General features: G+C 39.4%; 7 protein-coding genes and 2 non-coding genes across 20 annotated transcripts; all 9 read left to right on the forward strand.

The window, feature by feature from the left end:
• The first annotated feature begins 2413 nt into the window (after window positions 1-2413).
• On the forward strand, window positions 2414-25050 carry LOC136679206 (5'-3' exoribonuclease 1-like). 4 transcript variants are annotated; one of them, XM_066657601.1, is made up of 41 exons: window positions 2414-2604; window positions 3653-3885; window positions 4482-4579; window positions 4847-4956; window positions 5048-5158; window positions 5296-5381; window positions 5502-5589; window positions 5764-5932; window positions 6458-6525; window positions 6789-6923; window positions 7086-7155; window positions 7522-7627; window positions 8016-8105; window positions 8673-8829; window positions 9166-9285; window positions 9795-9964; window positions 10286-10403; window positions 10496-10591; window positions 10796-10899; window positions 11008-11139; window positions 11829-11991; window positions 12172-12285; window positions 12647-12745; window positions 12957-13072; window positions 13341-13577; window positions 14329-14464; window positions 14934-14990; window positions 15241-15373; window positions 15597-15666; window positions 15782-15968; window positions 16931-17026; window positions 17127-17219; window positions 17902-17955; window positions 18470-18544; window positions 18920-19036; window positions 19310-19460; window positions 19680-19813; window positions 19960-20073; window positions 20240-20339; window positions 22580-22746; window positions 23325-25050. In XM_066657601.1, exons 1-41 carry the CDS (start codon window positions 2530-2532, stop codon window positions 23592-23594), a joined length of 5019 nt encoding a protein of 1672 aa, XP_066513698.1. In that variant the 5' UTR covers window positions 2414-2529; the 3' UTR covers window positions 23595-25050. The 4 variants fall into 4 exon arrangements, with proteins under 4 accessions (XP_066513698.1, XP_066513699.1, XP_066513701.1 ...); XM_066657602.1 differs by having other exon boundaries at window positions 17905-17955; XM_066657604.1 differs by having other exon boundaries at window positions 16934-17026.
• A 2251-nt stretch (window positions 25051-27301) lies between these two features.
• LOC136679659 (putative glycerol kinase 5) lies at window positions 27302-41492 on the forward strand. Of its 2 annotated transcripts, none has more exons than XR_010796565.1 (16): window positions 27302-27588; window positions 29160-29253; window positions 29575-29650; window positions 30249-30342; window positions 31600-31731; window positions 31964-32039; window positions 32125-32186; window positions 32282-32355; window positions 32494-32554; window positions 32840-32966; window positions 33462-33566; window positions 34617-34711; window positions 35179-35282; window positions 35440-35499; window positions 35754-35882; window positions 36709-36848. XR_010796565.1 is itself a non-coding variant. In XM_066658306.1 (16 exons), the coding sequence occupies exons 1-16, from the start codon at window positions 27460-27462 to the stop codon at window positions 36873-36875; spliced, it is 1590 nt and encodes a 529-aa protein (XP_066514403.1). In that variant the 5' UTR covers window positions 27302-27459; the 3' UTR covers window positions 36876-41492. The 2 variants fall into 2 exon arrangements, 1 of the variants encoding a protein (XP_066514403.1); XM_066658306.1 differs by having other exon boundaries at window positions 35749-35882; window positions 36709-41492.
• An 8853-nt stretch (window positions 41493-50345) lies between these two features.
• On the forward strand, window positions 50346-58551 carry LOC136679738 (protein phosphatase 1 regulatory subunit 7). The gene is made up of 10 exons (XM_066658406.1): window positions 50346-50481; window positions 51691-51789; window positions 52899-52954; window positions 53154-53219; window positions 53743-53873; window positions 54566-54728; window positions 54885-55001; window positions 55102-55206; window positions 55794-55880; window positions 56270-58551. The coding sequence occupies exons 1-10, from the start codon at window positions 50442-50444 to the stop codon at window positions 56444-56446; spliced, it is 1041 nt and encodes a 346-aa protein (XP_066514503.1). The 5' UTR covers window positions 50346-50441; the 3' UTR covers window positions 56447-58551.
• Window positions 58552-59047: 496 nt separating this feature from the next.
• LOC136679020 (UBX domain-containing protein 7-like) lies at window positions 59048-79090 on the forward strand. Of its 4 annotated transcripts, none has more exons than XM_066657273.1 (12): window positions 59048-59179; window positions 60922-61078; window positions 61807-61874; window positions 62480-62545; window positions 62762-62886; window positions 63208-63354; window positions 67019-67109; window positions 67778-67905; window positions 70654-71083; window positions 71832-71911; window positions 72548-73709; window positions 78957-79090. In XM_066657273.1, the coding sequence occupies exons 1-11, from the start codon at window positions 59110-59112 to the stop codon at window positions 72707-72709; spliced, it is 1524 nt and encodes a 507-aa protein (XP_066513370.1). In that variant the 5' UTR covers window positions 59048-59109; the 3' UTR covers window positions 72710-73709; window positions 78957-79090. The 4 variants fall into 4 exon arrangements, with proteins under 4 accessions (XP_066513370.1, XP_066513371.1, XP_066513373.1 ...); XM_066657274.1 differs by having other exon boundaries at window positions 62774-62886; XM_066657276.1 differs by having other exon boundaries at window positions 59178-59299.
• Window positions 79010-90241, forward strand: LOC136679019 (serotransferrin-1-like). Its single transcript, XM_066657272.1, has 16 exons — window positions 79010-79164; window positions 79602-79747; window positions 80345-80447; window positions 80721-80915; window positions 82606-82735; window positions 82822-82874; window positions 83114-83434; window positions 84165-84331; window positions 85161-85257; window positions 85358-85378; window positions 85866-86027; window positions 86734-86887; window positions 87232-87299; window positions 87781-87965; window positions 88727-88913; window positions 90018-90241. The coding sequence occupies exons 1-16, from the start codon at window positions 79125-79127 to the stop codon at window positions 90062-90064; spliced, it is 2076 nt and encodes a 691-aa protein (XP_066513369.1). The 5' UTR covers window positions 79010-79124; the 3' UTR covers window positions 90065-90241.
• Window positions 90242-95880: 5639 nt separating this feature from the next.
• Window positions 95881-129959, forward strand: LOC136678056 (eukaryotic translation initiation factor 4 gamma 1-like). 4 transcript variants are annotated; one of them, XM_066655850.1, is made up of 35 exons: window positions 95881-96313; window positions 100868-100946; window positions 101360-101478; window positions 102124-102207; window positions 102420-102452; window positions 103277-103297; window positions 106011-106190; window positions 107819-107918; window positions 109070-109177; window positions 112233-112369; window positions 113806-113898; window positions 114014-114095; window positions 114928-115478; window positions 115573-115813; window positions 116410-116495; window positions 116634-116814; window positions 117255-117388; window positions 117644-117760; window positions 117906-118274; window positions 118428-118574; window positions 120148-120384; window positions 120572-120676; window positions 120888-121166; window positions 121580-121694; window positions 121857-121971; window positions 123141-123403; window positions 123668-123789; window positions 123909-124081; window positions 124702-124827; window positions 125283-125364; window positions 125441-125539; window positions 125910-126044; window positions 127296-127374; window positions 128129-128269; window positions 128434-129959. In XM_066655850.1, the coding sequence occupies exons 3-35, from the start codon at window positions 101404-101406 to the stop codon at window positions 128616-128618; spliced, it is 4995 nt and encodes a 1664-aa protein (XP_066511947.1). In that variant the 5' UTR covers window positions 95881-96313; window positions 100868-100946; window positions 101360-101403; the 3' UTR covers window positions 128619-129959. The 4 variants fall into 4 exon arrangements, with proteins under 4 accessions (XP_066511947.1, XP_066511948.1, XP_066511951.1 ...); XM_066655851.1 differs by having other exon boundaries at window positions 120151-120384; XM_066655854.1 differs by lacking the exon at window positions 109070-109177.
• Window positions 122006-122081, forward strand: LOC136679851 (small nucleolar RNA SNORD66). The gene has a single exon (XR_010796628.1). It is a non-coding gene; the product is annotated as a small nucleolar RNA SNORD66 (small nucleolar RNA).
• Window positions 124232-124307, forward strand: LOC136679850 (small nucleolar RNA SNORD66). The gene has a single exon (XR_010796627.1). It is a non-coding gene; the product is annotated as a small nucleolar RNA SNORD66 (small nucleolar RNA).
• Window positions 129960-134989: 5030 nt separating the features above from the next.
• Window positions 134990-141846, forward strand: LOC136679719 (protein FAM131A-like). 2 transcript variants are annotated; one of them, XM_066658386.1, is made up of 5 exons: window positions 134990-135695; window positions 138638-138744; window positions 138844-139029; window positions 139496-139636; window positions 140497-141846. In XM_066658386.1, the coding sequence occupies exons 2-5, from the start codon at window positions 138642-138644 to the stop codon at window positions 140913-140915; spliced, it is 849 nt and encodes a 282-aa protein (XP_066514483.1). In that variant the 5' UTR covers window positions 134990-135695; window positions 138638-138641; the 3' UTR covers window positions 140916-141846. The 2 variants fall into 2 exon arrangements, with proteins under 2 accessions (XP_066514483.1, XP_066514482.1); XM_066658385.1 differs by having other exon boundaries at window positions 138638-138725.
• The last annotated feature ends 353 nt before the right edge of the window (window positions 141847-142199 follow it).

Genomic DNA, 142199 nt, shown 5'->3' on the forward strand with positions numbered 1-142199 from the left:
TTGTTCCCAACGGCTCTCTTCTCCCTACGTAGTGCACCTCATAGGCTATGGCTTCTGTAACTGAACAGCACTTTAACTGTAACTAGACGTGTTTGCTCTATATTAAATGTATGCTGCAGTATTTTAAATAGTACAGAGTAAACTAGTACTAGTACCATACTATTACTATTATTAAACTTTCATCCATTCACTCACACACACACCTGTGGGCAATGTTACTCACACACCCAGTTATTCACAAACACACCTGTTGACAGTTTCACACAGTCACTCCATCTACCAACATGCGTGTTTGGACTAGTGTTCCCATAAAATACGGAATTGTCCCGTATTTGGACACTAAAATAAGAGTTTTGAACCGTAACGGGACGCGTTTTGCACCTGTCAATCATTTTCCTCTGCAGCCACTCGTCTTAACAGATCTTTCAAAAATATTGAGGTGCTATTGGTAAAAAGTCGCGCGATTGAAACTACAAAAGAAAGCCGAATATGTAACAGGTATTTTACTGTATTATTTTAATTGTTTGAATCATGTTAATGATGCCTTTTATTGCACAATTTTAATTGATTTAAATGACTTTGCTTTTTAAATATTTGCTCTTAATTTAACTGTTTTTTACTGTTTCTTTTCACTCTGTAAAGCACTTTGAATTGCCCTTGTGTGTAAAAGTTTATCTATAAATGAATTTGCCTTGCCTTTATGTTAATTAGCCAACTTGATTATAAGTAAAGTATCTTATCAGCATAAGATACTCTAAGTGTCATAAAGTAAAACGTTTATTTGTAGCCTACACCAATTTTCCAACTATCAGTGCAAATAATTTTAGGTTCTGGTAGCCAAATAAAATCAAACTATACAGCCCATTAACATTTTTCAGTTTTCAGATGTCAAGAAACCTACTTTTGGTTTCTTCTTCCAATGGAAAAATCTAACCACTGCCAAATGTTTATTCTTACCATTGTCTTCGTATATCATGTATCTTTATTTCCTTTGCATGACATTTAACATAAAATAATTAACTAATCTTACTATCAATGTTTTGTTTTGTTTTACTGTTAAGCTATTTGTTGTATACAGAACAATTATCTTTTTTAGGACTCCCACATTTGTCTTGTACCCTTAGGATACTTTGTATCAGTGTTATATGGAATTATCTAATGTGATTATTCATTTATATTTACTTATACATAATCAAATACTCACTTTAACCTTATTTTACCGAAGTCAGTGGGGAAGTTTGGTGCTGTAGTTATTTTGGTTCTTCATGATGAACGTAATCCCTCTCTCTCTCTCTCTCTCTCTCTCTCACACACACACACACACACACACACACACACACACACACTATTTAAAAAACAAAAAAAACATACATAGTGTTTCTCCACAGAAGTCAGTTATTATGGTAAAAAAAATGTCAGTTTCAGAATTCAGAAACAGGATTTTCTGTAATGCAGACTTCATATTGAGTGATATATGAAAAAAATCTTTCAAGCTCTTACTCTTGAAGCAAAACTATATAGCTGTGTATTCTTCTTTCAATGTAAACTTTGTAAAATTACTTAGGTAATAACAAATTTATTACCCTGTAAAATAGTTCAGTCCGTCCAGTGAAATAAAATAAATGCAATTTAACTACTTTGAAATCAACCAGTGTTTACAGTATTTAGTCAGGAAAGACTGGTTTAGTATTACCATTCCTATGCTGGTCCTCTGACAACATTTTCTTCACCTCTGACAAGGCAAGAGTAATGGACTATCACACGGAAAGAAGATACATATCATGAGAAACACATACATGTTGACTTATAAGAAATGGTGAACACTATAAATGATTCTAAGCTAACCTCGCTACGTATTTACAGTGGTTCTGACTCAACACTTGATAAATATAAGTTATTGTTCTAAAAGATTATCTCTCTAAACAATCTGTTAAATAAGGTTTAATTTATAGCTAAATATCATAATGTAATGAGGACGATACTTTCACTTCAGGTCTTAGTGTGTTTAATAAATATCATTTTTACAATTATATATAATTATATATAATTTTTATTGTCATGTGATAAGAAAAAGACATATAAGTAATGTGTGTCTGTCAAATACTTTTGGTTAAAATGTTTAGTTTATGTTACACATGTGCATGTGGAATAATATTGTTAAAACTCTTAAAAACACGCCCCAAATTTATTTTATTCTTCATTATATTTAAATTAGATATTTTATTCTTTTAGGTGTGTAGTTGCATGTCAATGTCATTCACATATTTTTAAAAGAACAAGCTAATCTTTAACTTCCACTTTGCCTACCTGGTTCACAAACTAGTGCCCTACAGAGGGAGCAAGGAGCGAGGATTTTAGACGCGCCCCTCGCCCGGACATTTCCGCTGCACACTCATATCTACGGTGTCCCCCACTGTTATAGCAATAGCAAATTCGGCAAAGTTTTTGCTGGTTTTCTCCTACCTCTGGACACTTTCTTGAGATTTATTCTTCTGTTTTAGGACGCGCTAGACCCTCGTTTCGGACAGAATGGGGGTTCCTAAATTTTATCGCTGGATTTCTGAGAGATATCCCTGTTTGAGTGAAGTGGTGAAGGAACAGAAGGTCAGAATCTCTCGGTTTGAGACAATAATACAGTTTATAAAATAGATGAAAGCTATTGGCCTGCTCATTTAAAAGACAAACATGTCTTAACATGTCTTTAGAATTGGATTTTCTTTCGGTTTGGATCCAGGAACAGCCCCAAACCAGCCCCACGTTAGCGTATTTGCTGTGTGTTTGTTTTTGGAGCTGCTGTTTGCTGAGGGTTTAAATATAGACTTCAGGGGGACTTTTATACATTCTCCCCTCTGCCTGGTGTTTAAGGGTGTAGTTCTTTCTCTGTAATTCTATAATTCTACTTTCTTCAGCTTTTTACACCGCACGTACACTTTTTTTTTTAATTAATCTATGGAATTTTCATTATGATTCTGGCCTGCTAACACTGACACAATGCAATAAAGCCTCCCACAAAGGCTGGGAAATTTTCTGACGTGGTATACTTTATGTTCTTCCAACGTAATTATTTAGGCAAAGTTCATGCCATTATCACAGTCTCGAATTATATATTTGCTAAAGCTATAAACACCCTGATTTGTTTGTTTTGGTATGGTCTGAAATGCTCTGTTTCAGAGAAACATAATTTAAGTCTCAGGACAGGGGAAAGTGGTGGAACCAGACCGACTCTTTTAAAATTTACTCACATAAAATTATTATGGGACATGGCACTGAACATGCTTCCAGATTATGGACTAAAATTTATATTTCTAAAATCTTTATTTAGTTCAGGCATATGTCTCAAACTGAAATATTCAGTAATGTGCCTGTTGGGTTTAATTCTTAACCAGCCTGATAATAGTGACATTTTAAAGGCTTCCTAAATTACAACAAAATATGCTGAACATTTTGAGGAATCTGCTCAACAGATTTGTATAAAAAAAAAAACATTTGTATATAACTCTTAAAAACCCAAATATGTGGTTACCTCATTAGTTGTTAAAATTATTGAACAATTATGTTAACTCAGAATTGTATTCATACCAGTTTAAATAAAAGGAGGATTATAATTAATTGAAACATTTATTTTTTTAACACATGTTGTCATTTGTCCCAGATCCCAGAGTTTGATAATCTCTACCTGGACATGAATGGGATCATCCACCAGTGCTCGCACCCGAACGATGAGGATGTGCACTTCCGCATTACGGAGGAGAAGATCTTTGCCGATATCTTCCACTATCTAGAGGTGCTCTTCCGCATCATCAAGCCCCGGAAAGTCTTCTTCATGGCAGTGGATGGTGTTGCTCCTCGAGCAAAAATGAACCAACAGCGGGGACGAAGATTCAGGTATGAGTTTAGCTCAGAAATCTGATAAAACCAAAGGAGTTTTAATGTTTTCCTGATGGATACTTACTGATCAGTATTTTTTCTTTTGTAATATGTATCACAGTTTTATTCAAATATTACACATCATTTTAAAAGATGTTTACTTGAGTTTTCTCACAAGTTATGTGTTATCACCTATTCCACACCATTAGCTGGGATTCAGTCATGCAGTGTCACTAGACTTGGAGGGGGAATCTGAGCATGCAATTCCTCTGCCACTAATTCAACCTCACTGGACAGCTCAACATGCTTGCAGGAGGAAGCCTGTGCTCATTAGCACAATGCACGTTGTGATGAAGTGAAATGGATGGCCTTCCTACCACCTACAGTGTATGAGGACGTTTGTGCTCTCTTGGACTCTTGGCCTTAGATGCCGAGGCATCACCAGGAGTCAAACTGGAAATCTCCTGGTGACAGGGTTAATGTTTAGAAAACTGCACCAAAGGAGAGATCCCCAATAATGTTCTTCTGACTGTTGAGACTAAATCTGAGACGACTAAAACTCCACTCTTCTTCTGCTTTCTCAATACAAAATATTCTGCTCTGTTTGTGTTTAGATCTGCTAAAGAAGCGGAGGATAAAATAAAGAAGGCTCTGGAAAAAGGCGAGGTTTTACCCACAGAGGCAAGATTTGACTCCAACTGCATCACACCAGGTTTGTAAACAATTATCAGGAGTTACTGAATCCAGAGTAAAAATCGCTGCACTGGGGTTGGGGCTTTTCAGGTGCCTAACAAAAAACCCAAAAGTAATCTTTTTTAGGGTTGATGTTATGAAAGCACCAAATTAATTAATTTGGCACTGCTCCGTGTAGTGTAGGAAGCAAATGTGAAGGTGGTTCTCATGTGCTAGAGGTTTGTGAAAGCTGAGGTGATGAAGGAATGAGCTCTGGTTTATTCACCCTGTGTCTGTGTCTGTGTAGGGACGGAGTTCATGGCCCGGCTTCAGGAGCAGCTCAATTACTTTGTTCACAATAAACTCTCCACAGACAGAATGTGGCAGGGGGTCAGAGTGTATTTATCAGGTCATGAGGTGGGGATAATTAAAGTGGACCCTTATATTTTTATTAATTGATTGATTGTGTGTGGGAGCGATCATCACTAATCTTGTCTTTATCTTGTAGACCCCCGGAGAAGGTGAGCACAAGATAATGGAGTTTATTCGCTCCGAAATAGCTAAACCTGGCCATGACCCGAACACACGACACTGCCTCTATGGCCTGGACGCTGACCTGGTATGTGGGTGTGTTTTTATATATATTTATAAACCTGTGTGTGTATATGAAAACTGCTTGAATCTCTCTCTCTCTCTCTCTCTCTCTCTCTCTCTCTCTCTCTCTCTCTCTCTCTCTCTCTCTCTCTCTCTCTGTAGATTATGCTTGGTCTCACCAGCCATGAGCCTCACTTCTCTCTCCTCAGAGAGGAGGTACGCTTTGGGGGGAAAAAGTCTCAGAAGAGGTTTGTTTTTGTCACAGGGAAGTGTATATGCGTGCATATGAAGCTATATCTGTGTTTATGAGTAGACATTGCTGATAAATTTCAGTATTTTAAGCATAGTTTATTCTTTTCCTTTCTCAGAATAACAGCTCCAGAGGAGACCACCTTCCACCTGCTCCATCTTTCACTCATGAGGGAGTACATCGACTATGAGTTCTCCTCTCTGAGGGTCAGGAGCCTTTTTCATAAAAAAAAACAAAAAACAAAACTAAAGATATGTAAAAGAGGCTGTTTTTCTGTAGGAATATGCCTTGTTAGTTTTGTTAGGTAATAATCAGTTGCATAACCAGATCGGAACTACCCTGACTGATCAAGGCCCCTCTCTCTCTGCTTTGCATCTTAGGATCAGATCTCATTTGAATACGATCTGGAACGAATCATTGATGACTGGGTTCTGATGGGCTTTTTGGTTGGAAACGACTTCATCCCTCACCTCCCTCACCTTCACATCAACCATGATGCCCTGCCCCTTCTGTACCGCACCTACATCAGCGTCCTGCCCACTCTGGGGGGTGAGACATTCCCTGTGTTCACTCTACCCAAAAGTATTCAGACACTCTGTGTAATTCGTGAACTATTGAACTCAGCTACTAATGGTGCCCATAGAAGAGCATTAACCAATGTATTAACATACATTGGACCAGCTTCAAAGGCTTAAAGTCACAACTCTCGGCGCCAAGTGTCTACCAGAGGGGTGTAAAGCCCCCAAAACTGGGATGTGTAGCAGTGAAACTTTTCAGGAGAGATGGTGCTCCATCCAAAACCTTTGGGATGGGTTGGAGTTGTTTGTGATCCAGAACTGGTGGAATCATCCACCAACTCACTCATGTTTTAATGGGTACCATCAAATACTCACAACAATGATATCATGTATAGTGTAAAGACTTCCCTGAAAATTAGAGGCTGTTATTGTTGTAAAGACACACTCCAGGTTAATTTCCTTTAGGAGAAAAAGTTGACTGTGTGAGCATGTATGTGTGGGTGGGTTTTTGGTTGGTAATGTGTTAACCTCCCTCTGTCTGTTTGCCCCTCTGTAGGATACCTCAATGAAAATGGAAATCTAAATCTAGTGCACTTTGAGAAGTATCTAGAGAAACTGTCTGAGGTGAGATTTCAGTGCTTTCTGATTAATGATTTATGACACCTGATGATAATTCTGACACATCTAGGCCACTAGATGTCAGTATAACAGCTGTTTTACAATGTCAAAGATTTAGAAATAAATTGTACATTAGTTATTGTTTCAGAGCTTTTAGTTTGAAACCTTAACGTTGTCTTATTCTCGTCTTCACTATTCAAATTTGTAATATACATTTTCTGCAGTTACAGGGATGTTAAATCTGTACTCTGTTTTGATGTGTCCTCCAGTTTGACCGGGAGCATTTCAGCGAGGTGTTTGTGGATCTGAAGTGGTTTGAAAGCAAAGTAGGAAATAAATATCTGAATGAAGCGGCCGGTCAGGCAGCAGAGGAGGAGTTGAGTATAAAGGGCAAGAAGAGCAAGGTGGGCAACAAAAAACACAAACATGCAAGCTGCTGCCTGTACAATAAGAAAAGAGCTGAAGGTTCCGTTTTTAATTGGACTTTGTTTATCTGGCTAACTGAGAAATCCTGACATGTGGAACAGCTCCTGGTGTTAGCTATAATTGTTCTGTTTTCCTTTCAGTCCTTTGAAAACTCTCTTTGTCTTGCTGCTTTGGATGGAGGCAAAGACTCACGCAGTGCTTCAGGCAGAGGTACACAAACACACACACACACACACACACCTATTAACCTTCATAAAATTTACTTTGGCTTTGCATTAATCAATATGATGTCCTTGAATGTTTAAAAATAGCAAATAATATATTCCCAAAAAACACTTTTATATGCGAACATTATACGTTCCCATATTGAGGAACTCTTATCAGATGTTATATAGTTCTTTAATATGGGAACGTAGGATGTTACAAAGAGTTGAGAGAGGCTGCATAGATGGTAAAATTGTCTTGTTAATCCATGAGGCTTTAGTTAAAGTGATGCTGATTCAGTCTGAATTTTTCCCCTTAATCCCCTTTTCCCCATCCCTTATTTATTTATTTATTTATTTATTGATGCATCAGAAGGCACTGAGGAGGATGGTGAAGATGAGGATATGTTTGAGGCAGAGTTCCGGCAGTATAAGAGAACTTACTACATGACCAAGATGGGAGTTGAAGTCGTTTCTGAGTGAGTCCCTGAATTTTTTGAACCAGGTCCATTTGGCTTCATGGTTTTGAAGCTAGGATGGATTAGGATGAGTCCAAATTTGTATTTCAGCTAAAGGAAATCAAAACAAGTGTTAAGATATATGTATATGAATGCAAATTAAATATAAATATAAAACCTGAGGAAATGAGCACTATAAAAGTAAATTTTACAGTATAGAACTAGCGGATGCAGGGGCTTCATTCGCTACTGGCCATGCACCATGTCCCCAGCGAGGCAGTGAGCCAAGGGAGAAGCCAGGAAAAGCTTGGAGCAAAGCCCCAAGCTGTATAGACTGAGGCTGTACGCTCTGCGTGATTATAGATAATGTAATTTCTATTCTCTCTCTGTCTCCATCTGTTTTTTTCAGTGAGTTTTTGGCCAATCAGGCCTGCTGCTATGTGGAAGGAATTCAGTGGATTCTTCATTATTATTACCACGGAGTACAGTCTTGGAGCTGGTAAGAAAACAGTGGAAACAAATGTGTTAAAGTTTGGGTGCCCAGGTCAAATCATGTCCCTACACTCTTATTTAGTCAGGACAGCTTTGTTATCATCTTAAGCCAGGAACAAAATACACAGATATGTTTTAAAACCTGTGACCACTCATTGACCACTCTATTAGACACACGTAAATTGTTGTTCATCCTTGTAGATGTAAAGTCAGAAATGGTAGCTTATCTGTATTTACACAGTTTTATTGCTACTCCTGATCTGTGTGGGTCCTATGCGGGTCTTGACCATTGAAGAACAGTAGAAAAGTGTCTAACAATGTATGCAGAGCAGTTTGTGGAGAACTAGAGAGAGACCAATATGGTCAGTGGAGCTCAGAGAATAGTAAATGAGTTTAGAATTACAGAGGCTGGTTTTATGGAAATTAAATGTAACTCCCTTGTAGTTTTAGAAGAGCAGTAAATTAATTTTATGACTAAAAAGCAGCAGAAACGACTGGGACAGTCAGTGTAATGGGTTTCATAGTTTGAAGAAGAATGCTTGGAGGAGGTTACAGATTTGCTTGTGCTTTATAGGTATTACCCTTACCACTATGCCCCTTTCCTGTCTGATGTGAGAAACATTGCTGGCCTAAAATTGACCTTTGATCTGGGGAAGCCCTTTATGCCGTTTGAGCAGCTCCTCGCCGTCCTGCCTGCAGCCAGCAAAGACCTGCTGCCCTCAGGTTACCAGGTAATACACACACCCCTTAGAATGTATCTGACACAGAAAATCTCCAGCTGTACTCCACATGTTGAAAGGCCCACTCCGGAAAATTTGCGGACCTGGAGTTCATATGAGAAAAAAGGCTAAATGTGCAAATTTAAACATGCCTACACAGAGGAGCTGGAGGATTTTAACTTGGTTTATTGCAGTTACCCTCTCTTATGCTTAACCTCTTTAGCACTAGGGATTAAATAACCTGGTTCCCTGTTGGTATAGGCTCTGGAGTCTGGTTTGCTTTGTCTCTGAATTTACCCTGGAATCTAAAGACAGTTCACATTGTTTACAGTGTTATTTCTATTGTAGCCCCTGATGACATCCCAGAGTTCCCCCATCATCGAGTATTATCCCCTGGACTTTAAAACTGACCTGAATGGGAAGCAGCAGGAGTGGGAAGCAGTGGTGCTCATCCCCTTCATTGATGAGGTGAATAAATAACACAGACTCAGTTGGTTGTGTTGGTTAAATATTATTATTAAGTCTCCAAATCATTTAAACATTCTCATGCTCTTTTGTCTTTTTAGGTAACAGTATTGAGTACAAGTATTAATTTTAAAATGACAATTTTTATTTTATTAAAAAATATTCTCTACATTCACTCACTAACATCGGAATTTCCATCTTTAAATTTTCTAAACCAAAACTTATTTTTCTGGATGCAATATTATTCCCAAGAACAAATCCATCACATGCATTTGCAGCACTTTTTCCTGATGGAGCTCATAACAAATTCAGGCCATTTTCAAATTACTTCAATTTTATGTTATTTTTGATTAATAAAATGACAATTTTCATTTATGCAGCTGTTACTATAAAATAAATGGATAATATTTGAATTTTGAAATACCACTGTGCTACACACAAATGCTTTAAAATATATTTGTTGCTTTTTGTGTATTTTAATTTCTCTCTCTGTTTGTGTGTGTGTTCTTCAGAAACGGCTGCTGGCAGCCATGGAGCCATGCACTCCTCACCTGACTCAATCAGAGAAGAAAAGGAACAGGCACTCAGAGTGTTGTCTGTATTTTTATGATAAACAGCTGGATTTTCCTTTCGCTTCTCCACTGCCAGACATCTTCCCCAGCATCTCTCACTGCCACACCAGGTACCACAACATTGCTATGAGGATTTGATGGTATTCAGACATTAATAAGGTCAGTTTACTAAGCTTGATAATGTTGATTAAGTCTGGATTGCAAACAGCACTCCAACTCGTTATAAAGGTATTGGATGGCGCTTCTTCACTACAGAGAACACAGTTCCACTGTTCCACAGCCTAGTGCTGGGGGGTTAATATTTGAAATTGGACGTGGGGATTTTAGGCCCATGTTTAGCTGATCCAGAGCCTATGTTTCATTTTATGCTTCTCTATAAAGTTTATACAAACTGTCTATAGTGTTTTGTGTGCCTGTGTTTGTGTTTTTAGGGTGACCCCGGTGCCTATGGGTGCATGGCGAGTCTCTCTGGATTACGTGAACCGCAAAATCGACCGTAGCACTCTGTACTTCTGCGGCTTCCCCACGCTTCAACACATCCGCCACAAAGTAAACCTCATCCACATCAGATTAACTCAGATTATCACCAGATTAGACCAGATTATGATAAGATTAACTCTGATATTCTGGTTCTCTCTCAGTTTTATAAGAAGAAAATCGGAGTGATGGTGTTCCAGCAGAGCAGCAGAGGAGAGAACATGATGTTGGAAATTTTACCCTGCCAGCAGGGGGTGCCGGTGAGCTGCATTGTGTCACTGTATCGCAACAACTGTTAATGGGCCCATGCCATGGATTTAATCAGAATTATTATATTTTAAATTAATATTGTTTATTAATATTGCATTTAAGTATTACATTTTAAATACAGAACAGTCAGTACTGAGCTTGCTGTAAGTTTGAACACCCCTCATCAAGTGACACATTCCCTTGTTTGTGTACAGATTGTGGAGGATGTAGCAGCACTAGTTTTGGGGAAATCTGTGTTTGTAAACTGGCCTCATTTAGAGGAGGCAAGGGTGGTGGCTGTTTCTGATGGAGAGACAAAGTGAGTTATTTGTGAATAATTAATATATAAATTATATTTCCACATAAATGTAACCTACTGACCCCTGACATTACTGCAGCCTAATTGTAATCTCTCTCTCTTTCACAGGTTTTTCCTGGAGGAACCCCCTGGTGTACAGAAGCTGTATATGAGCAGTTCTCCTCCTCCGGTTAAAGTGCTGTATCTCAGTGACAAGGAGCAGAAGGACTGGGTCAAGGATGTCCAGGGCCTTACAGAATAGTAAGGTTTACTTTACAAATCAAAACCAGTGGCCTTTCAGCAACACCTCATACATTTTGAATAGACTGGTTTAACTCCTTCTGGATCTCCAACATCGATGGCTTTAAAATCTGGTTTGATCCACCTTTTTGTGTGCAGACTCAGTAAATCAGTAGCCAAAGCTGTTCAGCTTTCTTTGGCTCTTGCTTTTCTTGCTCCATGGGTTTCCACTGTGTTTTGTTGCTGTGCCCCAAAAAGCAAATGATGTCACATCAAGCGACTTCAACCAAAGGCTCAGCTCAGATCTCTAGTAAAGATTACTGCGAGAGGAGACATCTCTCACATCCACAATGATGCGAGTAATCAAAAGAACACAAAATCAAACTCCAGATCCTAATGGAAATTTCACTTCTCTTACTCTTTTATCAACACTATTTAATCACAGACTCTTCTGTTATAAATATTACACCATATGACCACCATGTTAGCAACCTGGCTAACTCTCCCACCAAACAGCAAAAGCACAAAAATGAGAGTCAGAATCCCTGTGTCACACTAACACAGGAAATTCTACCTGTAGAGTGACACATCTAACTGTACAACACTGAACACACAGGACACGTACGCAGGGGATTCACAATATTCATGAAGAATTAATAGCACATTACCCTCTCTGTGTATCATATAGCCTCTCATATGTTTATTTACAGCCACAACAAACGTAAAGGGATCGTGATTCACGAGACAGACATCCTACTGTACACTCAGCTGCTGACCGGCAGGAAATACATCGTCACTCAGAATGGCAGCGTCCATCTGGAGAAACAGTGGGGAAAACAGATCCTGCCTTTCCCTTTTCAAACAATTGTCAAGGTAATTCCAGCTTAAACCACCTTACATATTTAATTAAATAAAAAAATTGAATTAAACTGGAGTGTATTTATTTAGCCCAGGACTTGTTACACTTCTGTTATTACTGTAAAAGGGGCACAATGTATATTGCGCATATACCATAAAACACATTTTCATTTTGATGTTGTGTGTGTTCTTTAGGACATCAAGGCCTTTGACTCGTCTTTGTCTCGATTTAAAACTCTGGAGGAGTTGTTTCCTTTGGGAACCAGCGTGTTTATGGTTGGGAACCCATATTACGGAGCCCTTGGAGAGGTGAGGGCTGCTGAAATGGCTGTCCATAACTTTATCTAAGTGACTGTGTGTGGTTTGATGTGAATCTGATTAATATCTTTTATTTAGGAATCTGTTTATGCTGTAGCACATCTTGTTGTACCTCCTCAAAATGATGCAGAAGGCAATATATTCATAACTATTTATTTTTAGAAACATTTTATTTTTACAATGTCTGGTTCCATTCTCTACAACTTTGTGAAATTCTTGATTTATTTTTGTAGCATTTCAGACCAAACCCACTCGCTTTGTTTATAATTCAATAATTTTTTTATACAGATTTTTTTTAAACGGTGGTGATTTGTTGATTTGTAAATGTACGGTGTATTTTCCCTCGTCTTAGGTGCAAGATTCCAGTGATGTCATCAGCGAGGGCCGTGTCCGGGTGGTCTTCACCATGCCATGTGAACCTCAACTCGATGCCTTAATTCAGAACCAGCATGTGAGCCCACCTGTTTATATGAATGCATTTTTAAATATTATTTGCTTATTTAATTGTTGTCATTCAGGGCAGTGGTTTTGTTCAAGTCATAAATTAAGATGATGATATACAACAAACAGTTTAACAGTCTGTTCACCTGTTCTGGTAGGAAACAGAGAGGACTGAAATAAACTGCTATTAGCAAAGACTGACAGATATATTGCTGTTTCAGAAATACTCAGTGAAGTACAGTCCTGGATACGTCCTCGCCTCTCGTCTAGGGATTACCAGCTACCTGGTCTCCAGGTTTTCCGGAAGCATCTTCATCGGAAGAGGATCCAAGAAAAAGTCAGTAAAGTTATTGTCTTTATTAGAATACGCTACTAATCACCTCCATCTGCTTAATTGATGCACACAAAAAGAGCATTCTGATTTTTAGCATCCTTCTTCTACTGGAGTCTCTTTAAACTGTAACATATTAGCAGAATAATTTCAGAGGAAATGCAGAGCTTATAAAATATGTGGAGGATGATTTGTTGTTGCTGCTAATGTCATATATTTTAGGCTTAGATTATATTTTGAGTTGTTAAGATGTTGTCAATCTTTTCCTCCGCAGTCCTCATGGAGAGCAGAGGGCTAATGTGGGTCTGAATCTCAAATTCAATAAGAAGAATGAGGAGGTTCCAGGTTACACTAAGCGAACAGAGAAGGAGTGGCTATACTCAGCTGGTGTGGAGGAGCTGCTAGCCGAGTATTTGGAGAGATTTGCAGAGGTGTTTGACTTTGTGGCCCGGAACAGCCACGATGACGTCTTCTACGAAGATGATATCTGGCCTGGAGATGATGAGAATGGGTACAGCACATGGCTTTTGTGTTTGTTTTGCACAGTTCCCCTTCACACTTATCCTGAACTTAGTCTCTCTTTCGAGATATGTTTGCTAGTAGAAGTTACTATAGGCTATAATACAAGAATATATTTCACTATTTACCATTTGAATTGTTTTATACCTTTGCGTGTAGAGGAAATGCCTCCTAATCTAACGTTTGACTGATGACAGATGTAGTTAACTAGAGTCTAGATTAGGGCTGGACATTATGGGCAAAATTAATATCACAACATATTTCTTAATTTTGGTTGATATGATATAATTCTGTATAAACAGTATAAAATCCACTGAAAGACTTCCAAGAACCAACAAGCCACATGACATCACCGTCAAACATAAACCAGTTAGCTTTGTAAATATTGATATTTTAAAGCTAAATTTTAAATTGATTGTGCTGAATTGACAACATAGATATATAACGAACGTCAGTCAGTGACAGATGTTGCAAATAATGTATGTTGAAATATTGAAAATGTGTCAAAAAATCATATTTTTATTGAAACATTTTATATTGCAATTATATATTGATATTGAAATATTGTCTAGAAGCAAGCAGTTTTCAGTATTCAGAGGTCAATAAGCATCAACCATACAAGGATTTCTCACTTAGAGATGTCTGAACATGGGCATACAGTTTCAAATTATAGTAAAATAAAGACAAATATATTTGTCAGTTCTAATCTTGTTAATGGATATAATGGTGTTTTTGTTTCTCAGAGCGGAGAAGGTTCAGGAGATTCAGGCGTGGTTAAAAACTCACCCTGTTAGCTCCTCCTCCAGAGCGTCATGTGACCTGCAGATTCTGGATGCAGGAATCGTGGAGAAGATTGAGGAAGAGCTAGAGAAGACCAAGGTGAAGTTTTTATCATAAGCACACACACACACTTCCACAAGCAACCTCATGTAGCATCTGTGTGGGGTTGAACCTAGCGCCTAACATTCTGTAAACCTGTGCACATGAAGGAGACATGGTACTACGAGATTTGACCATAGTTTGCCCCTCCACCAGACAAGCCCATATTTGTCTTGGGTACAGACCCAACTATGCGGGGCCATGTTAAAAAGCACTGTTTTAAACCATATCAATCAATCTGTAACAGCAATTTATTCACATTCACTTGACTTAATAGGATATATTTGTGGTTTTCATAATCACTTGCTAACAGCATCAGACATTAATCGTTCAAGGGTCTTTCAGTAAATAATGTTACTCCAATTTCACTTTTATACCAGCTTTAAAGATGGAGGCAATGGAAAACAATTTTTTTAAATGTTTGTATGCAGTCATTTCAATAATCATATTTCCCTGCTCTGATTAACAGACAAAGAAGGGCAGCAAGAAGGTGCGAGTTACTGTGAAACCTCATCTGCTTTTTAGGGTAAGTTCTCTTCTCTGAAATACCTCCTTGCCATAAATATATGTGTATATAAGTAAACCTGTTTAAAAATAAAGTCATAACTAATGTTTTTCAGTATAAAGAATATACACAGTTAAAGCCTGGTATATCAGTAACGGTGGTGTTGCAAAACAGTGAAACAGAATTCAGTAGCAATGTACTTGTATATATTTATATATTCCTGAATGATAACCCGTGTGTATCTGTGGTTTGTGTGTGTATATGTGTGTAGCCATTAGAGCAGCAGCACGGTGTTGTTCCTGACCCGGATGCTGAGTACCACCTATTCGATCGAGTTGTTAACGTCAGAGAGAGTTTCTCTGTTCCGCTGGGACTCAGAGGGACTATAATCGGCATTAAAGGAGGTACACACACACAAACCCTTCATCATGAACCTTGAGTAGCTTGTGATTCCAAAATTTGTTTTATTTTTTATGTTTATATGCTTTATATATTTAAAGTGTGTGTATCTCTAGATCTTGAGCTTGTCTTAACATGTGTCTGACAGAAATATTCGTATAAACACCTACCTCCAATATTATTATTTCAGAATTGGGCCTTAATAAAGTTTGATGTTTGTGTTTTTAGCGGAGCGAGATGCAGAAGTGATGTATGAAGTTCTGTTTGATGAGGAGTTTGCTGGAGGACTCACTATCAGGTGTGGCACTCGGTACATTTAAGAAATAGTTTTTTTGCAGATTATTGGACATAAATTATTTTCCTCTGTGTCTGACTGTAAATGTGTCTCTCTCTATACATGTGTGTTTTTAAAGGTGCTCTCCAGGGCGGGGCTACAGGCTGCCGCCGTGTGCCTTAATAAACCTCAGCCACGGGAGTCGTCAGGAGCAGAGCTCCCACAAACTCACTGCCATCGTCAAACCGCAACCCACCCAACGCTCCACCAAGAACCAGCTGGAGGCTCTCAACCACTCGCCACGGTCTCCTTTTGTACCTGCACAGGTAAAACTAGGTTTACACAGCACCCCAAAGTTCTGAAACAGAGACCGTCATCCAAACGATGTGATTCTGCTATGACATTCAAAGTAAACACTGCTAAACAAGAACAATAGAACAGTGTGTGCACATTATATATAGTTTAGAAACTTAGAAACTTTCAAACATAGTTTTAATCAGAAATATATATACACCAGTATAAGTCATTTAAAGTCTCCATGTGTTAATTGTCAGAGCTTGTCAGTGAATATGATAATGTTTAACCCTTGATATTGCTGATGCTGTTTCAAATTATTTAACCCACTTTTAATTAGTATAATACTGTTTTAGAGTGACCAGAATTCACTCTAAAATCCCTGTTCTGAACTGAGGGGGCAGGGCACATCACAGTAGAGGAGTGATGGTGCTAGCAAGAACCTCTGGACTACCTAAGCTAGACTGGGTTTGGATGCCCCAAGAGCTGAGATGCGGCCAGTGATGTAAATGTAGTATGTGAACTGTAGAACACACACATTTTGTGTGTCTCTTGCGCACACACATTTTTGTGCCTTCGTTAAAATGTACTGAAGATCCATGTTTTACAGTGCCTCTGAGTAAAACGCTAGAATGAATGAAAGAGTGAAATATCAGCAGTGGGCCGACATTGAAGGTGGGCTTGAATGCTGGTTATTGTTTGGAGGGCACAAACGTATGTGTAATCTGATTGGTTCTGTGGCAGACCAGATATCGTCTGAGCAAGATTTAGGCCTGACCACTAAAATCTAACCAAAGAAAACTAGAGAGATTATAAACAGAGATTAAAAAATCTCTCAAAAGAGAACAATGCGAGTTTTTATTTGTTTGCCAATTCAGAGCTCATTCAGTACCCTCCAACGTTCTCTCTCACTCACTCACTCACTCACACACACAGAACTGTCAGAACACTGACTATAATGTAATTTGTATTTTGTTTTGTTCTTTTTAAACAGCAGAACGGCAGGCAGAGTTTGGCTCTCAGGGCGAACGACACTCAGGGCAACAGAAACTCTCCCCACAAAACCATCAACCAGAAACACACACACAAGGTAAAAAGACACAGCCAGGAGGGAGCGGGCTTATATGTCAAAAAAGGCTGTGTGTATTCATATAATGATATTGTGTGTGTGTTTTCGTGTTTGTTCTCAGGGCTCTGGTAAGAAGGAGGACTTCAGTAATGTTTGGCAGTCTCTCCAGAGTTCTGGACCTCCTCAGAAACCACCAGCTCACTGGCAAAACCATGTAAGCTATGTGCGATTTGATTGGCTGAATTCTTTGAGATACTCTCTGTAATTTCTACATTCCCGCAGATGGGATACTGGACGATTGTCACTGTGGAAAGGCCTAGCAGCTGCATATAGCTATCAAAGTAGTTCATATGGTAATCCAGGTGTTTTTAGGATGTTTCTGTTTGTTATGTAGATTGACCAGAGGAGGATGGGTCACCCCTTGTGAGCCTTGGTTCCTCCCAAGGTTTCTTCCTCAGCTGGGGGAGTTTTTCCTTGCCACTGTCGCCCCTGGCTTGCTCACTTGAGGGTTTTACGTTTTGTTTTTACATTTCATGTCAAACCTTGTCTTACTGGAATTCTGTGAAGCCGATTTGTGACAACATCAGTTGTGAAAAGCGCTATATAAATACATTTGATTTGATTTAGATGTAAAGAAGGATCAAGCTCAATAAGGCTGATACAGATCAGTAAAATAATGCTGTGATTGGCCCCGATACCGATCTTTGAGATCGGATCAGGACATCCCTAAATATAAATTATTGTGTGCTGTGTTCTTGCTTTGTTACTAAATTTTGATCAGTGTTGAATGCCTATTGCATTTGCAAATAAAAAATAAGCAAGGGATTAGTTTGTTGTGGGGTATTTAATGTTTATCTTGTGTGTGTTTCTCTGTGATGATTGTGTTTTGTGGACAGCAGAAGCAGAATGAAGGTCAGCAGCAGCAGAGCCAGTATGCTGACAGTAAACCTGTACGTCACACACGCACAAATACACAACCTAGTGCTTTATTAAAGGGTGTATATCGTTTCCTACTTTACAGTTCCCTCAGGCATTTTTAACACAACATGAATGCACCGTGTTTCCTAGCACTGTGTAAATGATGCAGGGCATCCTTTGTTGTTGGATGCACTGGAATTTTCTAGTTTCAATAAAGTCTAAGGATTTAACACAAATAGATAAATGACATTTTTGACCCCTGTGTGGATAAACCACTGACCTAGTACAAAATAATATCAAATAAGCACATAATTACGCGCACTATACATGCTCGCAGAGGTTAAAGACATCTGGGCAAATACATGACAAAGTCATTACAGAGAGTGTAATGAATAATAAACATGTGGATCATCTGGGATCTGCAACATTGTTAGTTTACAAACCCTTGCTTCAAACCTGAGCATCACATCACAACTTTTCCTTTTACTTCACTATGCATTGATTTGAGATTCATTGTTTCTACGACATTTTTTTGTGTTCTTACAGGGTCAAGGAGGAAGTATTAGACTGCTGAAGAGAAATGAAGATCTCGCCCTTTTGCCACAAAAGCCTTCAAACAAGGTATTATACATTATATATAAATGTATTTTTTGCAATCCATGACAAAAAGTCTGGATTAATATTATACCTAGCTGCAAATATGTATGTATTTTGTTGTATTTATCTGTATTATTTATAGTAAGTATTTTGGAATATACACATCACATAACTGTACCGTGACAGTAAATGATTCTGGAACAGATATCATTGTTGCTGTGTTCCTGAGCTTTGTGTTCTCATGTTTCACAGATTAAAGTTTTCTCTCTGACTCTCAAAATCCTTTTTAGATGGAAAGCCCCTCACTCACTCAAATTCACTCATACCCACTCATGTTTAGGAACTGCTCCACAAGGAAGTGTTATTCCGTGCATTTAAAGGAGTTGTGTCTTGTTTCAGGCAAATGCAGAGTTTGAGGAGCTTATTGCAAGCCTGAAAATCTCTAAAGACCCAGAAGCAGTCCAGAATGAACCCATAGAGCAGACAGAACCGCTCTCTCCACAGTCCTTTGCTCAGGTCTCTACATCTCTCTCTGTGTGTGTGTGTGTATGTATGTGTGTGTGTATATATAACACAGCTACACACAGTTCTTTGTAAAGTATGGAATTTTTTCATTTTCATCATCATCATCATTTTCTTCTCCGCTTCTCCATTTCAGGGTCGCGGTAATTTTTTCATTTTAAGTTTTGAAAACGTTTGAAATTCCAATGGGTTTTTATTTATTTATTTTTAATATATTAATATATATAATTTAAAAAACTGTTTGTGTGTGTGTGTTGCCATGAGTAGCGAGGAACCTTGATGCTGAAGGAGATGCTGAAGATTGACAGCTCAGGATCAGCTGGCCCTGCCCCTGACTCCGCCCCCTTCAGCACATCCCATAATGACAGCAACCCAGGAATCCAGCAGCAGGGCAGGAGACGTTCCTCTAAAAAACTGGGTACGGAAAACACACATCACTGAAACTTACTTCAGAATCAGCAGGCCTTTTAAACTCCTCTGAAAACAGGATTTTAAATATAAACCTGTACATAAACATAACAGTGGCTCAGCACTGGGCTTCATATAGAGTGTGGGCTTTCTATTGACTATTCGGCCTGCTGATATTTATTTGCCATTTTATAATTCTGTTTTAAAACATTTGTGTTGTTTGTACCAGCTGCTAGGATAAACCCCACCCAGGCAGATGCCTCCCAGCCCCCATTGCTTATCAGCATGGCGTCTGAGCTCAGCCGAGTGTGTGTGGGTATGAACATGAGTCCCCCTGAGTTCACTTTTCTACGAAATAGACAGGTACACACACACACACATACATACATACATACATACATACATACATATTCTTACCTTCCCCTGCTGACACCCTGCCCACACTTTCCACACACACACTTTAATGTGGTTTAGGGCACAGAGTGACTCCCTGTTTCCTTTGTGTACAGGGTCTGATGGTATGTCAGGTCAAACTGTCCAACGGACTTTTGGTTCATGGTCCTCAGTGTCCCTCTGAAAGTGAGGCCAAAGAGAAAGCAGCACTGTTCGCCCTTCAGCGCCTGGTAATCAGTCTCTTTCTCTCTCGCTCTTGTGCTTCTGTCTCTCTCTCTCTCTCGTGCTTTGTGGGGTTTTTTTTGTTTTGTTTTTTTAATAAAACTTTCATTTATTTAGTATAGTAATGCATTATATAATAATTATTTTTCTCTCTCTCTCTCTGGGCTGTGTTAGACGGCAGTGGGCTCTTTTCCACTTCCTCCCGCTCTCTTTTCTGGGATTCAGCCCATGAGGCCGATGGCGCCTCATCCCTCCATCTTTGGACAGCCCCCAGGTCAGGGTTAATGCCATTAATTATTCTGTGTTACCTGTGTCTTGCATGTACCTGAGTTTTCAGACAGTGCTTTTGATGTAAAATGCTGTAAAATGATGGTAGCATTTATAGAAAGATGTTTTGCTACATTTCAGCTGGACATCAGAAAATATCCATCTTACACTGCAGCCAATTATATCCCTACGCCCCCCAGAAGGCCCCCCTACACTAGCAATAAAGACAGCTGCTTTTAGGTCTTTTGCAAATTAGATATATGATCAGATCCATGTGTTTACACACCTATTATTCCTTGGTTTAATGGACTATTTACAAGATTACCCGTTCATTAATTTGTGTAGAAGCTCTTTTCCCAGTGGCCTCAATTGTAGTTGCTGTTAGGACAGAGGTGAAAACACAGATATAATCAAATCAAACTTATTGGTTCAGCGCTTTTTTTCAATGGATGTTGTCACAAAGAAGCTTCACAGAATTCCAGTAAAGACAATGTTTTGACATGAAATATAAAGAATGTAAAAATCCCCAGTTGAGCAAGCCAGGGGTGACAGTGGCAAGGAAAAACTCCCTCAGAGCTGAAGAAGAAACCTTGGGAGGAACCAAGGCTCACAAGGAGGGACCTATCCTCCTCTGGTCAATCTGCTGGTAGTAATAGTTAGGAGTCCATGAAAACTTCAATGTAGGGTCGGTCCAAAGCAAGTGGTGATGGCTGGAGCATTGGCAGCTGGTCTGAAGCATGGAGCAGGAGTCATCCATCAGTCAGTTACTCGGAAAAGGGTAATTAGTGGAATGGAAATAGTTTTGATTTATTTGGGTGTATGTAAAGCAGAGAATGTGAACATTTCTAGAGTGTGGCGTCAGTTCTGACTATAACTCTGTCTGAATCCCGAACATTTTCTGGAAGATCATTCCAGAGTTGGGGTCTTTATAAAAAAAATAAATAAAAAAAAAAAGCTCTTCCCCCAACTGAGGCCTTCTGAATTCTGGGAACAATTAAAAAGCCAGTACTCTGCAATCTGAGTAATCGTGAAGGCTCATAATAAGAAATAATGTCTTGAAGGTATTAAGGAGCAAGGCCCTGTAGGTCTTTATATTTCAATAACAGAATTTTGTAATCAATACAGAATTTAATAGGCAGCCAGTGACGTGATGATAGAACCGGGTTGATATATTCAGCCAGAGGACCCTGGCTGCAGCATTTTGAACTAGTTAAAGTCAAGCCTTGAAGTAATGAAGTCATGTACTAATGTTTCTGTGTCCTGCAGGATAAAGCATTTCTTTTCTTGGTGATGTTGTGAAGATGTAAAAAAGCTGTCCTAGTGATACTGCCTATGTGTTAATCGAGTGATAAATTCGGGTCAACTATATCTGGAAATTCAGCCAGATTTAAATTTAAATCTGCCGCTTTTAGACCTAGAAGCAGGACCTCTGTTTTGTTACTGTTTAGAAGGAGAAAGTTATGCATCATTCAGCCTTTTACGTCTTTTACACTTTCCTCTATTTAATTTAATCTGTGTTTGTCATCGGCCTTGTCTAATATGTACAATTGAGTGTCGTCTGCGTAACAGTGGAAGTTAATGTCATGGTTTCTTATAACTAGAGCCTTGTGGAATTCCAAATCTTACTTTAGAATAATTGGAACCTAAATCATTTATATCTATGAACTGACAACACTCCATTAAGTAAGATTTGAACCATGATGTGGCTGTCCATGTGATTCCAACAACAATATTTCTAGGAGAATTATCAATATTTCATATTGAAAGCTGTGCTGAGGTCAAGTAGCACCAACAGGGATAGAGAGGCAAGATGATGATCATTTGTCTTGACTAGAGCTGTCTCAGTGGCCTAAATCCAGATTGGAATATTTCATATATATGATTTTTGTGTAGATGTGAACTAAGTTGTTGGTAACAGCTTTTTCTAAGATCTTAGATATAAATGGTAGATGGTGCTTCATGTATAATCAGAGAGGATTAATTTAGGGTGAGACTCATTCCACGTTAAATAGACAAGCGGGCCCTGAGTGCCATTCACAGTGAGAACACAGTAATCCATGATGTGACAAGTCTGGACTTTCTTTACCCACTGCTGCTGTTATTGTGGGAGATGGGCGGTGCCATGTGGATAACACAGGCTCAACACACACATGCAGACATAACTATCAATTTTCACCCCTCTGATTTGAACAGGTCAAATACCCTTATGTACAATGGTTGCTGTAATTAATCCACATTTTTGTGCAGGTGGCCTTCTGATCCCCCCCCAGGGCTTTGGTCCTGTCCCTTGGGGGATGCAAGGAGTGCTCCCTCCCCAGGTGCCGCAGCCTTTTTACGGAGGAACTTTCCCCCGACCCCCTCCACCGTCCTCTTCCTCCTCCATCGGCTCACATAACCAGTTCATCCCCCTGCAGGCAAGGCGTCTCACATTACCCAGAAAAACACACACACACACACACACACACACACGACATGTTTTGTAAACACACCCACTACACTCTTTAATTAAACACAGTCATATCAGAATGTTATGACCACCTCTTTGTTTCAACACTTACTGTTCCCTCTCTCGGCTCCACTGTCCACTCTGTATTTCTACACTTACGAACAGTAGACCATATGTTGCTCTGCATACTTTTGTAGCCCCCTGTTTTTAAAAGCTCAGAATGCCCACAGAGCAGTTATGAACTGAGTGCTGGAACTCTATTAGAGTGGGCAGTGAGTGGACACAGGGTTAAAAGCTCCAGCAGCACTGCTGTGTCTGATCCACTAACTAACTCCTGTTACTCACGTTACTCCAACACAGGAGTACTCCTGTGGTGTCAGTGGAGTTTAAAGAATGGAGATTGTGTGTAGAAACAAGTGTGTGGTTTTAATATTTTTAAACTTATAGAGATATTAATACAGAAAATGTGTTGTAACTTTTTAATGATTTAAATTTCTTAATTATTGTTATTTATTTGTTTATTTTTTTAATTTTTGTTTTTAACAGGTGACTAAGAAGCGAATTTCAGGACGGAAGAGTCAGGAGATAACAAATGTCTCTAATTCCCAAAGCCTATCTCATCCATCACCAGCAGCCCCTCCGACTGTCTCCAAAAGCCCCCCACCTTCCAGAGCCATGGACCCTGAGGACAAACCAACTCCTACCACCCCTAAAACACCTCTGCAGAATCCCGCCCCCCACACACCAGGCTCCGCCTCCAAACGCAGACAAAGAAAACTGGCCGTCAACTTCGAGTCAGCAAAAGTGACGGACTGAGGTCATACACTCCCCCTCTGTCTGTTTCTATTCAGATCTGCTATTTTATTATCGATTAGTCTGTTTTTTTTATTTTTAGATATGGGCAGAATTCCTTTTTGGGAGAAACAGATTTAAAAAAGGACATTTTCTTTGATTTCATCATGTATAAGAACAGATTTTTATTTGGCTTACATTTAAAGGCCTTTTTTGTAATTTTCATCTCAGCTGAACACCAGCACAGAAGTAGTTTGGTTTTATTTCGTTTACATGTCAGCCCCAAAAATAATCATATCCTTTGATCACAGGGTTTTTCTTTAGTTTCAGGTTTGTTTAATTAAATCCAGTGCCACATCAAGCTTTTATTGAAATTAGTGCTTGGGTTTCAGAGCTGGCTTTTTAAATAATTCAGCTTTAATTGTTATTTTTTTCTGTTTTCACATTTAGAAATTACAGGACACAAAAATGTGGATATGCAGATTTATTTTAATCCTTAATAGAGCACAAATACGTGTTATGATGTGGTGCAGGAATAAGAAATATTACCTTACATTACTGAAGCCCTATTGATAGATTGAAGGATTTCTATTCCTATTGACTTTAAATTTTAAAAACTCTGGGTTTAATGGAATATTCTAATGTTTTTCAGCCAGATGTCTGTCTTAAATTTATAACCGATTATCTCACATTTATTTCACTGTATTTAGAAACAAGCAAGCTAAAAAATCTTTTTAAAAAAATAAATCATTGTGCAAAAATGATTCACCTGTCAGTTTTCAGAATATTTCTGAACACAGGGAAAGCAATCAGGGATCATATTTGTGGTAATAAACATTACACTACAGATGTAGTAATGGAGATTGTTGGAAAACACTGAAGTGCTCCTTTAACCCAGATATTTAATCCACCTCTGCTTGAGAAAAAAAAAGTTCAGTAGGTTGTTTGTTTTAGTTCAGTTTCACTACGCTGCAAAACAGCATCTTCAAAAACTTCACTCCATTGCTTTAGTTCATTTTAACACTTTAAAGCTTTTAAGGTTCATTCCTGCAGCTGTGTCTCTGCCTGAGTTCATCTCCAGGGTTTAAATCAGTTTGTTTTCTCTCTCTCTCTCTTACAGAGAAGAGGATAAAATCTCACGTTTATTTTTATTATTATTTTTTTAACTAATTATTTGTGTTTAAATTCGTGAATTTTATGTAAGCCATTTTAAAATGGGTTTATTCCAGATTTATAGACCATTCTTCTCAGCCCCTCCTCTGGTGTAAAATGAGCTCATGTCCCCACTGTGGATTTGTTTTGTGCTACATTTTCTGGACGAGGTTTTTCCCCCTCCTCCTCTCCCTCTGTGTTCATTTTAATGTTGGAAAGTCCAATTGTATGCAGTGTTATTCTGAAATGAACTCAGTAGCTAATTTAAAGATGTAAGAACCAAAATTCAAAAATGAAACTGCACTCCTGACTGGGGATGTGCTGTAAATAGACATTTAATAAAACATTTATTGTATTTTATGTGTCTCGTGTTTATTACAGTGTTTTTTGTTTCCTTTTTAACTGTTTATTTGCTGTGCAAACATTACCAGAATTGTTTTTTAAATCCTTACAATCTACAGGTAGGAAGAATCATGTAAAGGTAGGGAGTGCGTTGTGCTTTACTGGGCATGTTATCAATAACTCTTCAGTTAAAGCCTGATAAGAAACTGCTGTGTCCTTTCTAACACACTTTGACCAGCCCCTCACACACAGATGAACTTGGATCTCCAACTGGGCACTAATAAAAACATCAAAGCCACCTCTGCATTTCTACACTCACTGTCCAGTCTCAGCTCCGCTGTCCACATAGGTGAGGTTTGTAGTTTTACAATTAACCTGTAGCCTAGCTGTAGCTCTGAATACTTTTTAGCCCCCTTTCATCTAATTATTCAATGGCCCAGACCCCCACAGAGCGAGAACAAGTGAATCAGACAAAGCAGCTTTTTTTAAAAAAAAAAAAAAAAACCCTCAGTGTCTCTGCTGAATTAAGAACTAGTTCACCAACTAAAAACACCCAGCCCACAGCATCCTGTGTCCACTGATGGACTAGAGGGCAATCAACACAAACCATGTAGCAACAGATGAGCTATTCTCTTTGACTTTACATTTTTACAACATGGACCAACAAGGTAGGAGTGTCTAACAAAGTGGACAGTGAATGGACACAGGGTTCAAGAACTCCAGCCGCACTGCTGTGTCTGATCCAATCGTACCAGCACAACGTCAGTGTCACTGCATTGCTGAGAATGATTTGCCACCCAAATCATACCAGCTGTTTGGGGTTTCTGCCCATTGAAGAACAGGATGAAAGGGGGTTAAAGCACGCAGAACAACAGCTGGACTACACTGTTTAACTGAAGATATACAAATGTATGTTTAACCAGTGGAGCTAAGCCAAATGACAGGGAATGTAGAGTATAGAAAATGATCAGGTACAGTTTAAATGCAATTAAAATAAATTAACACTCGTACTAACTTATAATTTCTTGAACGGTTCATCATGAACTCTAGACTCAGCAGTAGCAGACACTGGTATATAGCAATATAACATTTTACTGTAATAGCATGTTAATAGCTCCATCATAAATCATTGCATCACTGAACTGTACACTACATGCACTAAGGGCCCATATTGAAAACCATTGATATTATTCTATGCCAGTGAATGAACATTAACTTATAAACCTCTATACAGTGCTTTGCGATTTTATTAGGTTTATAAACGTTTTGGGTTTCGTGTAACATATAATTGTAATTCAAAATTCAAACATTGTCCTGCTCTTGTGGTGTTTTTATGGTCATTGGTGTGTAGTATTAAAATTATAATTGTCCTGTTATTAAACAAAATAAAGCTAAAAGTTAATATTAATACATACTTTTGGATACAGTATTATCCCCAAGAACAGAACAATTTATCACATGCTTTTACAGAGCTTTTTCCAATGCAGTGACCAATATTGCAAAGTATTACTAAAGTTAGTAGTATTACTAAGATAAGAGTCATCCTTATTTGCCACCAAAAATGACAAACGTCATTCAGTACAGACAAATCCAGGACAGTAGGTGTGAGTATAGTGTTTTATTCATAACTTTTACTGATTTTGAATCTGAAAAGCTACACAATTTGTTTTATCACTTCGCCCCTCACTGCACGTGTACAGCAGCGCAGTGTACCTTTAAGTCGAGAACACGCCCATCTATCGACTGATGTGTGACGTAACGTGAACCAGTAGCCGATTCACACCCCTCAATGGAGTTGCGCATTTTTTAGCATTGTAGGGGTGCGCCCTTAACCGTCAGAGAACGCTTGTCTTTAGTTTTTAGTTATAAAAAGTTATTTTTCATTTGCCCATAATTCTCTGAGAGAAATAACACTGTTCATTGATTATGCTGAAGTAAAACGTTTAACCTAGTAGGGCTTGGGCTCGCGTAAATGCTTGAGTGATAGTGATAAGTGTCTGTTAGTTTATGTGTAATATACAGTTATCCGGATGGTTATTTGTGACACAAAAAGCAGTTAAAAACGTCCAGTTTCGGTTTGAAGGACTGGGCGCGTTGTTCCCCATTTGTACAGAAAATGGACTCGTCCGCGGCGCTCGGAACCAATTAGCGCTCGCCACTGTGTCCCGCGTGCCACATATCTTAAAGAAACAGGCTCCAGTAGTTGTATCTCTGAGCTCTGCCACTAAGCGGACCAGAGATCATACAAGTTGAGTCTGTTTGTATTGAGCAAAATCGGTAAACAGGGCTTATCAGAGCTGGTTTATTTAGTCGGAAAATCTTTATGAGGGTCTCCCGCGCGGTCATGAGTCCACATCTGTGGAGGTTCGCGTGATTTGAAGCCCTTTTGTCCGCTATGGGGACGCAGAGAAACGGCTTCAGTAAGAGAGAGAGCTGCGTGCTGTCAGTGGATGTGGGCACCACCTCCATCAGGTGTCATGTTTATGACAAAAAAGCCAATATCAGAGGATCCTGCTCAACTAAGGTAACTTTATACCATCATTACAAACATGTTCGAGCGGACAGAGTGGGGCTGAAATGCTTTGCTCATCCCCCTAAGGGTGTAATCCATGTGACAGGACCCAAACTTGTGCACTCAAATTTCCCCCCAAGCAAAACAGCCTATAGATCACAACACTTAAAGGACAAGTCCACATATGTTTCATGCAGAGTGGTTTTAAAAGTCCGGTTTTAATTTGAAGGAGATTGTGGAGATATTAAAAACTTCTAAATTCTTTTCAATGGTGGTGATAGTAACCAGATGTCTACAAATATATGTTTTTAATTACAGTGCACTGTTCTTCAACGTGTTTCCTCTGAGCTTGGGTTTATAATGTTGTTTAAAGTAAAAAAGTGGTAAAAATTAGATTGACTTAAAGGTGCATTATTTCACCAGAGCGACTGTTTGTGTTAGTTATTCATTTATTGTCTGTAACCGCTTATCAAGTTCGGGGCTGCGGTGGGTCAGGAACCTACCTGGAATCACTGGCCGCAAGGTATGAACACACCCTGGAGGGGGTACCGGTCCTTAGCAGGGTGGCTCATACTCACACATTCACTCACACCTATGGACAAGCTTGAGTAGCCAATGTACCTACCAACGTGTGTTTTTGGACTGTGGGAGGAAACCAGAGCACCCGGAGGACCCTGGAGCTGTGTGAAAGCGACACTACCTGTTCCGCCACCATGCTGTCCTTTTTGTATTGTTGTACTTCACAATTATATCTTGTTATTGTACTGCAAGTGATTAATAGCTTGGTAATACACGCTCAATGTACATTGTCTCAGCTCCACTGACCAGACTGTTCACTTTATAGTTCTACAATTACAGGCTGTAGTCCATACATTGCTCTGCATACGTTGTTAAACCAGTTTTGCCCTCTTGTTCAATGGTCAGGACACCCATAGAGGTATGATTTGGATGGTGGATTATTCTCAGCGCTGCAGTGACACAGATGTGTTAGTGTGTTGTGTTGGCACAAGTGGATCAGTCACAACTGTGCTGCTGGAGTTTGTAAACCCCTAAGTGTCACTGCTGTTCTGAGAATAATCCACTAACTAAAAACATCCAGCCAACAGTATCCTGTGGGCGGCACCCTGTGTCCACTGATGTGTCCACTCACTTTCCACTCTGTCAGACACACATGTTAGGTTCATTGGATACTGCACAGTTTGTGTTGATCGCCCTTTAGTCTCAGTCACAGACACTCCGCCAAAAAGTTGCCTGAGAGTCTGATAATTTTAGCGTGTTTAATTGGTCTCACTGTTAAGATTCTCTCAGCTGCATTCTGATTGGCTCTCTGCCTCCTTCTACACGTCATGCCAAAATTGCAGACTTGTGATTGGTTCTTTTGTCTGATTTTTTTCCAGCAGTATTAGGTGGTTCTTGGCCATGTTAAGGGTGAAAGGCACCAGACTCTCCCTAGAAACTTAAGGCAATGCAAGTGATTCTCTAGTCATTCATCAGTAGACATAGGACGCTGTTTCCTGCATAGCTTTGTTTGGTGGACTATGTCATTTTGATTAAGTGTGTGTGTGTGATTTTTTCCATGTCAGGTCTCCCTGCAGTACCCTGAGCCGGGTCGAGTGGAGATGGACCCTGAGGAGCTGTGGCAGGGGTTTGTTTCAGTGGTGAAAGGAGCTGTACAAGGTTAGAAATCTGAAATATAATCACTCTGCTTTACCAGCACCACAGTTACATAACATATGGACATCAGATGTCACTGCAACATGAGAAAGTACATGGATCTGTGAGGCTAAAGATGAACTGTGTAAACTGTATATATATATATATAACTTTCGAATGTATTATATATTTTATTTTATTTGTAATAGCAATAATAATAATAACGTTTTCATTACTGATTTTAACTATTACTTTGTTTAGAAGTGAGTCGTTTTCTGATTTATCAGATTTTGTCTTCTTTTAATGTGCTGACAGTCCAGGTCCTCTGTTCTCTTCATATTTTAGACTCAGGTTTACAGATGTGTCAGATTGAAGCTCTGGGCATTTCCACGCAGAGAGCCACTTTCACTACCTGGGACAGGTGAGAACATCTTAATCCTTTAATGACAGGAAACCGATCTTTTAAATAATGTCAGTGGCTTGGCACAGAGCTGTGCCAAGGCCCCAGGGCCCAAGTGCCAGCCTCATCCCTGGCTTGTCGGCTCACTGCAGGCCTATTCTGCATTATAACACAGAGATACTATGTGCATTCATTTTTATAAATACAACTCTGAGCATATGAAAACAATTTATATACAGATATCTGTTTTATTAATGCATAAACAAAATAAATTTAGAACCAAATCCCTTTGTGTTATTAATGTATAAACAGTATGATTTTGGAACCAAATCTCTGTGTTATTAATGTATGAACAATATGAACTCAGATCCAGAGTTTTGTGTTATTAATGTATAAAAAGTATGGGGTTATTTCCCAAACAGGGCTTAAGCCTAGTCCTGGAATACACAGCATTCTGTGTAATTCATTGTGATTTTCTATTATAAAGAGTATATAGTCCAGGACTTGGCTTGATCCCGTTGTGGGAAACCTACCCTATGAGTTTAGATCCAGATCTCTGTGTTATTAATGTAAAAACTGTGTGTGCGAGTTTTGGTTGTGTTCTGTGTTGTGTTTTCAGATACACTGGAAAAACGTTCCATAACTTCATCAGCTGGCAGGACCTGAGGGCAGCAGAGATGGTCAGATCCTGGAACAATTCCTGCACCATGAAGGTCAGCACACGAGGTTTATGACCAAATATTAGTTATAGGGACATTCACAGGAATGTGTTCACACTTTTAAAATAATTGATATTAGATATTGAATAATTTGTAGATACTGATTAATACGTTTTAGATACAGAGTAATTCATAATAAATACTGAATAATTCATAGCAGATTCTGAATACATTATCAATACAGAATAATTAATAACGGGATACTAACATATTAATGTTAGGTGTTGTATAATGTTTATTAGTTACTGAATAATCTAAAATATACACAGAATATTTCACAGTTATTAATACATTTCCTGTCAATTAATAATTGATAATAAATACAGAAAATTCATAGTTAATGAATAAGTATTTGTAGAATAAGGTGTAGTTAATTTTATAATTCCTCTGAATTAATAAGTAATGAATCGCTGTTAGCTGTTAATAAAATATTTCCTCAGGTTTTTAAAGATTGTTTTGCAGAGTTAATTCTAGGTTGAATTTCTGAATGAGAAGCTGTCGCAATTTCGTTTTTACAGCAGTGCGTGATGTCAGTCATGTTCTCAAGGGCAGTTTTTGTCAGAAGGAAATGACACACTTTTGTTGAAACAGTGACTTCCCCTTAAAGAGAAACAGCAGCTCTCACTCAACTGAAATGATTTCAGTCCAGATCTCCAGCTGATAAAGAGCTGCAGTGGGAGAACCACTCTCAGCACAAACGCAGCCTGCTCTAGTTTCTGCTCTCACTGTTCATTTCACCAGCTTCACTGACCTTTCTGGAACATTGTGTAATTCTACAATCACAGGCTGTAGTCTCTCTCTTGCCCTGCATAATTTGTCAGCTCCCTTTCATCATGGAGGATCATTCTCATCAGTGTCACTGCAGCACTGAGAATGATCCACTATCCAAATCAGACCTGCTCTGTGGGGTCCTGACCATTTAAGAACAAGGGGAAAGGAGGGTAACAATGTATGGAGAGCAAGAAACTGCCTTTGTAGAAATACAAAGAGCAGAAACCATGAGGTGGCATTAAAAGGAACGTCTACGATTATGGGGAAATGCAGTTCTAAGCACCACATTTTTTAAGGTGGAATGGTATGTTTGATGGAATGTAATGACTGTTTGTACTCGGCTGAAATGTAACTTGTCTGTAACTTTTTATTCACTGTTTGAATTACCACAGAAACCTCAGAGAGACAGAGAGAGAGATGTTTTAATAAGTAAAGTGTGTGTGTGTGTGTGTGTGTGTGTGTGTGTGTCTCATGTATCAGACTGTTCATGGAGTGATGAAGATGCTGCACTTCCTCACTCGTCAGAAGCGTTTTTTAGCAGCGAGTTTAGTAGTGTTTACTCCTCAACACGTCTCTCTACGACTCGCCTGGATGTTACTCAACAATCCTCAAGTACTGCACCTTTACTCAGTATCCCTCAGGTTCTGCACCTTTACTCAACATCCCTCAAGTACCACACATTAAATTAGCAACCCTTAGGTACCACACATTTACTCAGCATCCCTTCGAACACTGCACCTTTACTCAGAATCCCATATTGTACCACACCTTATATAACTTTACTCAACAATGATAATCCTGTGAGTTAATCTCTCTCTCTCTCTTTGTCTCTCTCTCTCTCTAGTTAAAGCAGGCAGTTGATGAAGGGCGGTGTCTCTTTGGGACCATTGACACTTGGCTGCTTTATAAACTCACTAAAGGTAAACTTAACTTTATCCTTTCAAATTTTTGTGAAATTTTTACATTGTATACAACAGTTATTGATGTTTGTGTGTATCTCTTCAGGTTTGGTCCACGCCACAGATTATTCCAATGCCAGCTCCACTGCAATATTCGATTCATATCAGGTTTAACAGAGTTCATTTTCCTCAAATTCCTAAGATTTATTGGTGGTTATCACAGTGTAACCATGTTAGCATCAACCCATGTTTGTCTATTTCAGATGTGCTGGAGTGTGTTTCTGTGTTCTCTCCTCTCTCTACCTCTCTCCATCCTCCCCAGAGTCTACAACACCTGGTAAAATATCACTCACCCATTCATTCATTATATAGTTATAAACAAAACATTATTAATATCTCTTTCTCTCTCTCTCTCTCTCTCTCTCTCTCTCTCTCTCTCTCTCTCTCTCTCTCTCTCTCTCTCTCTCTCTCTCAGCCACAATTTTGGCTCATCTGATCCCACCATCTTTGGGGTTCCTATTCCAATCATGTCGGTTGTGAGTATTAGTTGTTCATTTATATGAAAAAAAAAAAAAAGTAACATATTGTAGTGTTAATATTTAGAGGGAGCAGCCAAAAAAGACATTGTTAATATTTACTTTGTTGTGATCCTTTAGATGTGATTGTGTAAATATATAACCACCAGGTTATGATTATTGTTGTTATAGAATGATGTAATTTTGTATAATCTGCTGATTGTTGTTAAAGAGATTGTGTAGATGTTTTTGTTATTGTTGTATAATATTAAGGCACTGTTATGAGTTGATTTTGATTGTTTATAGATGGCTGACCAGCAGGCGGCAATGTTTGGCGAGTGCTGCTTTGATATAGGAGATGTTAAGATCACCATGGGAACCGGCACCTTCATGGACATCAACACAGGGAACAAACCACACACCTCAGTGGCAGGTACACACACACACACACACACATACACAACACTCTCACTTCATCAATACACTCAGACCCAGGGTAAACAATGCAGATACATAATAGTAATAGCGCATGTCTACCGTTACCCTGATTTCTTTAGATATTCTACATCTGCACGTGTGCAGAAACAGCTGGATAAAGACCAGTTTCCCTGGAAATGTATTTATTTATACCCTATATATTTCTAAATTCTAAAATATGCCTAAATTCTAAAGTAATCCTAAATAAACATCTACTATATTTAAATAAGGACCTATTTTCACAAGTTGTGATAACTGGTGAGTTGGTACTGTATTGGTGATAACTGGGTGACTCATGTAGATTTCACAAGTGAGTGATAACTGGTAAGTTTATTGTTGATAACTGGGTGATTCATGTGGACTCTCATTTTTGTTTTCTCATTCTCAGACTAATCCAGTCCTCTTCTTCTTTCTTCCATCTCTCTTATTTTATTACAACCCCCCGCCCCAGGTTTATATCCTCTGGTGGGGTGGAAGATTGGTTCCGAGGTGGTTTATCTCGCTGAGGGCAACGCTGCTGGAACAGGAACCGCTATTAAATGGGCTCAGGAGATTGGTCAGTTATATTCATATTTAACTTTCTCTAGAACACACAACTGTCTCACGGCTGCGGTATTAAAGGGATTGTTTAGTACATAATTAAATGTGCAATTTCCATCTTCTACATTTTGGTTTCTGAACAGGTTTGTAACCAAATTTTATTGAACATTATTGTGCAACTCCCTCCAAGAAATATAATTTTCAATAACACTGGAGTTGTGTCACTCTGTAATAATAAAATAAAACACATGGGGATCTGCCCGAATCTGTCACTTCAGCTGACAATTGCCAGGCTTGCTAGCACCTTTATAGTAATGCCAGTTATGGCACTTTTCCACTGCATGGTTGGAATATACTAGACTCTACTCTCTGATCTGAATTCAACAGCTCCCCCGAAATCTCAAAACCCCTGTCATCTCTTAACGGGAACAGCGGGCTTTGGAAACCACAGAAAACAGCAGCGCCAGTAATGATACACGTTGTTTATTCATCATCATCGTCAACAGTTCAAATTTGTGTCCTTCCTTGTTGCAGCATCCAGATCTTACTGGATTATTTTGTCGGCCATCAATCCAAGGAGCTTTTGAACCTCTTCAAAAGACCACGTGTAGTTTCCCGTGCTGTCGTTGTGAGTCAGATAAAAACAAATGTGATCTCTGCTGTAGCTGGAGATTTTATACATGGCAAGTTTGTGCTGGACGCCTGCATTACGTGGCATAGAGTGATGACGCTCTGTGGACAATCAGCGCTCTGCAATGTTTTGTCCTTACTCAGCTTGGTTGGAACCAGGAGAGAGCAGGGTCTAAAAAAGAACCCAGTTCCAGAACCAGAACCAAATTTACCTGATGGAAAAGCAGAAAAGCTAAGTAGAGTCGTGTATGGACAATGCAGTGGAAAAGCAGCCTTAGTGAGCCAGTGTTTCTGGCCCCTGATGATGCCCTGCTCGTGCTGTGCTTGTCCTGGAGGATGGAGTCCTGTAGCTGTTTTTGCTTTGCATTAGTCTGCTGCTCCTGTGTTAAACGCAAGATGGTCAGTGATGTATTTTTCTTGCTATCTTCTTCTTCAGAACTGTTCTCTGATGTGAAGGAGACAGTGTCCATGGCCAACAGTGTGAAGGATTCAGACGGAGTGTGTTTCGTTCCCTCCTTCAGTGGTTTACAGGTTGGCTTTACACTTGAATGTGTTTATAACAGACACAGAAATTACGTACCGGAGCAATGAGTAAGAAAGAGAGTTAAGGCAGTTTTGTAATTCAGAACTCTCCTGCAGTGTTAATCACATGGGGCCCTCACATGTGAGGCATCTGGGAACTTTCACAATGTATCATAAATTCACACAGTCCTTGCATCAGGGGGTCATCAGCACTGTGCACAGAACACAATCACAGTTGAGCTAAAGCTTCAAGACATTGACTCTGTAATCGCTCTGGTGTGTTTGTTTTGGTTTTAATGTCTCTTTTGTTGTTTTTCTTTCCTGCGTTCACTTGAGTGCAGGCAGTTTTTAGTAAGTCACTTTTAGTTTAGTTACTCACAGATATATTCACACTCAGTTTATCTGCTTTTCTTTGTAAACTGTGTGTGTATTAAAACATTTGTGTGTGTGTGTGTGTGTGTATGTGTGTGTTTCAGGCTCCTTTAAATGACCCAAAAGCATGTGCTGCGTTTATGGGCCTAAAACCGTCCACCACCAAGAGCCACCTTGTCCGAGCCATTTTGGAGTCCATTGCCTTCAGGTGGGCTCCTTTTTCAACCTCTATGTGCGGGACCTGGTCTACGGAACATAAACTGATTCATTCATGAAGACAGAGCAGTTTGTGTATGGAATGGTACCTGCACTGCTCCGTGTACCAGTTGAACCCAATGTTTAACTGTATTAATGTTATGTTTCAGGAACAAGCAGCTGTTTGATGTTATGCTTCGAGAAACACGAATTCCCATCACTAGAATAAGGTCTGTCCGTTTCCTTGTCATCTTACATCTAACTGACAAAACAGTGGGAAAATTTTTAAAATTTGAATTACAAATATATGTTACACAAAATGTGTTTTAAAAAGTATTTTTACACTATATAACTAGTTGTAATGTATTTCATGTCTTGTATAGTTATCTACAGAAGTGTAGAATTGCAGTGTTTACCGGCTGAGAGGTGAAAAAAAGAGTTAATCCCCTGTGTATGTTTGTGTATGTTTGCGTTTAAAGGGCAGATGGTGGCGTTTGTGTTAATGACTTTGTCATGCAGCTGACCACGGATCTTTTGGGGCGTAAGATCTTGCGCTCCTCTCATTTTGACATGTCCTGCCTGGGAGCGGCCTTCGTGGCGGGGCTCGGAGTAGGTAAGAGTAAACACTAATGTAGATCTAGTTGCTGGTTTATTTGTCGGTTCTTTGAGACCCTCAGTGTTGAGCTGATCTTCTCACTGTAGAAGGATGGACACAGACAGCTGTGTATATTTTCAGATCTGAAGTCTTTTTTTAAAATATAATTTATTTAAAATAATGAAACGTCTGTGACGTTCTTTGGTCAAAACCCTACAAGTACCACAGCAGCATTCTTCCCGTATAAGCCCGTTTTCAGTGACTGTTCCTTTAAATGATAATGAGCCGCTCGCTGTTCACCCCAACCCAAGGGCAGAGCGGTGAGGAGTGATGAGTAGGAGCTCTGAATTTTTGCCTTTTTTGCTTGGTTCTCTTTCCTCTCTTTTCGCATTTTCTCAGTTTTTACTCAGTAATCTTATTTCTCTGTGCTCCTTGTGTCTGTTTTGCTGCATTTGAACCTTGTCTTTACGCTCTCACATGTATATGGGTCTAGCGCTTTGATTGGACTCAGACAAGGTTGTGGGGCAATTCTAAAATCTCTGCACTTGACATCAGAAACGGAGCAGAATCATAATGGCTCATTTTATCCCATGTTTTCTGACTTAGGCAGCACACAGAAAACTGACTGAGTGGTCTTGTTTCACAGTGTGTGGGTTGGTGGACTCCAGTTCCACACAATAATGTTAATATGCACAGAACATGAGAATTCTTCCTGTGTCCCTGTGTTTAACTGCTGTTGATCTGATGAAGATGGTTTTGTGAGGGATGTGTTATGGGTCCCAATTTTTCATGTAGTTCTTGATTCATTTTGTGACATCTTTCTCTCTCTCTCTCTCTCTCTCAGGTTACTGGAAGAATAAAGAGGAGCTGAAGAAGCTGCAGATGACTGACCATCTGTTTCTTCCTCTGAGTGGTAAAGGGGATTTGTGTAAAAATGGAGTTTATAAACCTGTCCTTCAGAGCTGGGAGGAGGCTCTTCAGAGGTCAATGCACTGGTACAGTCAGTCTTAATGGAGCCGGACACTGAGCATCCACTGTGTTTAGTTCTGTATAACTTTACTTGCTGACCATTTTTTAAGATAAACCTACCATCTGGAGTATTTTTTAGGTGCAGGGGGCTCAGACAGTAACACATCACACACGTCACACTCACATTAGTGGCCAATTTCACAATTTCAAGTCACAAATGAATTAATTACATAAACATAACAGTTTATTTTTCTATTATATTTATTATGCCAAAAATGATCAATTCAGCAGATGAATTGAGATTGTGAAAATGTTTTAACGAGGCAAAATTCTGATTATACTTAAGTGTTTGTTTCTCTGAAGTTGTGAAGTTGCATACAACTGGACATGGATGGTGTTTCCAATAAAATGGCCAATAAGATTAAATAGTAAATCGATGGAGCTGATGAGAGGAACCTCAGTGTTGGGACACAACAGGGGACGGATTTATCTGTAGGAATCAGTCAGTCTAGAGAGGATGAGAACAGACACAAATCACAAAGTGGAAGTGATGGAGCTGAGTCTGACATGAGTTAGAGTGGTGTTTGTGATCCTGAACTAATCATCAGCACCAGAGACTGACCTCACTGATGCCCCTGGGGTGGAATGCCATCACATCCCCTGACAGCAATGTACTGATATCTAATGTACAACCTTCTCAGAAGAGCGGCAAAGAGGAGTACACTCCTGATGGATGCCATTCATTTCATAAGAAATTTTAGTTGAGCATGTGTCCACAAACTTTTGGCCATTTAGTGTATGTCTGAAATATATTGGCCGTAGTAACTCTGATCTGATCTGAGCTCAGTAAATGCTGCTTATTTCTCCTCAGTAGACTGTATTGACTAGTGAAACATGGATTGTGAGACCAGCGCTCTTTACACTTCTCTCTCATTTAAGTAGAGTTTGCAAGTGTTTTATTTTCCTGTTTTGTCTGAGACACACACACACATACTCAGTTTAAAGGCATAAAAGTAAATTTATCTTTGCAAAAATGAGTTTAAAATTAATCATATTAAATTAAAAAACAAATAAATATGCACCTACTTTCACTTTTATTTCTTTAGTTAAGGTTTAAATCCTTGGGACATAAGTCCAGAAAATTCTTGCTGATTTCCTCATCAGTGAGTCATCCCCTCCGATTGTGCACACACATGTCCCCTAGCCTCTGAGACTTGTAAAACAAACCCACTGCTTCTTTACGAAGTGATGCTCACGCAATGCCATTGACCGCCTTACTACACTGGAGAACACACACTGCCCAGATCTGTCACATCAACCCAAGGACACTAGTGCCATGAGCAGAGATATTGAGGATAGGGAGGGCCATCCTACCCACCCAGAGAGTAAGGATATCTGTGCTCTCTATGACCCCCAGGCTCAGACAACTGAGGCAAAGGGGATAAGACCAGTGATCTCCTAAACATATGCCCAATGCCTTGACCACTGAATGACTCTAACCCTCTTTTTAATTGTTATTTCCAGCGTGTGCAGGACTTTACTCTGTGCTCCATTCTGATAAAACACCCGTCTTATGTTTATGAGGTCACACCCAGGGCAATAGCATTTATCTAGAGCTTTCTTTTCACCACAGACACAGCTCTGTTAGGATAGTGATCTGGTGAATCACACTAGGCTGTGAGACTGTTCTGTATTACACTGATATTCTGATATTCTTTATCCTCTTCTTCGCTGAGTTTAGAACTTGATAATAGGATTTTTAAAAAGTTTTACAAACAACTGCTTTATTACAAACTAATGCTCAAATACACACTAGACATTAAATAATCCAAATGGATTAGTTTCTGAGTAAAGATGAAGATAAATAAGAGTCTTCCTTTGAACAATGGTTTATACTAAAATCAGTCCTGGGCAAACTTTCAAACACAACAAATATGTTTGGCCTTAAATACAAACAGAGAGCTACTGAGTTCTGGATCTGGACAAAACTGTGACTTTTATCTTTAAATTTTACATCACATTATTAAGGAGGGTAATAGAATTACGCTATAACATGTGATTTGTTATTGTGATCAGTGTTGTTTATGTTGTGGAGGGCTGCTGTCCTCCAAATATTTTCTATTTTGTGTTGTTTTTATTTGTTTTATGGCTAAAGATCTTAAAACCAAGTGATGCAGATAACGTTTACTCTAATGAATAATCGTTTTATTGCTGAATTATATCTTATGTTGATGCTCAAATTCCAGCATAGTTCTAGTTCACTCACTTGGAGTTAGATATAAAAGTAATATTCCAGTTTGTGTGGATGATATTTATAGGATTTCGGTCAGTTTTGTGTACACAAAGTGTAATCTAAGACTAAATACCGGGTCAAATTTTTGTTTATTCAGAATATAGACTTAATCCGTGGACCTAATATAATAATTAGACATTTATTTGTAATGTTTTACCACAGACTGCCATTTTTGCTTCAAATATTCCAAATGTATTTTTCCATATATACAGTCTAGGTTACCTTTTACACTCAGTTATGAAGACTGTAAAGACTGTGAGCCTGTAAAAGTAAATACTAATTATAAAAAAAAAAAGAGCAACCTAACAGAGCATTGTCACTGCAGAGAAAACCATGTATCTCCAGAACACACTGAGCTCAGGGGTGGGAAAGCCATTCAGTTTTATTTTTATATGGTTTAGTCTATATTTTCTGCATTTACTTGTACATTCTCATACAAACATAAACAACAGTGTTCAACAGATTATTGTTAGTGGCAATGTTTTTCATTTACACAAAAGACAGCTTTATAATATAAAATAAATATTAAAAAAAGTTTAAAACCCATATTTGAGGTACATGGTACTTTTGCATAATGATGCTGTCAAACTTTAATGATTTACCTGAAAAGCATTGCTGTGTGTTTAATATAATTTAATATGGACTGTGTCATAGGAAGTGCCTTTCAGAGAATTCAGATTGTTGAAATTATACTGAAGACAGGGCTGTAATATAAATGTGCACAAAAAATGGTTTGTTTTAGTTTACTCAGTTTTGTTGCAGAAAGTGACAGGTTGTGTGTCATATATATATATATATATAATTTTTTTTTCTTTTTACAGTGGTGCCGAAAACACTGCACACAAATTTTAAAGTTTAAAATGTTACACCAAAATTGTATTCTTTAAAGAGCAATTCCATGCCTAATTTTCATATTTTTCTATAGCTCTGTGGTTAGGATGTAAACACAAGGAAGGAGAGAGTTGTGGTTGTAAAGAGCACATTGTACAGTGGAGGTGCATGGAACCAGACGTCTTGCACTAAAAGACACATGGCTGATGTCTGACTGAATATGGTGATTTTTAAACTCATTCAGGACACTGTAATGTAGAGAATAATTTCTTAAGATGTCCGCTCATCATCACTCCATATAGAGCTCTTTCGAGGGGTGGTTGTGAAGAGTTAAAATGCTGGGTGTGTATTAGAGATGAGATGAATGGTTCCATTCACCACCACTAAAAGGAAGTCTGAATCTCTACAATCAGCCACGGCAGAGCAGATCCCTCTACATTACTGTGGTTTCACCTCAAACAGAGGACAATGTAAGAATTTTGAAAAATAGGTGGAATTCTGATTTTTCTAAAGCAAATCCTGAAGGATTAGAGTGGTCTCAATCAAAGCCTCAAATAATGTTGATACTGCAATGAAAGCCTGAAAGTCCATTTTCTCCTCCTTGTACCTTTGTATCCTTTGCATAACCAGAGTGACCATTGCCCCCTGTTTGTTTATTGTTTTCCTGTTTTATTTTAAATCAGTGTCATCAATATTTGTGCCAAGTGTGAGTTTAGGAAGTAACCTTAAATGTTTTAAAATTAAAATCTAATAATCATAGTGGTTACAGACTGAAACTCTTTAAAGCAGTGTGCCTTTAATAATATTTTAGAAACTGTGTTTCAAACAATTCACCTTGCTAAAGTTTAAAGAAGCACTTCAGAGTTTTCAGCCTAATCTATATCTACTTTGTGTTCTGTATCAGTCAACACATTAAAATCATTGTCTATTTTATCAGCTCTACTGACCCTACATACAGGTGCACTATGTAGTTCTACAATTACAGACTGTAGTACAGCTATTGCTCTGTATACTTGGTTAGCCGCATGACTAACAATGTATGCAGAGTAACAGATAGGCTAGTCTGTAATTATAGAACCACAAAGGGCACCATTAGGGTCAGTGACGTGGATAAAAAGGACAACAAGTGTAGAAAGAATAAGGCTATTTTAACGTTATGGCTGTTTTGTGTATGGTTGAATACCACTGAAAATTATTTCAAAACAATTCCTTAAACAGTAAAGTTGTTGAATCAGCCCATAGACTTCCAATATAACCAGACAATGAGCTGATGTATGTTCTTATATTTTCTGTGTTTTTGAGAGCATGCGGAATTGAATTTCTGTGGTAACTGACTCTGCATTACTGATGGGATAGAGACTATGCTGAAAACTGATGAGATACTTCTTTATCGGTTTTTTGTATGTTTACTGATGGAGGCCTGACCAAGTCTAACTACACTCTCCGACTGTGAACACTAAGCGGAGTGTATGGCAGTAACCCAGTGTGATTTTAGACAGAAATACTGATATTATTTCACAGCAAAGCAACAGAATTGTCCAAGTTTGTCCTTCTAGGTGTTATTTCTAAATAAAATCAGTAATATATTACTTTGTATGTGTGTCTTTTATGAATCTAAAGCATGATGTGATCCTACAAATAAACAACATTTATATTTATATAAGCAATTATACACGAGATTCCTCCGGGTCCTCCGGTTTCCTCACACAGTCCAAAAACACATGTTGCAGGTGGATTGGCGACTCGAAAGTGTCCGTAGGTCTGAGTGTGTGAGTGAATGTGTGAGTGTCTGTGTTGCCCTGTGAAGGACTGGCGCCTCCACCAGGGTGTATTCCCGCCTTGCGCCCAATGATTCCAGGTAGGCTCTGGACCCACCGCGACCCTAAATTGGATAAGCGGTTACAGATAATGAATGGATTATACACGAGAGGGAGAGCTGTAACGCAAGATATGGGCACGGGCATGCGCCGAGTGCCGAAGATTAGTGCATAAGTGCCAATATCTCACGTTATAGCAAGGACCTCGAGTCATTAAAATGTCACGGTTTAACCATTTTTTTACAGCGAATTCGGATCGTCTTGATTTTATATCATACACTAAACGATGCCAAGTTCTCTCTGTTTAAGTTAAAAGTGAGTGGTTTGTAGTATCGCTCCCAGAGCCGTGCTGAGCTGGTGAACAAGAGCAGCGGAGAAAAAAGACGCGCCTCGACTCGAGTTAAATACAATCACAGAACCACACAGACGTAGCCAATTACTTTTTTATTTATTTCCGACGTTCTTTTATTTACAAATCCGAAAGCAGATAAAAGTCCACTGCGCCATAACCCTTTACTCTGTTCAATATAATGTGCGCGAAAGGAAAATAAACCGGATCGCCGCTGGGTGAAAAAGTCCAGGCACAAATGGCACTGGAGTCAAGCTATCCGCACTTTGGAAACTGACGGTCAAGCCATCCGCGCTTCAAATCCGAATGCACGTATAGGCGCGTCATTACGGTTTTTCATTGCGGAGAACACCACATCCGCTTTGGGACAGATAGAGAGTCTGAAACCCGCGTTTGAGCAGCGATGTCTCTGTTACTAAATAAATGCACGCAATGCTAAAATGGACTAAATGGGCTAAAATTAACAAGCCATTAGGAATATATTTCGTTTTAAATCTCTTTAAAGAGGCAAAACACGCTTTGATTATTTCATACATTTACGTATTTTTTTTTACTTTTCTATAAACACTTAACTGGCTTTGAATAGTAATCCTGGTGGACATGTAGAAATACAGATTACATTTTACTGTCATTAAACAGAGGGAGCTCACTGTATAATATTCTCATGGATTTATACTGAATACCTACCAATATGGATTTCTCAAAAATTACCCATAATGCCTAAACCATTCCACTGTCATTAAACAGAGGGACCTCGAGGCTATTACCTTTATGATTTTGGTAGAATTTCACTGTGTACTTTTCTCATAAACTCATACTGAATATTACCAATATGGATTTCTCAAAGATTACCCATAATGCCTAAACCATTCCACTGCCATTAAACAGAGGGGCCTCTTGGCTATCAGCTGTATGATTTTGGCAAAATTTCACTGTATACTTTTCTCATAAACACATATTACATACGTACTGATATGGATTTCTCCAAATTTACCCATAATGCCTAAACCATTCCACTGCCATTAAACAGAGGGGCCTCCTGGCTATCGGCTGTATGATTTTGGTGTAATTTCACTGTGTACTTTTCTCATAAACTCATACTGAACATTTACCAATATGGATTTCTGAAAAATTACCCATAATGCCTAAACCATTCCACTGTCATTAAACAGAGGGGCCTCTTGACTATTAACTGTATGATTTTGGTAGAATTTCACTGTGTACTTTTCTCATAAACACATACTGAATATTACCAATGTGGATTTCTCAAAAATTACCCATAATGCCTAAACCATTCCACTGTCATTAAACAGAGGGGCCCCTTGGCTATCAGCTGTATGATTTTGGTAAAATTTCACTGTATACTTTTCTCATAAACTCATACTGAATACATTCCAATATGGATTTCTCAAAAATTACCCATAATGCCTAAACCATTGTACTGTCATTAAACAGAGGGACCTCTTGGCTATCAGCTGTATGATTTTGGTAGAATTTCACTGTGTACTTTTCTCATAAACACATACTGAATATTACCAATATGGATTTCTCAAAAATTACCCATAATGCCTAAACCATTGTACTGTCATTAAACAGAGGGGCCTCTTGGCTATCAGCTGTATGATTTTGGTAGAATTTCACTGTGTACTTTTCTCATAAACACATATTACATACGTACTGATATGTATTTCTCAAAGATTACCCATAATGCCTAAACCATTGTACTGTCATTAAAAAGAGGGACCTCTTGGCTATTACCTGTATGATTTTGGTAGAATTTCACTGTGTACTTTTCTCATAAACACATACTGAATATTACCAATATGGATTTCTCAAAAATTACCCATAATGCCTAAACCATTCCACTGTCATTAAACAGAGGGGCCTCTTGGCTATCAGCTGTATGATTTTGGTAGAATTTCACTGTGTACTTTTCTCATAAACACATACTGAATATTACCAACATGGATTTCTCAAAAATTACCCATAATGCCTAAACCATTCCACTGTCATTAAACAGAGGGGCCTCTTGGCTATCAGCTGCATGATTTTGGTAGAATTTCACTGTGTACTTTTCTCATAAACACATACTGAATATTACCAATATGGATTTCTCAAAAATTACCCATAATGCCTAAACCATTCCACTGTCATTAAACAGAGGGGCCTCTTGGCTATCAGCTGTATGATTTTGGTAGAATTTCACTGTGTACTTTTCTCATAAACACATACTGAATATTACCAACATGGATTTCTCAAAAATTACCCATAATGCCTAAACCATTCCACTGTCATTAACTAGAGGGGCCTCTTGGCTATCAGCTGTATGATTTTGGCAAAATTTCACTGTATACTTTTCTCATAAACTCATACTGAATAAATTCCAATATGGATTTCTCAAAAATTACCCATAATGCCTAAACCATTCCACTGTCATTAAACAGAGGGGCCCCTTGGCTATCAGCTGTATGATTTTGGTAGAATTTCACTGTGTACTTTTCTCATAAACTCATACTGAATATTACTAACATGGATTTCTCAAAAATTACCCATAATGCCTAAACCATTGTACTGTCATTAAAAAGAGGGACCTCTTGTCTACCAACTGTATGATTTTGTTAAGATTTCACTGTATACTTTTCTCATAAAGTCATACTCAATATATACCGATATGGATTTCTCAAGAATTACCCATAATGCCTAAACCATTCTACTCTTATTAAACAGAGGGACCTCTTGGCTATCAGCTGTATGATTTTGGCAAAATTTCACTGTATACTTTTCTCATAAACTCATACTGAATACATTCCTATATGGATTTCTCAAAAATTACCCATAATGCCTAAACCATTCCACTGTCATTAAACAGAGGGGCCCCTTGGCTATCAGCTGTATGATTTTGGTAGAATTTCACTGTGTGCTTTTTTCATAAACACATACTGAATATTACCAATATGGATTTCTCAAAAATTACCCATAATGCCTAAACCATTCTACTCTTATTAAACAGAGGGACCTCTTGGCTATCAGCTGTATGATTTTTACAGAATTTCACTGTATATGCTTCGCATAGATAAGAAAGATATTTTCTGAAGCCCATGGGAAAGGACCTTGTGCATTTTCATATCATATGGCAAAAGCATTTGAGTTACAGTTGTTTTTCTGTGATGCTTGGAAGGCAGACTGCACAGCTGTTTTTAAACAGAATCTGGAAATACACAGTAATTCAAGTTCTTCATAATTTTGATAATTATTAACGTTCAAGTTGTTAGGATGTTGGAGTTGGGGGCGTTAGAGGTGGTTTGGTATTGGTTGGAAACTAACCCTAGCTGTCTATGTTTTTGAACATAACCTACATGACAACCAATCAAATGAGAGCATCCATCCGCTACAGAGCAACCCAGAGTACAGCATGCCATACTTATGTAACTGTAGGGAAGAGACCACTGATGCAACAGCAGAATATATAGTGCCTTGCGAAAGTATTTGGCCCCCTTGAACTTTTCAAACTTTTGCCACATTTCAGGATTCAAACATAAATATATGAAATTTTAATTTTTCTGTGAAGAATCAACAACAAGTGGGACACAATCGTGAATAAAATAAAATATCAAATAAAAAACTGAAAAGTGGGGCATGCAATATTATTCGGCCCTCTTAATAATATTGCATATTTTATTTTATTCACGATTGTGTCCCACTTGTTGTTGATTCTTCACAGAAAAATTAAAATTTCATATATTTATGTTTGAATCCTGAAATGTGGCAAAAGTTTGAAAAGTTCAAGGGGGCCAAATACTTTCGCAAGGCACTATATATTCTGCTGTTGCATCAGTGGTCTCTTCCCTACAGTTACATAAGTATGGCATGCTGTACTCTGGGTTGCTCTGTAGCGGATGGATGCTCTCATTTGATTGGTTGTCATGTAGGTTATGTTCAAAAACATAGACAGCTAGGGTTAGTTTCCAACCAATACCAAACCACCTCTAACGCCCCCAACTCCAACATCCTAACAACTTGAACGTTAATAATTATCAAAATTATGAAGAACTTGAATTACTGTGTATTTCCAGATTCTGTTTAAAAACAGCTGTGCAGTCTGCCTTCCAAGCATCACAGAAAAACAACTGTAACTCAAATGCTTTTGCCATATGATATGAAAATGCACAAGGTCCTTTCCCATGGGCTTCAGAAAATATCTTTCTTATCTATGCGAAGCATATACAGTGAAATTCTGTAAAAATCATACAGCTGATAGCCAAGAGGTCCCTCTGTTTAATAAGAGTAGAATGGTTTAGGCATTATGGGTAATTTTTGAGAAATCCATATTGGTAATATTCAGTATGTGTTTATGAAAAAAGCACACAGTGAAATTCTACCAAAATCATACAGCTGATAGCCAAGGGGCCCCTCTGTTTAATGACAGTGGAATGGTTTAGGCATTATGGGTAATTTTTGAGAAATCCATATAGGAATGTATTCAGTATGAGTTTATGAGAAAAGTATACAGTGAAATTTTGCCAAAATCATACAGCTGATAGCCAAGAGGCCCCTCTAGTTAATGACAGTGGAATGGTTTAGGCATTATGGGTAATTTTTGAGAAATCCATGTTGGTAATATTCAGTATGTGTTTATGAGAAAAGTACACAGTGAAATTCTACCAAAATCATACAGCTGATAGCCAAGAGGCCCCTCTGTTTAATGACAGTGGAATGGTTTAGGCATTATGGGTAATTTTTGAGAAATCCATATTGGTAATATTCAGTATGTGTTTATGAGAAAAGTACACAGTGAAATTCTACCAAAATCATACAGCTGATAGCCAAGAGGCCCCTCTGTTTAATGACAGTGGAATGGTTTAGGCATTATGGGTAATTTTTGAGAAATCCATATTGGTAATATTCAGTATGTGTTTATGAGAAAAGTACACAGTGAAATTCTACCAAAATCATGCAGCTGATAGCCAAGAGGCCCCTCTGTTTAATGACAGTGGAATGGTTTAGGCATTATGGGTAATTTTTGAGAAATCCATGTTGGTAATATTCAGTATGTGTTTATGAGAAAAGTACACAGTGAAATTCTACCAAAATCATACAGCTGATAGCCAAGAGGCCCCTCTGTTTAATGACAGTGGAATGGTTTAGGCATTATGGGTAATTTTTGAGAAATCCATATTGGTAAAATTCAGTATGTGTTTATGAGAAAAGTACACAGTGAAATTCTACCAAAATCATACAGGTAATAGCCAAGAGGTCCCTCTTTTTAATGACAGTACAATGGTTTAGGCATTATGGGTAATCTTTGAGAAATACATATCAGTACGTATGTAATATGTGTTTATGAGAAAAGTACACAGTGAAATTCTACCAAAATCATACAGCTGATAGCCAAGAGGCCCCTCTGTTTAATGACAGTACAATGGTTTAGGCATTATGGGTAATTTTTGAGAAATCCATATTGGTAATATTCAGTATGTGTTTATGAGAAAAGTACACAGTGAAATTCTACCAAAATCATACAGCTGATAGCCAAGGGGCCCCTCTGTTTAATGACAGTGGAATGGTTTAGGCATTATGGGTAATTTTTGAGAAATCCATATTGGTAATATTCAGTATGTGTTTATGAGAAAAGTACACAGTGAAATTCTACCAAAATCATGCAGCTGATAGCCAAGAGGCCCCTCTGTTTAATGACAGTGGAATGGTTTAGGCATTATGGGTAATTTTTGAGAAATCCATGTTGGTAATATTCAGTATGTGTTTATGAGAAAAGTACACAGTGAAATTCTACCAAAATCATACAGCTGATAGCCAAGAGGCCCCTCTGTTTAATGACAGTGGAATGGTTTAGGCATTATGGGTAATTTTTGAGAAATCCATATTGGTAATATTCAGTATGTGTTTATGAGAAAAGTACACAGTGAAATTCTACCAAAATCATACAGGTAATAGCCAAGAGGTCCCTCTTTTTAATGACAGTACAATGGTTTAGGCATTATGGGTAATCTTTGAGAAATACATATCAGTACGTATGTAATATGTGTTTATGAGAAAAGTACACAGTGAAATTCTACCAAAATCATACAGCTGATAGCCAAGAGGTCCCTCTGTTTAATGACAGTACAATGGTTTAGGCATTATGGGTAATTTTTGAGAAATCCACATTGGTAATATTCAGTATGTGTTTATGAGAAACGTACACAGTGAAATTCTACCAAAATAATACAGCTGATAGCCAAGAGGTCCCTCTGTTTAATGACAGTGGAATGGTTTAGGCATTATGGGTAATTTTTGAGAAATCCATATTGGAATTTATTCAGTATGAGTTTATGAGAAAAGTACACAGTGAAATTCTACCAAAATCATACAGCTGATAGCCAAGAGGTCCCTCTGTTTAATGACAGTGGAATGGTTTAGGCATTATGGGTAAATTTTGAGAAATCCATGTTAGTAATATTCCGTATGAGTTTATGAGAAAAGTACACAGTGAAATTCTACCAAAATCATACAGGTAATAGCCAAGAGGTCCCTCTGTTTAATGACAGTGGAATGGTTTAGGCATTATGGGTAATTTTTGAGAAATCCATATCAGTACGTATGTAATATGTGTTTATGAGAAAAGTACACAGTGAAATTCTACCAAAATCATACAGCTGATAGCCAAGAGGCCCCTCTGTTTAATGACAGTACAATGGTTTAGGCATTATGGGTAATTTTTGAGAAATCCACATTGGTAATATTCAGTATGTGTTTATGAGAAAAGTACACAGTGAAATTCTACCAAAATCATACAGCTGATAGCCAAGAGGTCCCTCTGTTTAATGGCAGTGGAATGGTTTAGGCATTATGGGTAATTTTTGAGAAATCCACATTGGTAATATTCAGTATGTGTTTATGAGAAAAGTACACAGTGAAATTCTACCAAAATCATACAGTTAATAGCCAAGAGGCCCCTCTGTTTAATGACAGTGGAATGGTTTAGGCATTATGGGTAATTTTTCAGAAATCCATATTGGTAAATGTTCAGTATGAGTTTATGAGAAAAGTACACAGTGAAATTCTACCAAAATCATACAGGTAATAACCAAGAGGTCCCTCTGTTTAATGACAGTGGAATGGTTTAGGCATTATGGGTAAATTTTGAGAAATCCATGTTAGTAATATTCAGTATGAGTTTATGAGAAAAGTACACAGTGAAATTCTACCAAAATCATACAGGTAATAACCAAGAGGTCCCTCTTTTTAATGACAGTGGAATGGTTTAGGCATTATGGGCAGTTTTTGAGAAATCCATATTGCTAAGTATTCAGTATAAATCCATGAGAATATTATAGTGAGCTCCCTCTGTTTAATGACAGTAAAATGTAATCTGTATTTCTACATGTCCACCAGGATTACTATTCAAAGCCAGTTAAGTGTTTATAGAAAAGTAAAAAATACGTAAATATATGAAATAATCAAAGCATGTTTTGCCTTTTTAAAGTGATTTAAAACGAAATATATTCCTAATGGCTTGTTAATTTTAGTCCATTTTAGCATTGCGTGCATTTATTTATTAACAGAGACATCGCTACTCAAACGCGGGTTTCAGACTCTCTATCTGTCCCAAAGCGGACGTGGTGTTCTCCGCAATGAAAAACCGTAATGACGCGCCTATACGTGCATTCGGATTTGAAGTGCGGATGGCTTGACCGTCAGTTTCCAAAGTGCGGATAGCTTGACTCCAGTCAAATGGCATCGTTGCTAAGTTACGTGTATTTTGCGGAGTGATACCTGAAGAGCTTCGGTTAGAGTGCAATTATCGTGTAATATTGGCACTCCTGGAACGTCTCTCGGCCAATCACATTGCAGGGTCGGAACTAACTGGTACAATCAAACAGTACGACCATCACAATGTGGCTCTCAGATCCGTAAACTGACCATTTCGCCTTATGCAAAATCTACTCCAAACGCGCGCGCGGACACATACACACCTCTGCAGGGCCCCCCTGTAACTAGATCTTCAGTATTATTCAAACCTGGCATTGGTTTTAACATTGTGGCTGGTTGATTTAAACTTAACTTGTAATTCGGGCTATCACTCTCTCTCTCTCTCTCTCTCTCTCTCTCTCTATATATATATATATATATATATATATATATATATACTTGTTAAAATACTAAATGATATAAATACTATTATTAATATTAATACTACTATTAATATTGATTACCGTATTGATCCAGCACAACGGAGTTATTTATGCAGGGATTCTGCGGCCTGATTGGGCGCGAGAGCTGCCAATCAACATCGAGTGGGTGTGTGTGGAGGGAGTGAAATGGCGACCCTTTCTAGTAGCGAGCCGCAGGAGATGGAAGGTGAAATGAATCTTCATTTTTACTGTGGTGTTTTATCTGACTGTAGCGGGCAGAGGGTTGTGTTTAGTTGGTGTGGGTGTTGTGTTTAAGTTTTGGTGGATTTTGGTTTTAGAGCTTGCTGGGTTTCTTTAATTTATCTCCATTCATTCAGTGTTTACGTCCACGGGGCCGGTTAGCTTTAGCCGCCAGCTGCTCTGATCTTACCCTCTAATTTAATTTCATTTATATTTTTAAAACGGCTGCTTTTGACGTTAATATTTTAGTTTAAGCGGTTTAAATCTCTACTCAGCTGGTAAATGTGATCAAATTGATCACCTATATTACTTGGTATTACTTGTGAAAATGCTTGATCTTAAAATAAATCAATAGAATTATAGAATTGTTTATGCATGTATTACAGTACTACATTTATTGATGGCGATCTGTCGCCACGCCATATGGCACAAAGATTTTTAACAATTCCATTCACTAATATACATAGATCAGCCAAAACATTAAAGCCACCTCTTTGTTTCTACACCCATTCTCCATTTTATTAGGTGCACTGACCATACATGAGCACTTTGAGGCTGAACAATAACAGACTGTCGTCCAGCAGATGTACTATGTAGTTTGTTAGACATGTTCACCTGGTTTTAAAGTGCCCAGGACCCCCACAGAACAGGTATGATTTGGGTGGGGAATCATTCTCTGCACTGCAGTGACACTGACCTGGTGGTGGTGTGTTGTGCTGGTACGAGTAGATTAGACATCAGTGCAACTGGAGTTTTCAAACCCTGTGTACACTCACTCTCCATTCTGACACTCCTACCCCATTGAGACAGTAGCTCATCAGCTCAACCATCTCGTACCTGCTTAACACACAATCACCTTCCACACCCATGTCATACCTGCTCTATGGGGGTCTGAATCTTACCAGTCTTTAAGTACAATTATTGGTTTGTTTGTGAACTGGCAGTGTGTCATAGTGTGTGGATGGGTGTATTGCAAAGCATTAAAAATGAATTCCTGTCATGTGTTCATGGACTGAATCTTGAATATCCTGAATTATATAAAAACTCTACTGCGTTAAACAAAAACTGCACTGATAGCAAGGCCAATTAATTTTGCGTCTGCAAATCAAAAATGGTTCTTTCAGGCTTCTTTGTTTTTTTTTTAAATGTGTGATCTAAATTGTTAATCCGTATTGTGGTGATGTTTTCTATGAAGTTGACAGGAGGGGTGAGTCTGAGGAGTCCGGTGATGATGAGACTAAGAGGAAGAGTCTGAATGGAGAAGTTGAGCTTGATGCCCAGCGGGCCTCCACAGGTGTGTGATATTCACTTTATTACACAGTGATTAGAAATAAAATTTCTGTCTGTTTTCCCACCCAGTAGAAAGATATGCCCCGATCTTTTAGCTGAGACAGTAAAAAAGCAAGAATGAAGCTTTAGGGCCCAGTCTGGGGTTGCGTAACACAGTTAGGCAAAGATGGATTGAGGTGAATTTGAACGGTTTCAAATAATGCAGTTTAAGTGAGAAAAACCAAAACCACTGTAACAACTGGGACACACACACAAAACCCATGGAATACAGAACAGGGCATGGAATAAACTGAACAGTGGAGGTGCAAAACATGGACTGGAGTGGGCGGCAGAGCCTGGGCATAAAAATACACACATACATGTAAAACCACCACAGGACATAGAGACTTTTGGTTCATGCTGTTTGACGCAGTTGTCCCTCTGATTTCATTTATGACCCGATCTAGAGTCAGGTCACAACAGAAAAAGGATATGTCAAATAGTGTGAACAAAAAGTCCAAAACAACAAACAAAACTAATAACAAAATTCCTTCCCTAACTCCCTATCTAGGTATAAACAGGAGAAAAGTGCTAGTAAGACCTGTCGACCCCTCCTTTTCAGCCATGGTTTACTCAACATCTTTTTCTTGGCTTTTTTTCTGAGATGAAAGCACTCATCCCTAGTGTGGCAGTGGTGTCACTGTCATCCATTGTATTAGTTTGCATATAGTGTGTGAGAATCTCCTGCCTGCTCTCATGCTGTAGCCGTTAATGAGCGAGTCAACCAGAGTTTTCAGTTGGGTGTGTGTAATCTGAAAGTGGTGTTTCATTCAGGGTGGATTGCGTCTTGTGGGAACTAACAACGATCAAGCTCAAAATCATCTGTGAAAAATGTCACTATGTGTGGGTTGTCTCGTGTGGATTATTAAAATATGTAGTGTGGGCCAAGCATTAAGTGTTTGTATCTGAAGATGGTGGGAAACTTTGAGGAGAACATTGTCTGCTCAGTTCTGTTACATATTGAATGTTGGCATCGACCAAAAACATTCTACCAGGGGTCTGTCTATAAATCACCCACTGTCATTTAACCCTCATCCCTTTCTCCTGCTGGTTTTTTTTTATTCTGTTAAACAGGTCCGGAGGAGTCTCCAGTTGATATGGACACCATAACCCTGGACCCTAATGAAGAGGTGAGTGCAGGGATGGTTTTGCATCATTTTATACTTCTGTAGTACAGCAGATGTAGGAATCTGTACGTAGCCACAGATTTGCTTTTAAAGAGCAACACCAGCATACTTTCAGCCTGTCTTCACCAAAATGACAATAATAATAGATATTGAGCAAATACTAAATAGTTACAGTACAATAAATAATGTGTCCATTTGTCAGGACGTGGATCTTGTCCACTGTAGGATCGGCAAGATCGAGGGTCTGGAGGTTTTGCAAAAGGCTAAGGTGAGTCTTGTTGTTGTTCTACATCAGCATATAATAATCTAATTTATTTGTAATCATTTTCACAATGAATGGTTCTCCTGTCGAGCAGTGATGTTCCTTAACTGTTTGATTGCTGTGCAACAGAACAGTCAAAGATGGAAATCTTGGTGGAGTATTAATATAGAACTAAACTCATCTGTGGTTTTTGCAGTTGCAGGGAAAGTCTGAGCACTCCTGGTCCTTACAGTTGATTTTGTTACTGGAAATAAATGAGCATATTTTCTACAGGGTGCAAATTGAACTACAGCATTTCTGTAAAGTTTAGTGCACACTTGTTTATGGAGAAATATAAAAAATTTATAAATAAATCTGATTTAAGGACCGGACTTTTATTTTAATATATTGTAATTATTTAATATATTCTTATTTTTATTCTTTATTTATGTTCTGTTCTATTATTTGTAACACAGCAGGAGTGTCATAAACAGTTTTCTTGTAAAGACACATAAGAAAATCCTTGAAACTGAAACTTTTCTCTTGTCAGACTCTTTCCCTCAGACAAAACCTGATCAAAAAGATTGAGAACCTGGAGAGCCTGAGTTCTCTAAGGGAACTGGACCTTTATGACAACCAGATCCGCAAACTGGAGAACCTGCAGGCCCTCGTAGAGCTAGAGTGAGTTGCAACTGTTTGTGTATACTTTATTTCTCAGTCTACGGGAATCATATTGCTCTAAGTGTGAACAAAGTTCTGTGCATCCCTGGTTGAAAGTGTGTAAATGCTTTTGTTGATTTTTACATGTTGGAGTAATTAATTAATAAAATGTTGGGTGTGCAAAAATTATGGTGCCTTTTTCTATATTTTTCTTTTTAATTTTATTTGAAATGTTTAAAGTCAATTTTACCTTGAAATATGGGAAACAGTGTCATGCTTAAGTGCATTCTTCGTGTTTGTAGTGTGTTCACTTGTTTTCCACATTGCACAACTCTTAAAATGTAAAACACTCATGGAATGTGGTCAGGGACGTCCAGGCGTTTGCTTTTGTGACTGTGAAAGAGGAACAGATTAAAGCAACACTAGGTAAGATTTGGTATTTTAGCTCCTGGGCTCCCCCTACAGTAGAGTGTAATTCCCTTTACATCACTGGAATCAAGGTGGGGGTGTGGTTTCCTACCCTCCTGCAAAAGTTTCATAGTGCTGTTTCTGCAGTGCTGAGCCTGGAGTGGCAACAACAGAGGCTCTCTTCTTCCTATTAAATCTCAGTGGAGCATCACAATAATTTGAAGCTGTAATTTTATGGCTATTGTTTCTTTAAAGTGCTGGAAGTATGTGGTGTTAATATGCTGGTGTATGTCTGACTCTGGCAGGCAGCTTGACGTATCATTCAATCTCCTGAGGAAGATCGAAGGCCTGGAGAGACTAACGAAGCTCAAGAAGCTCTTTCTGCTCCACAACAAGATCTCTGGCATTGCGAACCTTGAAAACCTCACTGGCCTTCAAATGCTGGAGCTGGGGTCCAATCGTATCAGGGTCAGTAATAAAGTAAAACTTGTATCACCTGTAGTCTGTGAAATGACGAGTTAATGCTCCATAGAGTGTGTCCCGCACATGGGAAAGGCCACGTTTACAGCGGGTTTAGTACAAAATCTTTTAATAGTCTTTTTTTTTTTTTTTTTTTTTTTTTAGATCATCGAGAACCTAGACACTCTTTCTTCACTGGATAGTTTGTTTCTCGGCACAAATAAGATCACCCAGCTCCAGAATCTTGACAGCCTGCATAACCTGACTGTCCTCAGTATTCAGGTATGCTACATTAATTTTTGTAAACATTACTATGTGTAATTCCACACTGTCTCTGTTTTTTCTTCTCCCTCTTCCTATGATGTCTCCATCTGTTCCGCAGAGCAACCGTATCACCAAGTTAGAAGGTCTTCAGAACATGGTGAACCTGCGGGAGCTTTACCTGAGTCACAACGGCATCGAGGTCATAGAGGGTCTGGAAAACAATGTAAGTCCAAAGATAAGCCTTCATGGTTAAACCACAACAGTTGCTTCGATGGAATGGTTCCTTCTTTAGTATCAGATTCTGAGTAATAAATTACATCCATCAAGCTTTGCTGTGTCTGATCCACTCATACAAGCACAACACACACTAATGCTACCACCACGTCATTGTCACTGCAGCACTGTGAATGATACACCACCCAAATCTTACCTGCTTTGTGGAGGTCTTGAGGATTGAAGAACAGGGGGGAAAGTGGGCTAACAAAGCAACTACGATCTGTTTTGGTCAGTGGAGGTGTGAAAATGCACAGTGAGTGTAGAAACAAGAAGGTAGCTGGAACCTTATGGCTGATACTTTCAGAAAGGTCTCTAATAGTTTTAAAATCATTGTTTAATCCAGAGATCACATTAGAAATCCTTTGCGGCTAGTTGATTCCCCGAGGGAATTCACATCACTATAGATGTGTGTTCATGCCCAGCTTAGTGCTTTTATTCTCCTCCTGTGTCCCAGAATATCTACAGAGTGATTCTCTCCTTGTCATCTGCCTCTGGCTCAGTTTCTCTGCTTTTGTTATTTTATTATTTTTATAGAAAAAACTGACAACTCTGGACATTGCAGCCAACAGAATAAAGAGAATTGAAAACATAAGTCACCTAACAGAGCTGCAGGAATTCTGGGTAAGTGTCACTAGTCTAAGAGAAACAAATCTTCCACCACCAACAGAATTGTTCACAATATTGCACTTATATTCTCTCTCTCTCCCCACACCTTTCCCTCTCCATCCTCTGTTATCTCACACCTCTCTCACCTATTTCTATTTTATCTTTCTCTCCATCCCCCTTTCTCTCTCCTCTCTCTTTCTTACCTCTGCCCTATTTCTGTCCCCTCTTTCTCTCATCTTCATTTCTCTATTCTCTTTCTCTCTCCTCTCCCTCTCTCCACTGTCTCTTCACTGTCAATCTCTCTCTCTCTCTCTCTCTCTCTCTCTCTCTCTCTCTCTCTCTCTCTCTCTCTCTCTCTCTCTCTCTCTCACACTAACTAACTAACTATCTCTATCTCCTCTCAGATGAATGACAACCAGATAGAGAACTGGAGCGATCTGGATGAGTTGAAAAATGCCAAACGTTTAGAGACGGTGTATTTGGAGCGGAACCCTCTTCAGAAGGACCCTCAGTACAGGCGCAAGATCATGCTGGCCTTGCCCAGCGTCCGGCAGATTGACGCGACATTCATCCGCTTCTGACCTCCCGAGCATGGACCCCTCACCCTGATACCTGGCCATGCCCCCTGCTTCAGCCCCACCTCTTAATCCTCTAGTCAGATCTCTGAGCACACATCATTTTGTAGCTTATGGGTAGTGTCCGGAGGAGTCTAAGCTGTATAGTAATTTTAATCCAAACTTAGGCTAGAGAGGTGTAAAGACCCCCAGCTTTGAGATGTGGAAATGTATTCTGTGGAGTGATGGAGATCCATCCAGTACTTTTGGGGATGAGTTGGGCCCAGTTTGTGATCCATATAGTGGCTGAAAACAATAAAATCCACACATAATGCTCCAAAATGTAATATCTAATATTTTTGTGAAATTTAAGATGGTCCTATAGATTTTCCCATGAACAGCATAGACCGGGATCTCCTTTTGTGGGCACAACTTTGAGAACAAAATGATGCACTACCTCAGGCATCTGCAGAGCTTAATTTTAAAATTTGCCTCGTGTTCCTCACACACTCCAGCTGCTCTTCCACACGAAAAAACCTGCTGTTCCTCACTTAGATGAGTAAAATCACACGACGCGCTCATAATGCTCATGCGCAGCTGCCTTTTACTTTCACACTCACTTCCCTTCTACTGAATGAAGCTGAGGCATGGCTTCTTGTTAGCCAGGTTCTTATGTGAGTTTTCTTTTCCACCTTAAATTGTACAGCAATTTCATTACATCAAGGATACAAAGTGTCATTAAATTCTTTACAATCATTGGGTATACAGAGCATATACTAGTAAATACAAAATTTTTCTAGGACCCACCTCTTAAAATTCGAAGAGGACCACTTAAGGTGGAACCTAAAATTCAAATAAGAAGTGTGTGAAGAATAAGCCAGCCTTTGTGTGACCTATGCTATTATGTGAAAGTCTTGATCATTTTTCTTTTTTGGGGCCCTGACCATGACGAGTGTGATGTGACTGGTGACTGCAGTAGGAAAAGAAAACGGAATCCACTCGCACGTATACACACACCTTTGTGTTACACTTCAAGGTTTCTGTTCAATATCCTATCAAAAAGGTGTGTCTTTTATTTATTGATATTTTTTTGCAGCAGGCTGTGTGTGCAATTTGAACAGGAAAAATCTGATTTTGAAGTTTTCCAGAGTTGCGTTCACTTTGCATGTAGATATGTTTAGTTAAGTTTTTTTTTTTTTTTTTAATCCATAAGATCTTGTGTTGAACACTGTTTTGGCAAGATGAATAGCTTAAAGATAAGGAAACATTCTCACAGTGTATTCGACCACATTTAACTTTCTTCTGTATTTCAGCTGTGGAGTCTTACTTGAGGTTTGAAATTCTTACTATCCTGGACCTTCACATATATAAATAAAACATTTTTTTTATATGGAGTGTAACTTAGCCACCTGTATGTGAGGCTTCAAATCTGCAATCAATCATTTTAAAGATAATTTAATCAGTTTAAAGTGGTTTAAACAGCTGATTTTTATCATTTTTAAATAAGCCAACATTGTTTAGTTTGAGGGTGATGTTGAAAAGAATTACAAACTGAAGCTTTAAAATAGTTAAAACTGTAAGACAGGTGTGTGGGTTTTAATTAACAAAACATGGGGCAGAAAAAACACGTAACATACCAAGCAGAGATATTTGATTTGCTGATTGAAGTAAATGGGGCAAGTCTTAATTCACAAGCTTCTCATTTTAGGCACATGAGCGAAAAAAAAAGGGAAGAGTTGGGAGTTTTATGTGGTTAAAAAAACGCATATTAAAAGATTAAGAACATGTTTGATTTAAGAGTTTAAGCAGATTCATGAATCTTTAAGAAATTGTGAAGTCTAGAATGCTAATGTTGCTAAAAATGAATGGAACTATATAAAAACTAAATTAGCATCATCCCAGTACCATCAGGGTATTGGTGGTTATGAACTTCCATTCATAATAAGCTACATTAACATACTAGATTGAACTAGCCATGCAGAATTGTTACATCAAATCATTGTATTCAGGATTTGTTTAATTTAGAGGATTTTTTTCTTATGTATATTATTTTATTTTTATTTTATTATTTGATTGTTTTACAAGTGCTTGGTCAACCGTTTTGAACTGAATGTACTATAAACAAAATAAAAAAAACCCTAATTTGAAAAGTTTTTGAGTTTGTGGACATGGTTCCTGTAGGAAATGAGAGAAATATTTAAATATTTTATATATTTAATTATAACCAACAGTTGCTAATTAGATTGAAAAAATTCAGAGACTTTTTTCTGTATAGATGAGTTTTATTTTGTAAATCCAAGAGAAAGAAAAAAATAATACTGGGTGAATTGTCCACAGGTGAGTGACTAGGTGTGTGAAACTGTCCTCAAGTGTGCGTGTTTTGGGCCCCTGTGAAGGACTGGCAGCCTGTCCTGAGTGTGTTCCTGCTGTGGCCCAGTCACCCTCTGCAACCCTTGCAACCCTTTATTAAACCTAATATTAAGCATTTTCACAAGACGAAAGAATGAATAGATAACTAAAATACATTTCTGCATGCAACTACACCTTTAAATGTGTAGTTTTTACTCATTCCCAGTCGGATTACACTACCCATAACCCCCTGCTGAGTGACGCAGCGCCTACGTCATGTGAGAGCGCGCTTGTGATTGGTTGGCTTTGCGCAAGCGCGTGTTTGTGTTGTTGACAGAGAGATGGAGGCGCTCGGAGACGCAGCAGCGCCGGGGCTGAAGGGGTTAATACAGCAATTCACTGCAATAACGGGTAAATATGGGCTTTTACACCAGGACTAGCGCTGCAGGACGGCTTCGGGGGGTTGAAAGAGCTGTTCAGGGGCAGAGTGAGAGGCTGGGTGTGCTTTATGCCCCTGCTGCCTCTACTGGGGTAAATTCCAGGCTAAAGCTAAGCTGCTAACACATACACACACAAGTTTGTTTTCATGCAGTGTGGGGCCTTTACATAGACTTCCATTCATTTTGTGGAGGCCTATTCTAACCTTAAACATGACTGTCCCCACAGTGTATGTGTAAGGAGGTTTTGGTACTCACAATGTGATTATATACCTGGTTCTGGTTCACACACACATAATCATACACACACATAATCATACACTCAGTATGAACAAGTGCATGTAAAATAGGCAGTAAAGGACAAAGTGAAATATAAAGGCTTAACTGTTTCTGATGTAGAGAGAAACACGTGCCTTGACTTAAACCTGAAGTTGTTTTTGTGTTGTGCCTGAACCCTTGAAACATGAGGAAAAATGTATAGATTTTTTTTTTATTAAATTGGACGAAAATCATCTTCCACACAGTAGCTTTCTGGCCCAGTGCAAATTTAAGCAAACACATTGATAAAAAGTGTTGCTTTTGCAAGAGTTATGGATTAATCCTATGTCTCTAGGAACTTAAAGCCCGAGTGTAAATTAAAAGAGTGAGACTGCGAGCCCAGCAACAACATGGCGGGTTTGTAAAATCTGATATTATTAACTTTATACGAGGCTTCTTATTAATTCTAAACTCTCCACCTTAAATTCTGTACACTGCTTACAACGTCTTATTTTGGCACATGTCCCTGCTCTGTTAGCCCTTAAACAGCATGGTTTTACACTAGTACAGATGTGTGGTGTGAAACACCACAGAGCCAGGGTTACAAACGACAAGAATGGGACTGCTGCACTATTTAAGGTGGAGCGGAAATATTTCAACAGTTTTCAGCCCCAATTCTTGCTCAAACTGTGATTTTGTTTGCTCCGAGAACAGTTAAAGTCTTAATTCTCCGAATACGAACGATTTTAACAACATCGGGCAGAAAATAACTCGAACGTAGTGCTTAAACTTTCACTTTTGTTGCTGTAAGATGAAACTGATGAGAATGGAAGCGAGAGGAAACGGCAGAGTGGGCGGGGTTACATGCTAATAAGCGCCGTGATGTAATTGGCTCTCTTTGCACTGGGGCGCGTCGAAGGTGTGTAGTATTTAGACTGGAAGTTTTAATATTTTTTATGGTAAATACGTAGTTTTCTTGGCTTTTAAAATTACATTTAGATGTCTATAAAAGAAAAACAAATTTTAATAATTTCCAATGTTTTTTTGTTATTTATTTAATCATTCCTTATTAAATTAATTAATAAGAATGTATTATTTCAATAATTACAATGATATAATTTCTTAGTTATTTGGTGTGGTGTGAGGTGCTGTGTTCCAAATACAGTCTCAGAAATATCCAAAAATAAAGAGCCAATCCTGTCAGTCTGTGGATAAGATTAAAGGGAGGACTTGAGTTGATGAGTGTAATGAGACTTTATACAGTATGTTTTGTATGAAATGCACATTAAGCACTCTAACTAAACACACAACTCTGTCTAAACACTAAGCACTTTTGTGATTCGCTCTGAATAAGAGCATCTGCTAAATGCTGTAAATGTAAATGCACTTTTTTCATGTTCTACACTTAACAGTAAGCTAGTTTGTGTTTGTTCTCTCTATAATTATGTGTTTTTTCAGGAGCGACAGAGAGTGTAGGGAGACACATGTTGGAGGCATGTAACAACAACCTGGAGATGGCGGTCACAATGTTTTTGGATGGAGGTGCAATCACAGAGGAACCAAGCACAAGTTCCAGTTCAGCTGGAGCGTCAGGCAGCAGACTTCCACACACAGAGTGAGTACATCATTTACACTCAGCACTTGTATACAGATAAAGCTACTGTGACTGTTGTTACCTTAGGTGTTGTTTCTGTTTTGTGTGTGTTGTAAACATGGGTATGAATTTAATATGTGTTAGCAGAAAATTAATAAATGCTAACTTTTTTGTGTTGAGCTGCTGATGTGTATGTTACATATTTATTCTGAGATTCAGCATTAGTTTAAAGGCAACATTCAGAACATAAAATTCAGAAGATATTTCCAACCCATTTGCCACTCTCCATTCGGTTTGTGCTCTGGAAACTGGTCTGATGTATTTCACAAAGCCCCAGTGTCTGTAAATGAGTAAATAAACAAAGTGTCTCGTTCCAGTATGCTAGGCTTTCTCTCTCTCTCTGCTCATGGAAGAGAAAATGCATCTGTTGTTCTTTTAGACAATGGAGAGACTCCAGACAATCAAAAGCACAAACCGAGATGAGGATGTTGCTCTATTCCCGCATTACCGAAAGTGCTTCAAAACTAAACAGCTTGAGTTACAACTGAGTTTCTGTGGTAAATAAAACAGTGAATAAACACTTAGACTATTTACACTTCAGCCACATACAAACAGCTGTCGTTTTTCTCCTCAAACATATCGTTCCACCTTAAAAGATGCAGAGATCCTGAACGTAAACAACCCAGAGAGAATTACATTTCCCCACAATCATAGACGTCCCCTTTAAGTAATGTATTTTGTTCTGACAGAGATGATGTTCGAGCACCAATCCCTCAGAAGCAGGAAATCCTGGTGGAACCAGAGCCTTTGTTTGGAGGTATTAATCTAAACTTTCTGTTTTTAAAACGCATATATAAATGCAGGTGTAATTTACAACAGGGGTTCACACATACTTTTGGCTTGAGAACTACTTTTTCCAGAGGACAGGTCCACTAGATCTAACTTAATGGGGGTTGGTGGAGAATATCAATGAGTGTAGACATATTTGAACCTAATTATATTCATGTAATAAAAGGCTGATTTACATTATATAAACGAAGTATGATTGACCAGATTGGACGTTTTGATCAACTGGTCAATCGCAATCGCAAGTATTGGCCACCTCTGGCTTGCGATATCTCACACAACATATGCATTTTGGCCTCTTCTTCATCACATGTGGAGCTGCAAGTCCAAAAGTGTTATAGAGATTTAAACGGTCAGTGGAAGAGTTCATAGCCACTTTTAAATCTGTAGATGTTTACTGAATTTCCAGCTCGACCGGTGGAAATGTACGTAGATTCAAGAAAATATGTGGTGAGACACAGCAGAGTTACACAACTGCTGGTGTTATGTCTAATTTCAACAATATTAGTATTAATTTTTTTATTGTATAACACTTTTTGCCTTTTTTCTTTATTCATCTCTGTTTCTCTGACTCAGTACCGAAGAGACGCAGACCAGCACGCTCGATATTCGATGGATTTCGGGATTTTCAGACAGAGACTAGTAAGAAATAATTATAATTAAACAAAATAATCAAATTTTACTGTTAATTGTTCATTCTGGTGATACACCAACTGAAGCCTACCCAGCTTGAACATTGTTTAATATTCAGCAGTGTATTTATTTTCAGTTTCTAGGCTCATTTTTATTTATTTATTTTTTTCATGTCAGTAGATATGTGTATATGTATCTGAATTGTGTGTGTTTGTGTGTGTGCATGCGTGCATGCAGTCAGACAGGAGCAGGAACTGAGGAATGGAGGAGCGATGGATAAGAAACTGAGCACACTGGCAGATTTGTTTCGGCCACCCATCGAACTCATGCATAAAGGCAGCTTTGAAACGGTGAGAAACATCAAACACACACACACACACACACAAAAAGAGTGAAATAAAAATTAGTAAATAGGTGCACATTTAACTCTTAGCTTTTCTAATTTTCCCTAAAAATCAAATTTTTAATCATTTCAACCATCTTTATTTCCATGAGCTGAAAGTAGATTTCAGTTCAAATTTGCTGTAATTCACCATGTAACAATGCAATGCTTGACTCTTGGAGAAAAATAGTAAAGATATTGTTAGTTAATTATTGAAGGTGATAAATACATACATACATTCATACATGAAGCTTACTTTGTCCTCTTGTATTGTTTTAATACCCTCCAGGCCAAACACTGTGGTCAGCTAGAGAACAAGTGGCTGATGATAAACATCCAGAATGTCCAGGACTTTGCCTGCCAGTGTTTAAACAGAGATGTGTGGAGCAATGAAGCTGTCAAAACCATCATTAGGGAGCACTTCATTTTCTGGCAGGTGAGGGCTGTAGATTCGGGTGTGCAATAGGGGTGCGTGATATGACCCTAAAATAATATATAAATATATATATATATAATATAATATATATATATATATATATATATATAATATAAAATAATATTTTGGGTTATTTTGGCGATAATGATTTTCTTGGCAATATGAAAAACACTAAACATACTTTTATTAATTTCAAGAACACACTATTTCAACAAAATAAATATTATGTTAATATTAATTACATGAAATTAATAATAAAAATTTGATTTAAATTATATTTAAATACATTTTATTTGAGCACAAATCTAATAATTTAAAAAATTGAGAAGAAGCAACAAATAAATATGTAAACATTTGCTTATTTTTTAAACAATTGTATCTTACCAAAATTCTGACATTGTATTAAAATATTTAGAATATTGATATTTTATAACCAAACTACCTTCACACGACTGAAGTCACTCATATTTTGGAGGAAATCTTTGAATGCAGAGCAAATTTCCACTGTACCTGTCTCTGCATAAATGACTAACATAATTAATGTATGCCATATTACGTGTAACTGCATGACATCATTATGTCAACAAGTCGGAATTTCATGATATTGATATACGATATTATAGTTTTAAAAAATGCGATATTGCACACGATACAATATGGCACAGCCCTAGTGTGCAGAGGTTTGCGGAGTTTAACGTATTGGGGGTGGTGGGGGGGAACAAAATCTAAAATGTGCTCTAAATTGTACACAGCCCCGTGTGTATAACTTTACTTTGAAAAGTGCTGGGGAGGAGGTTGTGAACTGGTGGGCCATGGCCTGATTGCTTGATTACAACTTGATTGATTGCTTGCATTTACAGACTGTTTGGGCAGGGGTCTTCTCTCAGTTCTCTGCTCCTGTTTCCCAGCTGTACAGGAGGACCAGAGGAACATTTTTCTCTACTTGTATTCACAGGACTAGAGCTCGTTGGCTTTAGTTTCGGTTTCAGGCTTCGGTTTCAGTCCCAGCTGGTCCTCTGCTTTCTTTGTTACCAGCCTCTGCCCCCTGTCCTTTAATGGTCAGGACCACCACAGAGCAAGTATGATTAAGATGGTGGATCATTCCTCTGACATGGTAGTGGTGTGTGTAAGTATGTATTATGATGGTACAAGTGGATCAGACACAGCAGGGCTGCTGGAGTTTTAAACCCTGTGTCCACTCATTGTCCACACTATTAGACAATCCTACCTCTTTGGTCCACCTTGTAGATGTAAAATCAAAAATAGAAGCTCATCTGTTGATGCACAGTTTGTATTTGATTTCCTCAGTCCAGAGTCACGCTGAGGGGTTAAAAATCTTGTGCCACTAGAACCCCTCATGCCAGCACAACACACGCTAACACTGCAGTGCTGAGAATGATCCACCACCCAAATCATACCTGTCTGTGGTGGTCCTGGCCATTGAAGAACAGGGTGAAACAGGACAAACAATGCATGCAGAGCAACAGATGGACTTACAGTTTGTAGTTGTAGAACTACAAAGTGCTCCTGTATGATCAGTGAAGCTGAGAGGGGAGAGTGAGTATAGAAACAACAAGGTAGTCATAATGTTATGGCTGATCAGTGTATATATGTCTGTGATTGTTTTTGCCTTTGTGTGTGTAGTGGGAGAAGTAAGTATGTGTCATTGAGATTCAGAGGCAGTTAGACTGTAACTGGGTGTGAGTGTGTATGTGATTTTGTGTGTTTGCTTATGTGTGATTGTGTCAATGTATGAGAATGAATATACACCAGTCAGCCATAACATTATGATCTTATCCTTGTTTCTACACTCACTGTCCATTCTCTCAGCTCCACTGTCCACAGGAGCACTTTGTAGTTCTACATTTGCAATCTGAAGTTCATCTGTTACTCTGCATACTTTGTTTTTTGTACATTTTTCACCCTGCTCTTCAATGGTCACAGCCCTCACATAACCCCCACAGAGCAGGTATAAATTGGATGGTGGCTTATTCTCAACACTGCAGTGACACTGGTGTGTTAGTGTGTTATGATGGTACAAGTGGATCTGTTCACTCACTGTCCACTCTGTTGGACAATCCTACCTCTTTTTTCCACTTTGTAGATCTTTTCGCCTAGTCTGAAATATCCTACAGCATGTTCCTTGATGATGACAAATAGGAGGACAGAATTCTGTCTGACATGCATATGTAAACACAGAGAAGAGAATGATCCCTCAGCTGCTGCCGTCAAGTGGTAAAACGAAACTGAGGGAATGCTTTTGACATGTTAATACATTATCTCATGTTCTCTTTGCAGGGCAGACAGTCTATTTTCTCCTCTTCGAAATGCAAAGGAACGGGTCCACAATCGTGTTTTCTTCTTATTTCGGAACACAAAACCGCCAGCAACACACAGAGCGCTTCTGTAGCCATGATTGACAATTTCTTAACCCGCCTCCCCGGGAAACTCTGAACTCATGCAATGATGCAAAGGAAGAATGGTGTCAAATGTGTGGTGTTGCATGTCCCCTGACCAAGACATGGCATGAACTTATAGCACTAATCTGACAGTGTGAACATTGTGAAAGACAAAAATATTGTGTAGTCTGATCCTGGCATAACACATCAATGTCACTGCAGCGCTGAAAATGATCCACCATGATAATAATACCTGCCCCGTAGAGGTCCTCTGGGGGTCCTGACCATTGAAGAATAGAGGGAAAGGGGGGTAACAAAGTATGCAGAGCCACAGATGGACTACACTTTGTAATTGTTATTGTGGTCAGTGGAGTTGAGAGAATGGATAGGGAGTGTACAAAATAGGAGGTGGTCATAATTATATGGCTGATCGTTGTATCTGTGACTGTGTTTGTGCCTTTGTGTGACTGTGTATGGGGTGGGGATGTGAATGTGTGTCAGTGAGAGAGGAGAGGGGCAGAACGTGTGTGCTGTGTCTGAGACTCAGTGGCAGTTAGAGAGTGATTGTGACATCATCGATGGCAGTTAAGATTTGAATCTGAACGTTCCACACATTCATTTCTATAGAAAAAATGTATATATTTTTTATACTTAAATGCAAATTTATTAAAAATGACAAATCTGATTGACTCCAAAAATACATAGCACACCTCTCAGAGCCAAGAGCCAATGCAGTTTGAACAGAGTCTGTACATTAAGTGGTTCTGGCTGTATTAATTGCAAAAAACCAAGAAGAAGAATAAAATAAATAATATAAGAAGATTAGGAATAACAATATAATGCTTTTCAAGCACTATAATTATAGTAAAATAAGACCATATCGATATAAAGAAAGAGGGAAGTGTGTGTTTAGTAGAACTAACATTACAGCAAGAGGCACAGAGGAGCAACAGGCAGCTTTTTAACAAACTTAATTTGCGAACAGCAAAAAAAAAACTGTAGTGAGCATTCATGCACACACACACGTCTTAAAAGAACAGAATTAATTTCTCAACAATAGCCAGAGAGCTGTTATATGCAACACTCTCTGAGGACACTCACAGTGTTGGGGACAAATTCAGCCAGAAACTGGTGGTGGCATTGCCCCAGTGTAAATTACGGCACATTTAGTAATTTATTTTTCTACAATTTATGTAAATTCTTATACATTTTACACTTTTATTAATGACTCTTTTTTTTTTTTTTTATCTTTCTGTATTTCTAAGGTTTACCATGACAGTGAAGAGGGTCAGCGTTACATCCAGTTTTACAAACTGAACAAGTTTCCCTACATTTCCATCCTGGATCCACGTACAGGTGAGACTCAACATCTAGTAAAGGGGTAAAGCTGTGTTATATTTATTTCATTACAGATTAATGAAAATTGTTATTTGTCCATGCTTTGTACCCCAAATTAATGGGGGCTCCAGAGTGAGCAGGTAGTCTAAGCATTGGCCCTCTCATCTGGAGATTGCTGGTTTGATCCTCAGCCACCTAAAGCCTGGCCCACACTACAGGATAATAGGGTCAATTTTGAGGCCAGTTTACTCCTCCACACAATAATGAGGTCTTCCAATTTTAGGGTGATTGTAAATAATTATATTCCCAGATTATTCTGTAGTGTGTGGAGTTCTTAAAGAGCATCATTTAAAATTGCTCTCTGGGTGGGTGGCTGGTATGGTCCCCCCACTCCCCTAATTACACAGCACATGCTTGTCCTCACACTCCCAGTGCTGGGGGCATCGTTTCTGGTGGAGGGAGTTCAGCTAACAGTGAGAAGGGTAAACAAAACTGATGATTGGGGGAAATTCTTATTTAATTCCTCACATGGGGACCCAAAAACTGGTACATGCAGTACAACAAAGCAGTTTGATTCCTCGTATTGTGAGTCTTATTTTATAGAAAATAATGCAAATCAAAAAATAATCATATTTACAACCAATTTTATAATTTTTTAAAATTTCTTTCTCATAATAAATAAACAGGGCAGAAGATGGTCGAGTGGAACCAGTTGGATGTTTCGTCGTTTCTGGATCAGGTGACAGGTTTTCTGACGGAGCATGGACAGCTGGACGGACTGTCCACTCAACCTCCGGCCAAAAGGGCTCGCTCTGTAAGCTCCTCACAAATTGAAAACTGAAGGTTTATTTTTTGCATCAACGTTGATACAAGGTGTAAAGTGTGTGTTTTATACAGTGGTGTGAAAAAATGTTTGCCCCCTTCATGAGTTCTTTTTTTTTTTTTTTTTTTTTTTTTTTTTTTTGCATGTTTTTCACTTTAAAATTTTTCAGATCATCAAATGAATTTAAATATTAGTCAAAGACAACACAAGTAAACACAAATTGCAGTTTTTAAATTAAGGTTTTTATTATTAAGGGAGAAAGAAATCCAGACCTACATGGCCCTGTCCTCACACTTCCAGTCTGAAATTTTGTGAGTCTTGTATTTTAAATCTAGTCAAAATTCCTTAAAAAGATGTTTAGTGTCACTGATGCGAAGTATTGCTCTTAGGAAGCTTCAGAAACTATTGGACTGCTACTGCCCTTGTGGAGAGGTTTTAGCTTGGTGAATGTAAGCATTAGCTATTAAAGTTAGAAAGGTAGTACAACCCCTGCAAAAAATTATGGAATCACCAGTCTCTGAGGATGTTCCTTCAGTTGTTTAATTTTGTAGAGAAAAAGGAGATCACAGATATGATGAAAAACTAAAGGCATTTCAAATGGCAACTTTCTGGCTTTAAGAAACACTAAAAGAAATCAAGAAAAATAATTGTGGTAGCCAGTAACATTTGTTAGATTTTTAGAACAAGCACAAGGAATAAATTATGGAATCACTCAATTCTGAGGACAAAATTATGGAATCACCCTGCAAATTTTCATTACAAACACTAACATCTGTAGCAGATTAAAGCTGCTCATTAGTGTGCAGCTAAAAATGAGTGATCACACCTTGGAGAGCTGTTGCAACAAGTGGACTGACATGAATCATGGCTCCAACACCAGAGATGTCAATTGAAACAAAGGAGAGGATTATCAAACTCCTTAAAGAGGGTAAATCATCACACAGTGTTGCACAAGATGTTGGTTGTTCACAGTCAGCTGTGCCTAAAACCTGGACCAAGTACAAGCAACATGGAAAGGTGGTTAAAGGCAAGTGTACTGGTAGACCAAGGAAGATATCAAAGCGTCAAGACAAAACTTAAAGCAATATACCTTGAAAACAGAAAATGTACAACAAAACATATGAGGAACAAATGGGAGGAAACTGTAGTCAACGTCTGTGACTGAACTGTAGGAAGCCGCCTAAAGGAAATGGGATTTGCATACAGAAAAGCTAAAAGAAAGCCACCACTAACACCTAAACAGAAAAAAACAAGGTTACAATGGGCTAAGGAAAGGCAATCATGGACTGTGGATGACTGGATGAAAGTCATATTCAGTGATGAATCTCGAATCTGCATTGGGCAAGGTGATGATGCTGAAACTTTTGTTTGGTGCTGTTCCGGTGAGATTTATGCAGACAACTGTCTGAAGAAAACATGCAAATTTCCACATTCGTTAATGATATGGGGCTGCATGTCAGGTAAAGGCACTGGGGAGATGGCTGTCATTATATCTTCAATAAAGGCACAGGTTTACATTGACATTTTGAACACTTTTCTTATCCCATCTATCAAAAGGATGTTTGGGGATGATGAAATCCTTTTTCAAGATGATAATGCATATCGCCATAGAGCAAAATCTGTAAAAACATTCCTTGAAGAAAGACACATAAGGTCAATGTCATGGCCTGCAAACAGTCCGGATCTCAATAAAATTGAAAATCTGTGGTGGAAGTTAAAGAAAATGGTCCATGACAAGGCTCCAACCTGCAAAGCTGATCTGGCAACAGCAATCAGAGAAAGCTGGAACCAGATTGATGAAGAGTTTGTCACTCATTAAGTCAATGCCTCAGAGACTGCAAGCAGTTATAAAAGCCAGAGGTTGTGCAACAAAGTACTAGTGATGTGTTGGAGTGTTATGTTGTTTGTCATGATTCCATAATCACTGCGACCCTGAAATGGAAAAGCGGAAAAGAAAATTTATGTATGTATGTATGTATGATTCCATAATTTTTTCCTCAGAATTGAGTGATTCCATAATTTATTCCCTGTGCTAGTTCTAAAAATCTAACTGTCACTAGCTAACACAATTATTTTTCTTGATTTATTTTAGTGTTTCTTAAAGCCAGAAAGTTACCATTTGCCTTTAGTTTTTTGTCATATCTGTGATCTGCTTTTTTTCTACAAAATTAAACATCTGAAGGAACATCCTCAGAGACTGGTGATTCCATAATTTTTGCCAGGGGTTGTAGTCAGGGCTGAAAGATGGTGCTGCAGGTGGTGTCTCTACTCCCAAGTGCAGGGTCTTGGAGGCCTGGGTGGGATTATCTTCTTGGGTTTCCTCCAGGTGTTTTGCTTTCCTCCCACATTCCAAATGCACACACATTGTTAGGTGGAGTGACTTTGTGAGACTGTCCACCTGTGTGAGGGCCTGGGTGAGTGTATGGTGCTCTGTCCAGTTTGCGTTCCTGCCTTGAACCCAGTAATTCTGGGTAGGTTCCAGACCCACAGTGACGCTGATCTCAATGAAGTGGTTACAGAAGAGGAATGAATGAATGCATGAAAGAGTTAATTGTAGTTCTGGTTATTCATTTATTTAGTAATAATACACCAATACACCTTTTTAGGGGAGTTGCCACAGTTGAATATTTCAGAATCTGTGCAGATTGATTGATTACTCTAACACACACTTCCTTTTGTTTTTTAAACGAAAAAATCTTTTAAAATATTGTGCTATGTGTTTTATTTCTGTTTGTCCAGGAGAGTTTAATAGATGCGAGTGAGGACAGTCAGCTGGAGGCAGCCATTCGAGCATCTTTGCAAGAAACTCACTACGAATCGACTCAAAACAAACCGGATGGCCGCTCAGACGAGGAGTCAGACGCTGAAGCGTTCTCAGATAGCGAAGGGCTGATATCAGTGGACGGTTCTGATAACGAGACAGGGGGAGTGGGCGAGGACCCATCAGAACAAGCCTTACCCACCAGCAGGCAAGAGAGCCCCGCCCACCACAGGAAGTCTCCACACAAAGAGCTGAACCACAGAAAAGAAGAGAGCAAGAAAAACCACTTGGAGCCTCCAGGATTGAGCCACAGACCAGAGAACCAGCGCCAACCACAACATAACCAGAACTCCACACCCCCCCACAGCTCTCAGACCACAGCCAGCAGCTCAGAGCCTGAGGATAACGGTAACCAATAAGCATGTACCTTTGTCATTTCAATCCACTGGTACATCACAAACATACACTTAGCCCTACCCCTCAGTATTGCCTAGGGGTGGGGGTGAAGTGTGAGGGCATCTTTCAAACAGATTTTTCAGAAACACACTTCAAACAGATTATGATCCGGCACAGCGACCAAAGAAACCCACAGATGTCAGTATTTGCTTTTTTTTAACACTATGATCACCGGTATATTATCTTAGTTTAATGTAGTTGGAGTGGATTATTGCCCTTTATTTCAGAACAAGCAGAAAATATCACTAGTAGTAGCTGGTGTTTTTTGAATTTGCGAGTAAGTAGAAGCTTTGGTCTTTAGCCATTTTCGCTCTGTTCTCTACTCCATTCTCATTTACTCTGTTTTTACTCAGTACTCTTATATCTCCTCGTTCATTGTCTGTTTTACGGAGTTTAACCTCATCTTTGCACTTTCACATAAACGTAGGTACAGCACTGTGATTGGACACACTCAGGCAAGGGGGCGGGACGGGACAATTCTAAATTCTCTGCCCATGACGTCAGAAGCAGAGCTCGTTTTATTCAATGTTTTCTGACTTTGCACAAATAAAACTGAGCGGGTGGTCTTGTAACACAGCCTGTGGTTTGGTGGGCTCCAGATTCTCACATTAATATGCTAATGCACTCAAAAATTGATTTTATATCTCCTTTATTTTATTATGGTTTATTATATGTCTTGTTAACTTTTTTGGGTCTGTAGGTCCAAAAGCTCGTCTAATGCTGAGATATCCAGACGGCCAGAGAGAACAGATAGCACTGTCGGCTAATGCCAAGCTCATGGTGGGTATGAATAATTTTGGTACCAGAACCTCTCTATTAATTACTTCTCTATCTGTAATGGTAGGGATTAATTAATAATAAATAATTATTTGACTAAACACTGAGAGAGGATTGTTTTTCATTCTTTCTCTCTGCAGATTAAGTGAAGTTTAAGAATGAAATGTAGTTTCTCCAGGACATTATTCTGGAGATAGAGCAGGGACCACAGAAAAAATAAACTGACAGTATCCTAAATACACACTGTACATAACCCATACAGACATAAATCCCAGGACATTAGAGACTGGATGGTGTGGTGCGTATTTGGGACAAAGTAGATGAGCACTTTATGGAGATGCAGCTTAATGGGATCAAGATATTGAAAGTGTCTGACCACATGTTTCACTCAGGATTCCTCTTCTAGCATATAAACACTTAGTGCAAAGATAATAAAGCTAAACATTGGATTTACACTGGAGGTGGTCTTTAATAAAGACCCTCTGTCAGCAGGGGTCACTCTGTGACAGCACAGCCTGGTTTAATAAGCATACATTTATAAGAGCAGTAGTTCATGATCATTTTCTCTTTTGCTCCCCCACTTCCATCCTTCCTTTTTCTCTTTCTCTTACTCACATCTCTCGCTCTCTCTCTCTCTAGGCCCTGGTGAGACATGTTCAGTCGAAGGGTTACCCAAATGAACGCTTTGAACTGGTCACCAACTTCCCTCGACGGAAACTGGCCCATATGGACTATGAGATCACGCTGCAGGAGGCCGGACTGTGTCCACAGGAAACTGTGTTCGTGCAGGAGAGGAATTAGACCCTCGTTTCTGTTTTATTTTTTATTTTTTTTTTTGTACGCCTCTTCTCCTCTCCTCTAATGGTTGCTATATCTCTGCAGAGGATGGAAATGGACTGTGCCTGTTTACCACTGGCCCTTTTTCCAAAAAAAAGAGAAAAAAAACAAATAAAAAAAGGCAACGCAGCGCTCTGGAATCGGCTCTCTGTTGGTGGACCACTGTTCGTATTTATTCATGAATAACTCAGAGTATCCTTGTCTGGGCTCTCTCTGCTTCTGCTGATCAGATAGAAAGCAGCAACTGAGATAAAGTTCAAGCTGAAACAAAGCCCCAACGTTGAAATCAGGTATTGTTGTTACCTGGCCACCACCATGTCATCGTTTATATTGACAGATGGCCGTGTTTGATAGGAAAACACCCATAATCTTTAATATTTTTTAAGCTCGTGTATCCACAAAAGTTCTCTGAGAAATGAATCCCTGTTTAAAGCCCCCCCACCATCATCGAGTTTTGAAACTCAAGCTGGACGTGTGCTCGACTGATAAAGGGGGTGCTCTTCGGACCATATTTAGAGGAAAATAAATAATAAACCCTCACATATCTGATCTGCACTGTGCAGGGATGATGTAGGGTGTTACATTTAGTTGTAGTGAGTCTCTGTCTTTCTTTTTTTATATGATGCATCATTTCCAAGGAAAAAAATGTTGATTCTCAAATATAACCATGAAAAAGGGACGTGTGGCTTGTTTTCTGTAATGGTTTGTCCACTTTCTTAATGTCATACCTCACATTTCCATATAAATTCCGTGTCTTGTTCTTGTATAGCTTCACAATGTCACAGTAAGGTGTTTGAGTCCATGATAATGATGTAATTACAGCTTGCAGTGCCTAATATAGCATTGTGTTGGTGGCTGCTGTAAAGTCCTACTGGAAGACATTGCACTACATGCACTACTGTCCTGATCCAGTCGTAGCTGTTCCATACACCGTGGACACATTGAGAAGATTCAGCTAAATTAGGTGAGTAGTGACTGTATCCTCTTTATTCTTTACAGACACATTCACCACATGAGGGATGACAGAAATGTACTGATCTTAGCATAAATAGTAATGCCAAACTGACCAACTGGAAACATTCAGCTCTCCAGACGTCTGGCTCCATTTACCACTACCACTGTGAGCAATTCTGATTTGGTGAGTTTCCTTTGGTTTCACACCAAACCAATAATTATTCTCAGTCACTTTGTTTACATCTTAAACTTTTAATTCAGTAGAAAATGTAAAAATTTGTGGAATGCTCCATTTAATTAAAATATATGTGTTATATATTCTGTAAAAAAATATAGGAGTAGTCATTTAAAATCAAATCAAAATTTTAGTTGTTTAAAGATATTACATAAATCTTCATACACAGTACAACTGTCTGTGAAATGCTTTGATGACAACTCTGTCCATGCAAAAGAAGTCACATAAGACAATCTATTAGGACAATTGGGGGGGGGGGGGGGGGAATATATGTATGTATGTATGTGTGTGCATATGCATATATATATATATTCATATTCATTCATATGCGCAGACTTCTGGACAGGGAATTTGACAAGCACAGTTAGCAGTTGTTTTTCCTGCTGTTTTAACTTGCAGAAATAGTATGCAAGGATTTCTCACCTGTTGGAGGCAATTTTCTTTTAATGAGTGCTTATTCAGAGCAGTAGCCTGAGCTGTATTTGATCAGAGGAATGATAAATAAAAAAAATAATTAATAAAAAAAATAAACTATCTAGGAATTTCCAGTATTGTTTGACCACTGTTGGATGTTACTTATCAGACACGCACACCATCAGCAATACATCAGAGGACAGGAGAGGACAAAGCAGCACTGGTCACCACTTGAGAGCCTGCAGAATGGTGTTAAACATGCCCTCCCCTCCTCCCTGTTGATTTGCAGCAGTCATTTTGGCATCTTTTTTATGCAACAATCAAAACCCACATTAAATACTAGATTCTAAAGGAAGTGCTGCATCATCTGCATGGAGCTGCGTTCTATTCTAGGCTAATCTCAGGATTAAAAAGTTGCTCCCATATCTGCAACACAGGACTCAAACTTGCAGCACAGGACTCAAATTTTCTTTACCTTTTGTGGAGTAAACCCCCTCCAGGGCTGCAGTTAGTCTCTTCATGTGTAATATCTGGGGCTATTGAAGTGATGCTTGGTTCCACTATTTTTGCTCCAGATTTTATGACAGCTGAATGTGAGTGGAATCTAATGATTGAGGTGTAATTTTGTGTATCAGGTAACTTCAGTGTAGTATGAAACAAGTAAGCACAGATAACGCAATAGATATGTAGTGCAAACAGGGTAAGTGTCTGTAGCTGAACTGCTGAGTCAGGGATGTTTGAGCTGTGCAGTCAGTGATGATTAATCTAATTTATAATTGTACTTTCTTGAGTAATAAATATTTAATGTTAATACCTTACCTCTACTCAAGGATATTAGTGAGTTAATAAATACTTCCACAGTTGTGTCCCCTCTTTTTGTATCCAGTATCTGATATGAGCAGCCCACCTGACAACACAACATCTCTCTAAATTTAAGACCACTATGGAGAATTACTAAAAAAATCAAAAAAAGAGATTTCTGTAGTTTATCCTAGTCTACAAATAGATCATATGGAAAAACAAAGGAGATACCTTGCTGCTCAAATCCATCTTCTGAGACAAAGACTTTGCCTCATGTCTCCTTTTTGTCTCATTCAATTTAAAGAAAGTAATTTCAGGAGAATCACCATTATATCTTCTGGCCCTATTCAGAGCCACCTATAAGCGTAAAAAAATAAGTGGTCTCCCTACTTTTATCCAATAAAGGCAGACAGGGATGTACTATCTAGACCCCAGCCCATGTTCTAGCCATGTAGACGTCTCTATTGTGCTGGCTTGGAAACATTTTCATCGATTCATATTTTTTTAAAGTGGAAATACCATTAAAGTAATTTTATTTGTGTTTTAACTTTTAGTGCAGTTGATATTTTTACATGTTTAGGACAATATTCTGTGGTGTCCACTTCAAGCCATATCTTCGAAAGATGTGAGTTGTGTATTATAATGTAATCTAAATGAGGGGTGACATGTAAATCAAACCCACGTAGCTCTGTTCTTATGTAAAACGATTAGAGATCTCCTCTCAGAAAACAGTTAATATTTGACTGTTAGCAGTTAGCATGGCACTGCTGCAAGTGTTAGCCAAGGTGGCTAATAGTGTCCAGATCTCCCTAAGCAAAATCAAGCTGTTGTTTTACACCAGTTTCCTTCAAATTGATGCTTTTGTTATGCATTAGTGATATGTATTTATTAATGACTTATATTTAGTGTAGAAGTGATGATTATGCTCTTTTTGAGGGTCTGTATCAGCTGAACTTTAATCTGTAAACAGGCCTCAAAATGTATGACATTGCAGTTTTAGCTCTTGTCCTAATAATAATGGACACTAATCCTAACGACACATATTACAGAGAAACTGGATTACCCTTTCACTGCATAGGAATATAGGAACAATGCAAGTCCAATACAGATCATTGTGTGTGGATATTCAGTCTTTGCACATTTGTATTGTCTATGTGAAAATATGTAAGCCAGCTATACTCCTCCCATAGAAAGAGCACACTTACTGCATATTTTCAGTGCACATTCTTCAAATTTATTAAATGAGTGCATCATATATTAGAATTAGTATTCCCTTGCACAATATTACACTACTCCTCATCATTTTTTAAGTCATTACTCTTTGAAAGTTTATCCCATTAGGTTCTAATCCACATCTGAACTGCAGAGTGTAGCTGTTCACAGAATGAGCAAAAATTTAAAGCAAACAAAACTAAAAACTATATTGTGTATCTTGTAAGCAGTGGAGGGAAGTCAGGACAAACAATAATACCCCCTTTTAGTACTTTTAGTTTTTCTGTGATGTCCAAGAGTACAATTAGTATTTATCTAATTTTCTTTCAGTGATTAATAAAGTAAAGCTAATAAATAAATTAATAGCACTAAAGTAATAATAGTGTTTACCTTGATTTATAGAGAGACATTACTGTGAACCTGTGATAAGTGGGATGTTGGAATTAAAGTGGTGGAAAACACTCTCAATTTGAAACATATACTATGAGAACAGAATGGGGCCCTAGGCGTATCCTTGAGGTACACCACCAATAACAAATGCCATGAAATAAAAAATGTTGCTGACATTAACAGATCATGGTCTTTTTAAGGGACTTTCAAACAGCTTAATTTGCTGTGTTTTATGGAATGCACTGTCAATGATCAAAATAGGCGCAACCAATCTGTGTGAAGTAGGTTAGGCCTATACCGGTTCATATTTAAATGTATGGGCTTTTTCCCCCTTATATTTAGAGCTCTGTAATTTATCCTTTGAGGGTTTCATTTTGTCTAAATATGAAAAAGATTTGTCTGAGTGAAATCAGTTTCACTGCAGAAGAGAAAATATTAGCAAACAAAGTCTAAATCAGACTCAGAAGTTTATTAGAATCTAAGTTTCTAGAAATTAAGAAATTGAGTGTCATGGCCATTCAGCAGAATACATTTATACTGAAAAATCCTATATAATATAAGGCTGACCTATGGTGTGGTCTACAACTAAGACATGATTATCACCAAGCACCACAAAGCGTGCACTCTTATCTGGCATGGTATTGATGGGTCAGAGGTCAATGCTCTTGTAATCATGTGGGACGAGCTGCTGACTGACCTCTCTGGCTCCCAACTACACTTACTAGTAGTAATTTTTGATTGATATAAAAACATATTAAAAATTTACCAAACCTGAGCTTTTACATTGTTTTATTCAGAAATGATTCAGATGCAGTTTCGGTATTTGGTCTGTATGCTCCAGTCCCAGTAGGTGATCCACCTTCTATATCACTTCATCCTGATCAGGGTTGCCATGGGTCCAATCCCCAGACAACTGTCCATCCCAGGGCATCTTACACACTCACATTCAATCAAACACACGCACCGGTGGACAGTTTCACATGCTCACCCAGTCAGTCACACACACCTGTGGAGGTTATTGCTGTTTACTGAGTTTTAACAATAATGCATTTTCCATAATATGTCAGTGATACAGTGATCCTGCTATCATTATACTCCTTAGGATTTTGTGTGTTGTGAAGGCAATGTTACATTTTCAAAATACACAAAAAAAATTAAAATAAAAAACAGACAGTGGTGAAGCATAATAAAATGTGCCTTGCAGAAAGCCCTTGTTTTGTAGCAGTAATGTGAGAGGGAAGGCACTGAGCCAGCCTTAATGACAGGAACACAGATAACAGGAGTGGGGAAATTTTGGTATTTCTGCTCCACCTGTCCAAGAGGCCAGTCTAGCATTGCCTCATCTCTGTCACACTGCCGAGATCTTGGCTTTGGCCTTGGAAACTAGTTCTGGGGTCTAATTTCAGATGAGAAATCACTGGAATGTGAAGGACAACTCACTCAGAAAGTTTCTATAAGTCATTATGTATGTGTGTGTGTGTCTCTGGGTTTTCACCACTTCAGCAGTGACACAGATATAGATTTCAGGTTTCTGAGTGATTTGATTACTTTGTAGCGTACTTTCAGCTTCAGGGTTGCCTAATATTGACTGTGTACACACACCTGGGTCCGGCCACTGTGTACCCCCACTCCCCACCCCCACACCACACACGCACGTTTTACTCCCAAATCCCCAGAAACTGCAATCAGCCTCCTTTTCTCTGACAACAGAACATTTAATACAGATCTGTCAGATTAATGTGGATTGTTCATGACTGGGATTAAGAATGAGAGTGGATATCCTGAATCATCTAATGCATTAAATTGTCATCATTCAAACATGTTATCAGATCATTATTATATACTTATGCCCTTTTAAATAGTGTGTAGTTTAGTAAAACCTGTGGATAAACCCAAAAGAAAGGATTTGAGCAGCCCTAGTCAAAAGACATAAGTGGTGAAAATTTGATTGTATATGAATGTAAATTAAATGTCCTGTTAAATTCACCAATGTAAATGTCAAAAATAAAACAAAAGTTCTGAAAGAGGTCACTAACCTCTGTGGCATACTACTGGGCAGGAATCAGTTAATTATAATATTTTAGATTTTGAAATTTATCATCAGTATAATCCAGTCCTCTGTGTGGATGCATGTCATGAGTTTACAAAGGAAAATGGAATTTGGGAATTTCCAGAAGCCCATTCATTCCCCCTACCTTTTTTCAGGTTAAACCCATCCCCACTGAGACTGCTGAGACTATCGAGACTATCCACCAAGTATTAAAGCCCCGCCCCTTTTATTTCTGACTCCGCCCTCTCATGTTCTGGGGCCTTTAAAAACAACCTGAGCATTTGTGGTAGTCTGGAGCTGCTGCTGAAGCCCCTGGACCCAGCATGAATATCATCATCATCCTCTCCACCTTCATATGCCTCGGTAATATATTACAGCAGCTAAGAGCCTTTTGAAATCTTTCTTCTTTTTCTCTTTAACATATTTTAATGTATAAATGCAGTGCATGTTTCCCTGCCAGCAGGCTCTTGGTTAAAGGAAGAATTCTAACACAATGTAAACTGCAGCATTCACAAATTATGTTAAATAAATAAATTGATGTATACATTTCGATTAGATCAATTTAATGCAGTGTACAAGACGAATTATAGTGGACTAGAACAAACAACACTCTGGATTCTATAATCGGCAGCAGTTAGGTCCAGGTGGCTGTTCTTGAAAGGCTTCCTGGACCTCAAAGCTTCTATCTATAGATTTACACGTTTTAGGTTATTGGCCCAGAAATAATTCAGATGCAGTTTTGGTATTTGGTCAGTGTGCTCCAGTCCCAGTTGTGAGTGGGTTGTGTGTGTTGTTTCTAGCATTCTCGCAGGATCCTCCAGCTGAACCAAAGATCAGATGGTGTTTAAAATCAGACCAGGAGCTGCGCAAGTGCACTGACCTGTTTGCAAAAGACTTCACGTGCGTCAAACGCGATGGATCTGAGGAGTGCATCAAAGCCATCAAGGTAAAATATCATTGGCCTTTAGAGACAAACATGTTTACTTTCAAAATGTATGTGTGCATCTTATAATTGATATGTTTCCAATTATATGTTTATATATTTATGACCCTCACTTTGTAAATATAAACACTGAACTGTTTTTCTGAGACATCAGAATGTTGAATTTGTGATTCTCAATAGAGTAATCAATGATATTCCTACAGGAATCAGATATAATGAAAAAATCCATTAAGTAATATATCACCCATACATCTAGATTAAATTAACTCATAGTTTAAGATTTGATCCCAATGTGCTTTATTCACTGCCTGTTCCTGTTCCTTTAGGAGACAGGTGTAAATGAACCCTGTTAAGTGCAGGCTGATACATTCCTTACAACATCAGTGTGAGTCTGGGACTAAACTGCTGTAGGCTAAAGAACTTTTAGTGATATCACAGAAAAAGAATTGCTTTGGATTTCGTAGCTGAATTGCTCAGACTGTGTGATGAATGGCATGTTCCTAAAACTTGAATAAGTCTAACAAATACGTAAATATTTAAACTGCATTTGTGTATAAAGGGGGCTCTATAATTTAACTTTCTGTGCCTTGTATTTTTCAGGATGGTGAAGCAGATGCCATCACTCTGGACGGAGGAGACATCTATAAAGCCGGTCTCACCAATTACGACCTTCATCCCATTATGGCAGAAGATTATGGCACGGGTGATCAACCTTAAAAATCAATAAAATCTACCTTAAATAACATTTTAAAATCTCTGGAGCTGACTTGAATCTACAGCATGTGTAGTGTTTACAGTCTGACAGTAACAACTGTGGAGAGATCATAATCCAGTATGAGTCTGCAGTTTGACTGTAGTCTGTGGACCTTATGAACATATGAAGATAATTTTTCCTGAATCAGCTCCCACACCTCTCACTGCATGATCACCACAGGGAAAACTAATCAATCTCTATCTTATCTGTACCTGGTTTCAGACGATTCTGAAACCTGTTACTATGCGGTGGCTGTGGTAAAGAAGGGCTCTGATATTAAGTTCAGCGAGCTCAAAGGCAAGAAGTCCTGCCACACGGGGCTGGGGAAGTCCGCTGGCTGGAACATCCCCATCGGGACCCTCATCGCCCGAAATCTGATAAAGTGGGAGGGCATTGAGGACAAGCCTGTGGAGGAAGGTGAGCTTCTCAACAACATGGTTCCTGATCTGTTAGTATAGTAACTGCATAATTAATTATAGATACTGAATAATGTACGTATTATAAAAATGTATATAAGTAATTTAACAGACTGAATAATTATTTGTAACTTCTAAACAATTTTTTTGAAAATTTATATTGGTTAATTAATATTTCTTTATAGATACTGAATCATTTATAATACACACTGAATATTAAAAAGGTAAATAAATAACTAAAGTACTTAATAGAGAAGGATTTTAATCATAATAGTTCTGGACTGAATGATTTATAGCATTTATATAGTTGAGTATTTAGAATTCTGTGTTATTTCACAGCAGAACATTGGTTCAGATTGTCCTAGCATACAACTCAACACTTACAGGTGCTAAGTGTTAGAATATCATGAAATTAGAATATCATGAATAAGTTGATTTATTTCAGTAACTGACAACTAATGAAAACCCCATATTCAGTATCTCAGAAAATTAGAATATTGTGAAAAGTTTATTGAAAACACCTGGTGCCACACTCTAATCTGCTAATTAACTCAAAACACCTGCTAAGGCTTTAAATGGTCTTTCAGTCTAGTTCTGTAGGTTACACAATCATGGGGAAGACTGCTGACTTGACAGTTGTCCAAAAGATGACCAAGACACAAAAGGTCATTACTAAAGGGGCTGGCTGTTCACAGAGCTGTGTCCAAGTGCATTAATAGAGAGGCGAAGGGAAAGAAAAGATGTGGTAGAAAAAAGTGTACAAGCAATAGGGATAACTTCACCCTGGAGAGGACTGTGAAACAAACCCCATTCAAAAATGTGAGGGAGATTCACAAAGACAGTGTAAAGTTTCCACAGTCAGTGATGGTTTGGAGTGCCATGTCATCTGCTGGTGTTGGTCCACTGTGTTTTCTGAGGTCCAAGGTCAAAGCAGCCGTCTACCAGGAAGTTTAAGAGCACTTCATGCTTCCTGCTGCTGACCAACTTTATGGAGATGCAGATTTCATTTTCCAACAGAACTTGGCACCTGCACACAGTGACAAAGTTACCAGTACCTGGTTTAAGGACCATGGTATCCCTGTTCTTAATTGGCCAGCAAACTCGCCTGACCTTCACACCATAGAAAATCTATGGGGTTTTGTGAAGGGGAAGATGCAATACGCCAGACTCAACAATGCAGAAGAGCTGAAGGCAACCTGGGCTCTCATATAACACCTGAGCAGTGCCACAGACTGATTGACTCCATGCCACGCCCCATTGCTGCACTAATTCAGGCAAAAGGAGCCCCAACTAAGTATTGAGTGCTGTACATGTTCACACTTTTAATTTGGCCAGCATTTCTAAAAATACTTTTTTTTTTTATTGGATTTAAGTAATATTTTCTGAGACACTGAATTTGGGATTTTCATTAGTTGTCAGTTATAATCATCAAATTAAAAGAAATAAACACTTGAAATATATCAGTCTGTGTGTAATTATATAATATACAAGTTACTATGCAAGTTTCACTTTCTGAATGGAATTACTGAAATAAATCAACTTTTTCATGCTAATCTTTGCTCTCTAGCAGCTCAACACAGACCTACTGGGGAAATGCTTTAACTGTATTGTCCTGCAGAGTGGCCCATGGAGGTCCTGCAGGATGAGGTCAAGCTGGTGCAGACTGTAATGTGAGGTGTATTTTTCTGCAGCGGTGAAGGTATATTTCTCATCTAGCTGCGTCCCCGGAGCTACTAAAGGGTCTGAGCTGTGTCAGCTGTGCAAAGGAGACTGCTCCCGCTCTCACAAAGAGCCGTACTACGACTACGACGGAGCTTTCCAGTGAGAACCTCTCTCTATTCTGTGCTGATAATGACAGGACCTTTCACTCCAGAGGACACGTTTCATGAGTGTACATGTTCCCACAGGTGTTTGAAAGAAAAAGGAGATGTCGCTTTTGTGAAGCACCTTACTGTCCCAGGTGAGATCTGTAAGAGTTTGTTTGCCAGAGGAAGCAGAAATAATGATCATCATAATAAAATATAGTTTAATATAGCATATATTTCAACAAACATTCTTAAAGGTTGTTACAGAGAATTTAGAAACCATACCAAAAAGATTTCAAATGATCCCGGTGTCTGTGTTTACACCACTGTTTGATTGTTTACTTATGTAACCTCCAATGTAAACATGGTAAATTTCTTCTCTGGATGTTTTCAGCTGCTGAGAAGGACCAGTATGAGCTCCTGTGTCTAGATGACACCAGGAAGAGTATCGATGAGTTCAAAACCTGCCACTTGGCCAGAGTCCCTGCTCACGCTGTGGTCAGCAGAAAAGACCCGGAGCTGACCAAACGCATCACTACACTTCTACTTAAATACATGACAGAACTGCCGAATATGTTCAGCTCTGACTCTTACTCGGCCAAAAACCTCATGTTCAAAGACTCCGCCAAAAAACTTGTGCCACTTCCCGAGACCACCGACTCCTTCTTGTACCTCGGAGCTGAATACATGTCCACCATCCGCTCTCTGAAGAAAGGTCAGCTCCAAACACTGGTTTTACATTCACAAGAGAAGGAATCTTAATTTTCAGTGGAAGTCAATGTAAAAAGAGTTTATTCAGAATAATTTTGGAGCATTTTTATTGGTCAATTCATTATGAAATTTTCATACACCACAAGAACAGGGTGAAACAGGGCTAAAAAGTATGCAGAGCAGCAGATGGACTACAGTCTGCAATTATAGAACTACAAAGTGCTTCTTAATGTCATCAATGTACAAAGAAAACCATGTATCTCCATGTTTGTGGATGTTTAATTAGTGTGCTTTGCGCTGGTAAAAGTGGATTAGACAAAGCAGTGTTGCTGAAGTTTATAAACACTCAAAATCTGCTCACTGTCCACTCTATTAGACATCCACCTTGTAGATGTCAAGTCATAAGCAGTAGCTCATCTGTTTCTGCACAGTATGTGTTAGTTATTCTGTAGTCTTTCATCTTATAGTTACTAAAGTCACCATACCCAATGCCAACATTCGGCTAAATTGGTATAAACTTGCCCAACTCTGGACAGTGGAGTCCTCTGTGTGATGGGGCCTTAAATTATCAGTGACATCACTAATGCCTTTTTGGCAAAATGCAATCAAATTCTCACAGCAATATTCCCAGAAGAGTAGAGACTGTTACAGCAGTAAAGTGACAAACTCCTGATTAACGCCGCTCAGTTTAGTCTGTTGTTCGGGTTTTTAACAGATCTGCTCTTGTTTCTCAGAGCTGACCACTGACAGCACCTCTCGAGCCATCAAATGGTGTGCCGTGGGTCACGCTGAAACAGCCAAGTGTGACATCTGGACGGTCAACAGTGTGGATGACGGTGGAAATGCACGTGTTGAGTGCCAGAATGGACAGAGTGTGGATGAGTGCATCAGAAAAATTATGGTAATGTTTCACCTCATGAGAACAGATATGAGCCCTTTACTGTTTATTATTAATAATTTTAATAGTTTTCTGCCAATTTTTGGGCCAAAAATTATTTTGTGCTACCAATTCAACCACACTGCCACAATCACCTGGAAGACTATAGCAACCATCAAAAAAACTATACCAGTCACCGAGCAATTGCCTAGCAAACATCTAACAACATGGTAGCAAGCATCTTAAATACTACAGCAGCCACCAAGCAAGACCATAGCAACGACCTAGAGGTTCAGAGCAACCACCTAGAGCATTATAGCATCCACTTAGCCACACCATAGCAGCAACTTAGGAGAGTTCAATTTCAAAGCCTTCCCGGTCACAAATAATGATAATGTGCATTTATTTGTCATTGTACAACGTACAACGAAATGTGTCTTCCACATTTAAACCATCTGTGGCAGTGAATGTACACATGCACCAGTGCGCTAGGGTCTGTGAAGAAACACTCTGAGTGGCGGGCAGCCATCCCCTGCGCCAAGGGAGCATTTAGAGGTTCAGTGCCTTTCTCAAAAGCACTGCAACTATGATGTCCCTTCCGGTCCTGTGGTTTGAACCAGCAACCTCCTGGTCCAAGCCCAGTCCTTCAACCATTAGGCCAAGGCTGCCCCCCCCCCCTTTGTACATCACAGGAGAAATACCTATATATTATTAGCTATTATTTATTGTGTGGTAATCGTTGGAGCCTCTGGTTGCATTGGAAAAAGTATTACCCTTTCCAATATGCCAATAATCATATCTCTCTCTCTCTCTCTCTCTCTCTCTCTCTGTCCCCCCTCTCTTTTTCTCTCAGCGTAAAGAGGCAGACGCCATGGCCATTGACGGAGGGCAGGTTTATTCTGCAGGGAAATGTGGCCTGGTGCCAGCCATGGTTGAGCAGTATGATGAATGTGAGGAATATTCCACAGTGGCTAGAAACGTGATCATTTGTGTTTGAATTGTCTTGGACATGATGACTGACATTTCCTTCTTATTCTTCTCTTTCTACAGCCAAGTGTACTTCTGGAGAAGGTGAGTGCAGCATGCTCATGGCTTTAACTTCTCTCTATGGTCCCTCAGGCATCATCCCAGCCAGAACACATGGCTAGAACATGGGCTAGCTGGGTCAGAGAAGGCCATGGGCTCTGGGTGGGTTGGTAAATGGGCTGTTAGAGTGACCCAGGTTAGGTCCCATAAACAGCATACACAGATTTTTAAGATAAGATTAAGGCCTAGGAATCATGTTTTAAAAAAAAACAGATTAATAGAGCTGGATTTTAACCCAATAATTGGATTCTTCAATATGTGTTCCCTTGCCCTGATTTCTTTTGTTCTGCATGTGTACTCATACCTAGCCTAGTGTAGTGCCATTCTCCAGATGGTGCAGGTCTCTGACTGTAAACTGAGCTGCACACATGGGTGTATTGGCTTGGTTTTGATTGACGATGCATGAAAGTTGTGGAAAGCTGTGTGTGCTTAATGGTTAACAGAACTGATTAATCATTTGGTCTGTCCTCAGAAACCCCAACTTACTACGTGGTGGCAGTGGTGCGTAAAGGCTCTGGAGTGACATGGGAAACTCTGAAAGGTAAAAAGTCGTGCCACACGGGTGTGGGACGCACAGCCGGCTGGAATGTCCCATTGGGCATCATTCACAAGGAAAAAGGAGAGTGCGACTTCTGTAAGTTTCACACACTTTCTCTTGAGTTACTCATAATTTTATCTTTATGGACTGTGAGGACCTTGTATTTTTGTATATACAATCTCGGAAAAAAACAGTACTGTGCAGGTACATTATTGTCACTAAAGATACCTTTAAAGGTACAGCAGTGGTGTTAAAGTCCTGTTGTGTTCCCTAAAGATTCATTACATTCTCTTCTCTAGAAAGAGAGGGGTACATCTGTAATCTAAATCCTGGAGATAAAATGTGGCGAATGAAATCAACACAACTTTAAAATCTACAGTTAATATAGAATATGATACAATTATGTAATCAGATTTCTGCAGTTATGTGATTATTCATGTGTTCATGTAAACAGTACAGTCAGATTTCTGAGAGTAAGCTCATGTTTACTCATATCCCAATGTTCCATCACAGAGAGTGTAGCTAAAGAGAGTGTAGTTGCTCTAACAGTATTTTAATTAGTAGTAGACCATTTCTATTGGTCTGTGTGTAATGAGCATAAATGGCAATAAGTTTTTGATCTGACAGTGTCAAGTTTCTTGATTTCAATATGTAAAACCTTCTCACATATAAAATATAAAGTAATCCAAAAGCAAATAAAATGAATTGCCAAGTTAACCTACATTCAGTTTACAAGTATACTGCTTATACAGTATCTGATGGCTTTTATTTTGTATTTCTGAAACTCTCCACTCTTCCACAGTGAAATTCTTCAGTCAGAGCTGCGCTCCTGGAGCTGACCCCAAGTCCAATCTCTGTGCTCTGTGTGCGGGAAGTGGCAAAGGCGTTGGCAGTGAAGAAGTTAAATGCAAAGCCACTGCAGAGGAGCTTTACTACGGATATGCTGGAGCCTTCCGGTATGAATTACAGTTAATGTCCCAGTATGTATACAAAAATATTTAAAATCGGTGAATACAGCTCTGGAGAGATTGAGCTTCATCCAGTACATTTAGAAATAAGAGCAGTGAGTAGAAAAAGAGAACCAAGCGAAAACGTGCTTAAAAGCAGAACTTCTGCTCCTCGCTCCTCACTGCTGTGCGCTCGGGGTCGGGGTGACCTGCGAGCGGCTCATTATCATTTAAAGGAACAGGCGCTGAAAGCAGTCATTCTGAACAGGGCTGTTCTCATCTTGTGTTGTGTGTCTGAATCTTGTGTCCGATTTAATGGTTTAGAGTTTGAGTGCCTTTCTCTCTTTTTCCAGTTGTCTGGCCGAGGGTGGTGGTGAAGTGGCCTTTGTTAAGCACAGTACAGTGGAGGAAAATACAGATGGTAAATCTGTGGCATTATTAAATCCTGTTTACCATTTTTATGACTGTCTGGTCTATTGTATGTAATGCATTGTATTCAAATGTTAATCTGCACTACACTGCAAAATAATATAATAAGTGTCATTATTTTAAATCTGTTAATCAGTATTTCTCATTTTTGTCATTTATGAGAGAGTTATAGCATATAATATTATTGTTTGTTTTTTCCAGTGGCAGAAACTTTGACTTGTATTTGCTAGTGACATATAAGACCATTTTTCTTAATATAAAATTATTTTAAAATAATGGAAAATATCTAGAAATAAGTTAATAATCTTATAATGTTATTTCTCCTAATCTCAGAATGAAGAATTTTAGAGATATTGACCAGATTTAAGTTGTTTTAACTGAATGAGAGGTCCTGTTTTCAGTGTAGTCACAGATTTCATTTTGTTTTGTCCTAAAAGCTAAAAGAGCCCTTGTGTCTCTTGCTCTGTTTGTAGGTAAAGGTCCACAGTGGGCATCAGGTCTGAAATCCTCAGACTTTGAGCTGATCTGTCCAACGGGCCCTGCTCCTGTTGCTGTTTCAGACTACAAAAACTGTAACTGGGCTGAGGTTCCAGCTCATGCTGTTGTAACTCGTCCAGAGTCTCGCAGTGAAGTAGTGACTGTTCTCAAAGAGCAGCAGGTAAACAGATTGCAAAACAACAAACATAGCCCCCCTGTTGGTAATAGATAACCAAAAAGGAAAATAACACGCTACCCTCTTAAAAAAAATGGACAGCACCCATGTAACCAATGTATGCCTTTGACTCATTTATAATGGGGCAGCACATTGGTGCAACATGTAGTGCCGCTGTCACACAGCTCCAGGGTCCTGGGGTTGTGTGCTTTAGCTCTGGGTGATTCTGTGTGCCTCTGGTTACCTCCCACAGTCCAAAAACACATGTTGGTAGGTGGATTGGCTACTCAACACACCTCCTGGATGTGTTCTTGACTTCATCCAGTGATTCTGGGTATGCACTGGACCCACCGTCACCCGGAACTGGATAAGCAGTTACAGCCAATGAATGAATTAATAATAACATCAGCATGCTAGAAATGGACAAGCACTGTTAAATTTCTCCTGATGATAGAGGAGTCCCAGTGTGTGCATGTACACAGAGTGAAATAAATCAGAGCAGAATCAGAGTTCTGTGTGTGCTCCATGTCTCCCCTATCATTGTAAAAAATGATGCACAGGCATTCTTTCTTGTTGGAGGCACTGTGTTTTTGTCTGAGTGAGAGTGAGTGGTAATTCAGAGCAGAATTTGGAATGGTCAGAGCATCTGCAAAGGTGTTAAACGTAGATTAGTCATGTTTTTGGTCTCAAAACTGTTATTAAATGCTGACAGAGGGAAATGTTGTGACTTCAGAAATTAACAAGTTCCTGTCTCCTATGGGTTTTAGGTGAAGTTTGGCGGTTCTGATGCTCAGTTTAAGATGTTCCAGTCAGAGGGTGGTAAGAACCTGCTCTTCAAAGACTCCACCAAGTGCCTTCTGGAGGTTTCGAATAAAAAGAGCTACAGAGACTTCCTTGGCACTACCTACTCAGCCATCATGGACTCTCTCCGCCAGTGCTCCAGCAGCATTTCAGGTACGAAATCTCATAGATTTAGTGTTCAAATACAGTACTGTAAAAGCACATGAGAATTTATTTTTAAAAAGCTACTTATCTCAGCAGTGAAAATCTATTTGGTCAAAATAAATAAATAAATAAAAGAATTCAAGTAAATAATCCTCCTAATATTGGAGTAAATCAACCCCCATTATTCCTATGAGTGTGTGTGTGTGTGTGTGGTGTTGGTTTAACCCTTTTCACATCTGTCCTCGTCCAGTATTATTTGAAGTTATCATCTAATCCCTAGTTTTAGCTGTAAATAAATAAATGTGTTAACTCAGATGTTGATTTAACATATATATATGATCAAAGAGAACATCTGGAAACAAATTTTGTTCTTCACATTCACTCACAATACAGCTACAACTTTTTAGAAAATAAAATTTTACTGTAGTTATTAATTTGCATTTATTGTAATTATATATAATTTGTACAAGCACTGTGCTAAACAGATGTTAAATTACTTTAAAATAATATTTATAGTGTTGATATTTTTTAAGACACAGGTACTGCTGAGTACTGTACATCTGTTTCGTCAGTGGCCATTTAATCATGGGTTAGAGGGTGATAAACCCAGCATTGGTCTGTGGAGCAGTGAGTTCTGTGGAGAGATGGAGCCTCATCCAATACTTTTGGTACAAGTTGAAGTGATGTTTGTTATCCAGCTGTTTATGTGGCTGAATGCCATCAAATATTTTAGGCAATGTTCAAATATCTGTTCTAATTCCTTCCCAAAAGAGTAGAAGGAACAGACTTGGACTCTGTGGTCATAAACTGGTCATTAATGAAGGATTATAATTTTTTTTATTATGTATTTTTATTTATTTGGCCTATTTATATCAGTGACTTACAATTTCAGCCATGTCAGAGATATAGGCCAATGTAGTGTTAAGGCTCTTGGAGAGTAGCCGTGTTTTTCGGCTATGCCACACCAACCACTCAAATCAGGCACCAGCAGATGGGCCACAGTCTCTAAGTGTACACCAACAGGGGAGGGGTTTCTGATAAAGTGGCCATTCACCGTATTTGTTCCTAATACACACAGCAAGGCCTTATTTCACTTTCTGTTTATTTTCACAGATCTGGAGAAGGCCTGCACCTTCCACTCATGCCAGCAGAAGGCATAGAGCATCCATACACTTTTGGCAGCACCTTCACACATACACACACCTGTCTGAGCTGATTTTCACCTCTCCTGACTTTACCTGCCTCTCTTTACTTTGACATTACTGGAGACATCACTATGTCCCCAGCCTTCTGTTGTTTTTCTGCAGAGCTGTTTCAAATAAAGATGTTACAAAATACATATTGTGTTCTTTCTTTTATTTCGCTGTGATACTGCTGTGTGCAGCTGATTGTTTTACTTAAGTTTCTTTGACATCCCTGGTGAATAAAATGTTTATAATGGTTATGTGGACAACTTCACACTCATAAATTTTTTGCATCACTTGAGCTCATATGCATATAAGAATTAGTAGCAAGTGAAAATTCTCAAATAATTTAAAATAAGTTTTTTATTTGGCCTTAATTTGCGATTTATTTATTTTATAAAATTTCATGTTCAAAAATGTAAACAGAATAATTTCCAACCTGAAATTAAACTGAAATTGAGGCCAGACGTTTTTAAGCTATTCAAGCCCATGCTGGTTTCAGTTAGCCTAAAAACACTTCTCTTTAAAGATGTATAGGTTATTTCCAAGATAATAATCCCTTATCAAGTTAAATGTGTCTGAGATGTAACCCTATATCTGCCTTGTAGACATTAGGTTTTAATACATCATCTAGCTGACATGCTATCAAGGTTAAAAACTTGGTTTTCAGAAGAGAGAGCAATAGATACTTGGACTTTATTCAAAGAATCTTGATATTTTAAATATGGTTAAATATACAGGGCCCCCTCCAAGCTGTGTTCCTGCTATTCACTCAGTAATTCTGGGTAGGCTCCTGACCCACTGTGACCCTGAACTGGATAAGCTGTTACAGACAAAGAATGAATGTTATAAATAAACATAATTAATATATTCATCTTTGGTAAAGTGTCCCTGCAGCTTTAGTTGTTTTTTTTATCTTTAAATTGATAAAAATCTTTTAATAAGAACTTTACATTACACATTACATTAATTACCTTTTACCTTAATGTATCTGCAGAGTACTTATTCTTTCAAAAAAAAAAGAAAGAAAATAATTACTTTTATTTTGCCTCGCAGCCCCTGCATCACGTGACTCTGACGCTGAGGGCTCATTGGTGTTGTGATGTAATTGGTGAATGATAAATTCTGCACCCTCAACCCGGGTCCTTAACAGAGACCCGAAACAGTGCCCGTTCTTATCTACCCATAATTTTTTTTTCATTAATCCAGATTATAGCGGGTTTTTTTTTTCTATCTTTAAAACTCTTTTAAAAGACGTTTAGATTCAGCTGCGTCTAAGTCAGATAATTATTTTTACAAAAATTAAATCGTTTAATCGTTTTCCTTATTAATTTAAGTCGAATTATTCAAATGATATTTGACATACTAACTAAATAGCTGCCAGTGAGCTGAATTAATAATAATAATAATAATAATAATAATACATTTATTTAAATAGCACTTGCAGTATCTCAAAGTGGTTCACAACACTGGCTTAATAAAATAATACCAAATACCAAAGCGGAGAGAACAATCCCCGAAAACAAAATCTAAATAAAATACAAACCAAAAAATATATTTTTGTTAAAATATGTAAAATGTTCACATGTACTGAAATGTCAATCCATATTTAAGTCCAATTTTCTCCCCGGTCAGTAGTTGTCACCTGTTCCACGTGGAGAGCTACGAGTCCCTCGGAGAGGCAATAATAAAATGGCATCAGCATCTTACGTATGGGGGACAGTGGCATATGCCATTGACGTAGGCATCTTACATACGGTGACCGTAGCATGTGCCACTTTTTTCTTTTGTGACATTGTAGCCTACTTTTAACAGCACTTGGATGTTTATATATACACATCCATATGCTAGCTAAACGTAGGGGCCTTAAATGCTAGTAAATGGACCTTAAAGCCAAACAAGTGGCATGTTAACATAGCATCCCATAGCTCAATGTTACTGTGTTCATGGACCACTGAACTACAAGCTATAACTACAAGCATGATAAATGTGCGTGTCAGCACATAAACCAAAGAACTAAAATCATTTATAGGTGCCAGTATCTAGGTGGTACATCACATTGGCACAGTTTACAACATATCAGGTACTTGAAAGCTGACATTTCAACCAAGACATTATGACTTTCTGAATTAGCCTCATAACATATCACACGCAACTCTAACCATACATAATCCAGATTTCCCCTAAATATCTTTTATTTGTCAGTTTTATGCAAAGATTGGACACCCCTGAACAAGTTGTCTTATTGATTTCCTAAGTGACAATAAATTTGCCTTTTGTTTAACTGTGACTCAGACCTACTTTTGGTGATGATGACCTCTGAATTTTATAAACTCTTCAAGGAGTCACCCTGATTCCTAAACCAAAAAAAAAAGATCTTCTGTTGCTAGAAAAGTGGCGTCCTATTACTTTGCTGAACAATGATTAGAAAATGATTGCTTCTGTTATAGCTTTGAGATTCAAATCCGGTCTTAATAATATTAATAGTGAATCCCAGAAAGGATTCTTAAAAGAACGCCACATATCAAACAATATCCGGTTAATGTTGGATCTTATTATTGAGAGTTTTTAGTTAATGACCTATATATTCGGTTTTTAGATTTTCATAAAGCTTTTGATACCTTAAATCACAGCTTTATTTTTGATACATTGCAAATTTTCAATTTAGGAAAGACTTCTATTCAAATGGTGAAGACCCTCTATAATGATATCAAGCGGTTCAGTTAAGCTATGTAATGAAATTTTGTATTAAAAAGAGGTATTCGTCAAGGTGGCCTGACAGCCCCAATAGTTGTTAATCTCTACCCTATTCGCTCTAAGTTCTTGCATTATTAATTGAACAAAGCTTCTTTAAGGGAATTCGTATTGGTGACAGAGAGATTAAAATCTTTCAACTAGCTGATGATACAACTTTATTTTTAAATTATACATTTGAAATTGCCAGTACTCTTAAATCTTGCTTATATCTCAATTTAAACAAATGTGAGTGTTTTCTTTAAAGGATAATTACATAAATTTAATTGCTGATATCCCTGTTAAGAAAACTATTTCATATTTAGGAATTGTTATTTCTCTCAATAAGAAAACTAGAAGTGAACAAAACTATTCTGATATTATAAAAAAGATACAAAAAAGATTTAATATTTTGTTAACTAGGGTTCTGTCTATACATGGCAGAGTGCTTCTTAGCAAAGCAGAAGGTCTTTCCAGGGCTGCTTATTTGTTCTCCTCACTAGAGGTCCCTAAATGAACAACTGACCTTCTAGACAGGATGTTGTTCAATTTCATATGAAAAAATAGAGCACATCTAATCAAAAAATATGATGAAAAACTGTCATATGGAGGTCTTAATGTGACTGATTTTACAACTATTAACCAAATCAAAATTAACTGGATTGAAATTTGCTTAAAGAATCCCTTATGTACTTGGTATATTATTCCTAATCTAATGTTTAATAAGATTGGTGGTCTTCATTTATTATTCAAATGTCCCTACTAAATCTCCAAACTCACAGTTAAAATTTCTGCATTTCACAAACAATCTCTGTTGAATTGACCATTAATTTATAAACATAATTTCCCCCCTCATGGTTTTTTTATTATGGAACAATGAATATATATCTTATCTATAAATTTTAATATTCATATAGAAGGGATTAATATAATGGATAAAAAAATGTAATAACCGGTGTATCAAAAATCTCCTGGTTCTCTTTAATAAATTTAGTATAAAATCAACAGAAATGTGATCATTTAAGAGCATTTATTTTGAAATGTCTTGATATCTTGATGACTTGTGGCTTTTCTTTTGAAATCAGTTCTCCTACATGGTCTTACCCTAACGTTTAGGTAAGATGTCGTTGTCACTGTCACCCAAGCGTAAGATGCCAATGCCTTTCCATGTTAATACCTCGACTGGTCCCTGAGTCAGCTATGAGAGCCACCAATTTGTTAGGGTGAATGCAAGTGTGCATCCTCCGAGCCACGTGATTACAGCCACCACCTCTTTTCAAACTGCTGGTAACACAGCACAACATACTTGCAGGAGAATCCAAATTATCCAAATATGTCACAGAACCCAACAGATGTGAGTAACATTAAAGATACTTTTTACTAAGCTTCTGGCCTTGGACAGTGGCATCACCAGAAATCAAATTGGCAATCTTCGGATGATAAGTCCTTCACGTGTAGTAAAATAATGCTGTTACAGATAGACTTGACTACAGAACCGGGAAATTTAGTTGGTCTACATTTAATAATCTTAAGACATGAGGTACATGTGTGCTAATCATGGCTTACCGGACAATACAAGTAAATTGAAATGCATTCTAAGCTCAACAATGTAATGATGGTGAGACAGGTGTAATATGCTCTCTTTTTTTTGGATTTGTTAGCAGCTACAGTATTCTAAACTGCATATTCTATTATGGGTTTTCGACAGTGATATCAGCAGTGTGTTGCAGCAGTCTAAATGAGAAGACAAGCGCTTCTAAACACATGTAAGCACATGTAAAATTGAAAGGGTATCATAATTCCACATTTATTTATTTATTTATAAATGGGAAGGAAGTGGAGTGTGTGGACAACATTAAGTACCTGGGACTCCACATCACAGCTGACCCCACCTGGGCTCTGAACACCTCCGACCTTGTGAAAAGAGCCCAGCAAAGACTCAGGCCATACCCCGCGCATCTACTAGTGAACTTTTAAAAAAGCACAATTGACAGCATCTGACATCATGGCTGTTTGGTATGCCAGCTGTACAGTAAAGGGCAGGAAGGACCTGGCCCAGTTGGTGAAAGCTGCACAGAGGATCACATGATTGCTTCCAGACCTAGACTCAGTGTATGCTAGCTGCATCCAGAAGAAAGCCAGCAACATTACCAAAGACCCCACGCACCCAGGACACAGACGTCTTCAGGGCTGAGATACAGGACAGTAAAAGCTCATACTAGCCCTCTGAGGAACAGTTTTTTCCCTGAATTGTGGCATCCATCACTCCCTTGGTACACCCCTACCCAAACCCTTAAGGACCTATGCAACAGTCATAATGCTGCTAACATTGAACGGAATGTTTTAAGCCAGTGTATTGTTAAGTCTTTGAATGGAGAAGTACTATACAGAATTTCACTGTACTGTGTATACTGATAAATACAGCTTATTTTATTCTATTTATTTTTTGGGGGCAGGGGCTCTGATATTGATTTAATAACTCAAATATAATTTCTGTCCACTTTTATTATTTCAATGTAATAATATTTGTTTGATGATAGCAGCCTTTACAGTTCCTTTAAACTTCAGTAAACCGCTATGCTGTGTTTTATATTTCTTGACTGCCTTATGAAACTGTAGTTTATGAAAGTGGGACACCACAGCAATGACCCAAAACACCTTAACAACACAGCTTTGCCCAACTATCTCAAATACTAGCAACCACAATAGCAACAACTAAAAAAAGTTTAAATAAACTTTCAGGGATAACATAACAACTACTTAGGATCACCATAGCAAAACTATAGCACCCACTCAGAAATACCCTTGTAACCACCTAAAAAATTATACCAACCACCATAGTAACCAACATAGCAACCACCCTATCTACGTTAGTATCTACTGAGCAAATAATGTTCACCCTAATGACCAAGCAGTAGCAGTTCACCATTTGCCAGGAATGTTCTAGCAACATGCTATCTTCAGAAAAGAACGTTTCTGGTTTTATTTGATGTCTAAATTCTGTGAAATTAGATCAGGCAGTTCCTAAGCCTCCTGAGAAGGTCCTGAGTTGGTGCAGATTTTGGCGGCTGCGGTGTTTTTGTGTGCCGCGGGAGTGCGCTGTGTAGCGGGTGTCGCTCTGCGGCGCAGCACCGAGAAACGCCGCTCCACGAATAAAAACTACACACAGCTAAAACCGGTAAAGAAATCCGACTCCATCCGCGCCTTTAATATGGATCCGCAGTGCCGGGCCTCTATGTGTAGACCCGCACGGAGAGAGTGAACCCTCTCACGGTTGTATTTAATCACTTTCACCGCGGAAAAAACACTTTTAAAGCCTCGGATGGAGGCGATCATAGAGACGAAGTGACCGCAGTTCTTAGCGCCTCGACCCGCCCGCTGTCATCGGGAAACGGAGACTTTCAGATTAAAGGGAAACTTTAACAAATATATTATTTTAAACACACGGCTTTCTCGGTCTGAAGCGTCTACGAGTGTCCACAACTCAGAGAGGTGAGTAATCTTAATCCCAAACGCTAAGCTCCTTCTCTATCACCATGAGGACCAGGCCTGATCAGTGTGTCTCAGGCAATCAATCAGTCTGATCAGAATCGGGATCGATATCCCCTTAGACACCACACTCTTCTGCTTGAGCTGGAATGTGGAGGTTGTATACTGTGTGTTTATCCTGATTAAACTGGTAGTTTGGGGGCTTTTCGTCTCTGTGGCTCGGTGTCCACGTCCTTGAGGCTTTAACTCTATTCTAACTGTTTTTTTTTTGTTGTTTATTTATTTATTACAGCGCTTTTCTTTGTTCTGTTTTAGTATTTGTTATATAGGCGAGCCATTGCTTGCTGTTAAAATGTGTAGGTTAGGGGTTGAAGAAGCTCCACATATGGCTTTTACAAACATTTACAGATCTATTAACTTATTAATGATTAACTTTGGCTAAAGCGTTCACTGAATTTAATACAGGAGCAACGTTTGCTTCTAAACTGGTTTCTCTTATGCGGTTAAATTCTTTAAACCTGAGTTTTAAAGGCTTTAATATATTGGCCAGAGCTTTCCAGCCATCAAAAAGTGCCTTTCAAGCTGAAAGTGGAATAATAACATACATTTTAAACTGCTCAAATTAATGTAAGGGAAAATATGACTGTTTCTGCCTGTGATTGTGTTGTTTGTTTTACTTGAGCTCTAATGCTGGTTTTTAAATGTACTGTAACCTGAGGTGTTCAGGCCTGGTCCGCAGGCCTCATATTAACTATTAGAAGTCACTATTTGATTAAATGTTTTGTAAAACTTTGCCCTCTTGATTAAATCCGTCCACTGCCGTTTTAAATAAGAGACATTTACTTTTTAAAACGAGATATTTTTGTTTATGAAATTTAAACAATTTGAGGATGAAGTTGGTTTTTCCGAAGGGTCCTTGCTCTAACTATCCAGTCCACCTTAAAAGTCGCCGGAGTTTGCGCATATTCACTGCTAGATTTAAGGTGGACCGTCGAGTTCACGGCTGCCATATGGCAGCTAGCCGCCGAAGCTAGCAGCCAAGTGAGTGAGGGCGAGTGTGCGCTTTAAAGGAGAAGTGCACCCAAATTTTCAAACATTTACAATTTTACGTTGTAACCCGTAATTGTTTTGGTGCCTTACGGTGCACAACTGGATATACGATGCTTATGTAGCTCAGTAATGAAACCTTTTACACCAAAACATTGATGCCTAAATCGCACGTTACATAAAGTTTAAATATAATTGTTTGGTGAGCAGCTCCTTTGGAGTGGCTTGTTCGGCTTCTCCCATTTTTATCAGTCTACTAGTTTATTCATTTTTAATCTTTCAGTGGCATCTTCCTGTTTCTTTGCGTTATTAAACATTGCTCTATTGTCAGAATACATTTTAGATTTAAGTCTCTAATTTCATATATATAAATAAAACATTTTTAAAACTCTTGGTTTTGTATTAAAGAAGGCCTGGCTTCTGAGCTTTTGATAATTTTAGGTTCAACTTAAATCTTTTACTATATATACTTTTTAATTAATTTATTTATTATTATTTTTTTTAAATCATCACATTTAGGCCTACCTTTGTGCTCTGAATTGTTGAGTAAGTCTTGGGCACAAAAAATCCTCCAAACACAATGGTGTTTGGCTCATCTGTGTTGATGATGATGAGCAGCTTTAGAACTGACTCATCGTGGTCAGAAATATCTGCTGAAGAAATGGAATACTGTATTTAATTACAAACAATACTGACTTTTCTTTACATTTGACATGTTTAATGTGGATCTCCATATTTTATCTTGAGTTAATTTTTCTGACAATTTAAAAAGAACCTATTTTTACTTTCATCAATTGAACAGTTATGGGTCTTAATGACACGTCTGTGAAGTCCTGAAGTCAAAATACCACAAGGATAAAACACAGCAGCGTTCTCCCCGTCTAAACAACCCTGTTCAGAATGGTTCTTTAAATGATGATCCACTCGCTGTTCACAGTGAGAAAATGAGGAGCAGAAGCTCTGGTTTTTAATCATTCGATTGGTTCTCTATTCTCGTTTTCTGTTTTACTCAGTGCTCATATTTCTCTGCGCTCATTGTCTGTTTTTCTGTGTTTAACCTTGTTTGTGCTCTAGTGCTGTGATTGGACAGACTCAGACGAGGTTTGGCGGGCTCGTTTTATCTCATTTTTTTTCTGATTCGGGCAATGCACTGAAAACTGACTGTACATATATTTAAAATATATATCATTGATTTAACTTGTCATGCCAGCTCTGTCCAGTTTGATGATTATCTGAATTGCTTTGAGCTGTATTTGAATGAGTGCACTACACTTTACAATCGCAGACTCTGTCCAGATTTACACTAGATTTTGGAACCTTTTGGTCAGAATTGGATGGCATTCAGCTTCTTAAACATCACAACAGTCAGGAGCTGATTATGGAGGATAAATTCTTCTCCAGAAACAGCACTCCAACTCATCCCAGAAGTATTAGATGGAGCTCTGTCACTCCAGAGAACACAGTTTCACTACTTCACAGCTCAGTGCTATGGGACCCCACTAGCCACTGCTTGTCACTGAGCATCAGGACCATTCTTGAAGGATAATTTTTGTTGCCAAAATGTAGTTAAATTGTTGGAATTCCTTTTGAATCTTGATCGAAACTGAGCAGGAGATGTTTTTCTCCACTGCTTCTCCTCTTCTTTCTCCTTTCATTCAGGAGGGCCTTTGTCTCATCTTCAGAGTCTTCATTAGCCATCTGTTGGGATCTGAGAGCTCAGAGTGGAGAGGGAGATCTTTTCTTTTGTGTTTAGGGTCATGAGGGTCAGACAGTTCTTGACTCCATAACCTTTCACTCTCAGATAAACAAATAAACACAGATACAGCTGCTGTCTCTGTTGTCGGAACTGGACTTTACGGCAGTAATATCACCTCACACTATTGAGAGAGGTTGGTCTATATCATAATATTGTGACATACGTGCAGTGGTGTGAAAGCCCCCTCGTTTGAGTCTGTCCAATCACAGCGTTGGACCCACGTTGGACCCTACTCAGCAAAACGGACACAGAGCACTGAAAGAAAATGGAGATGAAGAACCTAGCGAAAACAGCTAAAAACCAGAGCTGTTTCTGTTGCTCCTCGCTGCTGTGCGCTTGGGTCGGGGTAAATAGCAAGCTGCTCATTATCATTTAAAGGAACAGGGCTGTTCAGATAGGGGGAGAATGCAACTGTGGGATTTTGAGAAAAAAATAGATCACAGATATTTCATTTAGAACCAGAACTGTGTTCCCTCTTAGAGAAAGGGAGCAGTATGGCACCTTTTAAAGATGGGTTTAGTTCAGGTCTTGTCCTGTTCCTCTCTGGTGTTACTGGATTGTTGATGGTGATTAGTTATACTGAGATCTGTGTTCGTTGCCTGATGAGTTTCAGATGCAGGAATAGCCTCTGTCTCAAAGTTTTGAGGGTGGGGTTTACTGTAGTCAGAAGATAGTGTGGACCTCCACCCTCTGACTCCTGCTATGCGCACACAGAGTACATCAACTAACAGCAGTGTTTCATGCTGTTAAACACTATTTCACTGTGTATAATATTTTATTCAGGACTTAACTCAAACTTTTGTTGCATCAAATGTTGAATGGCACTTAATTACATCAAAACATTTTTCTACTAATTAAATTATTTTTGTAAGTAAAATTAGTTAGGTAATATTATTAGGAAGAGGGTATTTAACAAATGGTTAGCTGGATTATTTTAGCCCAAGGCATGAGTATAAATATAATTCACACCACCTTCTGTTGGACTGGCTTGAATTTAGGTTAAAGGTTTCATTAAGGAAGAGGTTGTGCTTTGTGAGACGACACTTGAAGGGTATTTGGGGAGTATTCCAGAAAGTAGGATTTCTCAGTTAGCTAGATAACTAAAAACCCCAGTTTAACTATTATGCGATAAGTATGCTCCTCAGTGCTTTACATATTGGAAATGCTTTCTTTAGGTCTTAAGTTATTTGCTTGAACTGAGAAATCCTTCTTTGTGGAGCTAGAGTTTTACACATTGCTGTTGCTTTTGTCAGTTTGCTGCTCAGTGATTAATCCTCAGTTCTCTACTGGACACTGTAGTGTGGGCTCTGCTGAAGGTGTGATTAGAAAAGCTGTATTTGAACTGGAGTGTTTGTTATGGATTTTATCAGATTTGGGCTTCAGCCTGAGAAACGAAGGATGGGTTGAATGGTCAAACTGAGAAAATGCTTTATCAGCGTTAAAGTTGTTAATTTATTTGAGCTCCTCAAATGCAATTTCCAGAGATGTTAGGACATTTTCTAAGATGCAGTAAATTCCACAATCTGATGTTAATTATCTTAACATGTTCAGTGTTTTTACTCAACTGACTGTTATTTTGTAATTACAAACAATTTTAGAATGTTACACCTACAACACACTCAAATGTTGAGACAGAGATAAAGCTTCAAACAAATAATTTTTTTTTTCTTTGTTCGTTTTGTATTTTTTAAATAGGGTTAACAGTGAAATTCCAGATGTTTATGCTTTTCTTTTCCTCTTTCCCATCTGTCCAGGTTTAGTTTGAAGGGAGAACCTGCACAAGTAGCCGCCTGAGAGTCAGAACAGAGAGACAGGTTTACAACAGATTCAGAGGTAACACTGTTAACATTTATTATTAATGTGGGAAACAGGAGCTTGGTTCATATTTGTTGTCCCTGTCTTTCTATGGAAGAACCATTTTGATCATTTGCGCTGTGTAATGGATATGGAACAGGAAGAAGAAATTCACTGTTCATCTAAACATTCAAAATGTTGGAAATATATAAATGTATTAAGCCTAATACTATACAGCATTTTCAGCTAAAGGGAAATTAGTCCATGTTAGAATTGCAACCACTTCAGAAAATCAGGCCTTAATGTTAACATCACACTTAAAATAATTACTGCTATTAACAAAATAACCTACCTAAAAGTGGTAACGTGCCTCTTCAGAGATTGTTGGGTGGTGTGTTAAGTTTAATCTCCTGTTCATGTGTGTTGGTGTTGACCGTGCTGTGTTTTCTTAGTTTGGCAGCAGGTCCGAGGCCCTCCTCATGCAGAACCACAGGAAATGAATAAACCGCCGCAGCCTCTAGCCGGACCCCCATCTGTCCCCCATCCCTCACCTTCACCTGGACTGACACAGGTAACACATACCAGGAAATACCTACTTTTAATCGTATATAAAAAAAACTTTATACCTTACTGTACAGTGTGTTGATAGACTGTTTCAACACTCCTTCAAGGATCATAGAAAATCAAGGATTTATAAATAAATAAATAGAGCCAACAATTTAAAGTGATTTATTGTTACATTTCTTTCTCTGAAGTCCAACTCAGAAGATGAAGAATCAAATTGCTGTCAAATTACTGCAGTTTATGCTCCATAGTGGGTCCAGCCACTAGAGTGCGATCATGTTTGAAGGTTTTGTTACAGAAACGCAAACTAGAGTGTAGTGACTTGTTTTACTTACCAAAAGTGCTCAAGTGAAGGATGTCCTGGGAGCTCAAGGTGGGTCTGTCTGGTCATATTCTACAGGAAAGCTAAGTTAATGCTGCTCTGATAGAAAGGGGTGAGATTCTGGCTTCATTCCCACACACAAGAAGTTCTGGGAGCTTTTGACCCTGTCACTGGTTCCCATTTCCTTGTGAGACCACCTCAAAAACAATAAACGTAATCTAATCTTTCAAAAATTCACCTTGTGGTTCATCATTGACGCGTCATTGCTTCTGATTTAAAAAATTAAATTCATTTGTTTTCATAACTCTTAATTTTCTCTTCCATCTGAAGGCTGCGTTTCCGCCTGGTCAGCCTCCATCAGTGGTTTTTGCTCCTCCACCTCCACAAATGAACTCCACACCGCAGCCCAGACAGGTATTTAAAACACAAATTTATTTATTTACTACTTTTGATTTCACAGCTTTCTTGGGGCTAAACTGAGTGTCCGTTCTAATGTTTGCTTCCTGTGTTAAGTGTGTTCCAGAGATAAGTGTTTGTGTTTAAATGTGACAGTGTGTATGCATGCAAATTCGGGCCCTGTCCTTCTGCCTCTTCATTTATTTATTTCTCTCCTGCTGTCATGCCAGTTTCCCCCGGGCCTGCGTGATTTACATCAACAGGTACTAACTTTCTTCACTGACAAACCTCTGAGGCTTCCTCTTTTAAAAATCATTCACTAAGTTTCTCGTGTGTCTCTGAGGAATACATAAGCAGGCTTCAGCCTAGGACCATAATTTCAGCACGTTTACCTGTACTTAAGAAAGAGCATTAAAGGTAGTAGTAGGTAGTATTTTTACCTTAAAATTATAGCTTCAAAATCAGTGTGATGCTCCACTGGGCAGTAATAGAGAGAATAGAGGGCCCCTCATAGCTATTATGGGCTCAGCACTGCAGATACTGGACTATGTAACTTTTGGAAGAGGGTAGAAAAATTTACGCTAAATTCATCCTAAAGGACATTTCATTCATTTATTAGTTTAAAATGCCTTGGTGATGTCTCATTGAATCAATATATAATTTGACACTTCCTTTTAATCCTGAGTGGCAGTGGACTTTTGGACATCTTAAATTGCATTACTTTATAAATCATGTGCTTGTGGCAGTTTTAAGATTTGTCATATATTTACAGGAAAAAAAGGTAAAACTTAAACTGGGGGACCGTGGCTTTAATTATACACCACATAATAAAACAAAAGGAGACTAGTTTAGGATTATTATATTTTTTAAATTGGAGCTCCATTTGCTTTTTCTGATTCTCCTGTTTGTTTTCTCCTGTGTTCTTCTACATTTTTGTATTTCCACTGTCTCTTTCTTGGCTAGTTTCACCAAAACTGCACATCTTGCTTTGTGCTGCTGCTAACGTATTAACTGCTGCTCCGTGTCTTCCTTTCTCCTGCTCCCTCTTTCTCTCCTCTCTCTCGTCTGGTGTGTGGTGCTGCTGAAGGGGGGATTCAGGTCACTGCAGGTAACTTTTCTCTCTTGGGTGATCAGTATTTTGGTCTGTTTTGGGCATGCCATGGCCTTTCTCTGCAGCATGGTGGTGCTAGAACTGTAAAAATAGCTGGGCTATAATGGTTTTTGGATTCGTAATTGTAAAGCTGAATTTGGACCAGCTGTAAAGGCTAGCACATGGTGGTTAATTCGTAGGGAATTAAATGTTCCTTTTATCACTGGAATATCAAATTCCTTTGAACCACTTCCAGTTATATTGAAGGTACAAGGTATTTTAGTCATGCTGAGATAGAAGTATGGGATCTGGAGCATGAAATAAGGTGCATTATAATCCTCCTCTTGAGAAGGAACTAAGGAACTTTAGTACAGAGTACTTGTGCTAAAGATAAGGTCTTTTCACTTGTTGCAAGAAGTGTGATATCTTTTGCTGAGTCAGTGCATCTATTGTGTAATCAGTTCTGGTTACAAGTGAAAAGAGAACTTGCGTCTGGTGTCGCTTTGACTTTATTGCAGGAGTTTAACTGTGAACTGAGTGATTTTAATTACAGTTGAGTTTTTTAAATAATTATATATTCAATTCAAGATGTACATTTCAGACTGCACCCCTGGAATGGATAAGTGGAAAAGATACATTTTAATTTCAAATCCATTATAGCGGATCAGCCTATTCTAAATCATGTTTGTGATGCCACACTCAGGTCTGTTTTGGCCTTACCTTTGCAGCCTGCCACTGAAGTGAGGCAGGGGTAGAAGTGTTGAAGATTAAAGGTAGTGTTGTGGGCTGCTTTTTTAGGTGAGGCGTAATTTGAGCAGTGTTAGGCTAGAGGTGCTGCTGTTGGGTTGTAGAAATATAAACCCAGCCTCTCTGATATTCAGTAACGGTGCCATCTCTAGTGTGATCCTGCTTTGTACAACACTTATACAAGTGCAGTTTAATAGTGAATAGTTAGCCTCAAAAGTTTTATTGGTTTATGTATTTAATCATTAATTTGCCTCCAAATAGACTGGGATTGTAATGTGGCCAAGCAACACAAACATTTAAAAATCCACTCTGAGATGGTCTGTAGAACATACTTGAATGCATGGTTGAAACAATATGGAATGTTGCCTGTGGACAAGCTGGCACTTAGGGTACAAAATAACCCCTGGGACCTATGGCATCAAATGACTCTCTTAAAAGACATGAAGGAATGATTTCACCAAGTGAATTGTAGGCTTCATCTGTGATACCAAGTCATTTGGGAATGTAAGGGAAACTGGTTCAAACTGGTTGAAAAGAGCAGAGGTGGATAGATGCATGTATAGGGTGGGCCATTTATATGGATACACCTTAATAAAATGTGAATGGTTGGTGATATTAACTTTCTGTTTGTGGCACATTAGTATATGGGAGGGGGGAAACTTGTCAAGATGGGTGGTGAACATGGCAGCCATTTTGAAGTCGGGCATTTTGAATCCGACTTTTGCTTTTTCAATGGGAAGAGGCTCATGTGACACAAACATATTGGGAGTTTCACAAGAAAATCAGTGGTGTGCTTGGTTTTAACGTAACTTCATTCTTTCATGAGTTATTTACAAGTATTTGATCACTTATAAAATGTGTTCCAAGTGCTGCCCATTGTGTTGGATTGTCAATGCAACCCTCTTCTCCCACTCTTCACACACTGATAGCAACACCGCAGGAGAAATGCTAGCACAGGCTTCCAGTGTCCGTAGTTTCAGGTGCTGCACATCTTGATGGTATGGTGTGGTATATGGGGTACAAAGATAGTGGGGCCATTCTTCATCAATGGAAACCTCAAGGCCACTGGATATGCGAAATTGCTACATGATGTGTTTTTCTCTTTATGCACTGAAGCTGGCACGTTCCATGAGTTTTTCCAGCAAGATGGTGCACCACCACATTATGGGTGTCAGGTCCGAGCATTCCTAGATGAACAGTTTCCTGGAAAGTGGATTGGTCGTCGTGGGCCAGTTGAATGGCCTCCAAGGTCTTAGACTTTTATCTTTCGGGTCATCTGAAGGCAATTGTCCATGCTGTGAAGATACGAGATGTGCAGCACCTGAGACTACGGATACTGGAAGCCTGTGCTAGCATTTCTCCTGCGGTGTTGCTATCAGTGTGTGAAGAGTGGGAGAAGAGGGTTGCATTGACAATCCAACACAATGGGCAGCACTTTGAACACATTTAATAAGTGATCAGAAACTTGTAAATAACTCATGAAAGAATAAAGTTATATTGAAACCAAGCACACATTGATTTTCTTGTGAAACTCTCAATAAGTGATGTCACATGACCCTCTTCCCATGGGAAAAAAAACAAAAGTTGGATCCAAATGGCCGGCTTCAAAATGGCCACCATGTTCACCGCCCATCTTGAAAAGTTTGCCCCCTCCAATATACTAATGTCCCACAAACAGGAAGTTAATATCACCAACGATTCACATTTTAATAAGGTGTATCCACTACACCTTATTAAATTCTACCCACCCTGTAGAATTTAAAGTCCATTGGCTGCTTTTCTCCATATCAGTGCCCAGGGAACATCTGTCATCCAATCAGATCACTTGGTACTGATGTAGAATTGCTTTTTGTTCTGAATTTAAGTTTGTGTAGATGTAAGGTTTTGTTCTGACAGGGATTGTATTTGTTTTTAATGACTTCACAAAGTTGACTTTGAATGGTTCATTAAGTCTTTGCGCTCCTCACTTTGTCTCCTTTCTCAGTATTACCACAACCGGCCGAACCTGTCTAGCAGTGCCCCGCGGGTGCCCCCCAACTCCACCACTCGGGCGGTGGCCACCGGACATGTTTACCCCTCCAACTCACAGATGATGATGATCTCCCAGCAGCAACTGCAGTTTCCCAACTCTCAGGCCCCAGCATACTTCATTCAACCTGGACAGGTAATCAGACATCCAAAAACTCCAGCTGGGATTCAGAGGGGGCATTCCTGAACAACATGAATGACAAGCCTATAGATTTCTCAGAATTTCTGCACAATAATTTTCTGTGAAAAATTAGCAAGTGCAGAATTAGCCAGAACATCCAAAATATAACACCATACCTTCACAGCTGAGTGCATAGACTGTGTCGGTCATAATGGGGATGTCTAGTGACTTTCTCAAAATTCCTCCATAATCCTCTGCTTGAGCTGTAAACTCAATGATGGAGAGTTTTACTGTGCAGTCTGTGATGATTGTAGAGCCTCATTTCTCTCAAGTAGTGAATGGAACCAGGTGTCTTCATGTCATTTTATTCCACCTCCACCAGTGCTCTCCACCCTACTAAAAGCTTTGTATGGAGGGATGATGGATTGTGAGGTTTTGACTAAAACATAGAAGTTTTGTTAATGCATGTTTCCACTGCATGGGATCGACTTGGGTCGCTTTTAACTGGTTGCTTTCCACTAGTGCATCTCCCGTGTGAAAGGGGATTACTACTAGGGTTGTATTGGTAACTGGTTTTGCGGTATACAACAGTATTAAAATGCAAGGTTATCATACCTTGGATGTTTGTTTATTACCGGTATTAAAGGACAAAGGCAGCCAGATGAAAATCTCACCCGCACATGCGCAGTGCAGCTCTGCCTTGGTAACTGGTGCCATGTTCAAATTTAACCAGTTTCCTTCCCCCTAAAACCAAACTCTAAATTAAATTCAGCCGTGTGGGACTACTTCGGATGCGTTTGTAAACAATGTGGATGTAAAGTGGCAGCTAAAGGAGGGAATACCACAAAGTTGTTCTCCCATCTATAAGAACACCTGCACTCTGTGCAGACCAATGTAGGTGTCTCCTAACCGTTTCCCTAACAAAAATGTGTGAAATGCTGACTATAAAACCTTTGTTTCCTCATGCTCAATCCATGTGGAAAGTGCTGAGTCATCCGAGCTATAGGCACATTGGTGCTAGATATCTTGAGCGCTTGGCCGTGAAGCACGTGCCGTGCCGGACTCAATATGAAAAACGTCGTTAATTTACGTTTGTTCGTATTCAAACTTTGACCTGCCTATTACTCATCCGTTAAAATCAGGCTCAGTGTTTTAAAAGTTTAAAAGAGAAGTCTCTCTTTTGAGGATTATGTCCGAAATAATCCCCTCTGTCTGCAGTGTTACGAAAATTGACAGTGAAAGCCAAAAATGCAACAAGGAAAACTGATCTGTTAGAACTGGGGTGTGGAGCCGTGTTCAGTCCAAAAAAACAAAAACATGCAAATACGCAATGAATAAACAGTGCCTAACTTTACAGCGGACATTGTGGTTTCACAGCCAGCGATTTCTGTTAGAGAAGAGATTTTGTGACGTCACCTGCTCCAATTTTGCAGGGGAGCCCTGCCAGTGGAAAAGCGACAAGCTTTAAGTGAGCCGAGTTGTGTAGTGTGTGTGTGAGCCCCTTGCTATTGAATAGCACCATTAAAAAGTCTACAGTTTGTGTATGTTTAGTGCAGAATCTATAGCATTTAAGTCCTCAGGATGTTTCAAAATGAAGAAGAACCACCAGAGAAAGTGACTTTTTGTTGCATGTTTTTTTGCAGTACCGTCCTCCGTACGTGCCCCAGGCCCAGCAGTATTCTGTGGCCAGTGCTCCTGCTAGCTTCTACCCCGGAACAAATCCAGATTATAGTTCTACATATGGTAAGAGTCTGTATTAATTAACCGCAGGCCATTTTCTCTTTCTCTTTCCAAACTTCTGCCTCTCACCAGTGATTTTGGCTCCTGGTCTTCTGAAGGAGGACCTCTTGTAACACTAACATTTACAGACCAGTACTTGTTTTACAAAGCAGGATGATTTTTCAGAATAAGAACATTCACTTTTTATTATCTCCCCCCGCCCCCTGTATTTTTTTTTTTTTCCCCTCTCCCAATTAAGCCAGTAATTAGAGTGCTAATGGCAATTTTCTGGACTGGTTGACACTGCAGGGATTTCTAACATTTGTAACACGTTTCCTGCTGAGTTTTGCTGTCAAGAGAAATTTAATTGTATTAATTTTAAACTCGAAGTCTTTTAAATCGACTATGCTGCATGAAACAACATATAGCATATTTAAGACCCCCTCTACTCATTGATTAAACCCAGACAACTCCTCTCTGTTCAGAATTATAGTGCTAAATGTTGCTTTCAAGACATTAGACACCTAAAGCACTATATATATATATATATATATATGTGTGTGTGTATATATATGTATATTTCTTATACAAGGGAGAAGTGGCCAAGAATAGTAGCAAAATAATTTTCAGTACATTTCATGAAACATTTTACATGTAACAGCTACTCAAAGAGAATCTGCAGGGTTTCCTGCAGTGCTTTATGTTTAGGGCGGCCGCTTTGAAAACATCCCCCACTCCCACAATTTTTTTTTTCCCCAAGTATAATCTATTGCATAGTGTTTATCTAAGACTATGCAATTATTCCTTGCCTCTACCTCCACTCACTCCTGTCCTGCAGTTCAAAAGCCTAGCTTATTTGATGTGATTGGTTCCTTAGCTGTGTAAGGTGTGAAACCTGGTCTGCCTGAATCTGTTTCTGAGATTAGAATGCTACATTTACAGCAGAGGGTGGCTTTAAACCTTAGTTCTAGAGCAGATTTCCCATACTGTCCAATTTTCCTGTGAAACCCTGCTTTGTGAATCTCTTCTATTTTCTCATTCCCTCATTTTCTCTCTTGCTCATTCTTTTAATCTGTGATTATAATGTTCTTCCTGATGAATCCTCTCATTCACTTCTGACCCCTTCTCTCTCTCTCTCTCTCTCTCTCTCTCCCTCTCTTTCGCTCTGGGTTCAGAAGCCTCTCTAGCAGTGAGGGAGAGGCGGGGGGGTGGGGGGAGAGGTGCAGTTCGAGAGAACGGTCGACTCTCTCTTCACGCTCCTCTCACCTCCCAGCGCTACCCCGGTGAGTCTGGAACGCAGGGCTACATATGTATTTCTTTTACTTTTGTTTTATTTTCTTTACAAAACTGTCTTCTCGAAGCATGCACTTGCATCAGTTTTTGCCACTGAGACCTCCACATGGACCCTTGACTCCAAAGACTCATGAAACAACTGTACCTTTGCTTAAGTGTTCATTTTAGGGCTGAACTCGGGTACTAAAATCAGCAGTGAGTAATTCAGGTTATATTTGCACTCCCCTCATTTACTCTGGTAGTGGTTGAATAAGACGGGTTGTGTTTACAGTGATAAACCATAAAGAATTTCTGTAAGTTACTGATTATGAAGCCCCACTGGGATGTGATATGTCATTTGGGTCTTGGGGTCAATCCTTCTACAAGAGCTTCTCTGTCATTTATTTCCTTCCAGATTGGCCATATTAGTTACTTTCTCCATCCTCTCCTGTGAAATCTACAGGCCAAATTACCTGTTTTTCACCATGCTTAGCGTGATTGTAGTTGTGTTCGGATACATATCATCAGGGTAATGTGTTTTTTGAATTTACAAAACAACTCGCTCTCTTATGGTGTCTTGCTACTTTTTATTTGACAGAGGCCGAGTGTCTGCCCTCTGACGCTAATACAGGCAGGACCATTAGTGAAAATCCTTAACATTAGTCTGTACTTATATAACTTTTTACTGATGACCCATGGGTCTGTACACTCTCAGAAAAAAAAGGTACGGTAGAGGTACAATACTGGTCACTGAAGGTGCAAACTATGTAAATGTATATTTGAAGGTACAACAGTGTTTAAAGGTCCAGTTTTTTACCTTAAAATGTACATTACATTCTCGGGAAGGAGGGATAAATTTTCGTAATCTTTCATTATACAGGGTGGGTCATTTTATATGGATACACCTTAATAAAATGTGAATGGTTGGTGATATTAACATGGAAATTAGAAATGCTAGCACAGGCTTCGTGTCTGTAGTTTCAGGTGCTGCACATCTCGTATCTTCACAGCATGGACAATTGCCTTCAGATCTACTTTCCAGGAAACTGTTCATCTAAGAATGCTCGTACCTGACACCCATAATGTGGTGGTGCACCATCTTGCTGGAAAACTCAGGGAATGTGCTAGCTTCAGTGCATAAAGAGGAAAACATCATGTAGCAGTTTCGCATATCCAGTGGCCTTGAGGTTTCCATTGATGAAGAATGGCCCCATTATCTTTGTACCCCATATACCACACCATAACATCAAGATGTGCAGCACCTGAAACTACAGATACTGGAAGCCTGTGCTAGCATTTCTCCTGCTGTGTTGCTATAAGTGTGTGAAGAGTGGGAGAAGAGGGTTGCATTGACAATTCAACACAATGGGCAGCACTTTGAACACATTTTATAAGTGGTCAGAAACTTGTAAATAACTCAGTTACGTTAAACCCATTGTTTTCCTTGTGAAATTCCCAATAAGTTTGATGTGTCACATGACCCTCTTCCCATGGAAAAAAAAAAAACCAAAAGTTGGATCCAAAGTGGCCAACTTCAAAATGGTCACCACCCATCTTGAAAAGTTTCCCCCCTCCCATATACTAATGTGCCACAAACAGGAAGTTAATATCAACCATTCACATTTTATTAAGGTGTATCCATAGGCCCACACTGTATAATGAAAGATTATGAACATTTATCCCTCCTTCCCAAGAATGTAATGTAAAACTGGACTTTTAAACACTGTTGTACCTTCAAATATACATTCACACAGTTTGCACCTTTAGTGACAGTAATGTACTTCTACCTTAAGTTAATATCACCAAATATTCACATTTTATTAAGGTGTATCCATATAAATGGCTCACCCTGTAGAACTGTCATATTAAAAAAAACAAAACAAAAAAATAACATGCAAAGCCATGGAGATGAAACGTGCGTAAGAAATCAGCACAATTTTAAAATCTACAGTTATAATAAAATAAGGTACAATTATGTTCCCTGATTAAAGGTGCAAATATGTACCCCTGAGAGTACTACTACAGTGACAAACTTTCTGACAGTTTTCCATGCTGCTTCAGTACGTTAAATGCAGGCAGAAAGTAGCGTGGTCCCTTTCTGAAGAAAACCTATCAGCAACGGCCAGTGGGAAAGCTAATGTGTTGCTTCTCAAGGCAAGAATGCAGATGCTGCCTCAAAGACTTGGTCCAGTCTTATGAGACCTAAGCAGTTTTCCCCATATGACGTCTAATGTGTGGTAAATCAGATCTGGACAATTTTAGAGGTGATCTTTCTCACGTGGAGGTTACAGCTGGAGCTTTTCCATGTCAAACATTCTCACAGCTGGAAATATTCCACATGGGGTCATGCCTATGCAGTGTGTACAGGGGGGTTTCTCTGAAACACTTCCTGCTCTATTCATTGCTTGGACTGTGTACTAGGTGGCTCTGCAGGAAAACGTCTGGGTAAAGTCCGCTACAAAGGATTTGGACGTTTGTGTTTGTACATACAGCTCCGCTGGGTAAAGTCTGGAAAGTTCTGGGTTACTGTGCATGTCTGAAACGGGCTACAGTTGGAGGGACACAACTCTCAAACATTTATCCAAACTTACTTCTGTACTTGGTGATTATGAAATGTGCAAATTGATGGGACACCATATTGTGATATGAGAATGAGATGATGCATTAGGTTCAGTGAGGAGACCTGGACCATGTTTCCTTACAAATGTCTGCCTGACAGAGTTCATCCCAGTAGGGCTTTATATTTCATTTTTACACCACTGTTTTATTTTATGCATTATTTGGAGTCATGGGTCGTATTTTTGCGCATGTTTTTGTGTTGTTTACAGATCCAGTTTATTTCCATCTTATTTTAATTGACATTGCCACTTGCATGTGGATGAATCCCTAATGCAGGTGGTAAATGTTTGGTTTTTAGTTTTGTGGCTAAAACTTTTATTTTAATCAGCAGACGCACGGTTTGAGATCAGAGCTGGGCCTTGTCGACTTGTGGATGTGAAGTGTCGTGACCTTTCTTTATTTCACTTTGGGCACTTAGTGTGTTTCACTTTTTCCCTTTTCATTCAGCTGGAGCTTATTATCCTGCTCAGCAGTTCCAGCCCACAGTCGCAGCCACACCTGTTATAATGAACCCTGCTCAACAGCAGCAAGCCCCGCCTCCACAACAAGCCCCTCCCCAACAGCACAAAAGGGAGCGCAAACAGGTAACACGTGGAAAGAGGTTTGATTCACAATTTTATTAATTTAAGTCTTAAGTCTTTTTTTTTTCTTCCCCCCCTTTGGCACACTTTTGTGATTCACCTTCACATCTGCCTGTTCAGATTAAAGAAATTTAGCCTCATACATTCCTGCTGAAAATGTTTCAGAATAGATGAGCTATCGATTGAGGAAAAGCTTTAAATCGGACCAGAGTTCGCTCACTGCACAGCAGCAAAACCAAAGTCTAAAGAATTAAATTAAAGAATTTGCCTTTTTAAAGGTGCAGGGTGTAATACTTGGCGGCATCTAATTGTGATGTAGATTGCACCCTTCACTTTTCAATCTGCTACTTCAGCAATAAAAACACAAAGCAATGGGAGATTCAGAGCGGCCTCTTAGCGCTTTTCCACCAATGTGGAGTTGGCTCCATTCCGGTCCACAAACCTAATTTTGAACCGCTCGGTGCTCCACCAACAAAAATAGGTTCCGGAATCCAAAAAATGTTTACTGTGGGAACCAAAGAATATTTTGTAATTGCACAGAGCTCAGATGAGCTAGTAAACTAGTGAGGTTTGGATTGTCTAAGCTGCTTTCGAGCAGTCATCTGAAACTCATATTTTTAGATTTGTTGTTCCAAAGCAGTTGTCCTTGCTAAATGACTAAAATACTCCCATTTACAACCAAATGATTCAGTCCAGCTGTTGGTCTCACTGGAGGGGTGGGGGCTAATGGGCCATTTATTTAATAGTGGAGGGTTGGGGGCTAATGGGCCATTTATTTAATAGTGGAGAGGGGAGTTCTCACATGTGTTTTCATACCTGACTCATGAATAGTCAATGTGTGAGCCACAGGTATTGAGAAACCATATTTGTAGCAATAGAGAAGAAAAAAAATGTGTCAAAGTTGTAAATGCCAGTGTCAAAATAAAATTTCAGGTTCACAATGTGTTTTTTCTCCATGTCAGCACCTTTTGAAAATAGGTTTTATTGGAAGTCCATGTTTAGACTTAATTTAAACAATGAATTTCATACATCTCTTACACACACTAATATTCAGCACAAACCTATGCAACAATACTGTATGTTTTTGGGAAGATTTTTTTGGTAGGTGAAATTAATAAAAATGTCAGGTCTTGTCAGATAGCGCAGATGTGGCTGAAAGGCCTAAGGCCAAGGGGCTAAGCAACTAAAACTCAGGTGATAATACAATAATGGGAACATTGAGGCTGTAAACTGTACTAATTTCTGCACATAATAGATCACCTTAAATCTTACACAGTGCACCTTTTTTTAATATAAGATTAAACCATGTCCTGTATATAGATAAGGGGAGAAATTGTTTTTTATCATATAAATATAATTGTCTTTCTGACACTGTATGTGTATCTGTAAACATGGACTAAAGTTAATTATTTTTTCTGTACTATCCCTTAATTCCACAGATCAGAATACGAGACCCAAACCAGGGAGGACGTGACATCACGGAGGAAATCATGTCTGGCGGAAGATCCGCATCTACACCCACACCACCTCAGGTCAGTCCACTGCTATTTTTTAAATTTTATACTTATGATTTACTTTAGCGTTTGTAATAGTCTTTCAGGAGAATTAAAGTCAATCACAAGCTAATTCTCTCTCTACTTTTCTCAGTCTGTCGGCCCAGAGGCTGGAGGTCCAGCGCAAACTAATGGTGAAACTATACCGCCACCAGCTGCTGTAGTGATTAGACCTGGTATGTACATATTTATATTGTAATTATTATTTTTTGCCATCTATGGAGTCCTAAGGGAGCATAGTGACAGTAGTCACTCACTTCCTGTTTGTGTAGTCAGCACTGGTGTTGTACAAATTTGTTTGAAAATTTTCCCTCCCTCCCCCTCCGTGTTTTGGGAGTTCAGTGAACAGCTATGGGGTGGAACTGGATACAAATAGTGGGTGAAAAAATAAATCCCTAATTCACAAAAGGAAAGCAAAACCTGGTGTTAGAATACTATCCCTAGGAATATTCTATTCAAAATGATTTGCCTTTGTAATTCCAATTCTTTTTTCTTTTTTTTGCCTTTGTTGTAATTCCTTTCTGTTATTTTTATTTATTATTTCCCCCAATTAATTATTAGTACATTTAGTTCTTTAAATAAATCCACTGTAGTTGCTTGGCGAATGAATAGCTCTGTAGTGCATTAAGAATATATTTACCCTAATCCAAGCTGTTGCCCAATGTATTCATGCTTACAAAATAAAAAAATGCCTTTATAACCAACTTCTCTAAATTCCAAGTGCAGCATTGCAGTAGTAAACCTGGAACATGCCTGTATGCTTGTGACTGCTGAAAAAAAAAAAAAAAAACGGGATTAGGCTTAGGTTCGTGCTCTCAATCAAAAATGATCATTTAAAAAAAAAAAAAAAGTTTGATTTGGCCCTGATTCTGATCTCTGGAGATTTTGTTGAGACACTAAATAAACCACTAAATAAAGTAGTTATTGATAATGGACGGTAAATAAACTGAACCTGGACCATCTCCACATGGAAACCCAGTTTTAAAAGAATTCTTATTTTGTTTACAGATGATTGTGTAAAGCCTGTGGCTCTCGCAGGCACTTCTGCGACTCCTCCTCCAGCTAAAACCCCTGAACAAAGCGCCATCGCTGACGAGACTAAAACCTCACCGGATCAGGAGCCAGTTTTGTCTGAGAGCCCTGAGACACCCCCACAGCTTCAGAACATTGACACAGAGCTCAGAACTTCTCCATCTCCTCCTCCACCTGCTCAGATCTCTCTACCTTCAGCAGAAAATCCTACCCCACAAGCTGAGGATAAAACTGAGGATGCTGTGGACGCACCTCTTTCTCCTGAAGCTGAGCCCCCAAATCCAAAAGCAGAGGGGCCAGAAGAGCCCACAGCAGCAGAGGAGGAACCTTCTGAAAAGGTGGAGAAGGTGGAACCAGAGGAGCCCAAGGTGAAAGAGTTGGAGCCTTTGGCTGAAAAGGCCCAGCCCACCTCTGACCCCACCCTCACATCTGTAACTGCTACAGCTTTGGCCACTGAGGCAGCCATTCCAGCAACCAATGGCAGTGAAGAAGCAATTGTTGAAGCCACACCCACTGAACCTCTGAAGGTAATGGGGCGTGTGGCTTCTTGTGAAATTGTACCATTTTGGTTAATTTAAGTAATAGTTAAGCACTTCTTTCTATTCTTCCACCAACTTTTAGAAGATAAATCCAGAGCTTGAGCCTGAGTCATCTTCAGTTCTGCCCGAGGAGGTTCCTGTGGCCAATGGCCTGCCTCAGGACCTAGAGGAGCTGCCTGCGGAGAAGCCTAAAGCCAGTGCTGAACCTGAGGCTGAATCCAAGGCTCAAGAAGCTCAGGAGAGCACCCCTAGTGCCCCAGAGGTCTCGGAAGAAGGGGACGTGAAGACAGAGGAAACTCTTTCTGAGGAGACCACTATGCAAGGTGTGTTCAGTTATTTTGTTGTTGTAGTAGTATATTTTGAGCTGACAAGTTATATTATAGAACTGTTAGCGAATATTGTCCCCCGGCTCTTCCTGTAGTGCATTAGTCTGTCAGAATGATCTTGTGGATTATATGAATGTAGTGTATTGCATGATAGAGTGCACTATTTGGCAACTGGTTAGATTTAATGGCTGTAGGACTTGCGTTCAAGTCTCAGTAACTCAGGCTGCATAAATATTCACTTGCATTCATGTACTCATTTGACAACTTCAAAGTGCTTCAGGTGAGGGGTGAAATTTAGTACATATGAAAAACAATAATAGGAAAAATAACAAGATTAAATTTTAAAGTGTTAATCAGGATAAAAACAATAAATATTAATAATAAAGAACCTTATGTATAAAAAAAGCTTTAATTCTCAAGATTCTGTTAACTGTGGGGTGCAATGTTGTTTCATTATTAAAAGGTGCTCAAGGGTTTTTTTATTTATTTATTTTTAAAGATATAATGAGATTTTTTACCTGACAAAGGTCAGTTTTCAGTGTGTCCTCGGTTGGCTTCAAACTCTTTCTCTCTCTCTCTTCCTCCCCCCTCAGCTGTCCTGTCTGTGCCAAAGAAGAAGAAGAAGTTAAAGGATTTGAATAACAAAGATGTGGGAGATCTCCTAGATGCCTTTAAAGAGGTCTGTGCCTTTATTCAGGTGAAAGGCAGAGCTCTAACTCCTGCTGGGCTTTAGCTGATGGTGTAAAGTGTATTGAAGTCATGGCCTTTAGAAACAGCAGCTGTTTTAATGCGGTTTCTGCCATTCTCTCTGTTTTAGCCTGAAGAGAAAGAACCTGCTTCTGAGCCCATGGTTGCTCCAGTTCAAACTTCGGAGCCTCCAGCCCCTGCCCCTGAGGAACCAGAGGAGACATGGGAGGAGAAAGAGGACAAACTAGACACTGAGAATATAGAGCCTGATGCTACCAAGCCTGTGGAGCAGAAATATCAGTACAAGGAGGGTAAGGGAGCTTACAGACGAAGTTGAAATTAAATCTTTCAAATTTTTCTTACAAATTTTTTATTATGAATAATTTCTTACAAATAATTTTTTTTTACACATTTATACTTTTTATTTAACACAACTGGTGTGTGTGTGATTACATAATTTATGACCACAACTTATTAACCTCTCTTTGGCAGTTAATGGCATCCTCACACTGGAATTCAGTTTAGAGAGCTTCCTATGCGAGTTTGGGTTTGTTTGATCAAGCAGGAAAGCAGTTTTCGTTAAGTTTTTGTACACCTTGATTGGTGAACTGGTTTTGCAGTAATAAGGAAATTGAGTACACTTCCAGATACGGACAAGTGGTGAATAATGGATGGATGAAGTACACTTTATTTTATTTAATTGTTGTGGAAGATTGGCTTTAATTCAGCTTCAATTCTCTCCTTGCTGCAGAACACTGGAAGCCGATTAACCCTGAGGAGAAGAAATGTTATGACAGGGAGTTTCTGCTGCGCTTCCAGTTTATCAGCGCCAGTATGAGCAAACCTGAGGGCCTTCCTCACATAACTGAGGTGGTGCTGGACAAGGTGAGTTTCTCTGTCTTTGACAAACTTGCAGGAAATGTCATTGTTGTTTTAGTACCCTTTAAATAGTAGTGAGTTGTTTAGGATAATGTTATCAACGTTTATCTATTCATGATTTTAATGATCATTATTAACAAAAGTCTGCATATTTTTATTTTAATTTGTTGGATCCCATCAGGAGTTCATGCCATGCACTGAGGTATTGAAAGTGTTCAATCCTGAAATCTCGTGTGTTTCTGTTTTCTCTGTTTTCTTCAGGCGAATAAGACCCCTCTCCGGCCACTGGACCCCAGTCGTCTGATGAACTGTGGCCCAGACTTCACTCCGTCCTTTGCTAATCTTGGCAGACAGCCGCCTGGAGGAGGGCGAGGACTGGTACGCTGCTTTTTATACTGCTTTTTATGTCTGTATGTCTCGTTCTCCGTCACTTCTTTCTTGTTTTTGTCTATGTATATATATGTATGTGTGTGCGTTTCTAGAAACTGACAGCTCTTGTTTATCACCACCCACTCTTCATCAGCTCCCAGGCCCTCGTCGCTCTCAGCAGGGTCAGCAGCGTAAGGAGCCAAGGAAGATCATTGCGAGCGTGTCTCTGAATGACGACGTTCAGCTGAACCGGGCAGAGAAGGCGTGGAAACCGTCGGGTAAGAAGACTCGTGAGGAAGAGGACCCAGAGATGGTCCGCACGCAGGACCTATTCCGCAGAGTCCGTGGCATCCTCAACAAGCTCACACCACAGATGTTCCAGCAGCTGATGAAGCAGGTGACGGAGCTCACCATTGACACAGAGGAGAGGCTCAAAGGAGTCATAGACCTCGTCTTCGAGAAGGCCATCTCCGAACCCAACTTCTCTGTAGCCTATGCCAACATGTGCCGCTGCCTTACAGGGGTCAGTCTTCTATGTTTTCCTCTGCACTCTTCTCTGTTCAGTCTTCATTTTACAACCTTCTTTTACTTTTTTTCCTATCCTTTATCCTTTTTGGCTTTCTCTTGTTTCTTTTTCTTTTCCTTCTATTAATGTGATTTTCCTTCCTGTGTCTAGCTGAAAGTCCCCACCTCGGATAAACCGACAGTCACTGTGAATTTCCGTAAACTGCTGCTGAACCGCTGTCAGAAAGAGTTTGAGAAGGACAAGGATGATGATGAGATCTTTGAGCAAAAGCAGAAAGAGATGGATGCTGCCAAAGAGGTAAGAGACTGTTGTGTATCCCGAGTTGCCCAGCGATCATAGCATTGGCCTGTTATCAGGAGTCAGGGTGGGTAGGATGGCCCCGGTCTCGCTCATCTTTCTGCTAGCGGTGCTGGTTAACACGGACAGATGTGGGCTTTGTTTTCTGGTATGTTGAGCTGGTGAGTGTTGTGTTAGTAGCAGTTCATAAAGCAGGGTGGTCTGGCCATGCGTTTCTCAGAGGAAGTATTTGCTCTCCTTCACTCTCCAGAGGCTGGTGGCAATAGTTCATTAAATGTTAATTGGGAAGAAAATATCCCAAAATTTAGGGATAAGTATCACGATAAGAAGTCAATAAAATGGACAACCTGTGTGTTGTTAAACATTTTATGCTTTAACATTTATACTTCTGCTTTAGTGTCTGTGTCTCTCTGCAATTACACCGCCACAACACTAGGGCTGAATGTCAAACATCATCTTCTCTATGTAGTACAAAATATAGTGGTGTAGAAGAATTACTTTTATAAATCTTTAAAGTGCACTATTTAGGAAGGAGGTTGTTGTATGGGACAAAGTGAGGTTAACACGAGGTGCCAGGAAAGGAACAAATACAAAGCCGGCACGTTTTTCCCGTGTGGTCAAAGCTTCTCGTTGAGGGTTTTTTTCCCGGAGATTTTTCCTCTTTTTCAACATATTTATTCATCCCTGACGTCCACACCATATCAGAGGAAATCTCTAGCTAGGCTAGTCTGTGGTCTCTATAGTGTGGAGTTCCTGTACAACTACAGCTCAACATAGTGTCCATCTGATTACTGCAACGTGTAGTTACATATCTGGAGAGGTGTATGTCAGGCTAATTCATCTTTAACTAAAGCCCAATTTCTAATTTCACGTTGACGTCACGTATAATTATAAATTAGACTTTAATTAGTTCAAATGAAAACAAAACATGTAGGATACCTTTTGAGATTCAACAATAAAACTATAGCTACAGAGGATTTTAGGCTTTTAAATACTTCTCCAAATCTTCTCAACCCTCTCAGACAAAAGTTTCTTAAGTTTGAATGCTGAAAACCTACATCTGTTTCATTATCAACTGTTTTATTGTAACAACTGTGACTAAAAGTGACATGTCAGATATTTACCCATGAGAACAATCAGAGTTTAACCATGGCTTTTTTTTTTTTTTTTTTAAATAAATGACACTAAAAACATGCAATTCTTTGTCGTTCCTTCACCCCCACCGCCCCCAATTTTCCTGTTGGTCGTGAGAATCAAACCAACGACGTTTCAGTCCTTCAGTCCTCTTCTCTAACCATTAGGTCATGGTTCCCCACGTTACAAAATCTGACTGAAATCAAAAGCAGATTTTATCAGACTAGTGCTTTTTCTGAGCTCTGCAGTGTGTGAATTTAGCTGTGCTTGTTAGCATTCCGAGTTAATGAAACTCAGGTGTAGCAACAATAGCAGGAATACTAAAACAAATATAACAGCCTTTATTAACAACTTAGGCCTCCTGTAGCATTTTAGGATGATAAGGCTATTGTTTTATGTAGAGCTGTGGTTAATCACTGACCTTTGTTTTTTGTCTGAGGAGGAGGAGCGCCAGCGTCTGAAGGAGGAGCTTGAGGATGCAAAGGACAAAGCTCGCCGTCGCTCGCTCGGAAACATCAAGTTCATTGGGGAGCTTTTCAAGCTGAAGATGCTGACGGAGCCCATAATGCATGACTGCATCGTGAAGCTGCTGAAGAACCATGATGAGGAGAGTCTGGAGTGCCTCTGCAGACTTCTGTCCACAATTGGAAAAGACCTTGACTTTGAGAAGGCCAAGGTATCAGACGCTAACTCTATTTATTAAAGATTTTAGGCTTTTACAGTGTTTCCCTCTAGAAAATGTTAGTAAACAATGGCAAGATGCTATTCAGAAAGTCTTATGGAAGGTATGAGGAATTCAGGCATGAGGGAAGGCAATTAATATAAATGTCTAGTGTAGTAAAAGTCTGTTTTTGTGTCTACAGCCTCGTATGGATCAGTATTTTAACCAGATGGAGAAAATTATAAAGGAGAGAAAAACATCCTCCAGAATCCGCTTTATGTTGCAGGATGTTCTGGACCTCAGACGGGTAAGTACTACTATTACAACTAATAACTTCAACATCATAATCAACCTAACAATCCAAACCAAAAACCTCAAATCTAAACTGTAATTTTTTTCTTTGGGTTCAGTTTTTTTCTCCAGTAAAAGTGGTTAAACTCTGAACTTGGTTTTGTATTTAGTTTCTTATTTTATTTATTTTTCCTCCCCCCCCCCTCCTTCTGTCTGAATAATTATAGAATAACTGGGTTCCAAGGAGAGGAGATCAAGGCCCGAAGACGATCGATCAGATCCATAAAGAGGCTGAGTTGGAGGAGCACAGGGAGCAGATTAAAGTCCAGCAGCAGCTCCTGTCCAAAAAGGATTCGTCTCAGGGCCGAGGAGCCCGGGGCCCTCACTCTTCCTCCTCATCTTCCTCGGGCCGAGGCAGCCAGCCCCAAGATGAGGGCTGGAACACTGTTCCCATCAGCACTAAGAACAGACCCATTGACACCAGCCGGCTCAGCAAAATCACGAAGGTACAGGCCTCAGCTAATCCAAGGTCATGTCTAATCACTGCTTCCAGAAATTGCACAGGAAAACCCTGACAAATAAATGTCCCCCCGCCAAAAAAAGGAACGCAGATTTGATTGTTGACTCACATACTTATGCACACGATCAATTTCCTTCAAGTGATCTTGGTCAGGCTTAATATGGTCAATGAAAACACGGATATTGTGAAGTGTTAGGAAAGGGAAGATGAGATTTGACCAGTATTTCTGACATGTCCCACAGTGTGAACCAGATCGAGCAGTGTGTGTTAAAAGGTAACTGATAATGGTCTGTTGCTGCATCAAAATTGGCGAATTGTGTTTTAACTTTGACGCAGGCAGCTGAATTATACACTTTTTTTGGGGGGTAAGTCTTTTAACCCTCTGCTCTGTTTCCACAGCCTGGTGCTCTGGACTTTAACAACCAGCTTCTGGCACCTGGAGGAAAGGGCTCATGGGGCAGTTGGGGCAAGGGCAGCAGTGGAGGCTCTGGAGCCAAACCCAGCACGGAACAGGGTATGAACACAAGCATGGCTTCAGCCATTTTTACTCCACACTCACTCTCAGTGCTTTGGGACAGAACAAAAAATACTGTAAGATCAATAACTTCTTGAGTGATAATGTTTGAAATTTATTCATTCATTTTCTCTTTTTCTCTCTGCATCTCTCCTGGTCCAGACACGAGTCGCACAACCAGCACTCTGAACCGTTTCTCTGCTCTCCAGCAGCCTGCCGCACCTTCCTCCTCCTCTTCCTCTGCCTCCATGGATTCTGATCGCAGGGTTCCTCAGAGGCAAGTACAAAATAAGTCAAAATCACTGTGCCTACTCCACTGATGACCTCTGTTTAGTGCCACGTGTCTGGGCCACTGACCTTCTCTGATGGGACTGAGGATCTGAGGAGAAATGAGCACTTGTTCAGTTCTAGCCTGTATTTACATTTAGGATACATTCATGGATACTTGTCACCAAGTACTGAAATAATATATAAATATTTATCTGGAGCGTACAGCGCTGTGCAATTGTAAGTACCTGAGGAATGGGATTTAAAAAGCTATTTATCTGAGCATTAAGAGGGTATATTTGATAAAAAGAAAACCAAACAAACATCCCTAATTGGAATAAATCCACTCCCATTATTCTAGTAAGTGTGAACGTGTTGGTTTAACCCTTTCCTCGTGACAGTCCAGTATTATTTGAGATTATCATCTAATCCCAAGTTTAAGTGGTTAATAAATACTTCATTATGTTAAATCTAGTGTGCTGTAGATTTAATAAATTCGTAAGATCAAAGAGAACATCTTGAAACACTTTGTTCTTCACACTTGCTCACAACACAGCTACTACTTTTTAGAAAAAAAAAATATATATATATTTTTTGTGTGTACTTGGTTTCAATATTTAATTGTATAAAATAAATATATAATATTATGAATAAAGTATGCGTTTTTAAGTTATAATATTCTTAGGCGCTTAAGACTTTTGCATGGTTGTGTATTGCTTCGTTAACGAATGAACTCCGGAGAATTTCTAGAGAAACTCCAGAGTATTGGGTCCAGAGATGTCCCGGAATGGTTATTCACTTATGCAGATTTTCTGCATCAGTCAATCTCTTGCAGTGGCAAATGAAGCGTGTGCTTTAAGCATGGTGCCATGTCTGTGCAGCATGTGCAGGAGAAACTCCTTAACGTTCCCGCACCATTCTAACATGCGCTCAGACTTCACCTGGAGTCTTTACTAGGGCACGAGGAGGATACAGTATGGGTAAGGTCCAGGACGATTGTTTTGAGTGGTCATATTCACACATACAACTCCTCTAGGTAAACTTCGGAACATTTTGGGATTACCGTGCATGTGTCAAAGGGGCTCTCTATGGGAATTGTCTTGGGGTTATTGAAAGGCACTAAAACTTTTTTTGTGAGAATAATTTCTTTTTTTTTTTTTTTTGTGGTCCTGTGTGTAGAAGCAGTTCCAGCCGGGATCGCAGTGAGCGAGACAGGGCTGATCGAGACCGATTTGATCGTTTTGAAAGGAGAGACAGTCGAGAGGACAGAGACAAACCTCTGGACCGAAACCGTGCGGTCATCACGAAGCGCAGTTTCAGCCGAGAGACGGAGGAGCGCGCTCGCGGAGGAGAGAGCCGACCTGTCACGGATCCTGTGCGCCGTGTGGCGAGCATGACTGACGACCACAGGAGCCGAGAGAGAGAACGCAGCAAAGAGACGGGTGAGATTTGAAACACCGGCTGTGTACATATGGCTTGGTTATCTGGTTATGACAGGAATCAAAGAGTTTATGGATGTGCAGGTCCAGGCTGATCTGCATTCATGAGCAGTCTTTAATAATCTGTTGAAAAGGAGCACTGATATCTGTGTAAAAACAGTTGAACTTTAATTGTTGAATGCGCTTATGCATTCATGTTACAACGAAGGGTTTATACATGTCCTGAACGGATCCTAATGATGCGTTGATTTTTCTTCTGTCCTATAGTGAAACGTGAGGCCGCTCCCACTCCTCCACCGACTCAGGCTAAACCGGCTCTGAGCGAAGAGGAGGTGGAGAAGAAGGCTACGGCCATCATTGAGGAGTATCTCCACATCAATGACCTTAAGGTAAACGGCGCACAGGACTGTGCTCTTTGCATGGGGATGAAAATACTGAAGCACAGCTTTATGCAATTGACATTGTGTATGTTTCTGTATTTAACTCTGCTTTGTTTTTGTGTGTGTAGGAGGCAGTACAATGCATTCAGGAGCTGAACAGCCAGGTTCTTCTCTTCGTGTTTGTGCGGAACGGCGTTGAGTCGACCCTGGAACGCAGCACCATTGCCAGAGAGCATATGGGTCTCCTCCTGCACAAACTCCTCAGCACCAAGATCCTTACTGCAGAGCAGTACTACAAAGGGTGAGGATAAATAGAAATGGAAAATAGAAATTAATTTTGCGTATATTTAACACTCATTGTAACATAAGATGCCCCTGCTCCACTGACATTTTTATAGACACACTCTGGGTTCCAATTACAAATTAAATGTTCTTTCCCACTCGGTGTCTGCTCCGCTGATGACCTCTGTTTAGTGCCACGTGTCTGGGCCACTGAATTTCACTGATGGGACTGAGGATCTGAGGAGCTTTCGTTCTTAGTTCTATTTGCAGTTTCACAGTAAAAAGGAACACACTCTACATTAATGCATTTCATGTTAGGCGGAGCATTAAAGGAACATGTGCATAGTGTATAATGTAACAGACCTGAGCCCTGTAGCATTCTTTAGTGGTGAAGCAGAAAAACAAGCTTTTCTCCAAGTAATTCAGTCACATGATTATTGAATGTGTAGATGCAGTGTCAGTCGAGGAGCAGCAGATTTTAATGCAGAACCTGGCTCATTAAACAACACAAATTTAAACTTTGAATTTGTAATCAATTGTGATTCAGCGCTCCTACATAGTGGGACAAAAACACTCCTTAGATCTCCACTTCCTGTAAGTGTAAAGTATGGTAAAAAATGAAAACCTTGTGTTCTTCAGGCTTCAGGAAATCCTGGAAGTTGCGGATGATATGGCTATTGATATTCCACACATCTGGCTTTACCTGGCTGAGATCATCGCCCCTGTGCTGCAGGAGGGAGGAATTCCCATGGGGCAACTCTTCAGGTAAGCATATCCTTCGGCTCCACTGATCATACAGACCATCTGTCTCTCTCAATGCTTTGATGCACCCAGTGTTCTTCAGTGATCAGGGTCCACACAGAGCAGGTATGATTTGTGGTGGATCATTCTCAGTGAAGTGGTGTTGAGCTGATACAAGTGGATCTCACACAGCAGTGGAGCTGCTCCAGTGTAGCTGGAGTTTTTAAACCCCTGTGTCACTGCTGGACTGAGAGTAGTCCACTGCCCATGTATTCCAAGCTCTGTAGAGGTCCTGACCATTGAAGAACAGGGTGAAAGGGGGCTAACAAAGTAAGCAAATCAGCAGATGAACTGTAGTCGTCCTTTAGTCTTTAAATCAGTCTTTAATCCATTTAAACACTCATTTATCTAAACATGCAAAAAAATCCTGGGTGGAGAGAGACTGTGTCTTTATATTGCTGTGTTTTCTTTTTCCTCAGGGAGGTGTCCAAACCTCTGCTGCCTTTAGGGAAAGCTGCTACTTTACTGGTTCAGATCCTCAACCTGCTCTGTAAAGGATTGGTGAGTGTAATGTCTTAACTCTTTGTGTCCCCTGTATCTGGAGATCTCTGTATGACACTGTTACTCGTCTCTGCAGAGTCATAAAAAGGCAAGCGCTCTGTGGAACGAAGCTGGACTCAACTGGAAGGACTTCCTCCCTGAGGATGAGGACGTCAACAAGTTTGTGACTGAACAGGTATGGTGGATATTAATAATGTTGCTCCTCTATTAGATGTTCCCACCAGAGAGTACTGTTTTTAGAGTTCAGGAGACGTCAAAGAATTAACCCAGGGGTTCTTTATTAAGCAGGATTTTTTTTTTTTCAGTTTAGCCAGATAATTTACACCCAAATCAAGAGCTAGGGATTTTCTTATTGGACAGGGCACAATTTAACTGGCTAATGGAGAAATATTGATTTGAGACACCCTCCCCCTAAGACTTAATTCCTTGTCCTTTTATTCATTGGAAAATTGGAAAAACAACTCCTACCACTTTTGCTGTGGTGTGCATTTGTGTTGCTCTGGTCTGAGTGCAGTGTACTGAAAGAATTGTGTTTTCTCTTGCAGAAGATGGAGTTCACTCTTGGAGAGGAGACGGAAAAGTCCAGTAAAACGCAGCTGAGCGCTGAGGAACTGAATAAAAACCTGGAGCGTCTCGTCAAGGACAAGGCCAGCAACCAGAGGATCCTTGACTGGGTGGAGGTGAGGGTAGAGTCTAAAGCAAGCTTTTCATTAAAACAGGATTTCTGTAGTGGTCATTTACTGGTGCAGCTCAATAAATTAGAATATTGTCAACATGTTATTTCTTTTAATATTGATGATTATGGCCTACAGCCAATGAAAGCCCAAAAGTCAGTATCTATATGCAGGGGTTGGACAATGAAACTGAAACACCTGTTGTTTTAGTGTGTGAGGTTGTATGGCTAAATTGGACCAGCCTGGTGGCCAATCTTCATTAATTGCACATTGCACCACTAAGAGAAGGTTCAGTTAGCAGAGGGAGAGAGAGCACAGTTTTGCTCAAAATATTGCAATGCACACAACATTATGGGTGACGTGCCAGAGTTCAAAAGAGGACACATTGTTGGTGCATGTCTTTCTGGCGCATCTGTGACCAAGACAGCAAGTCTTTGTGATGTATCAAGAGCCACGGTATCCAGGGTAATGTCAGCATACCACCAAGAAGGATGAAATGCATCCAACAGGATTAACTGTGGATGCAAGAGGAAGCTGTCTGAAAGGGATGTTCGGGTGCTGACCCGGATTGTATCCAAAAAACATAAAACCACGGCTATCCAAATCACAGCAGAATTAAATGTGCACCTCAACTCACCTGTTTCCACCAGAACTGTCCGTCGGGAGCTCCAAAGGGTCAATATACACAGCCGGGCTGCTATAGCCAAACCTTTTGTCACTCATGCCGATGCCAAACATTGGTTTCAATGGTGCAAGGAGCGCAAATCTTGGGCTGTGGACAATGTGAAACATGTTCTCTGACTCCACCTTTACTGTTTTCCCCACATCCGGGAGAGTTATGGTGTGGAGAAGCCCCAAAGAAGCGTACCACCCAGACTGTTGCATGCCCAGAGTGAAGCATGGGAGTGGATCAGTAATGGTTTGGGCTGCCATATAATGGCATTCCCTTGGCCCAATACTTGGGCGCGTCACTGCCAAGGACTACCAAACCATTCTGGAGGACCATGTGCATCCAGTAGTTCAAACATTGTATCCTGAAGGCGGTGCCATGTATCAGGATGACAATGCACCAATACTCACAGCAAGACTGGTGAAAGATTGTTTTGATGAAAGTGAAGTTGGACATCTCCCATGGCCTGCACAGTCACCAGATCTAAATATTATTGAGCCACTTTGGCCAACTCTGATTCTGCTTTCTGAAATGGATCTGAATATATCATTGGTGTTGCTAAAACATGTTTGTGACACTCTCTGCAGGTGAACCTTGATGAACAGCAGATGGCGTCCAATCAGTTCATTCGAGCTCTGATGACCACCGTGTGTCAGTCTGCCATTTGTAAGTACACTTTTTGTCCATGCTCTCCGCTCCACTGACCACACACAAAGGTCACTCTAATTGAATGATTAGACTGCAGTTTATCTGTTGCTCTGCATACTAGCCTTTTTACCCTCTTTACACAGTGGATCATCCTCACCACTGCAGTGACACTGATGTGGAGGTGGTATGTTAGTGTGTGGTGTGCTGGTACAAGTGGATCAGACACAGCAGTGCTGCTGAAGTTTTTAAACTGTCCACTCAAGTTTTCTCTGTCTCAAGTTTGTGCTGGAGCTCTGCATTTTGTGGTGATTGACAGGTCTCTGGCTAATCAGCGATCTGCAGGGTTTACATGTCAAATATAGTGCCTGCTTGGCTGGAACTAACCAGATTTGGGCAGTGGAAAAGCCAGCGTCGAGTCCTATAGGTTCCATGCAGTGGAAAAGTGCCATTAGACACTCTTTGGTCCACCTTGTAAATGTAAAGTCAGAGACAGTATTGCTCTTATCCTTCATCAGAGGACACAGGACACTGGATTACAGTCCGTAATTTTCTTGAACTGACCTGTGCCAATTTTGTGATTTTAGTTTTATTGACCAGTTATAACCGTTCCAAACAGTAAACAGTGCTCCTTATTTTATATGCGCTAACCCGCGGTGGAAGTTCTGCTCTGAATCAGCTGACATTAGGGCGCAGAGGAAATGACCAGAACTTAAAACCTAGTGGGCAGTTGGCTGTGTATATTCTGTATCTAATTCTTGTGCTGTCCTTCCAGCTGAGACACCTTACAAAGTGGATGTGGTGCAGATTTCCCAGCATGCAAAGCTGCTGCAGAAGTATTTGTCAGACGAGCAGAAAGAGCTCCAGGCACTTTATGCTCTCCAGGCTCTCATGGTGCGAATGGAGCAGCCAGCCAGTGAGTAGTTTATTTTAAACAAAAGCACATCCGTCACAATATAAAGGCCTGGTTGAGTTGTGATTAACCTCTATCCCCCCCTCACTTTCTTTCTCTTTTTCTTTCCCTTTCTCTGCCTCAATTTTCTCTCCCTCTTTCTCCCCTTTATATTTTTTCTCTCTCAGACCTCCTGCGGATGCTGTTTGACGCTCTGTATGATGAAGACGTGATTAAAGAGGAAGCCTTTTACAAATGGGAGTCGAGTAAAGACCCAGCGGAGCAGTTGGGGAAAGGAGTGGCTCTTAAATCCGTCACCGGCTTCTTCAACTGGCTCAGAGAGGCAGAGGAGGAGTCCGACACCAACAGCTAAAGGCCAACAGAGTGCCGAGCTGATTGTCCACACACTTGAACTTAAGCCTGTCTTCTCTGTTGAGAGGAAACAGACGGATTCAACTACAATCATTAGTTTTTTGCTTTTTATTTTTATTTTTTTTGTGTTTTGTTTTTGGAGCTCTCTCTCTAGTTACCCCTCTTGTGGCAAGTGTCCACTTCAGATAAAGGAAAAAAAAAAAACTAATAAAAAAACAAAACAAATGAACCCCCAACAAACAATGAAGTTGGGTGGGGGAATGGAAAAAAGAAAAAGCATCAAAGCTTTCACAATAACATGCTGTTATTAATGATGTAGTTTAAGAAATAAATAATAATAATAAAACGGCTCAGACCAGCGCTGCTCTTAAATGTACAGGTATATTAGACATGCTACATGAGACAGCGTGAATAGTGTCGTATATCGTTCTGGGAAAACTGGGGTCTCTAACGTCAGATCAAACATGGTAGCGCTCGCGTAGGGATATTTTTGTGTTTAGTTTTGTTTTTCTGCAAAAAAAAAAGGCTGGTGTTATTTTTAACTCGGAAGAGAATGAGGCAGATGAGCATAGTATTTACTGACTTCTCTTAACAGATGGGTTTTGAAGGGGTTTCTGTGCATTCTCCCCTTTTTCTGCCTCCTGTTTACTGCAATGGAGGGTCGGATTGTGAGCAGGATGTTTTAGGGGATGGACTTTGACTTTTCTGACCCTTATTTGCTGCTGGGCCGGGGGTCTCGATGCTTCCTTTAAAGCCATCCTCTTTCCCGCTGCCTTCCCCGAACCCCTGCGTTTTACCTCCTTCAGTCTGAGCTGCTCTGAGAAGAGAAAGGGCCTGAGAGCGAGTTGAGTCTGCAGTGGATTTTTACGAGAAATTGCGAGAAAACGTCATTAAAACTTGAAGTGTAGAGAACTAAAATAAACAACTAGATGAAACAGTAATGATCCTAAAAAGCCTTTTCTGCTTTCAGTGGAAACATTTCAGGAGCGTTCTGTACATACAAAATAAAGGGTTTTTCTCCTTTTATTTTTATTTTATTTTTTTTGGTTTGGTTTTTTTTTTTTTTTGCTTTTTTTTTTTTTTTTTTTAATAGACCTAATAAATATCTGACGTTAATGCCATGTATTTTTTTCCAACGGAAATGGCAGTTTTTTCCCTGTATTTAAGATTTTTCTTCCAGACGGTGAGAGGTGCTTAATAATAATCCATTGATTAGTTTTATTGATAAATGTAAATATTTTTTGCTTTCTTTATTATTTAAGGATTAAATGCTTCTTTCACATCAGAAACTGGAAAAAACGCTGGAGAAACAGATCATTTGAAAAATAAAAGACTATCAAGTTGCTAAGTGCAGTGTGTTTTTAAAAATGTAGTGAATGCTGGTTTTTCAAACTTGATTTTTCTTTAAAATCAGATTCAAACACATCAACGCAGTGAATATTTAATTTATAACGATGTATAGAAAGCATTGTTTCTAAAACATCTCCAAGAATGAGGCTTGAAAGACCATCGTCTCTCCTCTTGCCTTGGCAGTCAGTCGGTCAGAAACATCGCTTGTAATGGATGTGGACAGCAACTGTCGGCTGAGGACACATCGTATGTAAACAATACCACGATTATTTTGGTAACTCTTTCAGGATCAGTGCCCGGTCTCGGCAGCAATGGGAGTTCCCAGTTCTGACCACAGGATGGGCTTCTGCAGCCTTGTCTCCTGCTCACATTCTGAAGGGCTGTCCTGCATTTTGTGCTGTATACCTACCCTGTGAGTCGTCACTGCAGGGTCATCTCCATGTTCTACAATCTCTTCAAAATCTGAATTAACCCTGAAACATTTGGCATATCTCCACAGTGGTGTGATGGAGAGTTTTTGTTCTACAGAGACTTGCTGACACAGTGGTTGTGGATGGAACCAGACTACCTCATTTAAAAGCTCATTCATTATGTTAGTACTGCAAATACTGAGTTGATTCAGGAGCGGTAATCCTTGGGGTGATGAGGGGATATACCCCCTGTTCCGTGGGGGGGGGGGGGGGGGGGACAAATCTGTCCCACAATCATTGAAAACTATTCTATATTATGGTAATATGCATTGAAAAACTAATTACAGATGCAAGAATTCAGTTTTAGGGATTTAGGATAGGGGGTGAATTCCCCCATCTGCCTCACCTTGGTTTGCTCCACTGCCTTCACTACCATCACCAGAGTTGCCAGGTCTGTGTATTTAAGTGATGGGGTTCCACTTGTTCTGCTTTTATCTTAAATAGATTTTAAAGATCAATCTGTTGTAAAACTGGAAAAACATTGACTATGGTGCCAATTCATACTGAAATTATATATATATATATATATATATATATATATATTTTTTCCCCCCATTAAGAATCTGTTGGATGAGATCACAGGACTATGCCCATATATAAGGCACTGTTTACAGGCTATTTTTGTATCACTGGTTGAAAATACTAACTGTAGCCTTAACTTGTAGCGTAATTCACAAATGTGATAAAAAAAAAAAAAGAATTACAAAATTTAGATGTTTCCTCAACATTTGCTGCTCTCCCCTGATAGCAAGGAGACGGCAGCCCACTGAGGGCAAAGTTGGAGGTCCACTAAGATTTTGCACAGCGTTTTCTGGGCGGACCATTGGTGATTAAACAGAATTTTAGACAAAATGCTACATTTTAGTCACAGTCCAATTTACATTTTTCCCCCTTCATTAGGTTCTTTTGTTATCATTTATAAATAAGATTAGTAAATCATTTTAATCCAGCACAGTGTCAACATTTTTAGCATAATCATTTTATATCTGGCTTATACTCATCTTTCATAATTGTTGGTAATATTTGTATTGGTTTTACAGAATAAAAGCCTCTGTGAATTTTTAAAATCTGTTTGAGGAGATAATAAATTAGTTATATCCTGTACAGGACAGTAATCTGAGTGGTCCGATAGTGGACCAGCAGTGGTCGACAGTTAGTGGTGTGCCAGCCTTTTTTATGCCAGTGAACCGATATATGCTCGATATGTGGGTCTAGTCAGTTTGTGCTGGAAACTGCTCTAATGTGTTTACGAAGCCAGTGTCTCGGTCTGGTTCTGCTCATGTCAAAGGCATCTAGAGTATTTTTTTTTACACAGCAGAGAGACTCCAAACGTTGAAAATCACGAACCAAGATGATGATGTTGCTCTATTTCTGCTACATGTGTGGTTGGTAATGATTTTTGTTTCGAATCACTTAAAGGCTAAGCACCACTTAATGGACCTCCATGAATATTTCACATTATGTTAGTTACTGACAGATATAAGTATGAATTAAAATGAAAATAGCTGCTTAATTTGCTTTAAAACTAACAATTTTTTTACATTGACGGAAAACCCCGAGCTCGCTACGGAAATTCTTGAACGCAACCGTGACGTCACTGGTGGACAACAACTGAACAACGCCGCGGTAAAACACAGTTATGACCGACTGTTATGACAGTATCTAGCTAAATAACCAACATTATTCATGACAATAGCCGAGCAATAAGCTAAACTCAAATTTAGAGGTACCGTTATTCTTGTAAATGTGATCGAAGTCGAACTCGAATTCATCCGACACTATAAACCTCCGTAATGCAGCTACGTGGCCTACGTAACCAACGGCCTTTTAAACCTTATTAATTAAATTAGTAAGAAATAACATGTTTTCTGACTATCAGTAAAAACACAAATTAGGAACTCAAATTCCACTGTATCTATTTGTTTGACACTTTCATAGAGCTGGTGCTTAGCCTTTAATGTGGAAATGTCTCCAAACATAGGAGACGGCTAACTGCATGATCAAAAATGCTTAAAAAAAAACAACAACCTCGAATTACAGATTAGTGTTTCTGAGGTAGTTCAGAGGGTGAATAAATCACAAGTTACATTTCAGCCACCCAAAACCATATTCTCCTCAAACACACCATTCCACCTTAAAAGACGCGGAGCTTAGAACCGAGTTTCCACACAAAAGAAGACGTTCCCTTTAAAAGACGTGTTTTGGTGTCCCTTCGGGATTTGCTCTTGAGACATTTTAATGTCCCTCACAATATTAAAATTAAGTTTTACACCCGAGTTTGTCCACTACACATCACTATATCATATAAAGCTCTGGGTGTTTTGTAGACAGACGTCTGGTCCCATTCACCACCACTAGAGTGAAATCAATAGTCGCTATAGTCAAAAAGCCTCCTTCCAGAACCAGCTAAAGTAATGATCTGGTCACAGCGCTCCCTGTTGAAGTCACTGTGATGGTCATAAATCTTTGGTTGGAGCGGCTCAGTGATGCAGGCGGGCAGTGAAGGGATGTGTTAAACTAGTGTAACATTCTTCCTTGTTTTATCCTGTTTCCCCTTCGTCCTTCCCTTGTGTTCTTCTTTGATTTATTTTTTTCCTCCAATTGTTTACCTTATTTTCTCCTTTCATTAATTCCCGCTCATTCCTCTTCCTCTTCACCTTCATCCTGCTTTGTGTTCTTCATCCAATTGACTTCATCCTATCTTTCATTGTTCCTCTTCAGCATTGTTCCTCCTTGTGTTCACTCTCTTCACATTCATTCTTCCTCCTTTCATTCATCCTTTTAGCTCATTTTTCCTCTTCACCTTCATCCCTCCTCCTCTTGTTCAGTGCCTTGAATGCTCCAAAAAAGAAAAGGGATGATGATGATGATGAAAAGGAGGAGGAGGAGGAGGATGGTGGAGGTGAATACATGAGTCATGCCTTCTGCAGCCATTCACGCGGACTCTTCCATGGTGCCCTGGAAATTCACTGACCTATTTCTAGGGCATCTCTCAGTCCCTGCTCTGGGAGCGTCCTGCTTTATGCTTCAGTGTCTCTGAGTTCTGGGAAAACGCATGCTGCTGTTCACACGAGATCCGCGTTATTTAACTCCCAATTTAAAAAAAGACAACACGCACACACAGTGTAGTGCTGGTATGTGTGGATTATTAAACCCCTCAGTGTCACCGCTTGACTGAGAATAGTCCACCAACCAGACATCCAGCAGACGGTGTCTTTGTCCACTGATGAGTTGACAGTGAGTGGATGCTTTTGAAAACTCCAGCTGCACTGATGTGTCTGATCCATTTGTGACAAACACTAACGCCACCACCACGTCAGTGTCACTGCAGCGCTAAGAATAATCCACTCAAATCATATCTGCTCTGTTGGGTTCCTGTGCGTTGAAGAACAGGGGCAAATGGAGCTAACACAGTATGCAGAACAACAGACTGACTAAAGTGTGCAATTGTAGAATTACCAAGTGCCCTTTTGTGGTCAGGGGAGCTGAGAGAGTGGACAGTGAGTGTAGGAGATCATGTTAATGTTAAGAATTGGTTTTCGGTGGACTTTCCCTTTAAACACTTATAGGGTTTATTTATGCTGCTTTCAAGTGGTGTCGGTTTAATCGGGTAAACGAGTTTCCCACCAGGAGGCACCACATGAACACCCTCTGAAGAGGAAGCTGGCGGAACAGTCCATCAGCAGTAAAACAACAAATAAAGTATAATTTGTATTTAATTCTGAGAGTAATGTCGTTTTTAAACACCTACAATTAACACACATGTTGCTCTGCTATATTTATGTTCAAAAACAGGGGCGTTCCTAGACTGTGAGGAGACCCGGGGCTTAGCCCCTAGAAAAAATGTTGCTCAATGGAATCTTTACCAAATGTTTGTAAGGTCAAACCCAGCAAGAATTCAGATCTTACTATGAGGGGCTTTGCTTTGACAGGACAATTCTACTAAAACTGCATAAATAAATACGTTGGTCGCACATGTAAATTTACTTTGATATTACTCTAATATGTGAGTACTTAACTAATGCACTCAAAATAGCATGATGTCAACAAAAACACAGGGGGTTTGTGCTTTATACACCAGGGATGTCAAACTCAGTGGGTAGCGGGCCACATTACTCTCAGTTCAATAGCTTTAATCAATGTCATATCAGCAACTCCTCTTAAATGTGTAAATTAATCCACAGGGTGCATGCTGAGTTCACAATTTCAACATACACAATAGATGAACATGTGCAGTTCATTAGATATAACAAATATGGTTTAATATTTAATAAACGGAATATCTCTGAAAATACATCGGTTATTAATGACTGATTAAAACTGTATTTAAATGCAGTTTATCTAGGAGGGACTTTGTTTCCATTGGCTGCAGCACTAAATGATGGACAGCTAACTCTGGCTGCTGATTGGCTAAATAAGTGACGACCAATGAGAAGCACATTCTCTCGAGCTATGACGTTTTAGCCTCTCTGCTTGAGGAAGAGTTTTGGAGCGTTGTCTTAAGAGTTTCACATCAGAAATACGTAATAAAACGCCTACCGTATCGGTTCCAAACAGAACACGGTTTTTATTTTCCAAATACGGGGCGTTTGGCCCCTAATCATGTCCCGTCGCGTTCCAGTTCTGAATCCGACTCGCGGAAATGAGCGTTTGTGCGGAACAGTCCGAAAGAAGAGTGTGTCCGCGAACGTGACCTCACTCGCGGGGCCTTAGCTCTGGCTGACTGGGTGGGCCTTGGCCTAATTTGGGAAGGCTCAGGACCCTGAACAAAATTATATGTCTTTAGAATATTTTGGCGGGCCGGATTAGAGCGATAATTGGACCAGATCCGGCTTCGTAATACATATGTGGTGTTAGAAAAAACTCGGGGCTATAGCCGCGTAGTCAGGACCTAGACACCCCCCTGGTAGAGCATCCATTTTTTTTTAAGTTAAAAAAACGCGACCAAGTCGTAGGAACGAGTTGGACCTAGGATGAATCCACCAGGAGAAGGAGGCTCGTGTCTCTTTAAGAAGCAGAGCGCGCGCACAGGTGGGTCCTCAGGAGGAAGAGGAGCAGGAGGCGGGGGTAAAGGGGCTGAGTGAGGGGCAAATAGAGGCAAACGGGCGGATAACGGCAAGAAGAAGGCCTGCGGTGTCTCCTTATGTCCCCGCGCCAATGCAACTCCGCGTGCTGACGGGTTTTGACGGCTTTTCGGCGGATGAGCTCCTCCTTGTGCGATGCTTCTGACCGCTTTCCCGCAGCTGCATGGAATAAAGGTGCGTAGCCTTCATCCTTCGCCGCCGCCACCTTGTTGTTTTCGTTTGTTTGTTTGTTTGTTTGTTGTCGTAGCGCGCGCACACATCCGTGCAGCCGTGCACGAGCCTCTCACGACGCCCTTGCTGCCTCATCATCGTCAGTGTTAGTGTTGTTGTTTGACTTCAATGCGCCATTGTGTGTGTGCGCGCGCGTGTCTGTGTGTGTGCGCGCGTGTGAAGCCTGTTGCCAGAATGGAAACTGTGCGTGGTGCAGTGGTTGCTGTGATGTCCCCCCCTCCACCCCCTTCATTTAGTCACAGTCTTTTTTTGTGCACTGATGTCTGTTTAAAGTCTCTGAGGCGCGTGTTTGCTGCTTAATTACCTGGGCCTATTAGCCCCTGATCACATCATCATCCTCATCATCTTTATCATTCTCAAAATCATCATATTCTTGTGTGCAAATGCAGCACATTTCTATCAGCTGTTTTTAAATCTTCAGTTTTTTCGCCCCCACCCTGTAACATCAGATTTACAGATGTGGAAGTTAAACCTCCAGCAGACAACTCCCCTGAAGCCTTAAAAATGTCTGAACTCTAACTTTACATCTTCATACAGCATGCACAGATCTATGAATATGCAATTAGTCTCTGTCTCTCTCCAACCACCCCTCCAGTGCAGCTGGAAAGCCTCGCCCTGAGTTGATGGAATTGGTTCTTAAGGTGTGTGAGGTATGAAGCCCTGTCTGCCTGAATCTGTGTTTGGAACTCTGCAGTTTCAAAGTGGAAATGATCAACCAGGGGGTGTCACCAACTTTTAAAACACGCATGCTAAAAAGAGTAAATACCACCATACATGCTAACACTAAATAAACACACACACGTTAACAACACTAAACACCATCACACACACTAACGTCACTAAACACCACCACACAGTAGCACTAACACTAAACAACACACAGGCTAACAACAAAAACACCACAACCACGCTAACAACGTTAAACATCATCACACACACACACTAACAATACTATGTACCACCACACAGACACAAACACACACAGACAAACTTGCTAACGCTGTGTTGGACATGTGCTCACAATATTAGAAAACACACACACAGGCTAACAAAACACCACCACACACATAAGCTAACAAAAAGATAAATTTATCAGCTTTAACCTATCAGCACACAAGTGTGTGTGTGTGTCTCTGTTTGACCTGATTCATACGGTTCTGACCCACATTCACACAGTTAAGAGGACAGCTGCTTGACTTCAGCTTCAGCTCAGCTCTAGCTTTAAGAAGTAATCCCATTACCACCTACCTTTCAGAAGGGGGGTGCATGCATTCTTGTGTTTTGTAGGGTGTTCCCGGTGTGCACTGGTCAGAATCGACCCAAGTGTTCAGAGGAAGGACGAGTGGTGAGCAGAGACAGGGTCATGGGACCGGGTCTCATTGATGGAGGAGGGACTAAAGGGGAGTCTGTCTGGTCTGATCCCACTGAATGAAGATCTACTGCTCTGATATAACCGGGTCAGAACTCACAGACCATCTCATTGTGGCCCTTGTCAACGAAAGGAGAATTTTTTTTGATGGTTCAGTCAATATGAAGGGATTCTAATTTTAAAGTTGCAGTCCATGTTTTCTTTCCATCAGAAAGTAGCATATTATATTTCTGAGATTAATTAGTTATCATTTTTTATGAAATGCAGCTTTTCAGATAAGGAACCAGGTTGCGTTGTTGTCCCTGAATGAACTTTACGTATTTATGCTCCATAGAGTGGGTCCCCCAAATGACTATGACCATGTTTTAAAACAGGTTTAGTTGGGAACCTGACACATTCATGCCACTAGCTGTCAGTATAAGAGCTGAAGAAGAATCATTGGAGAAAAGCGCTCTTTTTAAACAGCTCTAGCAGAATATGATTTAAAACAGATATGGGGCAACCTCACGGGGACTCTGGATGGTCCCATTGTGGAGTAGATGGAGAAAAATGATCTCCTTAAGAAGCTTTGATTATTGATGGTGTCTCTGGTGATCAGCAGCGCAAAGAGGCCAAAGCGGCTTAAACTGTCCACACCAGAGCCGTATGCTCTATTAAATTCAGACGACCTCTGTCTTCTCACCGTGAGAGAGCGGCTGACCGGCTTATTACAGGATTTAGCATCTGTTAGAGATCTGTTGAGTTCTAGCTTCTGGCTTTAAGTGTAGACTCTCTACCAGCTCTCTCTCAGTCCACATTACATACAGCAGGGATGGGCACAAAAACAGACTTGGAGGGTTAGGAGCAGGTCGGAGAAGGTAAGGTGCTTTTAAATTTCAGTGTAGTTTATTATTGAATGTAAGTGTTCAACCTTTAAAATCAGGATTATTTGTCCCCACAATTACAGCTTTATTAAATGGTGATGGGATTGAACAAATTGTGCAGCAGCTGAGAATCAAGTGTGGATGTGTGCATGTGCATCATACTTTCTAAAATCTCTTTGTTAATGTGTTTATCTGGAGCCTACCAACCCACACCCTGTGAATCAAGACCACCCAGTCAGTTTTCTTTGTGCTGCCCATGTCAGAAAACATGGGATAAAACAAGCCCAAGTGCAGAGTCTGTAAAATTGCGTCTGAGTCTGTCCAATTACAACGCTGAACCTGCATTTATGTGAGAGCGCAAAGACAAGTTTTAACAAAGCAAAACGGACACAACAACCATATGAGAAATATGAGCACTGAGTGAAGAAGAGAAGGAGAGAGAACTGAGCAAAAATATATAAATCCAGAGCTTCTGCTCCTTGCTCTTCACTGCGGTACACTCGGGTCAGGGTGACCAGCAAGTGACTCATGATCATTTAAAGGAACAGGCGCTGAAAGTGTGCGTTCTGAACAGGGGTGTGTAGACAAGGGGATCATTGCTCTGTTTCCTGTGGTAGCTTTTCTAATTTTGTGTGTGTGTGTGTGTGTGTCAGGTTGATGAGCCTGTTGCCATGCTCCCGAAATCCAGAAAAGCACTCAGCATTCAGGAGATCGCCGCTCTTGCCAGATCCTCTTTCAATGGTAAACCCTCGGAAAAACAGTAAACATCTTTTATATCTAATTTCCTGTTTCTATTTATTATTTACATTATAGTGTAAATCATATTTGGCTGTTCTCTCTCTCTCTCTCTCTCTCTCAGGTATCTCTCAGGTGGTGAAGGATCATGTGACTAAGCCAACAGCGATGGCTCAGGGCAGAGTAGCTCACCTGATCGAGTGGAAGGGTTGGTCCAAACCCTTCGACCCTTCCTCCGCCACTCTGCAGTCCCACTTTAACTCTTACTCACACCTGAGCGAGGGCGAGCAAGAGGCACGGTTTGCAGCAGGTGACTACCTTTCTTAAACACACATGTCTATGTTCAGTGTTGATCAGTTGTTCATGTTTCACTGTGGGGTTTAGGGATAAAATATATGTTCAGTTACTTCCTGTTGTCTTTTCGCATTATACATACCCATATTGAAGAACCAAAATCTAAATAGGCATTTTCCACCACTAGAGGCCAGTGTTCTGGTCAGATCTAATGTCTCTAGTCGAGTGGATGATACAGAAAGAGTCATGTGTTTCAGTTTTAATCATAATTAGTTGTAAATTGAGCAAAGATTATGGTTAAAACTGCACTGTGTATGTTTCACAAGCCTGGTGACCTCTCTGATGGAAATATGTACCTGCAGAAAAAGGGCAGAAGAACGTTTTGTAATGTAGTATATGATACATTCCATGTCTGTGCCTCAGTTGCTTGTGTATAACTGGAGTTGTAACCCTGTTTGGTTTATTGTGTCTGTGTGTTTCAGGAGTGGCAGAGCAGTTTGCGATTGCCGAGGCAAAGCTCAGAGCCTGGAACTCAGTTGATGAAGAGGATGCTGATGATGAAGATTGTTCTGAAGATGATGTTCCTCAGAACAACGACCTGACCATCACCAGCCACAGTTCAGGTACACAGTCAGTCTCTCTCTCTCTCTCTGTCTCTCTCATATATTTCTGCTCACAAAAGCACACTCTTTCCAAACATCACACTCCATACATGTTACTCTCTCAAATATCACATACTCCTCATGCAAATATTGTATATCTGTTTCATTTTTCCTCTTTATATACATCCTTCTTTATCCCGTTTTCCTCATGTAGACTTCACTGCTTGCCAGGCTGCCACTGTAAATGAGAATAAGTTCTTAATGACTTACCTGGTTAAATTAAAGATTAAAAAAACAACAACACACACACACACTCCTTGGATATCACACTCTTCACACACATTTTCACAAACAACACTCTTCATGCACTCCTGACAAACAACACTATTCGCACTACTCAGACTCCTCATACACATCTCACACTCCTCCCACAAACATTTCACACACACCTCACACACTCCTCACTAAAACGTCACAGACTTCACATTTAAATATCACACAGTTTTTAAACTGATGATTTTAAAGAGCTGGAGGGAAATTTACAACCATGAAAATATTCAGTATATCACAGCACTGCATCTCCACTGAAAACAGAAATGCAGTCCTCTCTCAGTTCCTGGTTTGTTCTCCATTGTAATTAAATCTTCTAGTGAAGAACAGCTCAGTCCCTCCATGTCTCTCTCTCCACACTGCCGATGTGTGATAATTATAAATGTCTACACCATTTGTGCCATTGTTTATCCTTTTGTTTTTCCACCATTTTGTGTTTTTCTTTTGTCACATTTTTTTTCTTCTTTCAATCTCTTTCTCTTGTCTCTTTCTCTCTTATTCCCACCCGGTCTCTGCTCTGTAGGCGTTCTGACACTTTGCTCCTTCCCCAGACGCCGTGTCGCCCAATCAGGAGCCGAGCCAGGCTGAGGCCGAGCTTGTACCATTTGCAGAGGACCGTGTCAGCTGCGAGGACCAGGCTCTGGTAGATGTAGTTCTGAAAGGAGAGGAAAAACTACAAACCCCAGCAGATGTTTCTGATTTTCCCAAGGACAAGCGCCGGTCTCTTTGGAGCCGAGGAGATTCCTGCTATCACTCTGCCTCCTACTCTGAATCTGGCTTCTCTCCTGAGGAAGAGGAAAGGGAGGAGGATGGAGGAGGAGTGGAAGATGATGAAGTGGATGAAGGTGAGGACAATGTGTTTCAGGAGGTGATCCGCTGGTACAGCCGCTGCCGGAGCGTCTCTGACACTTCGGGGGCAGTGTCCTTCGATGAAGAAGAGCCAGGTGAAGGAGAGAACTCCAGGCTGTGATGTCCTTCCCCTTTTCTCTTTCTCTCCCTCTGTCTTTTCTCTTTCTGTGTTTTAGTGCAGTGGTCATCAACCCTCCTTTATTTTTTTATTTTTCAGTAAATTTTTCAGAGAGGACAATTTAGCACACATTTTTAGTCAATTCATCTTTCACCAACAGATGAAAGTACAAGCTTAAATTATGTAGTTTAAGGGCACAGATTATGAAAATAATCCATTAATCAGTGCATGTGCTCATTATCTGCCCACCAACCCACACACTGTGAAACAAGACCACCAAGTCAGTTTTTTTTTTTTTGTGTTCTGCCTAAGTCAGAAAACATGGGATAAAACTAACTGTTCTGCTTCTGACATCAAGTGCAGAGACTTTAGAATTGCCCCACCCTCTCAGCTGAGTCTGCCCAATCACAGCGCTGGACCCACGTTTATGTGAGAGAAAGAAAACTGAGTGAAAACGGCTAAAAACCAGAGCTTCTGCTCTTCGCTCCTCACTGCTTTGCGCTCGAGTCAGCATGAATAACAAGGGGCTCATTATCATTTAAAGGAACAGGCGCTGAAAGCAGGCGATCCGGACAAGGCTGTTTAGACAAGGGGAGAACTCTGCTGTTGGGTTTTGACCAAAGCAGGTCACAGACATTTCATGAAGTCTTAGTACACTTTCTGATATTTCATTGCAGTTGGTGGCCACTGCTTTAATATCTCCAGTCTTTCATTCATCATCTGATTCTGACTCTTCTCCTCTGCCCCCTTCTCGTCTTTCATCGTCCTCTCATTCTCGGGATGACCTTTGACCTCCATTTCTTGTGTTTTGAATGCAGATTAAAGGGTAGTTTTGCAGATAACTGAGCATCCGCACCAGGCTCTGCAGACTCTGATAACGCTGGGATAAGCTCAATATTGGGGTTTATGGCCTGATTTTTGTTCACTGCAAAAATGTCACCTTAACAAATTAAAATATTTTAAATCTAGTTGAAACTAATATCAGATGTAGAAATATATGTAATATTTCTAATTCTGAGATTGCTGTAGGAAAATTAAAAGATCATTCAGCCTATTTCAACAGGTTCTTTGCTTGGATTAAATAGTTTTATTCAGACAACTTGTCTTTTATTCTTGGACTTTCAAGAAATGATGCTCAGACCACGTTCTGTAAAATATTTAAGTCTTCCTCCTGATCTCAGAATGAGGAATATTAGATATTGACTAAATTTAAGATGATTTCACTTAAGATGTTTTTTGCAGTGTGTTTTTATTGATTTAAGTCTCCAACTATAATTAGTTTGATGC

Source organism: Hoplias malabaricus, chromosome Y, assembly GCF_029633855.1.
Source record: "Hoplias malabaricus isolate fHopMal1 chromosome Y, fHopMal1.hap1, whole genome shotgun sequence".
In the NCBI taxonomy this organism is placed as follows: Eukaryota; Metazoa; Chordata; class Actinopteri; order Characiformes; family Erythrinidae; genus Hoplias; species Hoplias malabaricus.

Coding starts and splice junctions, on each gene's coding strand:
- LOC136679206 (XM_066657601.1), top strand. CDS start 2,530: ATGGGGGTTCCTAAATTTTATCGCTGGATTTCTGAGAGATATCCCTGT. Junction 5,159..5,295: donor ATGGCCTGGACGCTGACCTG/GTATGTGGGTGT, acceptor CTCTCTCTGTAG/ATTATGCTTGGTCTCACCAG. Junction 19,814..19,959: donor CTTTTCTACGAAATAGACAG/GTACACACACAC, acceptor CTTTGTGTACAG/GGTCTGATGGTATGTCAGGT.
- LOC136679659 (XM_066658306.1), top strand. CDS start 27,460: ATGGGGACGCAGAGAAACGGCTTCAGTAAGAGAGAGAGCTGCGTGCTG. Junction 34,712..35,178: donor CCTCCTTCAGTGGTTTACAG/GTTGGCTTTACA, acceptor TGTGTGTTTCAG/GCTCCTTTAAATGACCCAAA. Junction 35,500..35,748: donor ATTCCCATCACTAGAATAAG/GTCTGTCCGTTT, acceptor TTGCGTTTAAAG/GGCAGATGGTGGCGTTTGTG.
- LOC136679738 (XM_066658406.1), top strand. CDS start 50,442: ATGGCGACCCTTTCTAGTAGCGAGCCGCAGGAGATGGAAG. Junction 53,220..53,742: donor AGGTTTTGCAAAAGGCTAAG/GTGAGTCTTGTT, acceptor TTCTCTTGTCAG/ACTCTTTCCCTCAGACAAAA. Junction 54,729..54,884: donor TGGGGTCCAATCGTATCAGG/GTCAGTAATAAA, acceptor TTTTTTTTTTAG/ATCATCGAGAACCTAGACAC.
- LOC136679020 (XM_066657273.1), top strand. CDS start 59,110: ATGGAGGCGCTCGGAGACGCAGCAGCGCCGGGGCTGAAGGGGTTAATA. Junction 62,887..63,207: donor ATAAAGGCAGCTTTGAAACG/GTGAGAAACATC, acceptor AATACCCTCCAG/GCCAAACACTGTGGTCAGCT. Junction 67,110..67,777: donor CATCCTGGATCCACGTACAG/GTGAGACTCAAC, acceptor ATAAATAAACAG/GGCAGAAGATGGTCGAGTGG.
- LOC136679019 (XM_066657272.1), top strand. CDS start 79,125: ATGAATATCATCATCATCCTCTCCACCTTCATATGCCTCG. Junction 80,448..80,720: donor GGCAGAAGATTATGGCACGG/GTGATCAACCTT, acceptor ACCTGGTTTCAG/ACGATTCTGAAACCTGTTAC. Junction 80,916..82,605: donor GGACAAGCCTGTGGAGGAAG/GTGAGCTTCTCA, acceptor ATTTTTCTGCAG/CGGTGAAGGTATATTTCTCA.
- LOC136678056 (XM_066655850.1), top strand. CDS start 101,404: ATGAATAAACCGCCGCAGCCTCTAGCCGGACCCCCATCTGTCCCCCAT. Junction 102,208..102,419: donor CCACACCGCAGCCCAGACAG/GTATTTAAAACA, acceptor CTGTCATGCCAG/TTTCCCCCGGGCCTGCGTGA. Junction 125,365..125,440: donor ACCTGCTCTGTAAAGGATTG/GTGAGTGTAATG, acceptor TCGTCTCTGCAG/AGTCATAAAAAGGCAAGCGC.
- LOC136679719 (XM_066658385.1), top strand. CDS start 135,657: ATGCTTCTGACCGCTTTCCCGCAGCTGCATGGAATAAAG. Junction 138,726..138,843: donor TGCCAGATCCTCTTTCAATG/GTAAACCCTCGG, acceptor TCTCTCTCTCAG/GTATCTCTCAGGTGGTGAAG. Junction 139,030..139,495: donor AGAGGCACGGTTTGCAGCAG/GTGACTACCTTT, acceptor TGTGTGTTTCAG/GAGTGGCAGAGCAGTTTGCG.